General features: G+C 32.7%; 11 protein-coding genes and 5 pseudogenes across 27 annotated transcripts; 6 read left to right on the forward strand and 10 right to left on the reverse strand.

Moving 5' to 3' along the window:
* Positions 1-9,252: 9,252 nt before the first annotated feature.
* LOC104742596 (ethylene-responsive transcription factor 3) lies at positions 9,253-10,819 on the reverse strand. The gene has a single exon (XM_010463617.3). It carries the CDS (start codon positions 10,466-10,468, stop codon positions 9,746-9,748), a length of 723 nt encoding a protein of 240 aa, XP_010461919.2. The 5' UTR covers positions 10,469-10,819; the 3' UTR covers positions 9,253-9,745.
* A 7,399-nt stretch (positions 10,820-18,218) lies between these two features.
* Positions 18,219-26,946, forward strand: LOC104767823 (uncharacterized). Of its 2 annotated transcripts, none has more exons than XM_087483478.1 (6): positions 18,219-18,320; positions 18,410-18,475; positions 23,019-23,177; positions 23,251-25,622; positions 25,698-26,021; positions 26,106-26,946. In XM_087483478.1, the coding sequence occupies exons 4-6, from the start codon at positions 23,257-23,259 to the stop codon at positions 26,764-26,766; spliced, it is 3,351 nt and encodes a 1,116-aa protein (XP_087339604.1). In that variant the 5' UTR covers positions 18,219-18,320; positions 18,410-18,475; positions 23,019-23,177; positions 23,251-23,256; the 3' UTR covers positions 26,767-26,946. The 2 variants fall into 2 exon arrangements, with proteins under 2 accessions (XP_087339604.1, XP_087339603.1); XM_087483477.1 differs by having other exon boundaries at positions 18,219-18,316.
* Positions 26,947-28,200: 1,254 nt separating this feature from the next.
* Positions 28,201-30,326, forward strand: LOC147928814 (uncharacterized; annotated as a pseudogene). The gene is made up of 9 exons (XR_015580825.1): positions 28,201-28,299; positions 28,398-28,534; positions 28,791-29,029; positions 29,106-29,308; positions 29,400-29,492; positions 29,572-29,673; positions 29,753-30,046; positions 30,132-30,209; positions 30,297-30,326. The product of XR_015580825.1 is annotated as an uncharacterized LOC147928814 (transcript).
* A 728-nt stretch (positions 30,327-31,054) lies between these two features.
* LOC104742598 (stigma-specific STIG1-like protein 4) lies at positions 31,055-31,811 on the reverse strand (annotated as a pseudogene).
* Positions 31,812-37,680: 5,869 nt separating this feature from the next.
* On the forward strand, positions 37,681-41,784 carry LOC104742599 (uncharacterized). The gene is made up of 3 exons (XM_010463618.3): positions 37,681-38,642; positions 39,177-39,305; positions 39,861-41,784. Exons 1-3 carry the CDS (start codon positions 38,184-38,186, stop codon positions 41,466-41,468), a joined length of 2,196 nt encoding a protein of 731 aa, XP_010461920.2. The 5' UTR covers positions 37,681-38,183; the 3' UTR covers positions 41,469-41,784.
* A 105-nt stretch (positions 41,785-41,889) lies between these two features.
* LOC104742600 (OVARIAN TUMOR DOMAIN-containing deubiquitinating enzyme 2) lies at positions 41,890-50,313 on the reverse strand. 3 transcript variants are annotated; one of them, XM_087484897.1, is made up of 9 exons: positions 50,268-50,313; positions 43,508-43,654; positions 43,365-43,410; positions 42,957-43,065; positions 42,758-42,849; positions 42,616-42,678; positions 42,421-42,539; positions 42,252-42,327; positions 41,890-42,157 (listed from the first exon to the last, which is right to left on the reverse strand). In XM_087484897.1, exons 2-9 carry the CDS (start codon positions 43,570-43,572, stop codon positions 42,101-42,103), a joined length of 627 nt encoding a protein of 208 aa, XP_087341023.1. In that variant the 5' UTR covers positions 43,573-43,654; positions 50,268-50,313; the 3' UTR covers positions 41,890-42,100. The 3 variants fall into 3 exon arrangements, with proteins under 3 accessions (XP_087341023.1, XP_010461921.1, XP_010461922.1); XM_010463619.2 differs by lacking the exon at positions 50,268-50,313 and adding an exon at positions 44,130-44,325 and having other exon boundaries at positions 43,508-43,598; XM_010463620.3 differs by lacking the exon at positions 50,268-50,313 and adding an exon at positions 43,922-44,138 and having other exon boundaries at positions 43,508-43,598.
* LOC104744025 (AP2/ERF and B3 domain-containing transcription factor At1g50680 pseudogene) lies at positions 45,322-49,081 on the reverse strand (annotated as a pseudogene). Of its 4 annotated transcripts, none has more exons than XR_015580214.1 (7): positions 48,663-48,802; positions 47,976-48,078; positions 47,819-47,884; positions 47,605-47,731; positions 47,332-47,502; positions 47,196-47,242; positions 45,322-46,446 (listed from the first exon to the last, which is right to left on the reverse strand). The product of XR_015580214.1 is annotated as an AP2/ERF and B3 domain-containing transcription factor At1g50680 pseudogene, transcript variant X2 (transcript). The 4 variants fall into 4 exon arrangements; XR_015580215.1 differs by lacking the exon at positions 48,663-48,802 and adding an exon at positions 48,161-48,244; XR_015580216.1 differs by lacking the exon at positions 47,976-48,078 and having other exon boundaries at positions 48,663-49,081.
* A 772-nt stretch (positions 50,314-51,085) lies between the features above and the next one.
* Positions 51,086-52,274, reverse strand: LOC104744026 (AP2/ERF and B3 domain-containing transcription factor At1g50680 pseudogene; annotated as a pseudogene).
* A 3,442-nt stretch (positions 52,275-55,716) lies between these two features.
* LOC104742602 (calcium-dependent protein kinase 33) lies at positions 55,717-58,546 on the forward strand. Its single transcript, XM_010463623.3, has 8 exons — positions 55,717-56,800; positions 56,895-57,038; positions 57,148-57,300; positions 57,394-57,509; positions 57,588-57,755; positions 57,837-57,964; positions 58,060-58,159; positions 58,241-58,546. Exons 1-8 carry the CDS (start codon positions 56,119-56,121, stop codon positions 58,313-58,315), a joined length of 1,566 nt encoding a protein of 521 aa, XP_010461925.1. The 5' UTR covers positions 55,717-56,118; the 3' UTR covers positions 58,316-58,546.
* On the reverse strand, positions 58,443-61,873 carry LOC104742601 (AUGMIN subunit 4). Its single transcript, XM_010463622.3, has 12 exons — positions 61,320-61,873; positions 61,163-61,210; positions 60,555-61,013; positions 60,297-60,393; positions 60,116-60,161; positions 59,669-59,762; positions 59,406-59,477; positions 59,272-59,330; positions 59,121-59,189; positions 58,975-59,026; positions 58,788-58,865; positions 58,443-58,688 (listed from the first exon to the last, which is right to left on the reverse strand). The coding sequence occupies exons 1-12, from the start codon at positions 61,452-61,454 to the stop codon at positions 58,626-58,628; spliced, it is 1,272 nt and encodes a 423-aa protein (XP_010461924.1). The 5' UTR covers positions 61,455-61,873; the 3' UTR covers positions 58,443-58,625.
* Positions 61,874-63,281: 1,408 nt separating this feature from the next.
* LOC104742603 (uncharacterized) lies at positions 63,282-63,949 on the reverse strand. The gene has a single exon (XM_010463624.2). It carries the CDS (start codon positions 63,903-63,905, stop codon positions 63,441-63,443), a length of 465 nt encoding a protein of 154 aa, XP_010461926.1. The 5' UTR covers positions 63,906-63,949; the 3' UTR covers positions 63,282-63,440.
* Positions 63,950-66,195: 2,246 nt separating this feature from the next.
* Positions 66,196-73,741, forward strand: LOC104742604 (uncharacterized). Of its 9 annotated transcripts, none has more exons than XM_019235197.2 (23): positions 66,196-66,422; positions 67,128-67,331; positions 67,481-67,511; positions 67,614-67,795; positions 68,081-68,240; positions 68,438-68,534; positions 68,617-68,786; positions 69,256-69,419; positions 69,553-69,744; positions 69,830-69,919; positions 70,161-70,241; positions 70,329-70,472; positions 70,610-70,692; positions 70,918-71,059; positions 71,155-71,238; positions 71,743-71,904; positions 71,983-72,070; positions 72,434-72,508; positions 72,646-72,712; positions 72,877-72,976; positions 73,062-73,178; positions 73,263-73,319; positions 73,417-73,741. In XM_019235197.2, the coding sequence occupies exons 1-23, from the start codon at positions 66,306-66,308 to the stop codon at positions 73,525-73,527; spliced, it is 2,718 nt and encodes a 905-aa protein (XP_019090742.2). In that variant the 5' UTR covers positions 66,196-66,305; the 3' UTR covers positions 73,528-73,741. The 9 variants fall into 9 exon arrangements, 5 of the variants coding, with proteins under 5 accessions (XP_019090742.2, XP_087339503.1, XP_010461927.2 ...); XM_087483377.1 differs by having other exon boundaries at positions 73,263-73,316; XM_010463625.3 differs by having other exon boundaries at positions 66,198-66,422; positions 67,611-67,795.
* A 4,853-nt stretch (positions 73,742-78,594) lies between these two features.
* LOC104742605 (uncharacterized) lies at positions 78,595-79,370 on the forward strand. Its single transcript, XM_087486453.1, has 2 exons — positions 78,595-78,909; positions 79,023-79,370. Exons 1-2 carry the CDS (start codon positions 78,665-78,667, stop codon positions 79,120-79,122), a joined length of 345 nt encoding a protein of 114 aa, XP_087342579.1. The 5' UTR covers positions 78,595-78,664; the 3' UTR covers positions 79,123-79,370.
* Positions 79,371-80,970: 1,600 nt separating this feature from the next.
* Positions 80,971-83,652, reverse strand: LOC104744028 (uncharacterized). The gene is made up of 3 exons (XM_019235601.2): positions 82,050-83,652; positions 81,756-81,971; positions 80,971-81,678 (listed from the first exon to the last, which is right to left on the reverse strand). Exons 1-3 carry the CDS (start codon positions 83,551-83,553, stop codon positions 81,287-81,289), a joined length of 2,112 nt encoding a protein of 703 aa, XP_019091146.1. The 5' UTR covers positions 83,554-83,652; the 3' UTR covers positions 80,971-81,286.
* A 4,721-nt stretch (positions 83,653-88,373) lies between these two features.
* On the reverse strand, positions 88,374-90,524 carry LOC147928815 (uncharacterized). The gene is made up of 6 exons (XM_087484898.1): positions 90,489-90,524; positions 90,172-90,273; positions 89,779-89,959; positions 89,479-89,538; positions 89,152-89,386; positions 88,374-89,070 (listed from the first exon to the last, which is right to left on the reverse strand). The coding sequence occupies exons 5-6, from the start codon at positions 89,231-89,233 to the stop codon at positions 88,655-88,657; spliced, it is 498 nt and encodes a 165-aa protein (XP_087341024.1). The 5' UTR covers positions 89,234-89,386; positions 89,479-89,538; positions 89,779-89,959; positions 90,172-90,273; positions 90,489-90,524; the 3' UTR covers positions 88,374-88,654.
* Positions 90,525-93,804: 3,280 nt separating this feature from the next.
* On the reverse strand, positions 93,805-95,319 carry LOC104744029 (protein MAINTENANCE OF MERISTEMS-like; annotated as a pseudogene).
* Positions 95,320-105,584: the final 10,265 nt, after the last annotated feature.

Genomic DNA, 105,584 nt, shown 5'->3' on the forward strand with positions numbered 1-105,584 from the left:
ATCACCGTAGAAGCATCGCCATTCGCCACGCCTGCCATTTGGCTGTCCTGTTCCTCAGTAACCATATTAATTTTCTAATCATCATTTGATCAGTCGATGTTATGTATTATGTAAGAAAACAAAATGTCATTGGAACAACTAATTATATCAATCTGTTTTTTTAGTACGATGATTTTCTTATTACATTCAATTTATACAAAGATTTTAAACAACCACCGGCAAGAGGAGGGCATGTCTTAAGTTTACTGGAAGAAAGGTATAATTTTATAAGGCATATGTGAAGTGTCTAACTCAATTAGTGCTTATGATCTCAAATCGAATACTATACGTGATAATTCACAGTTTTGAATTTTTTTCTTTTTAAGTTAATGATTGTGAATGATTTGAAATCAATTCGTTTGTTTGCATCTAATTGATTACTTGTGATCTTGTCAGTTCCTTAGTGGCTATGTTTTGTATACACCATGAAACTATATAAAACGGTGTTCTATTACTTATTTCACATGTTTAGTATTTTGATCACATTATTTTCCATGAATTAATTTGTCTACCACAGTTTAACCTCAAGGCATACGTTTTAGTGAAAGACATAGTATGCAGACATATGTTTTCAATTGTTTTGTAGTTAGGACAAAACTTTATCTCTTTTTTTTCCTGATCACTTGACAAAATTTTATTTTGCACTTTTTATTATCTTACCATTTTGCTTGCTTTATTTTAGAATCTTTTTAACCGTTCCATTATGTTGTTTGCAATTGGTTTTTCTTGCATTGAGTCGACAACATCCAGATTAATAACCAATTGAATACTACAATGCAAAGACAAATATTTCTATTTGAAGTCGAATTATGATAGAAATGTGGCGGATATGGACATTGAAGTGCATATTAGATTGAGATATCTCACATCTTTTTCATTGTTTCAATTCACCACATGAGAGACCCAAAATTGGATTCGAGCTGTGTAACGAGGATGTATTGTACAAAGTATTCAAGTATTCAGACGTAATAAGCTTGACGAGGTCTTCTTCTGTGAGTAGACTTTGGTGTAGAATGGCACAAGATGGAAGCGTGTATATGCTCATCACTTTTCCAGCTACAACGCGGATCAGCTTACATTCGTGATCGGGGCACTTGGCGGCCACGAAATACTTAATTTAAAATACTTTCTCTTGTGATATCGATTGTTTGATTTTTGTTGTTCTCCACGATCATATTATGCAACTGTATGTAACCTAGCTACATTTGTCACTAGGTAATATCCCGAGTTGTTGTATTAATTATGTGAATTCATTTTAGTTTATGTAATAATCATAAAAATATGAGAATTTTCAGAAAATATTTTTTAATAAAGTTTTTAAAATGGTATTTTTGAAAAGTAGTACTGAAAAAGATGTATTTTTGAATTTCTCCCTAAAAATACATGTATAACAAACAAATTTCCTAAATTTCAATAATACACTTTATTTATTCAAATTATACAATATCAAAATATACCACTTATTTAAAAAATAATGTTAATGATTAAAATAAAAATTACCACTTTAAATTCTAATGATTTTCTCTTTGTAGTAAAATTTTGGAAATGGAATATCAAATTGTTTTTTTTATATAGAAATCATTAAATTACAAAATTTTAAATTAAAGAAATATTATAATGATAATTATATAATTATATTTTGGATTACAAGAACTAAATATAATGATGAGTATACAGAAAAATATATTACAAATTTTTTGGAGGTAAGAGAGAGTTAAAAATTTTGATTAAATAATTCTATTATAATAGTTTATTTTGTTAAAACATTGCATAATTTTAAAAATAAAATAAATATTCATAAATGAGGATGATTTATTTAGTTTGATTCCCTCACTGAACTTTGATCGAAATTAGTATTGTTGAATCTGCATCGATAATTATTTTTTACAGCCACCAAAATTTTATCATACATATGTAATTGAAAATTAAAAATAATAAGAAGACAAAGAAGGAAGGAAGAAATACATAAAAACAAAGAAATAAAACTGAGCAAAATATAAGATAAATCTAACAAAATATATAATCACACTCTTACCATGAGTTTTGAACTCATGCAAAAACATAAACAAAACAAAGAAATATTTAGAATTTGAGAAATGGTGGATGATGATATGAGAATGGTTCTTTATAGGATTTCAAGGGATGAAAGTTACATTTCTAAAAAAATTAATTAGAGGAGTTACAACAATAAAATTTATAGTGTGTTTGAATGAAAATGAATGGAAAAATAGTCAATTCATAATTTATGTAATTTCAGTTACAATTAGTAGTAAAATATTGACTTAAAGTATAGATTAATGTACATTTTTAAATTTTTATTTAATTAAATATAATTTTTTTTCTAGAAATTAAATGCTAAATGAACCAATAAGGAGAGAGTGAAACCTTATAAAATCATATGAAATTCAATAAAAAAAACTCAAAGGTTAATTTGATTTTTAATCTCTTTTATATTCACCTTAATTTAAGCTATATCGCTAGATTAAATTCTAGTGATTTCCTCTTTGAAGTAAAATTTTGGAAATGGAATATCAAATGGTTTTTTATATAGAAAATCATTAAATAGCAAAATTTTGAATTAAATAAAAATTATAATGATCTTTATATAATTTTATTTTGGATCACAAGAACTAAATATAATGATGAGTATACAAAAAATGTATAACAAACTTTTTGGAGGTAAGTGAGAGTTAAAAATTTTGATTTAATAATTCTATTATAATAGTTTATTTTGTTAAAACATTCTCTATTTTTAAAAATTAAATAAATATACATGAATGAAGATGATTTATTTAGCTTGATTCCCTCATTGAGTTTTGATCAAAATTAATATTGTTGAATCTACATCGATAATTGTTTTTTACAGTCACCAAAATTTTATTATACATATTTAATTGAAAATTAAAAATAATAAGAAGACAAAGAAGGAAGGAAGAAATACATAGAAAAAAAATTGAATAAAATATAAGATAAATCTAACAAAATATATAATCACATGGTTATTTATAGGATTTCAAGGGATGGGAGTTATATTTCTAAAATATTTTATTATATATATATAATTGAAAATTAAAAATAATAAGAAGACAAAGAAGGAAGGAAGAAATACATAAAAACAAAAAAATAAAATTGAACAAAATATAAGATAAATTTAACAAAATATATAATCACACTCTTACCATGAGTTCTGAACCCATGCAAGAACATAAATAAAACAAAGAAAATATTTTGAGATATGGTGGATGATGATATGAGAATGATTATTTATAGGATTTCAAGAGATGAAAGTTACATTTCTAAAATAAATTAATTAGAGGAGTTACAATTACAATTTATAGTTTGTCTGAATGATAATGAATGGGAAACAATAGTCAATTTATAATTTATGTAATTGCAGTTACAATTTAGTAGTAAAGTGTGGATTTAAAGTATAGATTAATATACATTATTATATTTTTATTTAATTAAAAATATTATTATTTTTAAAAAATTAAATGCTAAATTGACTAATAAGGAGAGTGTGAAACCTTACTTTTATGTATATGATTTGTTTGAATGAAAATGAATGAGAAAAATAGTCAATTCATAATTTATGTAATTACAGTTACAATTTAGTAGTAAAGTGTGGATTTAAAGTATAGATTAATATACATTATTATATTTTTATTTAATTAAAAATAATTATTCTTTAAAAAAAATGCTAAATTGACCACTAAGGAGAGAGTGAAACCTTACTTTTATGTATATAATTCAATTTTTATTTGTAAAAAAGCATATATCAGACTATTTGGAAGATTCAAATGCTCTTGAATGATCCATTCCTCTATACTATCACATGAATCATTTGTATGTACTGCATTTACCTTTATAATATTAAATATATTAAAATAATTTCATCTAATTAATTTATTTTGTAAAAGAATATCAAAACATTATGGTTTCTTAAGATACAAATTTATTTACTTTTAAAGTTAACATTTATCATTATTTTATCAATACTTATTATTTCAAAAATAATAATATTATGATATAAAAATGGATTATATATATAAGTATTAAGATTAAAATGTAAAAAGAGATATAAGGTTTCATAATATATATCTTTTTTTACCCTTCTTGATGTTATAATTTTTTTTATAAAAAAAAATTGAATTAATCAAAATCAACTAGAGTATCGAAACAAAATCATATCTAAGAAAATCTTATTTTTAGTTTTAAAAAAAAGATAGAGATAGATCCAAACACAAATAGGCCTAAAGTTTGATCATCAAACCAAATTCATAAACTTAAAACAACAACATTAAGATATTAAATTCATCCCATGATATTTTCCCGTCCTTGTTCTTGTCGATTCTCTCGAAGATTTGTGTTATAGACATTGATAGATGTAAAACTTTTGTGTGTGTATGGTTTCATAATGTATATAATAATTTTTTCTTGTAATTTAGTATATAATCATCTCGGTACTTTACTAAACAATTATGATGTATAATCATCTCGTTACTTTACTAATCAATTATATGTGTTATATTAATCAGAACATATATCTTATACATCATACATTTGATATTGCATATTGCTGCTATACTATTAGTTGTTTCAATCAAGCCCAAAGTTTATGTTGCATCATACTGCTCATATTGCATATTATTATTTTACTGTTAGTGTTTCAATCAACCTTAAAGAATTATGTTGTATGAATTTATTACTATTATCACATTTCTGTATCCTAATTATAATACATGAAGGAGTCACCAAGTAAAAAGTAACATGTCTTTCCATCGGAAAGTAATTATGTTGTGTATAATTGTCACCGAACACAAATTAACATGTTTTGGATTCTTTTGTACTAACTAAGTGTCAACTCTAATGCCTAACAAGTAAATATAATTTGGAACCTAGTTTGAGAGTATGGATAGCCCAAGCCCATTATCAGCCAACAAACTATTTATTTCCTTACTAAATATGGACTTGTAATTGAAAGGCTTTTTATGTAAATTTAAGTGAGACGAGTTTTTTAGTAGTAAAAAAATACTATGACCTGCGGTACATCGCAAAGTAAGTTAAAAAAAAATTTGTTAATGTACTATTTTAATACTAATTTTGTTAATATATTCTTTTGTTAATTTTATTTATTTAATATATAAACCATAGTATACCGCACAATAATTTATGTTTACTATAATCTTAATTAAATCAGTTTGAGTTGACATATATTATATTTGTGTTGTTAAAACATTAAAATGAGGATTTAACCTGTATTAAAATATCATATTACTGATAGTTTATTTTTTGGTATTATCAATTTAACCATGTAATGTCATATAACCCGTCATGTAATAAAACTCGTTTGTGTAATTTTGAGAATTTAATATGTTTAAATATTTATAATTTTAAACTTTTATTAAGTTTAGATATATCAGTTATAACTTATAAACTTTTTAAAATTTTTATAATTTACTATATACAGTAAATTTACTATATATGTATGTTGAACACACACTTTTATATTAATTGAGTAATATATGTTTGTTTTTAAAAATTCAAATCACAATATATGCAAGAAAAATACACCTTTTTTATTAACTCTATGTATTATATGATGTTTCACTACATTTCAATTTTAAAATCAAAAAGAGATGATAAGAGAATATTTTTTTAATCTAGAATAAATCTTTTAAATATCTATATTAATTATAGAACATTATATATATGAATATTTAAAATATTTTTATTGTGTTTGGTTGTAAAGATAATAGAGAAAGTTAACTAAACTTGTTTGGCTATTAATATAAACATTAAATAGCATTCAATGTAAAAACTTTCCAAAAAAACATTTTTGAACAAAAATTGTTGCAAAAATACTAGTATAGATGTATATTGGGACATAGTTGATGTACAGTAATGAAATTAGAAGAAAACTACGTATACTCCACAAAATCTATTTGTTTATGTCTATTATCATTCAATTTGTGATTTTTAAACAACATAAATTATACGTATTTACCATGTAAATCCAATATACAAGTGAACACTATCTAAAAAATTTATACTGTTAAAAAAAACAGTATATTATACAGCTCAACTATATTAAAATTGTTTATCAAATGTGTAATTCCATTTTGTAGCACGAGTTATTATCTATTATCTATAACATTAAGGTAAAGCTTTTGATTGTTAATCCACAAAACAATGGAATGATATGTATATATATATATATATATATATATATATATATATATATATTGGTGTAAACAATGGAATGATATATTGTATAATCAAATCTTAGATTTAGCATATGTAGGGCATTAATATATTGTAATACCTTATTACAAAATCGCTACAATTACATCACAATTTGTTTTCCTAAAATGTTTTCTCATTTTATTTCTAATAAAAACTGTTTTATACTCCTTCTATTCTTTAAAAATCTGACTTCTAGAAAAAAAATTGTTGCAATAAAATAAAATATTAGATTTTCTTTGTATTTTTAATAAATAAGTAATAAATAAATTGTACATTTCAAAAAGAAAAAAATAACTGAATATTGTTGGTTTAAAATTGTGAAAAATTGTTAATCTCAAAAAAATAATACAGTTATGAAATTAAATTTTAATATGTTGTTTAAATATGTGTAAGATCTTAGAAATTAGATTACAAGATTAGATAGTGAAATAGAAGTTCACTATCTTACAAGATTTAACAGAACAAGTAATCATTTTTGGACAACAGTAAAAACAAATTTTTGGGTTTTGGTTAAAACCCAAAGATCGTTTAATAGTGTCTGGATGGTGGCAGGAAAAAGTAAAGTAGAGATACCCAAATTTGGAGTAATACCACTTCATTTACCCTAGAGGTGAACCTCTTCGTTCACCCCTTTATAAAATAAGGAAATAAAATCTGTACACATTTATAAACCCAAACCGACATATACTTAAATCGCTTTTTTATAAACCTAAACCGATATATAATTTCGTTGTAATTATACAATATAAATCCTAACCATCTCATTCGTAAACCCAAACCATCTCATTTGTAAACCCAAACCATCTCATATGTAAATCCAAACCATCTCATTTGTAAACCCAAACCGACATATACTTTCGTTCTAATTGTTAAATCTAAACCCTAACTATCTCATTTGTAAAGCCAAACCGACATATAATTTCGTTCTAATTGTAAAATCTAAACCCTAACCATCTCATTTGTAACCCCAAACCAACATATAACTTTGTTCTAATTGTAAAATCTAAACCCTAATTCTCATTTATAAACCCAAACCGATATATAACCTCTTTTAATTGTAAAATTAAGACAATATTTAACTTTCTTTAAATAAAAGTATACAGAATTTGTTTCCATAATTAGTTTTGCTTTTTAATTTAATTTTGATTTATTTTTTTTATATAAAATATAAGATAGAGCATTCTGATTGGTTGAGAGGGAAGGAGATGAATACACGATGAACCTAAGGTGTTGACTGGTTCTCCCGCGTGGTAGCGGTTGCTAGCGATTGAAACCAATCATACAAACCGCTCTCAATCGCTTCTAGTCGCTCCCAACCACTTCAAACCACTGAATTCCAAAAGCTGCTTTCCGCAAGCGTTTGCGGTTGCGGACGATTGCGGTTGGATTTTTTTTTTTTTTTTTTTTTGTAAAAAACTTAAAAGAAATCAATGATAATGAAATTCTTTTGTGTTATATCTTCTATCTAACCATTTTACTCATTAAGGATGGGAGAAAATGAAGTACGGATACAATTACAGAGATTATAAAATAAACAATTAGAAGAAAATAATATTCCAATTAATAATAACCCGGAAAACTTGATGTAAATTTAATGGCACATCGCACATAAGTTCAAAAAAATCTAAATAAATATAATATTTCATCAGAAATTTTTAAAAAATAAGATTATTTGTGAAAAGTATTAAAACAAATCATCAGTGGCTCTTCTCAACTCTCACTTAACCATTCCTACCGATGCAACTATTGACCCACGACTAAGAGAAAAGAGAAAAGATCTACGATCTAAAACATATGTTTTGTCATTTATCAAATTACTTGATTAAATTTTTGGTGAAAAACCAAATGCATAAAGGAATAAGTATTTTAATATGAAATTTATTTGTTTTTTGAATAATTATTTTAGTATTTTTTAATAAATTTAAATTATAAATCAAGTTTAGTTAAATTTTTTTTTTTGAAACATTTATATATTATATATCACATTTATTATGTTCCAACCGCTATTGCACCTGCAGGTCAACCAGTCGTAAACCTTCTGCAAACGCTCCAATTTTAAACCGCTAAACCAGTCGCTCAAAACGTTTAATAATGCTTGAAACCGCAATCGCCCACTTCCGCAATTTCCCGCAATCGCAACCACAACCGCAGCGTTTAAACCAGTCAAGTACTAAGTATTTTTCCCAAATTTGAGGGTAACGCCGAACACAAAATCTAATCTAATGGGTCAAACACGAAACGAATCTGCCTGCCACCACACACCTCTCTCTCACAGATTTATTATCAATTGCCCACCAAACTCAACCAAAACTATTGTCCCAAATTACCTAAAAATATACTTTTTGTTTTATAACAAAAACAATACCTAGAAAAATGCCTTTTTAATATTTAAAAAATAATAGTTGTTATTCAAAACAAAAAATATCACGAATTTGAAATAAAAACTTCAACAGTACCACGATTTTTAGGTTGAAGAAACGTTTAGAAAACTTCTAACAACTTCTACTCTTTAACTTAAAAATTGATTTTTTTTTGAAATTCTTAGAGTTTGGTAATTAATTCTGGAAAACATAAGATCTAACATACCCTTTAATACCTTTAAAGAGAAAAACAAGTTTTAGTTCAGAAAATATCATAACCCCTTGGAACTCATAACAAGTCTTTACTAATAAGCTTTTTTTTAGATCTGGGTAAATAATCTTAATCTCTAACTAATCAAATCACCCATTGCTAATTATTACAGAACATAACTTTGAAACGGGTTAAGATACAACACATGAACCAATTCATAAAACAAGCTTCACTTGTCTTTCCTTTAAGTTTTAATCCCACACACAACTAATGTGAAAAAACTTCAAGCATACATGAGATTTTAAACAAGAACCAGCTGATCTTTAGAACAAAACCCATAAATTCTTGATTCGTACAATGAAGAGCTCAAAGAAGATAAACAGAGATCTGAAAAAAAAGAAAAAGAAAGATTCTAGACTTTATTTAGAATCATCAGTGTTGCAAATGTATATGTTACAAAGATTGGGGTGGTCGTTGTTGTTTGATCTTTCTCACGAAAAAAAAACGAAACCCAGATCTGTTTTCTCTTACAATAAAACAAACAAACAAAACAGATCATCTCGTTCGTCTTCTTCCTCTTCTTGATTTGAAAGTTTTTTAATGGTAGTAGTAATAACAATAATACTCTTACAATAATATATCATCATCATCATCATCATCATCACACAAGTAGTAGAACACAGCGCAAGCTCAAGTTCCATCACCATCTTCTATCTTCTTCTTCGTTTCTTTGTCTTTCTATTTATCGACTTCAACAAAACACAAAACAAAAAAAAAAAAAAATTCTTTTCGAAGAAAAAAATTTAGAAAACGGAACTTTTTTTTCTTCTTCTTCAATTAAATCGAATCGATCAAACGGATCTGTGAACTTTTGAATTACCAAATTCATTTAGAGACGTAGATCGGTACAGTGAAGATCATCAGAACCATTGAACTCATCCAACGGTGGGATATTAAGATCGAACTGAAACGGCGGACTCCTCCGCCTCGACGACGAAGCGATATCGTCGTCGTCGATAACAGACGACGACGAATCGCAGTCGCTGTGACAATCCTCAGGTACTACAGGCGGAGTTCTAGGATACCTTTTAGCCGCCGTCGTCACCGGTTTCGCCGCGGTAGGTCTCGGTCCGCTAAACGATTCGACGGTGCTGCTCATGCTGCTACAAGTCGGCCGGTTAACAACGGGATGAAACTGTTGGTTATTATTATTATCTCCGGGGTATAACCGGTGGTCCATGAACGGATCGACTTGGTTTTGGTTTTGGTTTTGGTTCACGGTGGTAGGGAAAGCTGCGAACCGGAGATTGGGAGAAGGAGAGGAAGGATCGACGGGGAAATTGGTTTTGGCTTTAGGACCACGGAGGTTACGAGCGGCGGAGTCGTAAGCGCGTGCGGCTTCTTCGGCGGAATCGAAAGTACCTAACCAAACACGTAATTTTTTCCATGGATCACGGATCTCGGCGGCGAAACGTCCCCAAGGTCTCTTCCTGACGCCTCTGAAACGTCGTTGTGTTTCTTTAACAGATCCGTTGATGACGGTGGAGACGGCGGTTGGTCCGGCTACGGCGGTTGGTCCGGCTACGGCGGAAGAGCCTCTTCCTCTCCTCATAGTGGATTTAAGAAAAAAAAGCCAGAGGTAGTAATGGTGGATGGAGAGAGGATCTGAGAGAAGGCAGAGGGGAAGATGAAGAAGATGAGGGAGGGGAGGAGGTATGGGGGAAGATAGGAAAACTCTCTCTTCAACACAAAAAGCTCTTCTTCTTCTTCTTTCCTTTTTTTTTTTTTTTTAATTAAAAGTTCAATTTTTGTGAAGAAACTAAAATTCAAATTTTGTTTTTAAAAAATAATATTAAAATAACTGATATTTTGTTAGTTTTAAAAGAAAAAGGTTTTTTTTAAAAAATTGGTTGGAATAGTAATCTCTGGAATTCTCTCTTTTAGCACAAGACCGACCAACTCGGTTTTCTCATCATTTTGTCAACCGATTATTATAGAGATATTGGAAACCATTAGCGTCAAGCTAAATCAGTCGTGAAGAAGAACCTAAACTTTTTTTTTTTTTTTTTTTTTTCTTTTCTAGCCAGTATATTAACTTTGCAATAAGATTGGAGCATTTGATTAAAAAAAAGCCTGGGAGAGAGAAAAAAAATTCGTCCACATATGCTGTATTTTAAAAAAAACTAACATTTATAAAAAATAATAAATCATCATTGTCATCAGATCAATACAGTTGATATTTTCCTAAAATACTATATACGTTAACCATTGAAAATGTAAATACGACCGTTTATGTAGAATTTATTAATAATATATATATATAATTCGTCAAATTTACTTATAGAATTATAAAATTATAATAGTTATAAAACATAAATAATGATTCTTATACATAAATACCAAAAAAAATAAAATGTTCACTTTTACAAAGCATTTTTAAAATTTTAAATAACTAATAAATATGAAAATAATAGAAAAACACTAATGATAAAGTTAAATCATAGTTACTTTTTTTAGATAAAAACTAGTAGTTTGTTAATTTTTTTGTTTTAAACATTTTTTAAAATAACATAATTTTTTTTTTGAATCCTTAAAAAATCCATATGTATGCAAAATTTTAGTATATATGAACTTTATAGCTTTAACCATATTGAACCATTGTATAAGTATAAAATTGTTTGAAAAAAACTATAGTAGAATATTATGTATAAATACCGTATATACTACCATATGTTAGAATACTGGAAAACATTATAAATATTCCGTTTTTAGAAAGTAACACGGAAATTCATGCAAAAATGTTTACAATTTTGAATGCAACTTTAAAATTTCAAATTACAGTAAAACTTCTATAAATTAATACTCTTTAAATTAATACTCGTTATAAATTAATAAATTTTTTAGGTCCAGAATTGGACCGGTGTAAAAATTAACACAATTCAATAAAATAATAAGATAATGATTTTTTTGAAAATCCTATGTAAAAATATAATCTCAACAATGTCATAAATTAATAATGATATAAACTAAATATATATATATATCTAAGAAAATTTAGTGAAATATGACTTTATTGTTGTTTGTCTATTTTTGAATTTGCATTTTAGTTGGAGCTCATCTCTAATCTTTTTAATTGTATCAAAAAATTTTAATGTTGTTTTCTCAAATCGGATCCAAAAATTGAGTAGAGTCCTAGCTGCGGTAATTTTTTTACATGTAATTGATTATACAGGCACCGCAATATGTTATTCGACTTTATCATTACCATGAAAGATAATACCAATAATTTATTCTAAACTCTAAATTTCTAACATTTATCATTTTCACCTAGATAATTAAGTAACCTATTAACATCAATCCTACTATGATAGTCAAGATTATAAATTAAAAAAATTCTATACAAATGTGAATCATAACAATAGTATCTTATTTTGTAGTATAAAATTTTCAAAATTATGAAAAAATCTCTTCATAAGTTAATATTTTATTAATTTATCGATAAATTAATAATTATTAATTTACCGATAAATTAAAATCTCTATATATTAATAAAATTTCGTGGTCCCGACATTATTAATTTGTAGAGGTTTTACTGTAGTTTACAAAAAAAAATTGGGAAGTTTGTAAGATCATTACGACTTTCACAACTATTGTTAGACATGATCGAGGAATTAGACACATGTATTAGAATAATACAAAATGAGATGCACAAAGATGCAAGAGACTATGATAAGGTTTGTTTCTTTCCATTCTTGTTTATCCTAGTCATGCATCTTTTACATCTCATACTGCATCATCTCAAAACTTGTTTCTAATTTTTCGAGCTTGTTTTTGAATCTACACAAACACATGTGTATTTTGTTTTGGAATAATAGAAATTTTTGTTAAGATAATTTGTGAATCAATTGAAAAAATCCTATTTTTGACTTTTTAATTTGGTTAAATAGACAAACAAGAAGCAAAAAGATGGAGTCCTAACTCCTACAAGAAAGGGAAACATGGAAAGTGGAGGAGGTAGTTCCTATATACAAGAAGACCAATTCTTCTCTTCTTCTTCTTTTTTAGAGAACATGAATCCATGACTTTATAATACTTCCTCTGTTTCAAAATATAAAATATTTTAACTAAAATACGCAGATTAAGAAATCTTTACTTTTAACAAGTACAACCAATCAGAAACAATACTGCATAATATAAAATACTAAACTAATGTAAAAGTTGCATATAAACTTAAAAACATTATATATTATAAAACAAAAACTTCTCTAAAACATCTTATATTTTGAAACGGAGGGAGTAGTATTCTTGGCTAGTGAAAACATGATAAGTTGAAAATTTGTGTCTGGTGTATTTTCACTATTTATAAATCCAAAATCAACATGGATGAAATATATGAAATTGATATACCAATAATACTTGTATTTCTTATGTGGTTTTTTTTTTGTCAACACTTGTGTGTTTTTTATTTTTTATTATCTTTTGCTTTGAATGTTCATTGCGATTAGCTAGATCTAAAATTCGAATCGAACTTAATTAAAAATTATATATAAAAATACATATTAAGTATGTTTAAAACACATGTTCAGCTGAATAATAGCTACATAAATCATTTCAAAACCTTTAACATTGTATTATATTTACCCTATCTGATATCTCCTTTGGGAAGTTAAAGTATGAAATGAAATGAATGTTTAAAAAAAGAATGATATATTTACCTTAAAACACAATGACTAGTTTGTTTACATGATCATGATTCATTTTCGTAAAAGATGATTGTGTTTTTCTTTGTGCACCTAACAACACTTTTAGTATAATTTGAAAATATAGAATAATTTGTAGTAGTTAGTTAGAACAAATTAGCAATTCAAATTCGAAACGCATCGACTAACAAAAGAAAACAAAAAAAAATACTAATAATTAATCAATATTTTCGAGAAAAGAAAAGGTGATATAGAGAGAGAGGATGGTGTCTCGATAGGTGTGGTAAGAGGAGGAGGAGACAAGGGAAAGAGATTGGCACTTGCTTCTCTGCACTCTTCTTCATTGCACTTCCCACCTCACCCTCTCCTATTTCTTTAGTCATTTTATTTCTCTTCTTTCTTTTATACGCCGCACCAAAAGACTCACACGAAAATAGAAGTACAACTTCTCCTTCGGACCAAAATATTCCCAGTGTCATTTACCAAACAACAATTCATTAAACTTAAATAAGACATTTAAAGTTAATGGATCGGGTTTTATTTTTAAAATAACCCGAAATTATTAAATCGGATATTTCTATCGGGTCAATTCTGGAAAAATACCCCGAGATTAAGAATGTTGGATCTGGATTAGAAAGATCCGCGTCATTGACAAATGGGTTATTGGATATTATTTTTTTTTTGGGAAATTTTTTAAAACTGAACAAAATTTTAAAATTTCATAGAGAATTCAAGTTTTCTCCCTCGTGAGTCACGACCCTTCATTGTACCAATAACGACATCAGAGAAAGTGATTGCCGGTGGTGACTCACTGGAAATGGTGATGATGTCGAGGGGAAAAAATAAAAAACGATGTATTGTTTTTGTTTGTAACTTATAAAAAATTGTTCATTGTTGGATGATACATTAGAGTAAACAAAATTACTTCAAAATCGTGACAAGATCAAGTGCTGGGTTGATGTTCGATATTGTGATTTTTGCTGAAATCAGATCTTAAAAGAAGAAGATAATAGCTATTTTATAATTAATTTACATTAAAAAAAAGTAACGGTTCAGCGTCGAACCGACGAAAACGCAGTACGACGATCAGGGCATTACCACTAGGACAGGTCTAATTACATAAATTATATTACAAATAAACTTAATATTCACCGTGACAAGGAAAACATAATCCGCTAGGATAGGAAATAAACAACTAATGAAATCCTAAACACCAAATATTGCGGAGCAAATATAAATTAGATAGGTGAAATACGTCAAAATTCAAATTCGGATCTTTAAAATTTTCTTTTATTAATTTAATTAGCATTTAGCATTTAAAAAAGGTTTCCAAAAACTATTAGTCGAAAGTTCTATATTTTTGGAAACAATAATTACGAAATTAATTATAAGAATAATAATTACATAACTAACCTTTATTTTAGGGAATACTTTCAATTCATTACCTTAAAATCATGCATTTAAATTTTAAATTTTACATATATAAACATATTTAATTCGGTAAGATATTGTGCATCTCATCAATACAATCTAAACAGTTTCTACCAAAAAAAAAACAATCTAAACAGTTAATACACATATATTCTCATTGCCTTAATTTCAATTTTCAAAAAGATCTTTAAAAAATCTGATCTTATTAAACCTAAATTGTGATACAATTTAGCCGACCCTTCCTAGCCTATAAATAGATAATAGATAATCTAATTAAAATATTCACATACCCACATAAACTCTAGCACTCATTTTTCAAAGCTTTTTTTTTTTTTTTTTGTCAACTCATTTTTCAAAGCTTTTATGATTTGTTTTTCATGTTGTTTAACTTTCTGATTTGTTTTCTTTAAATCTTTTGAGGTTATTTTGTTTGGAATAGAACTTGACTAGAGAGAACACATCGGCAACGAAGCCATACATTGAGATATGTGGTATACCTCTTTATTTCTCTAATTAAAGAGATTTAAGATTGTATCTCTTTATTTCTTTATATATCTTTGTTTTTTTCATCTCAATTTGCAGTAACTGGAATGTCTAGAAAACTTATTAAATGGTTGATTCATTTTTATTCTTACGTAATTAAGATTACCATCGATGCTCTGTTTCTTATATTAGTTTTTTTGGTTCAAAGGTGTCAAATATAACTAATGATTGCAAATGCAAGTTATAAAGTATCTCAAGTGTGGAGAGTAAAGGACTCAAAATGAGATTGCCAAGATACTAACAGTGAGTTTTCAGCTTCTTATTATCCAATTCTATGTTTTTTGTGACCTTTACATTGACTTTTCAGTCTGATATATTGTTTATATAATATACTGATCATTTTTTTTACATATATATGTGTTGCCTTCTTGATGCATAACCTGTTAGTTCAGTGATTAAGTATGTGCTCAAGAATGTTCAACATGTATGTTTCTAATTCGGGTTTGGTGGGTATCTTCCACAAAGATGCATCATCTATTGAGCTGCCACATATAGAGAAATAAATAAACATGGAGAAGAGTCGAGACATATTTAGTAGAACTCTATAGAAGAAGAGATGAATATATGTAAGTAGATTAATAGAGAGCCATGTAAAAGCTCCACTTTTTATGGGCATTTGTTTAAATTTCTCATGATATATGCGAATATATTAGCTGCATTTATACTGTCTACCTTCGTTTTGATTAATTTTGTAATACAAAACCCACATAGTTTACTTATATTTAATACCTTAATTTTTACATCCATTAAGTATAAATGTACTTATATTATCAAAAATATAATATGACAAAATATTTTTACTATTATAGTAATTTAGACTTAGAAACTAATATACTTAATCAAATATTTTCAATATTCGATTATTTACTTTTAAATTTTTATATTACAAATTTAATATTCTTCTCAACTATCCCACATATAAAATTACACATACTCATTTTATTCTTTTCATATACAGATTATAACCAAATAAAATATATATGTGATCTAACACAAATATGATTTATCTGCACTATAGTTAATAAAAAGTAACATATTTCAATCAGTTAAGAGCTGTCAATATCCGTAAATATTCCCTCGCGATTCCCCCACGCTGTTTCGCGGATCCGGTTCTAGTTTCTTATTAATTTACTAAGCTAAAGATAGACACCCCTCACTCTTTTTAATTACACTTACAAGAAAAAAAAAAACATATCAGTGTTTTCATAATCTTTGTAATAGTCTATTTTATTTTATTTCTAATCTTTCATACCATTGTTTTACAAGATTTTAATTTGTGTTCAGAGAGATTACATTCATAAGATATATATAATGTATGTTACATGATAAAAATGAATATACATCAAACTATATGTGATATATAAGAATCATAGATATCCCTACATCTACGTTAACACACCCTCCACAGTCCAAGCTGATGACTTGTAAATGCTTAGACTGGATCGAAAATCAAGAAACATCGGTGTGGAAAGATCTTTTGGAAAGATATCAACATATTGATGGGAGGACGGTACAATATCTTCACATGAACAAGGACCACCCGTTCACGAACAAAATGAATGTTGATCTTGATGTGCTTCGTATGTTTATGTTGAACTGGGTTTGTAGAAAGATAGACAGCACTAACATTGTAATAGAATACAATGGACGCCTTTGGAAAAGGCATATGCATCTCATGAAGAAGATTATGTATCCAAGCTAACTCAATAACGCCATCAGCGACACCCCGATATTTTGCCTCTGCACTTGAGCGAGAGACAGTGTGTTGCCGCTTTGAAGACCAAGAAATGATGTTATCTCCAAGAAAAAACACAGAAGTCGAAAGTGGAGCGGCGTGTGTTGCAACATTGAGAACAACACGAACTATAGCAGGTTTCATGACCGAATTGAAAGTTTCATTGCAATCAACACCAAGTTGCTGTGACTTACCATTAGCAACGAGGCGAGCCTTGTAGCGGACCAGATTTCCTGCAGAATCAAACTTATGCTTGTACAACCACATACAACGAATCACATTAGCAAACTTGGGCCGTGGTAACAGTTCCAACGTTCCCATTATAATAAGAGCATCATATTCTTCCCCATAACAGGGTTTCATTTCGAACCTTTGGCTGAATCTATATGGGATTTAGTTAAGGGAGTTGGAGATGTTGTAACAAGAAGTAAAAACCAATTTGAAGCTCAGAAATAATTTTCTTTTAGAAAATCAAGTCGTTATAGACTCTTTTAACAAATCATCGAAAGGAAAAGTGATACGATTAATTTTATTTGAGTTTGAGGATTTTAGGGAGGCTAAAGGAAGATAAAATAGATAATTTTATCCTTCAAAAAACAGATTTTTCGTGGAGGAATTATTTTTGGGCAATGACACATAAAACTGGTCGAAATGGATATTTTCCGGCGAAAAACGTTTAACGGTTTGTGAGAGTTAGTCTTAGAATCAGTTAGAATAGTTTTGATTGGTCAAGAGGAGACCAAGTGGCTCATTCTCAGCCAAGAGAACAGGATAGAGACATTGGTGAGTTGTAATGCCATGTGTTGGGTTAAGAAGTGGATAAGCATGGCCAAAATGGAATGAAAAGTTGTGATTGGTGGAGAACTGCACGTGAGACAGTTGTTTAAGTGACTAAGCAGCTCTAGCACCAACCTTAGGGGACTATAAATACTCAGCCTTTGTTCATTAGCTTTAGAGTAACAAATCTAAACCAAAACCTTAGTCAAAAAGTCCTAGTTCTTTTTTGGAGATAGCGGAAGTCTCCGAGCAGCTCAAGGAAGTTATCAAGCTGGTATGTAAGTAGCTTAGTCTTAGTTTCAGTTTTGCTTCTAGCTTTTTCTTTTTATATCACAACCTAAAAGGATTTTGATGATGCGAAATCCAGAGCATTCGAGTTCAGTGGATTTAGCTAGTCAGAGATGTGAACTATGTCAAGCTCCATACAGACCTTGTGAGTACCGAACACATGTTAAGTAGCACATGCTTAGGTTTTATTTATTTTTTTGATATTGCGTGTGAGGTTAGATTTTGTAGTTGATTGAATTGTTTGGTTGTTGTGTTTATTATCGTAATTTCTTGTGGTAATTGTTGCATGTTAGGTTCATGTTCTATCTTTTTATAGCTCGTGATTATTGTTGTGTGATTTGTTTGATGTGATTATTATTGTGTGATTTGTTTGTTGTGAGTAGTATAGATGTTAGTATAATTGGTTATGCTATCGTTCTAACCATTACGTTGCTCGTTTATTTGCAAGTCAATAATTGGTAGTTATTGACGAGATTGAGATGCCTTGTTTGACGTTGTTTTTTTTTTAATTTTTATTTGATTGTGATAGAAAGAATGTTAGTTTGTTGTGTGTTCTTTGTGTTAGTGTTGCTCGTGCATGGATGTTTGATTGATTGTTAGTTAAAGTTGCAAGTATTCTTAGTCATTTGATATACTTGTATTTTTGGTTGAGTCATTAGTCTTGTTAAGACTTGGAAAAGGCGATAACGTGATTGTCCCAATGGCTCAGAGTGGTTCGCTACCAACGAGCACTACTTGACGAAGTTGTAAATTTTACCGTAAGAGAATAGGTCCCTTGTACACGGTTTTAGGAAAGGGATGTGATCCTTCTAGCCTATGTGGCTAAGGGTCAGGGAAGCATTGTGTAGTGGGAAATCCGTTTCGTAGAAGATCAAAGACCTTAAAGTAAAGTTTATTAGTATCGTACAAGTTGTAATGTGAGTCGTTGTGCAAGTACTCTTTATTTGGGTGCTTTAGCTTCCTTAAGCATTGTTTGATTTCGTGATTATGTGATTTACTTAATGCATGTGTTGGCTGCATTAGTTGCTTGTTTATTGTTATAGTTCAAGTTGGGGTGTTGTTAAGAGGTCAGTTAGACAGGCTCACTGAGTAATCTTAGATTACTCGTGATGCTACCTCTTGTTTTGAGGGTATTCCCTTTTAGGTAATCCCCTAGCAGTTGTGGTGATCATAGGCTGGCTAGATTAGATACTTTACAGCTATTTGCTAAAACTCAAAAATTTTATTACGTATAGTTTTCTATATAGGTCTGGAAAACTATACCTGTTTTGGTAACGAGTGAAAGTACGATAATATACTAAGTAATAATCGGTTTTATCTAAACCTGAAAATGTTCAAATGATATATTAGTTTTGTCTGGACTGACACAACTCGCGACTGTGGTACGGGTTAAAAAGCCTTAGAACCAGTGAGATGGAAAAAGAGGATCGAGTTTTTTTAATAAAAAAACTTTGATACCATGTAATTTGATGAAACTCCGTGATCAGAAAAATTGTATTCACGAGAATATATAGTGTATGTTACATGATAAGGACGAATATACGTCGAACAATATGCGATATACAAAAATCATAGATATGCCTATATCTATGCTAACACAAACTATTACACTATTGTTATTGTACATTTTTGCAGTTTAATTGAGAGTTTAGTTAGTTATACTGTAGAGTAAAATGGTAAAATAATCATCAACACACAGAAGTTTATCAACACACAAAGTTTATAGTTGAACTAACTTTGGGGATTTAATATTATTTTTACTATTTTTATTATTTCATTATCTAATTTAGTTAACCGAAATTGACAATCTATATTTCTATTAGTCGCGAAATCATTCCATTATTCGACAAAGTACTATTTAGAACATTATTGTTGGATTGTTATTATTATTTTTATTTCTAGGATGTTTTTTTTTTTGGTTATATGAATTAAATTTTGGTGTAGTGTGATAAATAGAAAAGTCATCTTGAGGAGACGAGACGCGTTAACGAGTGATAGTTTTTTGGTTTTTTTGGTTCAAAGTTTGCTCCTTCCACGCTTTTTCATTCTCTTTCGTCTTCCTAATGACATCTCCACCTCAACTATTTTTATTTTTAACAAATTTTAATATATATTACTTCCAAAAAGAAACTCATTATATATCAAGGAGACAAAATTCAATCACAAAAAGGTTGATGCAAACTACTTACTAATAACCAACCAATTAGAAATGAACAAAACTATTTTATTTAAATGTTGGATCCGATATAGCATACAACAACGTGTCGAAGAAGAAGTGTTACATGTATCATCTAATTTAATCAGTAACTTGATCCATTGTTTTAGAAGGAAAAGAAAACACTCACTTTTTCATAAGAAATCAAAAACATCTTTATTAACTAATCTTATCTTCCACGACCACATGGCCTCATTAGATTATATACATGTGTGATACCTCTATATTTTTCTTTTATGAACCATAAAAAAATAGGGTGCATATGTGTATTTCTTTGGGTTTTATTCCTATCTTTAAATTTATAGACTGAATAAAAAACATGTCTCAACAAAAAAAGAAAAGGAAAAAATAAATTGTCTGAAGCTATATCAGATAGAGTGTGGATTCCACCAAAATTAAAGTCTAGTAAATTTAAACATTGGAAGATAATGTGTATACATACACACATCGAACTTAGTAGTTCACGAAAGGGACTCTTTTTTTTGAGTGGTCAAAAAGATTTTTTCTTTTCGATAAACAAAAAAAACCATTCGTTATCTCAATTCTCAATGGATGATGTATGAATAATATAATAAATTAGGTACTATCCCGCGGAAAACCGCGGGCTAAATTTTTTTTATGAAAATTTGTAGTAATTTATTTTGTTATTATGTTATTTATAATAGTTTGTGATTAAAAATTTGTTGCTTATATGATAATTTTTGTATTTTAAAAATGTTTATTGAAAACCTGTCAATAAAATATTTGCATGTTTTTTAAGTGTAAATTAGTTTTGATTCTAACAGATTTTTTACTTTTTTACAATTTATTTTATTTGATGATTCTCTATTTTCGTTTTTTAATTAAAAATATTTATTTAATTAATTATTTAATCTTAATTAATTTTTCCTAATGATAATTGAATGTAATTTTTTATATATTTTAGGGTTAGTTCTATAGTACTTATCAATTAATATCAATTAATATAGTAAGATATAAATTGAATGAGATTGTTACTTATATGAAGAAGCTCTGGGCCTCAAATGAGAAGTTCTGGGCATACTGGGCCTAAAACCGGAACATGTTAAATAGATAATTGCGTGTTCTTATTATGTCACTCGTAATTTCGAAAACATTTTCTTTTCGATGATTTGTTTAGAAAACATTTAATGATGCAAAGCAAACTGAATGAGATTTCTTTAGAAAACATTGCATTTTATCATTTTATGTATACTCATGTTTGATAAAATTTCCCATCTAAATTTTAAATTTTCATATTTCATATTCACGATTAAACACGGTTAACAGATCTTTTTCGAAACAACTGCTCCAAACAAGAAACTTGCCCCACCACACAAGAACAGTACAGGTGCTTTCGACTCTTTTACATATTTATATACGTAAACATGGAAGAAGCCAACATTGATCTATGTTGAACTTACATGCATGATGCATTAACATTAATTTCACATTCTATAGGCACAACAGTGAAAAAAATCAGTTAAAAGTATATAAATTAATTTCTAGCATGCATTAACATTTTCACATTCTTTCTATATTTAAGACGTATCAAAATATAACTTCTAAAACGTTCAGCTCCCTCCGACTACATGTCTACATCATTTACAAACTGATGTCCTATATGCAATAATCCTTCAGTTTATAATATTGAAAAATGTGGACATAATATATCTTGCTCGAAAGTCATACACAATATATATTACCGAAATATATCAATTCGAAACGAACAGTAAACTAAACACTAAGCATAAACCACTCATATAACCAACTTTATTATCATTACAAAATAAATTTCATCAAAAAAGAAAAAATGAACTCGAAATTACACGATATGATCAATCAACGCAGAACAACAAATGTTAAACTCAAAGACTCGATGTCATCGGTCACTACAAAAAAACAGGTATGTTATATCATTTATTTTGTATCACAAAATTAAATGAAGTAATTTTAAATTACTTATTTTCAAGTGACGCAAATAAATATTATTAGCATCAATCATATCAATTGATATTATAATTATCTAATATTACGTCAATTATTTAAAACTGATTCAGTTTCTATTAGATTGTATCACTTTATTAAAAGTGATATAAAATATATTTTTATATCATTTAGATAATTGATGTCTTTATTTTTTTTTTGTAAAATCACTTTTTTAAACGATATAAAACTTATATCAATAAAAAACTGATTCTAAATTAAATTATATTTATATAATTAATAAATATGTTTACAAAAAGACTTGTGAACGTAAACAAAAAAACTCAAAATCTTTAATAATTTGTATCACCATCGACAAACCTAATCCCAACTAGCATCTCTTTTCTTCTTGGAGTTTTTAACACAAATTAGATCCTTAATCATAAGTAAGTGTTTTTCTGACTTTGATTCTATGATTAGCTTTAATTAATTACAGATTGACATCAGGGTTTGTTTAATTATTTGACTCTAGAATTATGGTCTCACGCAGGATTTTCTTGAGAATTGACTTTTATTTGTGAAGAAACACTCGGCTTGAACAACACATATTGGAATTAATCAAACAAGTTACGACTCGGTTCGCCTTACACCACGACTTCTTATTCACACAACAACCGGACAACTTCAGGCCGATTCTATTCCTAATTAGGTGTTTATTAATCTTCTTAATTTTTCTAGGTTTATTTTTTTCTTTAAAGTAAAACCCAAAAACGTTCTTTCAGGTTTTGATGGATAAGTCATGGATAAAGAAACCACGTTTATCTCAAGATTACTTATCAGGGGTTAAAAATTTCTTGGATTTTGCATTTAGTAAATCAACTGCAGCCACAATGAAATGTCCATGTAACCGTTGTTCTCTAGCCAAATTCAAGTCAAGAGAAGATATTGAAGGTGATTTGATATGCTATGGCTTTTTAAGTTCTTACACAAGTTGGGTGTTTCACGGAGAGAGAATATTTGTCACAGAAAATGCAAGAGTACCTACTGATGATTTAGCTCAAGTTGAAATGGATTCAACTTTGAATCTCTTGGATGATCTTTTCCCTGGTATTAATACTAATATGTATGGTGAAAATGCATTTGGATCTTGTGAGCAGCCTATGGACACTGATAGACCATCAACTTCAAGTGGAAATTTTAGAAAAGAAGAAAGTTTTGATGAGTTGCTTGCTGATTTTACCCAAGAGCTATATGATGGATGCACAAAATTCACGAAGTTGTCTTTTATATTGAAGTTGTACCATATCAAGTGTATGTGTGGGATAAGTGACAAAGGCATATCTATGGTGCTTGATTTGCTGAAAGAAGCATTTACACATGCTAAGTTGCCAAAGTCATTTAATGACATGAAGGGAGTTATTCGTAAATTAGGATTGAGTTACGAGAAAATTCATGCATGTCCAAATGATTGCATGTTATTTTGGGAGGCAGATGCAGAAAGGGAGACTTGTAAAGTTTGTGAAGCTTCTCGTTGGAAACAAAATATTTCTGCCAAGAGTAAGGTTAGGCTAAGTACGGTATCTGGATCAGAGAAAATAAAGAAGAAAACTCCAGCAAAAGGTACAATATCTGGATCAGAGAAGAAAACAAAAAAAACTCCTGCAAAAATTTTGCGTTATTTTCCTCTAAAACCGAGACTACAACGCTTATTCATGTCATCAAAAACTGCTACCCACATGAGATGGCATGCAACTGCGTCTAATAATGATGGCAAGCTTCGACATCCAAGAGACGGAGAGGCTTGGAAATCATTTGATCAAAAATATCCAGAATTCGCATCTGATCCAAGAAATGTCAGACTAGGCTTGGCGACTGACGGTTTTAACCCATTTGGTACAATGAGTAATAGTTATAGCATATGGCCAGTGATATTATTTCCTTATAATTTTCCACCATGGATGTCAATGAAGCAGACATCAATGATCCTCTCTATGGTTATCCCTGGAAAGCAAATGCCTGGTAATGATATTGATGTCTACTTGCAGCCACTTATCAAAGAATTGAAGGAATTATGGTTTGATGGGGTTAAAACAGTAGATGCTTCCACAAAACAAACATTTGACATGCGAGCAGCCATCATGTGGACAATTAGTGATTTTCCTGGTCTTGGAAATTTGTCGGGTTGGAATATATATACGACATCAGCTTGTCCAAGCTGCAATTTTGATGGCACCGGCCAACGTTTACGCCATGGCAAAAAAAATTGTTTTCAGGGTCATCGTCGCTTTCTTCCTCAAGATCATGATTTTCGTCAAAATATAACTAATTTTGACGGATATATCGAAACCAGATCACCACCAGTGACGTTAACAGGTTCTACAATTGTTCATCAACTAGAACAGGTTAATGTTACTCTTGGTAAGAAGCATGGTTTAGTTGGAGTTGGAAGAAAAAGAGATCGAAGTCATGTTGGAAGATCTAGTACTCAACAATGGAAGAAGAGAAGTATATTTTTTGTGTTGCCTTATTGGGAATTTATTATGTTGAGGCATAATTTGGATGTCATGCATATAGAGAAAAATGTGTTTGACAATTTACGCTACACATTATTGGACGACAAAGAAAAATCAAAGGATAATTTGAGTGCTAGAAAAGATCTTCGCGAGTTAGGTATACGTTCTGACTTGTGGCCTGATGATAATGGGAAGTATCAAGCAGCATGTTTTACTCTGGACAATGATGGAAAAGACACCTTTTTAAGTGTCTTACAGAATGTAAAGTTTCCTGATGGTTATGCGTCTAACTTATCAAGTTGTGTTGATGTTAAAAGTCGAAAGCTAGTAGGCTTAAAAAGCCATGACTGTCATGTGATAATGAAAGATTTGTTGTCAGTCGCCATCCGGAATCTACTGCCAACAGATGTGACATCAGCCATTGTTGAGGTTTGTCATTTTTTTAGAGAGATATCTGCAAAGGTCCTTGATATTGAGGAGCTTGACAAACTTCAAGACCGTATTGTAGTGACTCTATGTCGTCTGGAGATGATTTTTCCTCCATCTTTTTTCACAGTGATGGTACATTTAGTAGTACATCTCACAGAAGAAGCAAAATTAGGTGGACCAAATCCATTTCGTTGGATGTATCCGGTTGAGAGGTAATATATATATTTACATTATATGTTTGTATCTATATACACAACTGGAAATTTACTCAATTAATTTATCTCCAGGACTCTAGGACACTTCAAATCATATGTTCGGAATCGCGCTAAACCTGAAGGTTCTATATGTGAGCAATATTTAGCCGATGAATGTGTAACATTTTGCTCAATGTATCTCAAAGATATAGAGACACGATTTACAAGGATTGGACGTGTTGATGATCGACCTGTAGTTGAGACTAGCATAAGAACAAATTCAGAACTTCCAGTTATTTTTCCAACCCTTGGAAGGTTTGTTGGAGCGGGTCAGGTTTATACTCTCAACCATGTGGAAAGACAGCAAGCACATCGACATATATTGGTTAATTGTCATCTACTTGATCACTTACGCGAGTATGTTTCTATCACTTAATAATAACTCATTTTCATTATGTCTGATTGACGTTCTCTAATTTTTACTAATTATTATAATTTCAGGAAGTATAAAAATGACTTGTTAAAGAACCCATCTCACCATAGCAAGAAGAGTCGCGCTATTAACATTGATCGAGAAATGCATCTTAATTTTGCAAAATGGTTCAAACAGAAAGTAGAGCTTGATGAGTTAGATGGGTTAACTGCAGATTTACGATGCTTAGCTTTGGGTCCATCTGAAAAGGTTGTGAAGTATACAGCTTACAATGTCAACGGTTTCAAATTCCGAGCAACAGATAGAGATGTTGAACTGAAAACCCAAAATAATGGTGTTTATGTGGCTGCTGAGACAATGAGTTATGCTAGTTCTCGTGATCCCAACCCAAGAACAGGAACTGTACCATACTATGGAGAGCTGGTTGAAGTTATTGAATTAAACTACTATGAGGTTTTCAAAGTTGTATTGTTTAAGTGCAAGTGGGCTGACACTCGTACGGAACGAGGATACAAAATAGACGCATACGGTCATCATATGGTAAACTTTTCACGCTTGTTACACAGTGGGGATAATGAAGAAGATGAGCCATATGTGTTGGCGTCTGAAGCAAGAATGGTATATTATGTGAAAGATCCTTTTGAGGTAGAATTGAATATCGCAGTTCATGTTCAGCCTAGAGACTTATATGATATGGGTGATGTTGATGATGATGAATCTGAACTTTGAATCTCTTGCAGCTTCTACTTTGGAAAAAAAATCTCTGATCTCTGATCTCTCTTGCAGCTTCTATAAAGTCTTGATAGGGTAGCTAAACACAACAACAAGTACTTGACTAACGAGATGTAACGTAAAGAGACTGCAAGTATCGTACTTTGATTTGCAAAATAATATTTTACATAAACTGGATATATGTGAGCAAAAACTGCAGATTTCTCAAAGTTTTTCAAAAACTGCAGGTTTCTCAAAAACTGCAGGTTTCTCAAAATCAAATTCAATGCCTTAAACATAAAACAAGACTTGACTTAAGAGACTTAACCAGACTACTAAGAGGTCTTAGACTTAACTAGACTTGACTTAAGGACTTAACCAGACTTGACTTAAGGATTTAACCAGACTTGAGTAAAAGGACTTAGACTTAACCAGACTTGACTAAGAGGCCCTAGACTTAACCAGACTTCATTCTATTTTAGCGTTTTGCACAACTGAATTTGAGTAGGATCTCTGATTTGCTTTGTTTTACTGTTATTGATTATTGTGTCTCTTGCAGCTTCTACTTTGGAAAAAAATCAGAATTTGTAACATGCAGTTGCAGCCTGCAATTTCCAGAACCTGCAATTCCCAAAGCATATATGAAGTCTACTTTATATAAAGCCTTTCTAATTTCTGTCATGACTTACTCCACCTAATGTCTAATTTAGTGTTAAACTTGCAGACATTCACTTGCAAAGAATAATTAAATATACACATAAAGTCTTGATAGAGTTGCTAAACACAACAACAAGTACTTGACTAACGAGATGTAACGTAACGAGACTGCAAGTATCTTGACTTTGATTTGCAAAATAATATTTGACTTTGATTTGCAAAATAAGATTTTACATCATATGGTAAAACAGAGGAAGGCATGTTTAATATATTTTGGTTTGCAAAAATAATAGCAAGAGACAAGAATTCTCGATGCTAACGAGACTGCAGGTTTCTCAAAATAATAAAACTGGATATATGTGAGCAAAAAATGCAGGTTTCTCAAAATCAAATTCAATGCCTTAAACATAAAACCAGACTTGATTTAAGAGACTTAACCAGACTACTAAGAGGCCCTAGACTTGACTTAAGGACTAACCAGACTTGACTTAAAGACTTAACTAGACTTGACTAAAAGGACTTAGACTTAACCAGACTTGACTAAGAGGCCTAGACTTGACTTAACCAGACTAGACTCGACTTGAAAATTGTCAGGAAAATTAACTAGACTTGGAAATTTTTAGGAAAATAAAAAAGAAAAAAACTGCAGGTTTATTATTCAGTGCCAACTAATTGGTTTAGTGAATTTTATCAAAAAATTTCAGTTCCCGCTTAGCTTTTCTGTCTCCAGCGCCATCTAATTGTTTTCCATAAATATTAATCACAAATAAACTATAAAAATTTAGGGTTTTTAAAGAAATCCTTATGACGCCGTCAAAAGAAAAAGATATCGCCTGTAAACAAATCTCTTAAGAGCTTGAAGAGAAACTGCTAGAGAGCAATCTCAGATACAAGGTAACGTGTATTGGATTTAATATTTGAAGTTAGTTTTGTGAATTTTAGTATCATACATATTTTGGCATTGCTAACTACTTTATTTGTTTTTTTCTTAGTTTAAGATCGATCATGGATTTTATGGATTCAGAGACACAAAGACCTGATGATTTATCACAGTTGGAAGCAGATTACAGCATCCCTCCTCCCCTTGCTCCAGAATGTAAAAGCTTCAAATGGAAGATACAGATCATAGGTAATTATTTGAGTTATATTATTGAAAGTCATTTTCTGATTGAACTGTTCTTAAAACTGTTTTTAAACTGATTTACGATGATGATACGTAACGTAATATAGCATTGGATACACTCTTTTGTTTTTGATACTGAATCAGTTCAATTATATATTGTTTAAGCGATCAGTGTTTATATATGTACATGTATATTTGTTCCTTTTATGTTAATTATACTGATCAATTTTTCATATATATATATATATGTATCATCAACAAGATACTGATGGAAACATAGAAGGAAAAATGTTGACATCGAAAGATGTATGGAAGTTACAAGGTACTAAAGTGATAGTGCATTTCGACGAAGATAGCGGTCAACCAATTGGAGATTCCGGAGGTTTACTTGGATCATGGTTAGGTCAATTAAGTCATGATGCAAATTTGATACCCATTAACTACAACGACTGGAGGTGTGTTAATTCTTATATAAAAGATACGGCATGGAACACAATTCAGGTAAAATCTAGTTCATATTCATCATTACAAGACAATAAATTGGTTTGATAGCAAGTTTTATGGTTTGTCGTTGCAGTCCAAATTCAGATTTGATGATCCTGTGATTAGAAAAGAATATGTGATGGGTGCACTAGGTAGCAGATGCAAGGATGTCAAACGCCGGCTTTGGAAAGAACACAAAAAGATACTTTGAATGAAACGTTGATGAATCGACCCGACAAAATTCCTGAACTTCAGTGGGGTCAATTTGTTCGGACGAGATTTGATGAGAAGTGGAAGGTATAGTTTTTTTTTGTGTTAAGTATCTACATGTAGTTGAATGTCTTTACATCCAATGCAACTATTTTTCTTCTAATATGTGAGCTTTCAGAAAATGCAAGAACGGAATACAAAGAGCCAAAAACACAATACCATGCCTCACTTATGTGGAAGGAAGAGCTTTCCAAGGAGAAGAAATGAGATTGTGAGTAATTTAGTTTTGACAAAACATTAGTTTCTTATACTGATATTCTATATTATTTATGCATGTATCTTTAATGAAGAAAATCAAAACTGGAAAAACACCAAGTCGAGCAGAGTTTTTTATTGAGTCTCGTACAAAACCTGATGGAAGCTTTGTATGTGAGGAGGCGAAGACACATGCGGTTAGTTTTTTTAATATCAATATTGATTGTTTATCACTATAATTAATTATGTTTGATATTTATCACCTTTTCCTTTTAGGAAGCACTTACAACACTGTTGATTCAAAATCCGCAAGTCACTACTAATGTTACAGCTAGTCTAGATGATGAATATGCTCAAGTGTTTGGTCCAGAGCGTCCAGGACGAGTACGTTGTGTTGGTCGTGGACCCACACCTTCAAAATTAGGAAAACGCTCAAATGTGGCTAGAGCAGATGTAGAAAATTCTGAAATGGTTGTTCAGCTGAAGGGAAAAGTGGAAGAGTTAGGAACTCAGGTAAAGGCAATGAGTACGTTCATCCAACAAATACTTGGTACTTCAACCGGTGAACAGGTAATATACACAATTTAATAATCTGAATTATTTTATTGTAAATTGATTATATAAAACTAATATAATAATTAAACTAAACATTCAGGCAACTGTATGGGCTACAGCTTTTGCTAACATACCTAATCCAGCATTGCTAAACATATCAAATGTACCTAATCCCCAGGTAAATGGTATTTACGTATGTATTCATTTCACAGATACTAACTATTTAGATGATAAACTAATCTGTTTTCTATTTTATTTTTCTTAGGAAGATGATGATGGTCTTGATAGACGATAGTGATCATAGTCAACACAGAAGTTTATCCAAATTTCTTAGCAACTCTGGTTTATTTTGTTTTTTATGCATTTGGAAAACTTATTAGGATGATTTCTGTAATTTGCTTTCCAGTACTTTAATTAGTAATTTCAGTCTTGTTTTTATTTTATTAATTATTTCATATTGAATTGATTTTCAAATAATTAATATTTTAAATAAAAATCTGCAAAAACGTTGATATATATTAACATCAATTTATAAATTATTTGAAAACTATTTTTTTAGTCGCTTTCAAGAAGTGATATAATTTTTAGAATCAATTATTTAAACTAATGTAAATTTCATATCAATTATATACAAGTGATGGTAATAATTTTAAATCAGATAGTTGAAATGATACAAATATTAAATCGGTTATTGTAAATGATACAACTATTAAATCATTTTTCAAAATTGATACTAAGTTTAACATCAGTTATTGGTAAGTGATATAAAAAATTGACATCACTTATTCATAAGTGATATAAATTTAACATCATTTATTTAGAAGTGATATAAATAATTGACATCAATTATTACAACTGATACAAAAAAAAAAATTTTGCATCAGTTGATAATAAATTGATGTTAATTATTTGCATCAGCAATGTGAGTATCATTTCTATAAGTGATGTAAAATTCTTTTGTATCATTTATAAGTAATGCAAAAATACAAAATAAATGATATAACATACCTGTTTTTTTGTAGTGAGTATCTCACCACGTTATATATGAACGATTCATTCATCATCACGATCATCGTAATGTTTACTGTCCGGAGAAGAAGGAGGACATGGCCTATGAAACTTAGGACGACGATGACGTTTTCTAGTTCCAGGCTGTGACGACGGAGCGGCATAACCACACATACCAAACTCACACGGCGCACCCTACTCACACTCGTTCCCGCACTGTCCGCAATTAGACGGATCATTGTTTGTGTCCACACAATCTCCACCACAACATGATAACCCGAACCGACAACTCCGGAAACAGAACCGACAATGGTTTGGATCGGACAAGACATCGACGCATTGGTTACGACAACATCTCATCCGAGCCATTGGTGGTCCGGATCGTTTGCAAGTCCTTGGTTTACACATCCGTGGCTTTGCCCTACCACAATTTGTTGTTGTAGCTGCTTTGTTGTGGCTCTTAAGCCATGAAGAGGTTGTGTTAAGTTGGTAACTTTGACCCCGTACTTGATGAAGAAGAGAGTTTAAGAGGACGAAGAATAGTGCACATAATAATAGCTTAATGGTGATCATCATCGAGGAGAGTTTGGGATGAGGTTAGTTAACTAGATCGCTAATTCAGATCTGTAATTAATGAAAGGTTTATATTAGCCTGAAGAAAGAGGGAGGAAGATTGAGGAGTGCTCATGATTTTCGTGCATGGATGATGATATTTTATTATGCATGTTACTCATTTAATCATTTTATTCATTAGTAAGAAACTTTAATATATTGTTTTCCCTAATGAATTTTTACCTTTGGACCGCGAGGGGTACGTACATTTATATAAATTAGTGTGAAGAAAAGAAAAGGGAATCACATGTCAAAGTAGTTGGAAGAACAAAAAGTGGGTTTACAAAGCCCACATGAATTTTGCTAAGTTTTTATTTTCTTTGGGAGTTACAAAAGGTTGTTAAGAAAATATTGGGGTTACAATTTTCTCTAATAAAATAGTTACGTTGGTCTGTCCTAATGGCATGCGAACACATGCATATTTTTCTATGGAGTTATTTTGTGGTCTTCTTAATCTTTCTTATAGAGTTAACAAATAACAACAAGGTAATGAGACTAGCTAGTTGGATCTCCTTGAGCACAATTGCACAAACCTTTCAAGCGTACAGAGAGAGAGAGAGAGGAGTTCGACATAATGTCTGCATGTTTTCTAGTTTGAAAAAAAGAAACGAAAGTCAAAAGTGTGTCTGCAAATAACATTCCATGCCAAGAACAAGAAGAATCTATACTGATAAAAAGTATGAGCTATAAGCTCCTAAGACCGTCCACATAAGATTTTAAACAACCAATAGGAATTTGACATATCACTTATTAATATTTTACATAATTTTCAGAATTTTCTATATTAAAAATTATTTTAAACAATCTATCATATGATTTGACATGTCATTCGTTAACATTTTTTAAATTTACAGAATTTTTTAGAAAAAGGAAAATTTTAAATTTATGGAAATCAAAGAACTAAGCACAATATCCCACATCGGCTAGAAATTTTTTAGACAATGGTTTAGAACCAGTATAAATAAGATTAATATGCTTCCAACAACGAATGCGCAGGAAAGCTTGATTTATCAGGCGTCCAAGTTTAAAAGTTTTATTTGGTTTGATCTGGTTTTTTATTTGATCAAATTAAAACTTTAAACAGTTTCAAAAAATATTATAATATTTAAAAATTTTAAAAGTTTAAATATTATAAATATTGAAACTTTTAAAAGTTCTTAGCTTTTAAAAAGTTTTTAAATATTATAAGTTTTAAATTTTAAAAATTTAAAATATTATAAATATTGAAATTTTTTAAAAGGTTCAAATTTTATATTTCGAACCTTTAAAAGTTTAAAATATTATTAATATTGATGCAAAACATAAATTATCTTATTTATCTACATTTGTGATTTTTATTTCTTATGAGCTGTAAAACATATTTTTGTATATGATTTTATAGATGAGTTGATATTCTATCATTAATTTTTTATTTTTGGGTCTAAGGAAAAAGGATTGACATCGCAAGACCTTAATTTGATGTTTGAGTCAAATTTTGAGGTTTAAAGAAGAAAGATGGACGATAAACACACATGTTTTATTAGCTATACATAGGCATGACCAGGGTTACGGTTGTCACGGTTAAGGTTTATTAACCATCGGTTATGGTTAGAAGTTTTTGTAACCTTAACCAGAACCATTTAACAAACGGTTAAACGGTTACGTTTAAATACGGTTACAGTTCAAGCGGTTACTGTTATATACGGTTACGGTTATTTGATAATATGATACAGTTGATATTATTTGATGATATAATATAATTGATATTATTTATTTGTAATTAATATGTTCTTATAGTGTACTCATAGTTCTATATATCATATGATTCATATTAAATAAATAATTATTAGTATATTTTATTATGTTTTTAAAATATTATAAACCAAGTAAGGATTTTGGTTTGAGAAGTTTCTAAACGTGTGGATCTAAAACCAAATAAGTATATGGATAAAATTGTCAATAATTGGGTGCATGTGTTGACTATGCTGGTAATGATGAATTTCACAAATGTTATGAGAAAAGAATTGATTTTGTTATTGGAGTTTGATGGGTTAACAAGTTGTGTGGTAGTCTAAAAAAAGGTTTTTCAGTGGAAGAATGTGAAGAAATTGACGAGAAAAAAGAAAAAAAGAGTATAACGAAGAACCAAACGGTAAAAGTTACGATGACAATTAACATAAAATTTGACAATGAAAATGACAAGAAAAAAATATGAAGAATAAGAAACATTGAATAAAAAACACGAAAACATAGGTGGTAGCGATCAATTAAATATGAAAACGAGTTAAATTCATGATTATAATATTGTTTCGTTTTTCTGGTGGTCAAAGAAAATGATTTAGGATATGTGAGGTCATTAGTTTGATTTGCCTCGCCTGGACGTCAAGTTAAATTTATGATTTTTTTTATCAGATTTGATTTTATAACACAACTGATTTTTATATTTTAAAAAGTTGTGCATCTGAAATTTAATTTTTTTCCTTAGTACTAATTTTAATTTTTTTTTATGAGATAATATTTTATTATTGTAATCAATCATATATAATTTTTATCAAAATATATCAAATAAACCCACGCACTACCGTGTAGTATGAGTTCAAAACCTAGTTAAACACAAAAGAAAAACAAAAAAAATGAAAAAAACAAATCAGAAGTGGCATAACAAAATTGTATGGGTAAACTTTAATTGGGCCACAAGGCCTGTAACGTGAAGGTTTGTTTCTGAGGCAAGAAACACACAACTTGGAAAATGGAAAATACATATACGTGTGTCTTTTTTATTCATTATGTGGAAATTGGAACTGGTGGATTCGTTGACTCATGGACACTACAGTAACCTCTGTTCTACTTTATTCTGCTTCTCTTTCATTACTTGTCCTCAGCAACCTCTCTCTGTTCTCCTTTTTTTAAAAACTGTAGCAAGTAGTTTGCTGTGGAAGTTCTTACATTCCCAAAGAGAAAGTAGTAATACTAGGAAACTAAGTTTTATCTATTTGCCTACATTTGAGAGAAGTAACTAAATCACTAGAGAGGGAGGAATCAACTAATTTGGTTGTTCAAGATTTAACCAAACATTGGATTTATTATGATACATAATGAGGTGATAGTACGTACACATTAAATATATACTTATTCGGATTATGACAACTGAGAAGTCTATAGTACTGGTTGTGAATGAACCTGACAAATGATTCAATTTTATTTATGAGGTGTGAATTGGAGGAACAAAATTTAACAAAGTTTATCGATGTGGCGATTGATATACATGTATGTGGTTTATATTGGTCTTTACGTGTTTGCCAATTGCTAATTAATTACGTTTATACGTTATGGTTAAAAAAAATGTTGGTAAGAAATACAAAGTTGATTATCATCGTTTACATTGAAGGATTATAAAAATAAATAATTATTAAAATAGATGTGTTTGCATTTGAAACAGTTTTGCTATAGTGATACAAATAATAGATCTACAAGACTACAACAGTTTTGGGTAAAATAATAATATACACATACAAAATTACAAAAAAAAAAAAAAAAAAAAACTGCAGATCTATAGTTCTGAAAACCAAAAAAAAAAAAAAAAAAGAAACAGGTACTTTACTATAATTGAACCATGCAGATTGCAGTGATCAACAAAATAGAGGCAAGATCTGTTGCGCAGGATCTAAATCTCTATTCTTAAATTTCATATTTTTAGTTTTCCTTATTAATTAACTTGACAAAAAAAGAAAGAAATCACATTTTAATGTTTGATGAATCAAATAGAAATTTCGACAAACAAAAAAGAAAACTAATTCAAGCATAATACTCTCAAACCAAATATCAAAATATCAAATATGATCTATTTCTATTTGAACCGGTGATCTCTAAGTTTTGTTCAATTTTTTCTATTTGTTTAACTATTGACATTTAGTAAAAACTATATATTAAAATTATATTTAATTATACCATCATTATATTTTTTTATGAAAAAACTAATTGATAAGACTGTTAAAATCATAATTACGTATGTTAAGTGGTAAAATTGATAACTAAATGAATAAATAATTACGTATAATAGAGCGGGAAGTAATACGTACGCGGAAACGAGACGAGAGATAGAACATGAATTAGTGTTAGAAGAAAGATGAAACAATTAGAAAAGATCCACAACAAGAACAAGGAGTAGCATGGGAAAGTACACTAAGATGGCACATTAAAAGAGGCTGACCCCATTAATCAACTATTGTTTGCATTGTTCATATAAAATTCATTATCATACTAATTTGCAAATACGAAAAAACATATACTACTATATACTCCTTAATTAAAAGTTTGATGTGGGGCAATCCAACGTGCATAGCTTTGTTGATCTATTCAATTTTGTCGTTTTAATATAAGTAGATATCAATGTAATACCACATTACCACAATTCTTAAGATTGTATTTGTGTATAAAATATGATCTTACTATATATTTGATCTATTACAATATACATTTTCACATGAATTACAACATAAGTTAACTTTGTTTTACAAAAAGATAAACTGATCATTGATTTCTGTTTACATTTCCCATCTTTTTGATCAACTTTTAAAGAAAACTGTTTTCATACTTGACTGCCGAGTTTCTGTTAAATAGGAATAGCTGAAAACAATAATATAAAAAACAGTATTTTGTCTTAAGAAAATACTAACATAACTAGGAGAAATCACAAAAAAAATTTCTAAAAATTATAATATAATAATAAAAATTATTGTTATATATTTTTTTAAAAAGTTATTGTGGTTGAGATAATATTTATTTTTAATCTTGCAATTGTTCTGTAAATATATATATATATATATTTTTTAAATACTAATTATTTTATAATATTATAGTATTTTAATTTGTTTGATGTATATTATAGTTTTATATTGTTTGTTTGTTGTATTTGCATCATTATTTTTGTTAAATATTTTGAAGTACTAATTATAATATTGTAAATGTGAGTAAATAAAATTTATTAATTTATCAACCACATAAATTTAGTTTTACCAACCCGCCAATGTGTAAAATTAAAACACACATTTTTTCATAGATTGAGTAATGTATTTTTGTTTTTAAAAATTCAAATCACAACATATGCAGAAAATTCTAAATATTTATTAATCATAAATATTATATGATAATTCAAAACAATTTGTAAATAAAATAAAATAAAAAAGATGATAGGAGAATCATAATTTAAAATCATAACAAAATCTTTGAAATTTAGTTATAAAAAAAAAATATTTTCTGCTTGGATATAATCTTAGTTTTTGAAATTCTGATTGGTCTCTATTTTTTTAAAAATTATTTACATTTATAAGATTAGTTTCATATTTGTACTTCTCAATTAGTATAGTAGGATACAATTACAAAAGTATCATATAAAAATTTCCAATTTCCAGAAATACTTCAGAAAATATTTATTAAATGCATTCTCAAAGTATATAATTTCTAAAATTTAACATATCTAACTTTACTTTAACAAAGAAAAAAAATATCAGATAGAGAAATCCGTAATTAATAAAGAATTAAAAAACCTAAATCTATATTTAGAAACTCCATGTATCATATTTTTTTGGAACACGGTATATTTAATCTCCAATCAGTCGAATCAGTCCTATATCGATAAAAAAATGTAGTAAAAAATTGAAACTATTATGGTATACTATATTCTTATAATTAAGTTTTGTTAGAAGGAAAAAAAACATATATATAGATCATGTGTAGTAAGGCTGGCTTGATGAATCCAATGAGCCGACAATATTCACTTAGGATACCCTTTTGATGTCTTCGTCGTCTCTTTTGTTTGTTTTTTAGTCATAACCCGATATAAAAAAAAAAAAAAAAAGAAATCGAGATCTATTTGACTTATATTATAAAGCTTTATGCATTGCATGTTCAATTCTATACATTTTCTCATTTAAAAAATAATTTAAGCTGCTATGTTAACATCAGACAACACAATACAATATCTTTTGTACATACAACATTTTTAATTAGTAGAATAAATAATAAACACGTACAACTTTATTCAATTATTCATTTATTGAAACTACAAAATGTTTTTTTTTTAATTAATAAAATCATATATTCCCAACGTCTCTCTGCAACACGCACCACCAAGCTAACCTCTCCCCCCATGTAGTTTAGGGATACGCTCCCACACGCGCTACAACGCGAGTGTATTTTTTGTTGATACGACATCGTTTTAGTCTTATACCGTTGACCAATAATACGCTTCGGTTTTAACAAATACATACGTACTCATCTCTCTTTACTCATCTTCTTCTCCTCTCTCTCTCTCGTTCCCAGTCACAAGACTCTCGGATACATACAACAAAGCGAACTCAGAGCTCTCTCTCTCTCTCTCTCTCTCCCTATCTCTCTCTTTCTCTGAGTCACGCATTTTTTCGTCTGTGATTCTCGAGCTTTTTTTTTTTCTTTTTCCCCGAGGTTTTTCGTCGGTTCTTCACGGTTGGTCTGGAGATAATTTTATTTTTTTGTGTATGGCGGCGGCGTTGATTGAGTGGTTGAGGAGGAACAGATGAAAGTCACCGGAAAGCCGTATCCGACGGCGACATTACCGGCCTCTGAGTTACAGGCGAAGCTATTCACTAACGCTCCAGATCTCAGGGCTATTCAAAGAGTCACTAAACGCAGAGCAAGGAACCCGAGTTTGACTCGTCACCGAAGATCCGGCGCTTCTGGTGGTAGACGAAGCAGACCTGAGACTCCTCTATTGAAATGGAAGGTTGAGGATCGGAATAAGGATAAAGGCGGCGGCGTTGTTGAGGACGATGATTACGAGGATGATGGATGTAATAATCATAATAATAATAACAACCAGGTTGAGAGGTCTGAGACTACTCGCCGCAAGGATCGGAGGAAAATCTCACGGCCTGTCTCTGTTAGGAAACTCGCCGCCGGTCTATGGAGGTTACAAGTACCTGACGCGAGTTCCAGCGGCGGAGAGAGGAAGGGGAAAGAGGGGTTAGGGTTTCAGGTACCATTTGTTTTTGGAATCTTATGGTTTTTATTGAGATCCAGTTGTAGTTTTTTTGTGGCTTTTACTTAGGAATTGAAGTGTCTGCACTGTGAGAATGAGGTAGTTGTTGTGGATTTAATGGAAGTATTGAGAGAGATGATGATCTCAATTTATTACCCAGTTGGTGATTGCTTCACTTTGAAGTTCAAGTTTCAACCACTGCTCTGTGATTACCTTATATCATCTTTTGTTTCCCTTTCATAATTTTATCATCTACAAGTCTTAGTCAGTGGATTGATGATTAGGATTCACTGACTTAGTAATTATGATGTAGTCCAAACTCGAGTTGATTGTTAATCTCGTCAGAGTTCTAGAGTTCTAATTATAAGCATATACAGTATGCAGTTAGAATACTGAGAGCGTTTCCTATTGTTTGTGTGTTTCTCAAACTGCTAGATTTAGTGAAAGATCTGATGGGTGCTCATATGGAGAAAGAAACTTTATGATCATTTAGCTTTCTGTTTTAAGCTATATTGTTGTTCCCCCCTGCAGAGAAATGCTGGGTACATGGGTGTTCCTTATCTTTATCACCATAGCGACAAACCTTCTGGTGGTCAAAGTAACAAGATAAGGCAGAATCCTAGCACTATTGCTACGACGAAAAATGGCTTCTTGTGTAAGGTGTGTTTATCTTCTCAATCTTCTTAGTGTATATGATATTAGCTAAACAATAGATGTATGTTTACTCTTCCAAAGACTTTGCGCGCTCTTTTACCATACTTGTAGTTGAAATTATATTTCCACCTCCCTATAGGAATTACCAATAAGGGGTTATCTTATCGATTGGCGTACTTGATTGTGAATTTGCTGGTGTTATTGTTTCTTTTCATTTTCAAATCAGATAAATATTCAAATGTAGTATTATGGAAGAGGTCCCAAAAGTTTCTCTTATATCCCCAAGCTGCAGAAGGTAAAACTTGAATGAGATTGAGAGCATCAATCTGAGAGTCGGAGTTGGTTCTTATCTAGTTTATGAGGCCTTGGTCATTCTTACCTTTTTGGGCAATGGGTTTGATTAAAGCTACGAAGCTTTTAACTTGGGCATCCTAATGCATGGAACCCTATACATTTTTCTGTTGGGCTTTTCTTGTTTGATTCAGGTTTTTGTTGTGATTATTTTGTGTAAATTCTTTATGGTTTCTTGACCTCAAGTCTTATATTGTTTTTTTTTGTCAGCTCGAGCCTTCAATGCCATTTCCCCACTCGGCGATGGAGGGGGCGACAAAATGGGATCCTGTCTGCTTGGATACAATGGATGAAGTACATCAAATTTATAGCAATATGAAGCGTATTGATCAACAAATGAATGCTGTGTCATTGGTTTCTTCCCTTGAAGTAGAGCTGGAGGAAGCACATGCTCGCATTGAGGATCTTGAGAGCGAGAAGCGATCTCACAAAAAGAAGCTCGAGCAGTTCTTGAGAAAAGTTAGCGAGGAGAGGGCTGCATGGCGAAGCAGGGAGCATGAGAAGGTCCGAGCAATCATCGATGATATGAAAACTGATATGAACAGGGAGAAGAAAACCCGTCAGAGATTAGAAATCGTGAATCATAAATTAGTCAACGAGCTTGCAGATTCAAAGTTGGCCGTGAAGCGTTACATGCAGGACTATGAAAAGGAAAGGAAGGCAAGAGAATTGATTGAGGAAGTTTGCGATGAACTTGCCAAGGAAATAGGAGAAGATAAAGCGGAGATTGAAGCATTGAAGAGAGAATCCATGAGCCTCAGAGAAGAAGTAGACGATGAAAGAAGAATGCTGCAGATGGCTGAGGTCTGGCGTGAGGAACGTGTCCAGATGAAGCTTATTGACGCCAAAGTAGCACTCGAGGAAAGGTACTCACAAATGAACAAGCTTGTAGGAGATTTGGAATCTTTCCTCAGGTCCAGGGATATCGTTACTGATGTCAAAGAAGTGAGAGAGGCGGAGTTGTTAAGAGAAACTGCTGCATCAGTTAATATCCAAGAAATCAAGGAGTTTACATATGAGCCTGCAAATCCAGATGATATCTACGCTGTATTCGAAGAAATGAATGGCGGTGAAGCCCATGACAGAGAGATGGAGAAATCTGTTGCTTACAGTCCAATCAGCCACGGTTCTAAGGTTCACACCGTAAGTCCAGATGCCAATTTGAACAACAAGAAAGGTAGACACTCGGATGCTTTTACTCACCAGAATGGCGACATTGAAGAAGATGATAGCGGCTGGGAAACAGTGAGCCACCTCGAAGAACAAGGATCAAGTTACTCACCAGATGGGAGCATTCCTTCTGTGAACAACAAGAATCACCATCACCGAGACAGCAACGCCTCGAGTGGTGGTACAGAGTCCTTAGGCAAAGTTTGGGATGAGACAATGACTCCAACCACAGAGATAAGTGAAGTGTGTTCCATTCCAAGACGCTCATCCAAAAAGGTTTCATCAATAGCAAAGCTTTGGAGATCATCAGGTGCAAGCAATGGAGACAGAGATAGCAACTACAAGGTAATATCAATGGAAGGTATGAATGGAGGAAGGGTTTCAAATGGGAGGAAATCATGCGCGGGAATGGTGTCACCGGACAGAGTCTCGAGTAAAGGCGGATTCAGCCCAATGATGGATTTGGTTGGACAATGGAACTCTTCACCTGAATCAGCGAATCATCCTCATGTAAACCGAGGAGGAATGAAAGGTTGCATAGAATGGCCTAGAGGTGCACAGAAGAATAGTCTGAAGTCAAAACTCATTGAAGCACGAATCGAAAGCCAAAAGGTTCAGTTGAAGCATGTTCTTAAACAGAAGATTTAGGAGCCGAACCGGTTTTGGTCACAGCTGATCCATATTTTAATACCCGGGGCACTGCGTGGGGTTCTCTGATCTTTCACCGGTTTCTGATTCTGTATGAAGTAATAATGTTCCGGGGAAGCAGTCAGAGCCAACGAGCAGTTTAGACCCGAGTTTAGATTACGCATGTCATTTGGTCATTAGCAATTAAGCAATGTGTACTCTAATATTATTATCTCATCTCATGGAAGAAAAACCTGTAGCAGAGTAAGAGACGCTAATGTTCCTTAAAAGACTTTGTTCATCAATTTATATGATATAGTTCTTAGTTTCCTGCAAACTCACCAAATTTGCGAAGATGCGCATTTCATTTCGTTATGCTTTGCTTTGATTTTTGTTTTCGTTTTGTTATGGTCAAAGGCTAAAAGCAGCTGTGAACTATGTATAGTGGAAAGTTTCGTTTTCAAATTTTCATGACATTGGTGAGACAACAATGGTCCTCTTAGAGGGGATGTAACCAAAGAAAGAAGACAATGTAAGATAATAGTACAACAGACTGGATTTGAATTGTTGACAACAGAAAAAACAATTAAGCACAGCACATCGTTTTTTTGTAATATACTTTTCCCCTTGTATGAATCAAATCAATCATTCTCTTATTTGTATTCTTGAAAGTTAACGTGACCAGTTGCTTGAGCATGCTCCACAGCTTCCTGTTACAGTTTCAATTATATATGTTTCACAATCAAGCTCTATGGTTATTAAAAGCATACCAAATAAAGAACTTAAGGAGACAAAGCAAATGACCTTTTGTCCAATAACTCCAATTTGGCATACACCGCAACGCAGAGTGAAGTTTGCAGTATCTGTGTAACTCCTTTTCCTGAAACAAATTAAAACCAAATCACAGGGTTTATTCTTATTTGCTTAAGCCACATTTAACAAAACTATGGTTAACACTTATATATATTATTACCTTTGTTGGTCCTTTACTAGATTTAGTACAAGCCCTTCGATTGACCCGATGGATCTATCTTTACCAACTGGAAATATAGTCATATCGAAATCTTCCTCAGCTCCTTCAAATGGAGACAACTGGAAACAAAGAAGTATTTGAGCCACCAGTTTTGTAATTCCGTTAATTTTTTCAATGGAGACTATAACAACTTACAGCGAGAGCATCGTAGTGAAGACCATCATAGATCAGCATAACTCTTTCATTGTAGTTTCTCGTCTGAAAAAGAGAAAACTTATGTTTAATACTTTTGAAGTTTTGTTTCTTTCAGAATTTGTATGTTTGATTTTGATGATACCTGTCCATACAAGTCACATCGACTAGTTTGAATATCGTAAGCTGCAATTTCTCGACCATAATAATCTGCTAATATAGAAAGCTCAATCGCACCTATACAAAAGAAAACAGAAAAGAAACTTTTCAATACACAATGATGAAACCTACAAGCATCAAGCACATGATAGTATGGAGATATTGAAAAAATTAGGGAAAGATACCTCCCCACTTCTCTGGATTGAGAATCCAAGCACAATATTCTTCATTTTGCTTCCCTAGAAATGCTTCGTTATATTTCTCCTTGTTGCTTGCAACTGCTGCTGCTATCACCTTAGCAAAATAGTACCCAGCTAATGTCTCAGAACTATTTAATAATGATTGGAAAATTCACTAAACGGTTACTGGGAATACTCAATTCATTTGGTAACATTCTCTTCCATAAACCTACCCCAAGTATTGCTACTTTTCGATTGTTTGGAATTGGATATTAACCATATCAAGATTGGCCAAAGAACGGTATCAGGAACCTCTAAGCTTTATGAAGCTGATAACTACAAAGAAGCTAAACATAGAATGCAGCTGAACTAACTCTAAAGAGAATCAAAGAAGCTAAAGACAAATGAGAAAACCTGTCTCAGCTCAGGAGCTTTTTTTTGGTCCTTGTCCATGACATAGCTGTAGAAGAGAAAGAGACCTCAAAGATAAGAACTTAAGGCTCAAAGGCAAATAACTCTATCAACTTCTTCTTAACTCAAAAGAGCTGATTGATTACCCGATTGCATTGAAGAGACAACTGTTGTCAGATGGTATAACTCTTCTCACAATGATTCCTTCCATGCTAATAATAACCTCAAACTATCTATCTGCATTCCAATTTCCAAAATCAGCCAAAAGACATTTTCATATTCCCAATCTTAAGCTGTTTCATTTAACCAAGAAACAAATCAAGAGAGAAACATAAAACAAGATCTTTTACACAAGAAAGAGAGATAATTGGATAAAACAAAAGACTTGAAAGTAAGCAAGTAAAGACGAGAATGAAGAGCCTTGATCCTCCGATCTAATCAGATCAGATCTATGAATCAGATCTATGAATCACAAGAAGGAACCCAACTCAATCAAAAGCAAAAGGGTATTACAAATTTCGAAACTTTGAAGATATAAAGCTATGATTTTTGAGAAATACCCAGATGAAGATTAAACACCAAACGCAATGAAAGCACCAAAAAAAACAGAGTTGGTTGAAGAAAGAACTAATGATTTTAAACAAAGGAATGGTTTTTAATAAAAAAAATTTGGATCCACCACCGAAAGAAGCATAAACACGTGACGTGTGGAGGGCATTTTCATGGGTCAGTTCGATAACTAAGGAAAGAAAGGAAGGAAGAACTCACCGGTTGGGCAAACAAAAGATGTTGTGATTCTGAGAATTGAACAAAACAAAAATGAAAATGTTGACGTTTGATTTTTGGTGGTGTGAGGTGTCCGATGTCTCCCCATTATTATAAGCCAATGACTATATTTTTTTTTTTTTGCTTTTACGGCGTCATCCTCCTCCTTACGGAAGACAAAACACAACCAAGATCAAATAATTTCCTTTTTCATTTTTGTAAAAAATATATATTGGATGATTTTACTTGTGTTATTTTCTTTAAAAATTATTAGTAACAAAACCAAGATCAAATATTTTTTTTGCTATATATTTTCTAAAAACAATTTCTGATGATTTTTATTTTATTTAAAAATTATTAATAACAACACCAGATACTGAATTTAGAGAAGATTCGCTATCGATTTATTAATTTATTTTTTTAGCCTCTTTGTCTCCACTGATGAAAATATTAGCAATTTGTTATAGATTTGTTTCACAAGGCCAAGAGATTCGTTTCCATGACTAAGCTAGTATTTCTTGGTTAACAATAGGAATCTATCTGTTTTTTTTTTTTTTTTTTTTTTTTTTTTGGTGTTTCTGTTCTGTTTTAATGAGTCTATAGATGTTTAACATGGTCATCTAACCATCTTGGATATATTGATAATGGTAGAAACCAGTGAGTTCCAGATTCTTTTAAAGTATATAGAATAGACTACTAACCTAGGTGCAAAGAAAGATTAACCTAGGTGAAACCAGCTAGTTCCAGATTGTATAATTTTTGGTAATTAATATATAATAGTGTTGCAGTTCAACAAATTCATTATTTCATCTAAACAGAAAGAAGAAGAAAATCTTGTAAAATTCACTAAGAACATTGGATCCCTACACCAAACAGCATAAAGCTTATTTTTTTCTCCTCTGTTTTGGTTTCTTCATCTTTTAACTTGGAGCTCACGAATCTTTCAGTTTTCATGTTTACTTCCTCAGGGACAACGGAACCGTTTTCTGAATAGTAATGAACATCTATCATCCAGAAGTTCTTGTCTTGACCTTCTACTGTCTTGACATTGTCGGGGACATCACATATGTAAAAGCTACTCAGACTCTTTTGATGAGTGAAAGAGAGTTCTAGTCTTGTCTTACTCTTTTTGTTTTCATTAAAAACAGATGATATGATTTCATTAAAAACAGATGATATGATATAAAGAGAGTAATTGTTTCCAACTGAATCAGTATTGTATTATATTAGTTACTAAATCTTTGAAAAGTGTGTGGTACAGTTCAACTATTAGAATTGATTACTTCAACAAATCTAAACAGAAAGAAAGAAAAAAATCTCTACTAAGAACAGTGGATCCTTACACCAAACAGCAGAAAGCTTCCTTTGTTCTCCTCTGTTTTGGTTTCTTCATGTTTTAACTTGGAGCTCACGAATTTTTCAGTTTTCATTCCTTCCTCTGAACTATCATGAACCGTCATGTTTGCTTCCTCAGGGACCACGGAACCATTGTGTGAAGAGTAATGAACATCAATCATCAAGGAGTGCTTGATTTGACCTTCTAATGTCTTAACATCGCAAGTGTAAAAGCTGATGACATCCTTCTCCTTGAGTTTCTTCTTCCTCACGAAACTCTTCCAACCGCTGGTGATGACAAAGCTCTGGCTACTTTTCCAGTAACAATACCTAAATTTCCATTGTCTCAATTCGCTGTCGTAACACACAATCTCCACACCTTCCTCTATTTCACCCTCTTCTTTCTCCTTTGGTCTTATGGAAGGCATATAGTTCACAGCGTACCTCTTAGGTATCACAAGCCTATTCAGTTTCCCTACATCGCTCGGTGTCAACTCCTTCTGATAAAGCTCCGTGCGAGAGAAACCCTTGTTCGATTCTTCTCCTCTGACGACTTGTTTTGATCCACCGACAATCTTAGATCGGCTCCTGAGAAAATCTCTGAATTTTTGTTGGTAAGATCCTTCTCTGATCATGTTCAACAAAGATTCTGTTGTGAAGCGATCTTGGAATTCCGGTTCGTGTGTCGTGACATCAGACCGAGGGAAGTTCCGGTACGAGTTGACATCGTAGCGTCCAAGTTTGATGGATGCGCTATCGTAAGCCATGGCCGCTTCAACAGCGGATTTGAAAGTTCCAAGCCAAATCCTTTTCTGGTCTGTGTAGATCTGAACCCCCCAATGACCGTTCTGCAGTTGAACCACTCCTTTGTACTTGACCTTGCCTCGAACGGCAACCGTCTTTGTAGCAGACGCAACCACTTGGGCTTTTTCTGGTTCGTCATCAAGTCTCATGCGTTTCTTGGGTGGCAAGAAAGTTTCGGTCTCTGTCATTGCGTCGTACGTCGTTAATTGAAAATATTAGAGAGATATCAGAAGCGAAACAAAACGATGAAGAGAAACAATGAATTACAGAGAGCGATTATATTATTATTTCTTATCGTTGAGTATTTATAAAGTTTAGATTTTCCATTTTTATTTTGTTGTTTTTTCTATTATTTTAAGAAAATTATGAAAAAAAAATGGAATTTCCATTTGCTGTCGGTCTATTCACCTTTTTAATATAATCTGGTTGTGCAAAACAAAAAGGAAATACATGAGATATGAGCGGCAGGAAAATCTCAAGTAAATTAGGGTTTTTTGATGTTTACCCCCAATTTAATCATTTACAAAACGTTTCTCATCTCATGCGGTTGTGTATTTTTTTTCTTCTTCCTCCCTTTATTTAATTTGTTTTGTTTTTTAATTAACTCCTCTCAATAAGTCAACTTAGGGCATCTCCAATGGTAAAGATGTAAACAAATACGTATGTTAACATTATTTTAAATAGAAGAAAAAATACAAATTCAAAGCTAATAACTTCATAAGATACAAGTGAAAAATATACCTCCAATGGTAAAGTTCTTAATTCAAAGTTCTTAAATTTTTTTTCAGAAACTTGCTTTAAGATAAAACATGAATTTACAATCTTGCTCTTCCTAATCTTAAATCAGTTTGTGCTTCAAAAAAGGCCTAAACAGAGGGAACTACTTATGCAGTATTTATGTTAAGAGTGCAAAAAAGAAAGAAGGCAGACCTTTTTGGTCTTCTCGGCAGCATCTTTGCGTTTGCCATGTCAAATCCCTGAAACAATAAGATAAAAAGGGTTAACTATTGCTCCATTACGGCAAAGGGAACCGAGAAAGAAAACATCAAGTATAAAGATTTCGGACCAGCTTGACGAAGATTTTCTCCTCAGTAGTCTTCTTGTTAGAAAGCTGTTGCATGGACTCAAACACTTTGGTGTCAACTTTTCTTTCCTCGACCCTTAGTGGCTTGCAGAGCCTTCTTCTTCTCCTCCAGGATTTTCTCATACTCTCTGGAAACTCTTCCAGAGACATCTCCTATTACAACAAACAATATGAGTTTTTCTAATTAGCAAACATGAAAACTTTACATAGGAGTTCATAAGATATTGCAATAGCTGTAATCGATGATGACTGTACCTTGTCTTCAGCTTCTTTCTGTGCTTGCTCTTCGGCTTCTTTGGTTGCATCAGCGGTTTCATCCTCACCCCCTTGCTTCTCAGAAACAGGGCTCTTCTCAACCTCCGTGGTGGGTTCCTCAGTAGCTCTAATGTATCACAAACATTAGTTTTAAAACAGCCTAGAGTTCAAGACATATGGAATGGAAAATTAAACTGAAGACCAGGATGCTTACGGAGCAATGTCATCTTCAGTAGTTCTTCAGTTTCCACGACCACCACCCTCACGTTTTAGATCAGTACTAAACAAAACAAAACAAAACAAAAAGATCACAAATATTAGAAGTTAAACAACAAAGTAGTGGACGGAAGAAAGAAGAAAAAAAATCTTACCCACGACCAGTACCGCTACGGGATCCAAAAATAGCGGAGATAGGAAACTCAGAAAAATAATAAAGAAAGAAGCATCAAAATAACCTAAAATATCTCCAAGACACTGCAAACAAAGATCAATTGCGACCATGTTTGACGTAGCGGAAGCTAAGATAATACAAAGATCTTATTTAGTCTAAGAATACCTAAGATCAATGTCTTCCTGAAATGGTTGAGATCTCTTTGGATCTATCTGAAAACAAGGGTTTGTGAATACTCTTCACACAAAAGCTAAAAGCTCTTAATTTTATTAATCAAATCAACTCCCCCATACAATAGGCCTGAATAGACTATTTATAATAAAACCAGAAAACCCTAATAAATCTCTCTAATATTCTAGAAACCTCTAAAGGTAAATCATATAATTAATAATAATGTTAAAATACAAATAAATGAAAATAATCCTAATTATCCGCTGCATCAATGTTCTTGATCAGTATGAAAAAGGTCACACGAAAAGTTACATGGATTCACATATATACATGTACAGCATCAACTAACATTAAGCTATAAAAAACTTAGATTCCAAAATTCAAAAATGTATATATACAGGCAGAGAGGTTCTTCCAATTCGAAATTATAAACACTGATTCCAGATCAAACAAAGCACAAATCTAATCCAAAATCTGCTAAAAACGAAATCAATACCTAGTAGTAATTCCTCTATCCTCCAATTGAGCTAACGTAACATTCTGCTGCGACGAATTCGTAAACCCAAGACCACCATCGTCCTCATCCAAAGAGCGGTGACGCAAACCTCTCTCCCACGCCGCCGTCTCCTCCGCCTATACTCAACACACAAACACAAGCCATATGTAAACCACACTGAAACCCAAACTCTCAACGGCACGTTAGGTCTCTCGTCACGGCTAAGACTCAGAACAGCGACACCGATCGCAACAAAAGGTATATTCTCCAACCAAACTCCGATTGACCAGCGGGTTAGAGAGATTTCCTTCTCGATTCTCCTCTAAAATCAAACGAGATAGATCAAGATCGCTTCTGTCGCCATCGGAGATAACGAGACATCGCGACTCAAGGAAGAAGAAGAAAATAAAATCAGGCGCAAGTTTTTTTTACCCTTTTACTCTAAAACCCCTACCCATTCACATGTAAACACGTGGCTTTAAGATGCTGCCCAAAAATTTCTTAGCTAAAGATGTACAATATTTCTTAGCATACTAACCATTTTTTATTTGTTTTTTTTCCCATTTTTGTCTTAAGATATTTGCTTACATACTCCCATTGGAGATGACGTTGTTAGAACCTATTTTTGGTGGTTACAAACACTAATCCTAACTACCAACAAAAACCAAGGTTTGGTATTGTAAAGAGGGAGCACAGTTCCTTTGTTTTTAGGCAAAAGGTAGCACAGTTTTTTTTATTTCTTTATTCATTGTTCAAATCATAATCTTGATTTAATATATGTTTCTATTCTTCTCAATGTTTTTTTTTATATGAAAAGATTAGTAAGCCAAAAATAAAGAAAATTTAGTAAATCAAGATTATGATTTGAATAGTAATATGCTGTTTTTTGAATGGAGATTATGATTTTGTTAATATGATATAATGAAAATATTAAAAATGTACATTTGATAATTTCGTTAATATCACATTTTTTTCATTTAGTTAATATCATTTAAATATATCAATATTTTATATTATGAATTAGATAATAATAATTTATTTTTTCATTTTTTAACTAAATTAATTTCAATTTTTTTATAATTTATTATAACTTATACTATTCAACACTTGTAATGTTACCAATCAAGCTAAATACTCAACCATTTTCTTTTACTCTACCATCTTTTCCATCCGCTAACTTAAACCGCTTTCTTTTTAACCACTTTCTTTACAACTGTTATAAAAGTTTTAACCGCGTTTTTTAAATGTGGTTACCAATCAAAGCCATTATAAGCCAATAACTATATTCTTTTGCTTTTACAGCGTCATCCTTCTCCTTACCGAAAACAACACAACTAAGATCAATTTATTTCCTTTTTTATTTTTTTTTGCTAAATATTTTCTAAAAACATTTTCTGATGATTTATTTTATTTAAAAATTATTAATAAAAAACCGCGTACTGAATTTAGAGAAAATTATATATCTATTTAATTTAATTTTTTAAAATACTGAATTTAGAAAAAATTAATTTAGTATTTTAAAATTTCTTCTGTATTTTTTCCTCCGTTAAAAAAGAAAATAAAATTCGAAAGGCAAATAGAAGATAGTTTAACAAAAAAAAAAACTAATTTATATTGTTAAATTTATTCTAACACGAAAAAAAAAAAAAAACTCAATTGATTATATATTTTTTTTGTTTCTCCCTCATCATGCATCCTCCCACACTAATCACGGAGAACCCTAAACGTTTGAAGAAATCAACAATGGTTAGTAAAAAACTTTAGGCTTGATTTTTGAAGCTATATATATTTTCGTTATTTTTCCTCCGTCAGCTATTTTTTCAATATCGTTTGATTCTTATTTATTAGCCTCTTTGTACTGATGAAAATATTAGCAATTTGTTATAGATTTTGATAAAATTCTTGGAAAGGCCAAGAGATTCGTTTTCATGTATTTCTTGGTTAACTATAGGAATCTATCTGTTTGTTTGTTTTTTTTTGGTGTTTCTGTTTTAATGAGTCTATAGATGATTAACATGGTCATCTAATCATCTTCTTAATCATCTTCGATATATTGATAATGGTAAACCAGCTAGTTCCAGATTCTTTTAAAGTATATATTGATAATGTGGTACAAAGAAATATTAACTTTTTAAGAAAGGCTCTTTTTGAGACTTAACGACATATCAAGCAGAACAAGGCACAGTTTGTTGTAATTATCTCATGATCCCGATTAAATTATGGTCTGGTTAACCTGAATTGTGTATGAGAAAACGAGAAGTCCCCTTGCTCTATTTGTTAATATCTATTAATTTCAATTGGTTCACAAGAAAACTGCTAGTTTGTACTTATATCTCAATCATGAAGAACGAAGATAAGTTACTCAGACTACTATTGTATTATATTAGTTACTAAATCTTTAATAGTGTTGCAGTTCAACGGAATTGATTATTTCAAATCTAAACAGAAAGAAGAAAAAAATCTCGTAAAATTCACGAAGAACATTGGATCCGTACACCAAACAGCATAAAGCTTCCTTTTTTCTCCTCTGTTTTGGCTTCTTCATCTTTTAACTTGGAGCTAACGAAGTTTTCTGTTTTCATGTTTACTTCCTCAGGGACAACGGAACCGTTTTCTGAATAGTAATGAACATCTATCATCCAGAAGTTCTTGTCTTGACCTTCTACTGTCTTGACATTGTCGGGGACATCACATATGTAAAAGCTGATAACATCCTTCTCCTTGAGTTTCTTCTCCCTTACGAAACTATTCCAACCTTTGGTGAAGACAAAGCTCTGGCTACTTTTCCAGTAACAATACTTAAACTTCCATTGTCTCATTGTTCTTCTGTCGTAAAACACAAGCTCCACATCTTCCACAGCTCCTCCAATCTCGCCCTCTTCTAATTTCTCGTTGGGATCATCGTTTATGTAAGGAAAATACTTCACTGCGTACTTCTTAGGTATCACAAGCCTATTCAGTTTCCCTACATCGCTCGGTGTCAACTCCTTCTGAAATTGCTGCGTCCAAGAGAAGCACTTGTCCGATTCTTTATCTGCTTCTCCTCTGACTTGTTTTGATCCACCGTCGTTGATACGCGCCACCATCTGAGATCGGAGTTTGAGAAACTCTCTGAATTTCTGCTGGTATGAACCGTCTCTGATCATGTTTAACACAGCTTCTAATTCGTAGGTATCTTGGAATTCCTCTTCGTGGACAGTGAGATCAGACCGAGGGAAGTTCCGGTGCGAGTTGGCATCGAATCTCCGGAGTTTGATGGATGCGCTATCGTAAGCGGTGGCGGCTTCAGCAGCGGATTTGAAAGTTCCAAGCCAAATCCTTTTGTGGTCTGTGTAGATCTGAGCCCCCCAGTTACCGTTGGGCTGCTGAACCACTCCTTTGTACTTGACGTTGCCTGGATCGGTAACCGTCACTAGGGCTTTTTCTGGTTCGTCACTCAGTCTCATGCGTTTCTTAGGAGGCAAGAAAGTCTCGGTCTCTGTCTCTGTCTCTGTCATTGCGTCGTCGTTAATTGAAAATATTAGAGAGAAATCAGAAGCGAAACAAAACGATGAAAAGAAATAATGAGAAACAGAGAGAGATTAATATGGAGAGAGTAAATCTTGGACGAATCAAGACAAACGGTAAATTTCCATTCGTTGTCGGTTCATTAACTTTTTGATATATCTAATTATGCAAAAGAAAAGGAAATACGTGAGAAATAAGAGCGGCAGGAAAATCTCAAGTATATTAGGGTTTTTGACGTTTACCCTAACTTAATCATCAATTAACAAAACGTTTCTCATCTCATGCGGTTGTGTATTTTTTTATATTTTCTTCTTCCCTTTATTTGTTTCTTGTTTTCTAATTGACTCTTACAATAAGTCAACTAATTAAAAAAAACGGTAAATTAACAATTTTTTTCAATGTAAAAGTAAAACATAGAAATTTGAGCGAGTTTTGAGAAAGGAAACAAAATATTGATTAACAAAACGTACGTTTTATTAACCTAAAACAATTAGGGTTTTGCAATCACCACAATCAGACCAATTAGGGTTATATGCATCTCCTTCCGTGATTGGCAAATAAGACATCTAAGATTCCTGATTTAAAGAGTCAGATATTGAACCTCGGTGAGCAAAGCAAAGAGATTTCGTCGCGTATAGGATTGCCAAAGGGGCGAGGTATTATGATTTAGTTTGACTCTTTTAGATCTTCCGAATTTGGATTTGTTAATTTTTATCTATATTTATGTTTTTTTTAAAAGGGTTACGATTTTTGACTTCACCAAAGTAACAAGAAATGTTAATTTCCTAGCCGATAATAACAAATATAATGATGATAAGGTTAAAATGTTAATATATAAATAATCAACTAGTTTTGTTATGTCTCTACATAAATCCTTTCTTCTCAAGTCTTATGAACGCTAATCTTTAATTTATGAGAACTAGTTGGAAACTTGGAATTGCTGATATAGATTGATCAGCCGAGACCTTTATAAGCTCAGACTCGCTACTTGTTAAAAGAAATCAATATGTGACGCACCCTAAACCATGAACAGAGAAAAAGTTTGAATATTTGTGGTAATTTGTCTACTATTCTAATTCTAAAGCATTGTAGAGGAAGAAAGAAGGAACAAATCACTTATCAAGTATCTTTCATATCATGTAATGACATGTGTTTAGGGACATAACTGTTTAGTGGAAGGTTTATACTTTCACGCAAAGTTGTTAATTTTGGTTTAGATTTGACCCTTGTAGGCTTCCAAATAAAAAAGTGACCATTCTCATAATTAGGGTTTGGAGTATCTCTCTGCCTTGGTTATGGATCCACAGGTCGTCAGAAGCCGGAGGAGAAGTGCGAAGAGATGTCGTCGTCCAGCGACTCGACGTGTAGTTTCGATTCGGAAGATGAACGATTGGTCAATGAAGAACACAAAAGAAGCGGGGTATGTAACAATGATCCAATCTTTCCTCCGCTTCTCTTTTTCTTCGTTTCTTTTTTCTTTGAATGGGTTGTGTGATTTTTTTTTTCTGTGTTTTATCTTTTCACAAAAACAAAAACAAAGGATTACGACTTTGACACCACGAAACAAAGAAACCTTGTGATTCGCTATCCTGTTAACTTCGAGGATAGCGACGTTGCTGATGAACCCGAAACCGACGGAGACTTGGTCCACCGGTTATCCAATATCGCTCTTGAGAAACTCAATGCTGATAATCTGATAAATCTTGGCAAATTGGCATTATGGCGGGGGACGCACTTTGTACATCACTTTCGAGGCCAAAGATGCTAATTCTCTAACTGCTGACCCCATATCTTTACAAGCTACCATTGGCTACCTTCCATGAAATGTAACGGTCTTACCCGGTACATCACTTTTGATTTTTTTAGAAGTACCAAAAGTAATTAAAAGTTAAAGTATTATATAAGAAAACAATAAATTATTTATGTAGATTTATCAAATTTATAGATGAAGTTTTATTAGGTTTATGAAAAATATTTACTCATCTTTCCAACTGTTGGTGAATGATCATTAGATTAATGGTAGTGATGTCTATATTTTGCATCTCCTTAGCATGCATTTGTCATACATTTAGCTAGGATAACTAGTCATTTTGCATCATTTTAGAACCTCTTTTATACATTTTGCATGTTTAGGAAGTTTTTGCATCATCCTTGCATGCATTGTGCATTTCGAAGTATTTCAGGCGTTTAGGAGACGTCGGAGACGCACACGACCGAGCCACTCTCAGCGGCCACAATCGAGCCACTCTCAACCTCCACAATCGAGCCATTCTCAGGGCACCAGTCGGACCACTCAATCGAGCCATCACTCGAACCACCGGTCTAGGGATTCAGCTTTTGATGTCTTCATCAAAGTTGTAGAGAATTGAGTCATCTTTCCAGTGCCGTTTATTTCAAGCCAATCGAAGGTGTAGTTCAAGATTTATCATCGTTTTAGTAGATGCGTATACACCCAGCTCGATGCTAGAGTGTACTTCTTGTAGTATATTAGTTATACCTCTCATTTTGGTTTAGTTTAAGTGTGTAGGATTTGTTAGGTCTTATGTCTCAGCAAGTCATCTACTTGACTACTCATATTTGTTAGGTCTTCTGTCTCAGCAAGTCATCTGGCAATGAAAGTTTGTTCCAAATCTCACAATTTTTTTTTTTTAATATTAATTAAGCTTTTTTTTAAAAGTTGGTAGCTTGTATCTTTTATTGGTTTTATATACCTAGCAAGATCTACTTGACTACGAAACATATTAATTGATGATGATCAGACATAACTTGAACTAGTGAGAGCTGTGAAAGCTAATTTTGGGGGAGACTTTTTAATGTCACGTTCTGAGGGCAAGGACGCTTCTCACAGTGAGCCAATACCTTTCCAAGCTATAACGTTGCCTACCTTACATGTGAAACTGATAAGACTAAGGACCGAATGAAAGGCAAAGAGATAATCGACTTATTACGAACTAAGGATATAAAGAGAATTCATCTCTTGCACCCTCAAACAAAACAAAACTTGCTTCCCCTTTAGCTCTCATATAAGAAAAACTAGAAATGTAAAACTCCAACAATCAATCTCTCATGAGTTTATAAAATCCCTAATTTATCTTGCAACATGATACAAGGGTCTACGATGTTAAACCTATATATATAGGTTAGATATAGGTTAGGTCTGTGCTGAGTAGAGTGGGTAGGAGCAAAAACATTAAAACGTTACTGATCGCGCCTATCTCTCATGTTGGTTATAATATCATCAAGCAAGTGTTGTTTGTATTTAGGGAAGTTTCGATTATATATATATACTTTTCTGAGCATGGCATTTATCAAATTTTACAATAATGCTGGTTTTAAAATGATTCCAACTATATTATTAATGTACTATGCTATGGGTTATGGATGAAAGCCGTTAATGCTATGAAACCAAATAAGCTTTTTAAATTAATCATCACCTTCATCGTGGTCAATGCTGCTGCTTCACATGGAAACGATTGAAGAAAACTTGAGAAAGTTCAATATTAAAGAAAAATCGATAAAATCAAAGCAGAAACAGTTGACTTGTCTTATTAAATTTGATGTCACACCAACTAATAACTAAACTCCACAGTCCACACACAGCTGCCCAAAAAGCCGACCTTTTAGGGGATCCCTCCACTACTTTCTTCTTCCCCAACCTTTTCATGATTCTTCTTCTGCAATTCAACTTTTCAAACAATCAAATTTTGTGCTAAAATCTCACAAAAATCATTGCTTCATGAAACAAGTTCGTTGCTGAATTGATTTGCTGAATTGATTATATAAACAAACCCACCCCAAAAAAAGGAAAACAAAAAAATCAAACCTTTGCATATATTTCTCTGTTTTATTTTCTTGATTCTCGGCAAAAAATTTCAGGAAAGTTTCCATCTTTGGTCTCTGGGTCGTGATATTTTGAGCTAATCTGAGCTAGATCAGAGACGAGGAAGCAATGGGAAACTGCTTAGCCAAGAAATACGGATTGGTGATGAAACCACAACAAAACGGTGAGATCGAGAACAGAGGAAGGAGTAGTAACCACCAAGATCCGCCTGAGAAACCCACCGGAACGAATCAACCACCTCCGTGGCGTAATCCGCCGAAGAAACACAGTGCTGGTGGTGCTGCTTCAATACTCGAGAAGCCGTACGAAGACGTGAAACTCTTGTACACGCTAAGCAAAGAACTGGGTCGAGGCCAGTTCGGGGTAACGTATCTGTGCACAGAGAAGTCTACAGGGAAGAGATTCGCTTGCAAGTCGATCTCGAAGAAGAAACTGGTGACTAAAGCTGATAAAGAGGATATGAGAAGAGAGATTCAGATCATGCAGCATTTGAGTGGACAGCCTAACATTGTTGAGTTTAAAGGAGCTTACGAAGACGAGAAAGCTGTGAACTTGGTGATGGAGCTTTGTGCTGGTGGAGAATTGTTCGATAGGATTCTAGCAAAGGGACATTACAGTGAGAGAGCAGCTGCTTCTGTTTGTAGGCAGATTGTGAATGTTGTCAACATTTGTCATTTCATGGGTGTGATGCATAGAGACTTAAAGCCTGAGAATTTCTTGTTATCTAGCAAAGATGACAAGGCTCTTATCAAAGCCACTGATTTCGGTTTATCAGTCTTTATCCAAGAAGGTATATATATATTATTACATCTTTTTTGTTGAGAATTGATGAAAGGAAGAGATTGTTATTGAATGAGTCATGCATGATGGGTTTGTTTCTGCAGGGAGAGTGTATAAAGATATAGTTGGGAGTGCATATTATGTTGCTCCTGAAGTTTTGAAGCGTAGATACGGTAAAGAAATCGATATATGGAGTGCTGGAGTTATACTCTACATTCTACTTAGTGGTGTACCTCCATTTTGGGCTGGTAATAAGATACTGTTATCGTCTTTTTTTAGTTTCAGATTATATATTTGAGAAGAGTGTAGTTAGTGATGTATACATGAGTATGGTTTTGTTGGCTTTTGGGAATGTAGAAACGGAGAAAGGGATATTTGATGCTATATTGGAAGGTGAAATCGACTTTGATACCCAACCTTGGCCTTCAATTTCCACTAGTGCTAAGGATTTGGTACGTAAAATGTTGACTCAAGATCCTAAAAGACGGGTTTCTGCTGCTGAAGTTCTTCGTAAGTAATCTAATCTTTTTCCACAGAGATTTACCTTCTTGTATACTTCACTTGAATGTTGAAAATGTGGTGGTTGGTTTACCTTTTTTGCAGAGCATCCATGGCTAAGAGAAGGTGGAGAAGCATCGGATAAACCTATTGATAGTGCTGTTCTCTCAAGGATGAAACAATTTAGAGCCATGAATAAGCTAAAGAAACTTGCTTTAAAGGTTTAGATCAAAGATGTTGCTAAATTCTGACAGACCTTTTGTGTCATTTTTTCTTCTTACTGTTCAAATTGGAAACAGGTGATTGCGGAGAATATTGACACGGAAGAGATACAAGGCTTAAAGGCGATGTTTGCTAATATAGATACGGACAATAGTGGTACAATCACATATGAAGAATTGAAAGAAGGATTAGCCAAGTTGGGATCAAAACTCACTGAAGCCGAAGTGAAACAGCTCATGGATGCTGTAAGTTTGGACTAAGACAAAGATATTTCATTTTTCCTCGAATGTTTAAAAAGCTCATATTCGAGTTTTTTGGTGATTCAGGCTGATGTTGATGGAAACGGGTCGATAGATTACATCGAGTTTATTACTGCAACAATGCATAGACATAGGCTTGAAAGTAATGAAAGTCTCTACAAAGCCTTCCAACATTTTGACAAAGATGGGAGTGGGTGGGTGATCTTTTTATTTGTTTTTGATACGAACGGTAAATAGGTTTGTAAGGATGATGGATGAGACTTTAATTTGTTGGAATTGTGTTTGATAGATACATTACGATAGACGAGCTAGAGGCTGCTTTGAAGGAGTATGGAATGGGAGATGATGCTACTATCAAAGAGATTTTGTCTGATGTCGACTCCGATAATGTAAAGCCAAAAAAGAAGTCCTTCTCGCTCGAAACATTTTTGTTTTCAATCTCTAACGTCGAGTTATCTTTCTTGTTACAGGACGGTAAAATCAACTATGACGAGTTTTGTGCTATGATGAGAAGTGGGAATCCACAACAACCAAGACTGTTCTAAAAAGACAAAAGAGTTGTATTATTGTTGTTCAGGCAAATTTACGGAGGCTTTTTGGTTGAAAAGAAAAAAGATAGGTTCCATTTCTTTTAAGGTTTTGTTTGCGTACTGTTAAACTGGTTATCTCTCATTTGTTTTGAAGGGCCAATATAAGTATATAACAAAGAAATATAACACAATGTAAGTATATATTACAAGTAGTGGATCACATGAACTGGATGTGTTTTAAATTAATACTGATTTTTTCTCCCAATCCAATCTTTCTGGAGGATCAGATTTGCTAATATGTCACAAGTGTTAACAAAACTACTGATCAGTCTTGAGACTTGAGGTCCATTTCTACTTGATGAATGGTCCACTGCATATTTTCCAGTTTCTGCAAAACATGAAAGCTCTCATCATTATTTGTGTTATTGCATTCTCACAAGTCAAATCAAATTTAGAAGGTGGAATGACATAATTGATGCTTGCTTACCTTAACAATTTCATGGTACTGTCTGGCAATTGTATCAAAATGTGGATCTACTCCTTGATATTCTCTAAGCCGTGTAACCTATGTGTCATTTTGCAGGTTCAATTAATTAACCGGGAGTAAGATGCCAATGAAGAGAGAAAAACAGGGTTTAGAGCTAAGCAATGGAAGAGAGGATAAAGCCACAAACCGCTTTGTTGTATGCAGCTGAAGCTTCCTCGGTAGCCTCGACCAGATAATTCCTGAAAAATACAATAAGGGTTGCAGGTGAGAGACGGGGTGATGGGTTCATCAAATACATGGCAAGAAACATGTCTGGAAAATAGATTTCTGCACCTGATGTTGTGCAGAGCTGATATGGAGTCAGGGGTGTATGTCTCAAGCAGGAGAACGTTTTCTAAAACCCTTCAAGTAAAGCAAACAAGATATTTTAACTACTGCAATAGCCTGAAATTTGGATCCTAAACAGTAAAGGATGAGATGATACCTCAATTTGGCATTCATGGTCTCACACCTCTTACACAACCAAGTCTTCTGCATTTCATTCTGTAACAATATAAAGAGTAAGCTAAATGTGAACAGGCAGCAATTAAATCAACTGGGAAACACTGAAACCCTTACATATTTGTGTTGATGTTCTAACTTTAGATCCTTCACAAGCTTTATAAGCACCCCGAGTATTTGTTCCAGGACCTTGTTCAAAATAAAAACGAACAGTCATCAGAACTTACTAGCATTAAGGGCTACAAGGATAATTCAAAGGACGTAACTTTGATTTACATGTAGAAAACTTATATAAGAACATTTTAGAAAAATATCATGCAACAGCCTGGTAATTAGGTTTTCGTTTTGCAAAATATAATATGAGTATTCTTTTCACCTACATTGTAATATTCTGCAAACTTCCTGTCAGCTGAGTAGAGGTCCTCTCGTAGAGCTGCTTCGTCCCTTTCAATCTCCTCAATTATAAACTTAACCCTGTAAATGCAAGAAAACATTGTCACTGATTGATGTTAGAGACCATAAGAGGATGGCTAAGTGTGAGAAAGTCATCTGCTCCTTCAAGACTTCTAGATAAACTTTACAGAGAAACAGAATACCTATCACTAACATAACTTTTTCTCTTTGGCTATGATCCCTTCATCTAAAAAAGGCTTCCAGTTGCAATTTCTTGGCTTATAGCTACAGTATGTTATCATGTATACCAAATTATCAAGATATATATCTCTAGAAAGGCCAGTTACCACCAGTCTTCACTAAAATCCTCAGGTAATCATGTTTGAATTTTTAGGTGTCTTTAGCCATAGTTAAACCATAGAGATAAAGCTAACCTTTCTGGGAGCCTAGCACTTGAATTTCGATTTCCTGTGGATGAATCTGTCATAAAATGTAGAAAATAAGATAATTCTTGTCGTTATCCGCACTCAACTTAGCATTAAGGGACAGGAACAAATGAATTTGGGTAAGGAACGAAAGACCTCTTTCTCAGTCTGCTAGTGGTGAAGATCTTACCGGTGTCATCAACAATGGCATCAGCCAACTTATCACATTTGTCCTTCAATCGACCTTCTATCTCACGGGCAAGAAACATTTGGTAGTCAGCCATGTCCTAAGCAAATTTATTAAAAAGAGAAAAATTAGATACCCAAAGATATCCATAACCCAATCTTTAATAAGAATTGGTGCAAAACTATGTTGTAATCAGCAGATGAAGGCACACGATATAGTAATGAAAAAACCAGTACGAGGCACAGTATGATCTCACATTACCATGGAAATAGTATTTTGGAGCTGAACATAGGATAAATAAGCAGGAGTTATTCCAAGAAAGCGATTCGGCACACCACCAACTACGTCAGTATCAACAGCACTAAGACTAGCCCCACCAGCAACGCTGTTTACAGAGCTATTCAAATAGTTCACTGAGTTAGAAGTGGAGCTAATCGTGAAACTCGTGGTAGCATTATCAAGAGAGCTTCTTGATAGTATACTCCATTTCTCAATTTCTTCCTCATGAATTTCACCATCATCTGAGATAAGAGGTAGCCTCAGTTTCTGAGCGGCCTCAGCAACCACCAACCTATGCTCTAGAGTCTCATAAACCTGAGGAGAATTCTTCAAACCAAGTTGAGGGTATAGACTCTGAACATCCCGTATCCCACCATGGTTAGCCACTGAAATAGCTTGCTGGTACTCTTCTACCATAGCTACAGCTTCACAATAAATTGCCTAAACAAACACCCAGATGATAAAAAATAAGTGAGTCCCTTGATAACTACAGAATACTAAAAAACCCTAACTCAAATCCTGGAATTGAATCCAACCCAAAAACGATTCTGAAGAGATGAAGGCAAATGAGAAGAGGATAAGAGTGTTACCATAGCTTCCAAGTACCGTAGTCTCTCCCGAGACATCTCCTCTCTCGCCTGCAATGTCGATACAATAACTATTAGAGTCTCACATCACAAAGAGAATAATTAGGAGATTGGGGAAACAAAACCGGAACCCAATCGTCGTAAGAGATGGATTACGTACAAGTTGAAGATCGGAGTAGGCAGATTTGGTAACAAGAGATCCATCGGGAGCTAAGCAGTGACGCTCTAACTGATCGATCAATTGATTGACATCCGCCGGCAGATTCTGGGCCGCGCCTTGCAGTGCCTTCACCATTTGATAAATATTATACGGCGGTGTGACGTTTCCGGCGAGAGATCTGATTCGATATCTTCTACCTCCTTTGCCGCGACTGTTGATTCAAAGAAAAAAAATACTATTCCGCTCGATCGTCAAGTCTCCACTTAACTTATTTTATATGTCTTTAATAAAATTGGGGAAATCTACCATTGCTGAAGTAACTAAAGCACAATTTATCAATCAGAAAATTTAGTTTTAGAAAACAAAACATAATTTGAAATAAAACCTTTTGATAAAAACAAAATTTAGAAGTGAAGTCTTTTACAAAGTTATACAGTATATTTGGAATTTTCATATTTTTATTCTTTTTTTTTTCTTTCTAATTTATTGTTGAACTGAACACAAGATTCATAATACAGCGGTATGAGAAAAATCACGTTTTGTCAGCTAACCATACCAATGTATCTTGTGTCTCCGAGAACAGAGGATGATATTGCGAACGGGAACCTCATACTAGTTATGTCTTTTGTTGTTCCTTTGTCCGGGTGAGGTTGTTAGTTTAGTAGCATACCTACATGTGTTTGTCTCTACTCTCTATTCCCATGTAAGCTTTTTTTGGTTCTTGTTTGGCTCTCCCTAGATGAAAGTCTCATGACTGTAATCTTAACTTTAATGAAATGGTGCTTTTAATGTCCAAACAAATAAAATAAAAATGAGGTAGGTGAAGGCGAATGGCGTCCAAGTCCAAGTCACTAGTGGTCGGAGAAATGAGGTCCTCTACAACCAGAACTAGCTAGCTTCCAAGGGAGAAGCGAAGCGGTTCTTTTGAAGACGTCCAAGGGTCTGACCAAATCCGAATAGCATAACCAATCTTCACACTCCAACCAAGACCTTTTCTCATAATTTCTTGACCCGTCAAGATGCCTTTCCAACCATGAGAAAATGCTTTTTGTTTTTCTAACTTTTTAAAAATTATATTTATGAACTAATAATAACATCTAATATATATATCTATGTATACTTCTTTGACTTCAAGCGTCTTCAATCACCTCCAGATTAGTATAATGATAATCAATTATAGTTAAAGGTCCCCAGATAATGCCATTTGCCAAAAAAATTTCGCTGTTTGCTAACACGGAGTATGAAGAACATAGTGAGCAAAACTTGAGAGGTACCTCGTGTATGTGTCCAACGCAAAGCTTGTGAAGCTCTACATACTACACTGTTTGCCTTAATTTAGATCTCGAGAAGTTTAGGATCTAGCATTATTAACTTCGAATACTACAATATTTACTTTCTGTTATTCTATATCTGTTTTTTGGATCGACTCATTTGCTGCTTGTGATTTGTGAACTTATTAAGCATTTGCATGTGTTTTTTTTAGTATCCTCTTTGCTCGAGAATCCATTATTAATTCCAATAATAATTTTTTTCTCTAAAAAAAAATACTATTTATTTCAAGATCTTCATTTAACTTCATGCATCGTTTACAAAAGCACATGGTTCAATATAATTTTAACTAATATTAAAGAGGTAATTAAGTTTGTAGCAACTGGTATTGATGTTAAAATGACATTTATATTTGTTTTAAATTCATCAATAAACTTTAATGTTATTCGTTCATCCATATATACGACCATAACACACACACACACACATTATTAACGTTGTGTAAATCATTTATCTTGACCTTTACAATTACATTTCACGACACTACATTCCAAAACAAATGATAACATTTATCGTCGAAACTTTTATACGACGTACGTGGACTATATAACCTAGTTCGACGTATAAACCACCAACAGTGATTATGTTTCTCCATTTCTTTGAACCTTTTCGTATTATCAAACCCAAAAACCATTTAAAAACAAAATAAAATATATCCGTGTTAAATTCTCGATTCAAATTTCTGAATCTTAATCAACAAACACAAACAGTAACATTGTATTATAAAACCATATTGGAGTACCAATAAAAATACTAAAGTTTAAATATAGAAACTAACTAATAACATATATATCACGCGTAATTACACAACCCATAGACACAAAACTCACCAACCAAACAACTATGGTTACACTCTCCACAATGCCTCTTATCATAAGTTAAGTAAACGCACTCTCCTCTACAACAAGTCTGCGTGAACGTGCATTTGTTCTTGCATGCGCCGCAGTTATCGTTATCGTAAGCCACATCAACACACTTGTTGCTACAACACGACATTGTGGAGTTGTATGTTCCTTGACTCTTGCATATCTCCTCGTTCTTATTGCAATGGTCTGCAGCGTTAGGGTTACGACCGTTTTTCACGTTCTGCGCCAAGAAACGGCTCACCCTATGAGGCTTCTGCGTAATGAGCGTCTGCGTTTGCGTTTGCATCTGTGTTTCCGTTTTGTTGTTGCTAACATACACTGTAGAGACCAGTACGATGATGGTTATGGCGATAGTAAGAGATATTGCGAAGATGATATTCTTAAGCCCCATGGAAACTTTCGTTGTTATAGAGAGATTTGGGGGGCGTGAAGTATATGTGAAGGGCGTAGAGTTTATATAAAGTTTGAGGAGTCTTTCTATTTTGTAGTAGCTATACATGTGATGGAAAAGGAGTAGAGTACGTTCAAATAATTCTTCATTAATGTTGAATATTTTTATCACAAAGTCCAAAAAATTTGCAATTAGTTTTCCAAGAATTTGGACATTTCAAGTTTATATTCAAACAACTATTTTGTTTGGTAGCGTAAGTTTGTGTATTTGTTTAGCTCTTGCTGATTATTATTATCTAAGATCCAATTGTGAACGAAGTAAGCAGGAACCATATATGTATATTAATATATATTCTCTTCTTTCCTCTAATAGCTTATAATATTCTCTGTATTATTGGATCAATAACTATATACATATGTTATGCTTCTTGGGTTTCAAGCATTAATCATATCTTACTGATGCATCTGACAGTAGCCACAAAAAAGAATTGAATGAATGGTTATATACCAACCAAGCACGACGAGTTAGTTTTAGCCATAACCTATATTGTATCATATATATTCGTATAATACAAGTTTGTAAGTTTCTATGATTACACGTATACTCATTATATAACTCATCGTATGTTAAGACTCAATTATAATTACGAGAAAAAATGTTTAAACTTCTCCCTTATATACCATTATTATAATAATCGTAATACTAATATGACCAACTTGATTTAAGCATAAATCACTTGATCAATGAAAAAACAAATTGATAAAGCGGTTATTAAGGAAGAGCCGGAATGTGACTTTAAAAGTGTGGCTGGACGAGAAAATAAAGGCATGCTGTATGGCGAAGCAACGTTAATTAAATCCCTAATCGATGGAGACTTTCGTTCCAAGTATTTGTGCCCTCTCGTACACCGTCGGCCGAATAATAATAACATTACTTTTCACTGAATAATCCTTTTATCACTTAACATCGTGGCAGTATTTTTTTTCATTCAGTTAACAATGATGGGAGATTAATCAACGAGAACTTGCCCACGGTTTTGGTTAAAGAAAACTAATTACAAAATTATGAAAAGTATATGAAAGAAATTAGGTTTTTTCATGATTAACATATTGCGATCTAGGTCTTTAATTTGTGAAATTTGATTTTGTTTTGTTAATTTGATAGCCTATAATTGTACTTGGATTTGTTTATTATGAAATGAACGTGCCATTTGATATTAGCGTACCTATAGGTTTGCTTGTCGTCGAACGTATTAACTACTACTAGTCTACTAGCTAGCCTAGTACTAGGTATATTATCACCTTAGTGGGGTTTACGTAAGCAGTAAAAAGACGTAATACATAATTTTTTTTTTATCAAATTCAAATCTAATATACCTTTTTAAATTATAGTTCATGATTTTCATTTTAGATGTCATAATAATTTAAATTATAATTATTAGGTAAACAAAAACTATTAATTTTGATTTTTGCAAAAAAAAATTATCTTGATTCTTGACATAAGAGTTAAATTTATCATCTAAATAGCTTTTGAAATCAAAATTTTATAATTAGTAATTGGTTTGGCAATAAAAATTCACTATGTATGTAATTTATGAAAAGTCCATTAATATAAGGGTCCTTAATATTATTATGCTATATATTAAGTGCTACAATTAAATAGTGTTGCATGTATATCACAAATATTATCAATCCGAATGACGATGTCAGAAATAATCAAACTGACTAATTACAAAAAATGTCCAAAATAGTTTTAACCGATCTAAGGCGTGAACAATCAAATATTGGAATTTTCTTTCGAACAAGTGCCAAGGCAGGCTTATTTGATCATTTTCTTTTGATACCCAAAAAAGAAAAGGAAAGAGAACTGAGATCCATGATCCCATCATCCCAATAAAAAGGTGAAAGTAACAGTTACTTGCTATGTTATTATAACCTTTTGTTGCTGAATACAAAATAAACTACCTCTTTGAACTCATCAACGATTGATTATATATATTGCTCAAACGAGCTTGCAATAAGATATCAAAATGAAATAGCTTTATTTAGTTCAAGAAAAAGCAAAAAAAAAAAAAAAAAAAAAAAGAAACTGAAAGGAAGAACACCAAAATTAGTAAATCCTAGATTGATATCATGAAAATATGACATGATGGGCAACTTCCAAAATTAGCTACGTTAAACGAGATTAATTTGGTTTAGTAGTTTGGTTCGATTCGGTATGTTTTTGGGTTAGAATTTTGTTTTGGACACGTCAGTGTCTTACTTCAATTTGACTTTCACGTTAAAACGGCATGTTTTATCAGCGTTTTGGTGCGTCGTCTAAAAGCAGGATTGCAGATCGTCGTCTCTGTGGGGGGGGGGGGAGACAACAACGACGACGACGAAGAGAAATCACAAAGCCATGGAGTTCGAATTCCGGCGTCGGGACTACGGAGCTACGCATGAATCTAAACTCCTTCCTCGATCACAAGCTCACAAGCATCCTCTCTCCTCTACACTTGTTTCCCGTCAACAACAGGTCTGCGATACGCTTCTTTAGAGTTCATTCCCTCATTTGGTTCCCTTTTCCAAATTCAGTAATCTTCTTGCGCGAATTATTTAGGGTTTGACTTTGCGAATGTGCGAAAACCTCAATACATTGACTGTTTCGGCTTGTTGGGATGACTATTTATGTACATGTTTAGTGAACAATAGACATTGTTTACCAATCAAAGTGGTGTTTCCCATTTCGTTGATTTCTCTCTTGAATCACTTAAAGTTTGTGGTAGACAGAATACTAGTATACTAGGTTGTACACTATCAAGTTATTGGGGTTTACTGTTTTCATTTGTGAGTTTACTTTTTAGTGTACTTCTGTTATTGGGTTAAGTTTGCAGTGACTGAACTGAGTAATCAGTTCTTCTACAGGTGTTTTAAGAGATTTCTTGTTATTTTGTTTATGCGGGTAAATTGTGTTCTAGTGAAGATTTTTAGAACTTATGCATTGAACATCAAGTAAAGGTTTGAACACAAGAACAAAAAGGGATATACAAGATTTATTTGTTTTCTGTTGCTACGCATTTTTGTATATATCTTGTGATGAGTACAAAGTTCATAGCTTGTTGAGTTTACTTAGTTATTTCAGGACTCCTTTTCCTCGAATTATTTTTCCGTATTGCTTTCAAGTTCTTGAAGCGGATTGATGCATTATAAGACTTGACAAATCGATTTATAAAATCTGTAGGCTAACACTATCAGAGGTAGCGATATTGACTTCTTTGATCCATTGAGGGGATTGGATGTGAGTGCTTCTGCGGAAGAGAACGTTGAAGAGACTTCTTCTATATCCATTGAAGCTGTGGCTCATGATATAATAAAGGAGTGGAAATCACTTAAAAGAATTTTGATGCAGCGGTTTCCTGTCTCCAAAGTTATTTCATTTTCTCCAGTTACGTATATTCTTCGCATAAAGTCTTATTTATTTGCTTAAAGCTTGATTTCTTTTTTTCTTTTGGTTAAAACTGATCATACAGCTAGAAAGATCATTTGGTGTTTCCCTAATTCATATTTTCTAACTTGTTTACCCATCTTCTACAGATATCTAATATAATAATGAAAGGTTCCAAAGGTATGTCTTTGTAATGCCTAGTAAATATGTAATGCTATATTGTTTCCGAAACTCGTGGATTCATATCATAACAACTCTCACTTTGCTTTCCTCAATCAGCAGTTGAGGCCCCTTCTGCTCTTTCCCATTTGGAGGAAACCCGCAGCGAACAAATTTCTCTGGAAGAGACTGCCAAAATAATCAACCAACAGGAATATATAGCCAAATTGCATGAGCTAAGAGATGGAATAACTTGCGCATGGCAGGCTGAAGATCGAGTAACATCGTTAAAGTTATCAATAAAGGTTAACTTCCTCACTAATCAAATCACTTTGCTACAAAAGATGGAGGGTTTTGTGTCTTATTCTTCTATCATTAACGTATGAATTAACTAAATATGATTCATTAGATTGAGATATTCAGTATACAGTTCTCTCAAAAGCTCATGTTCAATTGAATCTGTCTGTTCAATACTTGTTCGCCTTAGAAGCAGTTTCTTGGAAATATATATGTATGTGTCTGTAGAGAATTATACCTAAAAAACTGGATTATTATAATTTTATGGTTCAATAATATCTTCCATTCTGCAGGTCACGAAACTTCTGATGGATACAACAGTTTTGCAGTTTTATCCTACAGTCTTTGTCATTGTCACTGACATGCTAGATATGCTCGGGGATATGGTGTGGGAACGGATCAAACAGAAAGCAGAACTTGATGTAGATGGAACAGTGATCTGCTCCTTACTGAGTATGTATTTCTATTCTAATCATTTGTTTCTTTCGAGCAATAATATATAGTCCTGAGCATAGTGTTTTCGAAAATGGAATTACTTGACCTGGGTATCTGTTAAGGATTACAATCAGACTTATACATTTGATGCCCAACATATAGCCTTAATTCTAGTTACAGCTTATAATTTATTTTCTAACCTGTGCTAAAGACAGATGATTTTCAAGCAAGTGATATCTGCCTTGAAGCAAGAGAGACTTGCCATAACTGGTTTTGCAAAGTTGGTTCTGTTCGAGAACTTCTCCCTCGCATGTAAAGCCTCTATCAATTATTATTTTCTTATTCTCCCTACCTTCCTCTGCCTTAACTTTGGCCTTTCTTTGTATGCCCATAGTTATCTAGAGCTTGCGATTTTACCTTGCTGGCGTTTCCTCATTAATCAACCCATGGAAGTTCTGGATCGTTTAGTCATGATGGTGAGAGGTCTTGCAGATCCACTGGCATCTTTGTATTGTCGTCTTTATATGGTGTATCGTATGCAGAAGTTCGGTTTCTGCAATTCAGGTAACCTTATTCTATTTTTCTTTCAACAAAATGCTATTGCACAAGTAGTTGAAAAATCATAATGGTTTGTAATTTGCAGTACGGCTTTCTTAAATCAAAATGGATATATAATTTTACCCTAGTCACACTTTCTTACTAGTTATGGAAACGAATCTGGATATTATTATCTCATGCGTCCCTTGTCAGGAGTGAATGTAGTTTGAAGAGAGTAGGGAATTCTGTTTGAGTTGAGTATAGAACATGGGAGTTCTCGTGAATCATTGCAGCATGACTCAATATCTGTAGATGAAGTATCTTTTATCCTTTGCTATTAGCAAGATGATGCATAGTGTTAGAATCCTCCAGTTTGAGAATTTTGAAGTTAGGCTTTTTCATGCCAATTGCCAACGGTTAGATTTATGTGATATGTTTTTTTTTCTCCTTTCGTTGGGAAGACATTTGATATATAAGTTTGACCATGGTATAACAGGATATTTAATCAAATGTATCAAGGATATTGAAGATATATTGGCGCCTGTTTTAGTGGACAAGGAGGGGTATTCCTATATTACAGATGATAAAAAGTTGATTTTTAGTTTGATGGAACCAGCCATTGAGTATATAATGAAATGCTTATTTCTGACTGGACGTCAGGTTAGTAAATGCTTTTATAGTTGGTTTTGCACTACTCGTTGCTGAGGCAAAAGTATGCCTGCCAGACTTTTATTTATCCGTCCCATGGTTTGTGATGAATTGATTGTTATCCTAAAATTTGGTTAGTGTACAGGAGAACAATGTCTTGGGCATGCTTGATGAGCTTGGATTTGGAAGAAAAAAACGTCAGTCGTCTTACAAGTCTTCGCATGTGTCCATTTTACTTCATCATTTTCTCAAGGAACTCGCATCTGAATTAGTTAGTTCACTAGCTATGGAGATCCTGGATATGATTAAATGCAGCAATGATTGTTCCTTTAGTCAGGTTATATCCTCACCTCAGATTAAATAAAATTATGTACTCTATTGAGTCTAACCCTTCCTGTTATTTGTACTGTTGTGTCGAGCAGGTTTTGAATTATAGGTTACTTGGAATAAGATTGTCTGAAGGGAAATATCAAGAAGGTTTTCTCAGTTCACTCGTTACTGAAGTTATTCAGGTTTTGGTATTTTCTTTTTCTTTCAACAATATTAGGAATTCATTCAGGTTCTGGTGACATACTCACATACTTTATATATATACACATCATTTACCAAAAGAATTCATTTCACTCTTTCCTGATTACGGATTTGCGTAATACTCCTTTTCGCACATTAAATATGTAAACAAAAGCTATGGTAAAGAGAAAGGTGATGAGACTATTGCAATAGACTGAAATTTATATGTAACTATTATAACAGGTTGCTTCTCAGTATCAGTCACTGTATGACTACTTAAGAATTATGGATGCATATGTGGATCTTATGTTGCAGAACAAGATGGTGAGACTGAAGTGCTTTTTTTTGTACTCATGAGAATTCTCTGATATTGTTTCTTTGGATTTTATTAATCTGTTTTAATGGATTTAGGAAAATCATCTGGATGCTCTCTTGGATGATATTGTAAGTCTAGCTTGTGACGACTTTCTTTCTGAAGAAGAGCAAGCAAGTTTGCAATCCATAATTTTGAAGCTGCTCTCTCATTTCGAGAACTTGCAAGAAGTACTTAATCTGGTAATACTTTCTTCCCTCTTTCTGTTATCTACTTTCAGGCTTTCAGGAAACAATACGCACTATTCAAATAGAGTCGTTGTCTATTCCTTTGGCTAATATCATTAACTAGTTAAACAACTTCTTTGGTTACCTTCCAGAATCATTTCATCGAGATTCTGGATCTTATGTCTGGGACTTCAAAGAGCAGTGTAAACATGCATCTTCTTAACATGGGTATTAGGTAAGGCTTGTTAGTTTGTCCATCGTTCTTAATGTGAATTTCAAATCTCACACATACTGGATGGGGGCACATAGACCATTGCAAAGTTGAGAAATAAGCTCCCTTCAAGTTATTGGGGATCCTATTTGGAGGGATTTGTATATAGTTATGATCCTTATGTTGATTTATTGAATTTTCTTGTTCTTGCTTGGTTAAACTATACATGTTTCTTTTCTCTTGGAGCAGGAATGGCTGCATTTGTGATTCAACAACAGTGCAATTGCTCTTTGAAGTTTCTCAGGCTCTTTATGATGCTACAGATTTCGTTAACATAAAGGATGATGACAATAGACAGACATCACGTTTAATTTCTCGTTTTGTTGAAATGGTACCTTTTAAGTTCCACTTACATTGTTACGAAACCAATGAATACTTGTTCTTTTTATCAAGTTAGTTGATTTTTACTTCACTTTTGATTCATAGGTTGACTACAAGGCAGAAATGGAACGCCATTTGATGTTTTTGGCAGAGTGTCGTGAGGCCTTTAATGGGATACATGAACTTAAGGTCAGCAAAAAGTTAATTGTTCTTTGGTATCAGTTGTAACTTTTAATACTGTTATACCTGTGGAAGACCCTGTATAGTTCCTTCCTTCTGCATTCTTTTACATCTTAAGAGTAGTTCGATTACGAGGTAATCATTTAATTATGGTGCATTGCTATTATCTAGTCCTTTCTTGCTTAGTCATGACAGATACGTATCCTTGAATTTGAGGGCCAAGCAGCGTATATGCCATCTGGTGCATGATCCAATTTATACATAATAACTACATATACAAGAATTCGCAACATGATATGAATTAGGTGAAACTCTATAAATTACTGCAAAATTTATCTACATATTGTAAGGTACATATTTGAGAAAAGAAGCACATATAATAAGAAAGTAGAAGCACATATACAGAATTTTTTCGTTTATTTGCATTAGAGCATGACACAAAGAAAAATTATCAAACTTTTTGATTGGCTTGATGTTGTGATCATTTTTCCTGCTTATGGTCATTGGCTGCAGGAGACACTCGTCCGTTCAAGCAACACCTTGGCAGTAAAAGCTTTAAAAGCAGGAAAGAAACATATCAACTTTGTAAAATCTTGCCTAGCATTTAGCGAAGTGACCATCCCATCTGTTTCAACTCCAACAAAACACTTAAATCTTTATCTTGAAACTGCTGAGGTGATGTTTTTGTCTTTTTTCAGTCCTTTACACTCAAACTTCAAAGTAATAATATACGTACTGAAATTTGTTTTACAGGTTGCACTTTTAGGTGGTTTAATTGCTCATTCCGATGGACTGGTCATGTCTGCTGTTGAGTATTTAGAGAATGTACCGGTGACAGATGGTGAGTTTATTTGTCTAGAAATGTTCAATTTAACTAGTGGATACCAGACTCTCAAGTGAGAAGCAATAAAACTAGTCTCACATATGTTGCCACCATAATACCAGTTATTGCAAAGAGAACGCTTGCTTTAAATTTAATAATTCTAAGGTCGGCGATATGCATGCACTGTTTACTTGTATGATTGTTTTTCAAGTATAGATGATTATCTTTGTTCTTCGTCACTCTAGCTTTGTAGACTTCATTTTATTCCATTTTCGGTTGTTCATTAGGGCCTTTTATTTTTTCTCTAGATAGTATGTGCCTTACCGTTCTGTAAATGGATATGCATCATATATGTTGATGCCGTACATTTTTCTCTATCAGGTTTAAAATCAATTGATGTAGACAGTATGGCCTCGGTTGTATGCAAATTGTGCAGCCTCTTGGTCATGGTCCCAGGTAAATCGTGGAATCTGTTGGATAGTTTTACTCAGAATATAGTTCTGATTCTCTGTCACCAAATTGTTTTTTTTTTTAATTTATTTATTCAGAGCTTCACAGCTGAGTTGATTTTTTTCATATATTTCATTGGAAAGGTAATCCTGAGAAAGGCGTGATGGAGTTCCTTAAAAGCATCTTTTCTGCTACTTGCTCTAGTTCATGGTACGCCTATCTGAAAGACCTAGAACATACCTCCATGCACATATTGAATATGAGTAATGTACACACATTTGCTTGTTTGTCTGCTGTTTAATGCCTATTCTAATCTCTTACATCGTACGACCCCTTATGCCTGTGTGGTTGTCTGACATTGTGTAATGTTGTAGGGCAATGCCCAGATTAAAGGTGAAGATATTCTGTGCGATTATTTCAGTGTCCTCAACACTTTCTCAGGATGATCTACCTTACCGTTCTGCCAATCCAGAGGTATTTATATGACTCTGAAATTGCCGAAATTCCTTAGTCTGATTAGAAAATCAAAAGTTTAGGTTTTACTTATTTTTATGCACAGATAATTGGAAACGATTTGCTGTTCTTTGGTGATTCATCATACAAGCAGGAACTTGTCTCGTTCACTCAGCTAGTCCTAGGTGAACTATTAAATGCTATTGAGAAAGAGTCTTCACAGGTAAGAATACACTAATACCACTACTAAGAAACATTTTGATTTTGTTCTCTAGCTAACCCGAGGTTATATATATTATTACTGCAGAGTACTCGCGGGAATATGGCGCTCGAAGCTTGCAATTGCATATCATCAGCACTAGTTGTACTATATTCTCCTGAGTTTTGCATTTTTCTTATTCCTGCATGATTGAACATTATTAATTATGGCTGGATTGGTGACATGTTTGATGAATCTGCAGGTGAATGAGAAAGTCTCACAAGTTTGCCTGAGACTACTTGAAACAGCAAAAGGTTGTTTGGGTGCCAACGATAGGTACATCGAATCGACTAAGAAATCTCTTCAATTATGACACCGAGTGAAATGTTAAATTGTATGATCTCAACTGTGGTGGTAACAAAGCTTGAGAGATTGTTGGATTTTGATCATCAGTCAATGACTCTTTTCTACTTTACTAGGTATCTATATATTTGTGATTTTGTGTCATAATAACAAGAACGAGGAAATGGGAAAATAACTTGATATAGTTTTGAGTATTGTATAAATTTTAGATTTTCGATTTAAAATGATTTAAAGTAATGTTATATTTATTGGTACATTCTATGTAAAGTGCATTTGATTAAAGGCAAGGCAACACCCAAATAAATTTGATAACACTTGCGCCATATATTGTAGCTGCTAATGAGTTGTAGAATACTCCATAGTATAAAGCTTCTCAAAACATTTATTTATTTTTGATTTTGTAAGAAATGAAGTTCCATTTGTTACAACACTAATGAAAACATACATCATAATAGGCTCACATCATAACACATGCATTTAACGGTGAGTTTAGAGAAGTAGAAAACCATGCATTTGCCGGAAGCGTTTTGTTTCTATCAGAAGGGTTGGTGAAGAAGTTGACTCAATTCAATAATTCATACCGAACCGGAGAGTGTAACCATTTCCAAATTCGTAATTGTTCATCGAAGACCATTCAAAGTAACCAGGTGTACGTTGCTTCCATCCCTATGATAATTAATTAACCAAGATATATACTTCAAGAAGAAAAGTTATTTACCTAAATATATATATAAAGATAACACCTAAGTTGAACACCAATCGGAACTCTGTTACGATAATCGGAAATCAATTTTTATATATTGGTTTAGCTAATTGAACTCCGTATCTCCATGTATTTGGTAAACCAATTTTCTGGTTCCATCGTAACTTTTCAAGTCTCTCCAAGGTGATCGAGAAGAGGAAAACTCCGATAAATTATATAGAGATTAGTTCTAATGATAACTCTTAAGTAATCGTTGATCGTCCTATGCTAAATCATTGATATGTTTATTATCTTATATGTAAGCTCCTATCATTTAATAGGTTCTACATACATTTCGTATCATCCATTTATATGTAATATTCAAATCATTACGGTGTTTTCTAAACCTATTATATTTTTCCGATCCTATATAATTGAGCCTACGACGAATTATGTAAATACTCACAACTTAAAAAAAGGAAGGAAATCGAAGCCAATAGAAAAAAAAAAAGCATATAGTATTATTATAATAACTTCTCAAATGAAGCTAAAAATATCTAGTGCAAATAATATGAAATGAGAATAATAATAAAATAACTACTGTATTTAGCCTACTACTACATAGTACATACATAGTATGTAATCGCAAACTCATCCTTGTTAATATTTATTTAGGCTTCTTAAGAACACAGACACCACCCTTGCAAGAACCTTTCTTTGAAGATGGCTTGAAACAACTAAAAATCTTCGAGAAAAAACCCATCTTTCTTGAAATCTACTGGAAAAAAAACAATATTGGGGTCGAATAGACTTTTTTTGTAAGGATCTCTACGTGCTGTGTACCTCTATTAGCATATTTACACTTATATATAACAACAGTGTCATAAATTACTTGATAATAAAGTTTAACCTAGGAAGAAGGACCCGACCAATATTTCACGTATAATTTACATTTTTATTAATTTAACTTAGGAATTTTACTAATTAATTTACATTTACATTTAATTAAATTTACATTGATTAATTTTACATTTACATTTACTTTTAATTATACATTTAATTAAAATTTATAATTTACATTTTTATTAATTTGTATAAGTTTAACTTAGGAATTTTACTATTGTTCTAAATGTATAATTTTCATTTTTATTTATCTACTAGATTAGGACCCGCGGTACACCGCGGGACAAATTATTTATAACTAAAACATTTATATTATAAGTTGTATTTATAAGTTTAAACCATATAATACTGAAATATAATTTTTTTAATAATATTTATTAATTAGATATGTCTATTCTCGGATACCGATAGTGTTAACAAAATAATGAAATGATGTTTTACTCGTTTAACACCAAATTAATAATATTTTAAATATATATAAATATCAACAAAACCCGTCCCACTATATAACTCCGTCCCAAAATATTTTAACTTGCACTATATAATCTTAATTTTTAATATTTATTGTTTTGTATTTTAAATATTAGATTGAGTTGATATGTTATTTATTAAGGTTGTAACAATTTACATTTTATAAGATTGACACTTCTTATAAAGTTTAAATATTTATAATACTTAAAATTCTTAAAATGGTTGAGTATTTCTCATATTTGAAGTTTCGTAAAAGTTTAAATATATTATTAATATTTTAAAGGTTTTCTAACTTTTTTTTAAAAGTTGAAATATTTCTAATATCTAAACTTTATATTTGAAACTTCATAAATGTTTAAATATTATTCATATTTTTAACATTTTATAAAGTTTAACTTTCTAAAAAATAGAAGTATTTATAATATTTATACTTTTTTTTATAAAATATAAATATTTACAATATTCAACTTTTTAAAAGTTTTAAATATTTAATTTTTAAAAATCTTAAAAATAAAGAACCAGAATAAACCAAATAAAAGTCTTTTAAGTTTGAATGCCTGATAAATCAAGCTTTCTACTCATTTGTATTATGAATCATTTTGGTCTCTTTTATAGTATGACTCTGAACTATTGCCCAATTTTTTTAGGAGATGTGGGATATTATATCTGTATTTTTTATTCATCTATTGAGTAATATATGTCCGTTTTTAAAAATTTGTATTACATCATATGCAGGAAAAAGTCACAATTTTTATTAACTAAATATATTATAGAATAATTCAAAATAATTTAAATATAAATTCAAATAAAAGTGAAAGAGAATCTTATATTTATGTTTGAATGAAGTACAAAGATTTCCTTATTTTTTAAAATCTTACCTATAATTAACTTTGAATTTTTTGGTAAATAATATTAAAGTCAATGCATTAAATGTAAAAACTTTCTAAAAAATATTTTTGAGCAAAAACTGCTGAAAAAATATTAGTATAGATGATTAGGAAACTTAGGTTGATTATATATTTATGTAAGTTAACATGTTGACATTCTTCCGGATCCTTCTTGATTTTTTTTTATAATTATACTTTTATTAATTTCATAATCTCTTTTTTTCAATCAGGTTTATGTATCTTAAGTGGATGTATTTTATAATAAGTTAGTTTTTCTCTCTTCTCATTTTGCCACCTAAGCATCCATCCACTTAAGCAACATTTTTTTTCTTTAAAATAAATTTAAAATATTCATTTAATGCATATTTATGTTACTTATAATTAATAGAAATTTTAGATAAATAAAAATTAATTATGTAAAATAAATGAAATAATAAAATAATAAAAAACAATACTATCAATTCTTTATTAATTAGTGGTGATAATATAATTAAACTTTTCATAGTTTAAAATTTTAAATGTATTATTGAGTTTAGAATGAAAGTAAATTTTAAATTCATGGTAGAATAAAACAAAATTTATGTAATTGTATTTATAAAATTTGTAACAGGAAAAATAAAATTTAAAGTGAAATATTAGTTTATATCATGATCAAAAAAGAAAGAAAAAATTGATATTTCATAAACTGCTTTTAATCCAAATTTAAGTATTGGAAGATAATAATTAACGAGAAAATAGTTATAATATGCCTTTAAAATTAATTTAGAGTCTGCAATAGAAGGTGAAAAAATTAGAAATTAAATGGCAATGAATGCATCATAGATAATGACAGAAAGAATTATAGTTAAAAATATTTGGAAATAAATTACTAAAACTTGAACTGTTCTATATAAAAACTACATGTGACTAAATAAAAATCTTTGACATCTCATTTATTGTGTGAAACATGAAATATGAGATAAGATAGACACATTCATGAGTTGGTCCAGAATTATTTTATGGTACGCTGTACTTGCTTCTGTTATAACGATATTATATAATATATGAGATTCGGTATACTCAGATTTATACATAATAATATTATGTTAGTATCAACATCCAATAATAAATGATATATACAATTAGATCAATAATCGATAATCAACATCAAAGTCTTAAGAATGTTTTCATAGAATATGAATCAAAAATAAACTTTCTTAAATATACGATCATGAGTTAGTCATCAATACCGTTTATTTTTTCTGCAAAGTTTTAATTAAGGTGATTTTAGTTAATCTTAGTTACCAAATGATATATATCGAAATATTTATTGTTCAAAAAAACATTATAGTCAACAATATATATGTTGTATATCATTTAGTAAACTAAGTATAATGTTTATATAGATTTATACTCGAAATTTTGAATAATTATATTTGAGGTCATGAATTTATATTGATAGAAAATATTTTTAATTAAAATTTTGCATGTGCGTGGTATAAATTCTAGTAGTATATTTATATATATAACGATAAAACAACTTGTATAATAATCTAAACGTAAGAAAGCTTCCGCCCGTTGGTATTACTATATGCATGATCTTGATTATGCTTCTTCTTTATTTTGTTTGATTCGGTTGTATTCTTAGTATGCATACACTGATACACATAATGATGTATTGGTGGTTATTGTGGTTCGATCTTAATAATATAAAAATTTAATATGGTCAATTAGAAAACATGTCCATAATGATTTTCATAATAATCTCTTTTATTCATCTCAACTGTTTGATCTTTGATTTCGGTTAACTCTCATTGATATCCCAATAATATGTTGTATTATATGTGACAATAATTTTCAGTTAATTACATATGGTACACCTAAATGAAGGTTTTAATATTATTGTTTGATGATAATTTTTGGTTAGATCAAATTCTAAAAATACTAATGAAGCATCTTGCATAGGATGATCATATACATTTATATAAGCTTAAAAAGAAGAAGATAATATTCTAGGAATTGTCCAAAAAAAAAAAAAGATTCTAGGAAAACTAGAATTTCTCATTTTAGAGACACGGTGACGTGGCTACACAAGATTGGCTTAAGGTCTATCTTCAGAAAATTTTGTCAGGAACAATCAATCCCTTATTAGATAACTCAACGAAACAAGCACTTTTTTTCTTTTCTCTTTTTTTGGGGTTGACAAAATCTTTGAAACTGAGAGAATGTGGTGTGCATGTTATCATCAGCCATTACCAGCCAGCTCCTTCGTCTTGAATCGGCAAGAAGAGAGTCTGAGAAGAAAACAAGTGTTCTCCGTTTTCTTATCCTCATCTCCTATAAGCTTAAGTAACCATCAATGGCAAATCAGTAATTATCCCCAGACTGGGATTAGTAGACTAAAGAGACCAAACGCGAGTGTTTTGCCTCCTTCTGAGTCTGGTGATATCAGTACCTTCCTCCTAGTAAGGTCTGTCTCCTCTACTAGTCTCTACTTGTCTTCGTTTCTTTAAATTATTTCTTACAACTTAACAAAGATAACTCCAAAATGTATGGTTTATGTGTTGAACTTAATTATTGCAGTGGAGCAATGATCTCTATGTATTTGGTAACAAATTTTCTGGTTCCATCGTTACTCTTCAAGTCGCTCCAAGGTGAAGAAGAGGAGGAAGACTCCGATTAAACGTAACTATACATTTGAGTACTAGTGATTTTAAGTTTTACTCCCTTTTTATTTGTCCATTGAAGTTTATATCTCTTTAAGTGCATCGATCATCATATGCTAAGTTATTGATATAAGCTCCTATATCAGATTTCGTATCATTCAACTATTTATACGTAACTTTCAAATCATTACAATGATTTCTAAGCTTCATATCTTTTTATGGAAGGACGAATATATTTGTTTTGTATTGAGGTATATTTTCGCAACTTTTTTTTTGTTTTGTGGAAGATCGAATTGCCAATAGAAAAAGAAGAGTATTATTATTACTTGTCAAACAAAGCTAAAATATCAAGTGCAATATAATATGAAAAGAGAAACATAAATATTGAAAAGAAAATGATAATAATAATAACTTTTAAGCCTACTACTACTTAGTACATAGTAGCAAACTCATCCTTGTTAAGATTTATTTAGGCTTCTTAAGAACACAGATACCACCCTTGCAAGAACCTTTCTTTGAAGATGGCTTGAAACAACTAAAAATCTTCGAGAAAAAACCCATCTTTCTTGAAGTCTGAAAAAACAATATTGGGGGCTAACAGACTTTTTGAAGGATCTATACGTACTATGTACCTCTCTCTCTACTAGCATACCCACACATATATAACAACAGTGTCATAAATTACTTGATAATAAAGTTTAACCTAGGAAGAAGGATCCGATCAAAATGTTAACTTACGAAGTTTATCATTTTTTCTAAATGTACAACATTTATTTTTGACTTAGATTAAGAAACTTTAGGTTGATCATATATTTACGTAAATTAATATATTGACATTTTTCCACATCCTGTCTACTTCTTCTGTAATCAAATCTTTATGATTTCCATAATTTTGATTAATCATCTCAGACCCTTGGATCTTGTCGATCTCATCGATCTACTCAACCTTATATATCATATATTCGGGTAAGGGTATAATGGAGATCATATATGGTCTGAGTGGGAGAGGCGGAGAGCAGTTAAATTGACGTTTTAGAGACCGTTGAGAAAGAAACGCCGAATCAATCGGACTTGTTCCACCAAAATCCAAACGCACTCATATAAATCAGTTTAACTTTGATTATAAAGCTATGTTAGTCATTTGTCGGTCTAACTATGATTTCTTAAATATGTAAACTGATTCACATTTTGCTGTTCTATAGAACTTGGACTATAAAGTGGGTTTGTAATTTAGAAGATCTTGTGCTCTCACATCTAATTGTTCATGATAAGTTGAGATGTGATCTCTGTATCTTATTGGACTTTTAAGACTCTGTGTATCTGAGTATCTTGATCGATGTCGACTAATGCCTGAATGGGATTGTGTTTCTGTGACCATTGAACATTGACTCAAAACATTCCCTTACAAGAACCTTACAGTTTCTCAACTCTCTCATGAATTTGGCGGTGACTGACAACTCATCTGAATGTCTTGTAATATATAACAACGTAACAGTGTTAGATATTACAGCTACTCTCACACTAGTCATGGGAAAACGACTCTGAAGATTATGCCTGTTGCTAGTTTTGGTTGCTGAGATCAGGTACTTCATTAATTATCTTTTCAGTTGGTGTTACCTATATGGAATCACTTGGGATCAGTTTTCTAATTATCTTCATTAAATTAATCCCTTAGATTTTGATTATACTTGCTCCAGTTTCCTCATAGTTTAACTTGATGGAATCAGACTGTTCCATATAAGGATGAAGAGCTATCCCTGCAAGTAAAACTCTGATCTACAACACACCAAAAAGCTACTAGCTCATTACTGTGTTCACAAGATTCAAATTAAACACTCGCAGCAAACAAGCTTATGCTCATTTGGTGAATCAAAATAGCCATGCACTCACTATTGTAAGAAAAGTTATGATAAAACAGAGCTACAATGAATAGTTGGGAGCTGGCTGGCTTTCTTATGATTCAAAGTCTGGAAATTATAGCCTACACCGCCATTACAGAATAAACAAATGCATATACCAGTAAGAAGTATCTGATCTGCAACACACCAAGAAGCTACTAGCTCATAACCGAGTTCAAATGAAACATATAAAGATAGTAAACCAAAACCTCAGAGAGGTGAGGTTGATCTTTGATTATTCTATATACTTGCATTGGACTTCCCAGAACAACCTCGAATCCGCCTAGATCAAACGAGCTGCTGCGATTTTTCTCAGTTTCTCGACCTTCCTTTCTTTCATCAATGTCACCTTCTTTAGTACCTTATTAATAGTCTCTTCTAACGTTGATGACATCACTTTCAGCTCTTCAAATCTCTTTTCGTATGAGTCATCAACTTCCTTCTTAGCTTCATTACTGCACAACTTCTCATCTGAGCGTCCTGCTATGATACCATCTTCTTTGAGCAAACACTCTGGTTTGTTGCTACCATCATCGATCAGATCGGCATTGCTTCCATACACAACAATGTCAAGTAATCCTTCATTACCACCAAGGGGAGGATCTGAAGTCTTGTTTCCAACAAATGGGATCAATGCAATATTGTTTCCACTTTCATCAGACATACTTTTAGAACCTGAAAAACAAAACAAATCTACTATAGCCAACCTAGGATGTTTCTTAAACTCAATGTTCCAGCTGATTCATTGTTACCTATTTCAGGAGGTTGACTTGTGTACTTGCGTCTCTTGTCACGAGCTTGCTCCATGCACTTTGGTTTCTTGCTGCCATCATCGATCAGATCAGCATTGCTCACAACAATGTCAAGTGCTCTTTTATTACCACCAAGGGGAGGATCTGAAGATTTGTTTCCAACAAATGGGATCAATGCCATATTCTTTCCACTTTCACCAGCCACAGTTTTAGAACCTGGAAACCAAAACAAAAACTACTATGATCACCTACGATGTTTCTTAAAATTCAATGTTCCAGTTGATTCATCATTACCTGTTTCACGAGCTTGATTCACGTACTTGCGTCTCTTGTCTCGAGCTTCCTCCATGCCCTTGCGTCTCTTGTCTCGAGCTTCCTCCATGCACTTGCGTTTGTTTAAACGCTCAGATATAGTTATTTCATCACTGGATTCACTGCTTGTGCTGTTCATCCTAGCGCCTGAAGGAACAATACTATCACCAATGATGTTTCTTGCATTCGATGTTTCTGCTGATTCAACAACACCCTTCTCCTTAGAAGAATACTTCTGGAATTCTGGAAACGTCTTCCTCCACCACTCGCAGAACCTCGTGGTAACACGAGGTATCATAGAACGGGAAGGTATGCATAATTCCATTGCACTGATAGGCTTATTATAATCACTCCAAGCTGCACCTCGTGCGCGGTTGTCCCGGTGAACATTATGAGGAACATCCTGAAGTATTCCAAACTGTGAAGCCACTCGGTTGGGGAAGTAATGCTCCACATTGTCAACTCCAACAAGCTCAGAAACCCTGATGCATCGAGCAAAGGAGATGAGTTCATCATCAAGACTCGAGGAAACAGGAACACGCATGGCTTGCTCAGGGTAAAACAGAGGAAACCTCCAGTTTTCAACAGTTTTTGTGTAGGGACGCCACTCGAAACTGTCAATATTGGAGTTGTCCAGGATCAGTCTCGCATCAGTGGTTGTCTGCTTCATCTCACTCCAAAGAGCCAATCTTGGCTCATCTTTTAGCAAGGGATTAGGTTCTGGCTGTAGTTCCGTGAATCTCTCCCATGTCCAAACTTGAACCAACTTAAACAAGGCAGTCAGATCAATACAAGCCGTATTGGTGGATTCGCTGAAAGATGTGATGTGGGTTTTCAAGAGACTTAGGTCTGCATACAAGTGAGCAAGAACAGCAGGAGCAAGAGCAACCCTAGTACCCCTTGAAAGATGAATAGCAATTGGAAAAACATCTTGAGAGACATGATGGTAGCGTGATGGCAGAACGAAATAAGTAAGCCACAAGACAAGAAAGGCTACATGTTCATCATACTCATCGACTCTGTCCATGAATCTCTTTATCCATGTCACCGTTGTTACAAAATTGACGTTACCTCTGCGTTTAATAGCGCACCATTCAAAATCCAGTTTCGCCTTAATCTTCTCTCCTGAGCTATCCAGAGCAGCAAAGACAGGTGAACCCAAAACAGGGAGACCTGAAAGCAGCATAACGTCTTCAAGGGTTATGGTTGCTTCACCCCAAGAGAAAACAAAGGTGTTGGTGTCAGGACACCATTTCTCAGCAATACCCAGAACGAGATCTGTGTTTTTAGAGATTTTGTATGTGGACGCCATGACTGCTTCATAAATCCCAGCTTTCCTCCATGTGCCTCGGTGCAAAGCTGCCATTTTACCAACCCAAAGCTTAAATGCCTTGTTTGCAAATCTCCACCCTTTGAAGGAGACGCTGGAAGAGAGATCCTTCTTCGGTGGAGGGGAAGGAGCCGAATGAATTTGGCAAGGAGGCATGGCTACGGTGGTGGTGAAGCAGAGAGTTTGAGAAGATGGGAGTGGTGGTGATTGTTTTGCTTTGACTGAGTTTCAGAGGGAAACTCAGTATTTGTTGTCGATAAGAATTATGAAAGGGAAGATTTATATGGTTTTGTTTTCGTTGACTGCAATGCATGAACGTTTAAATGAAAAGTTAAGGAAAATAAATGTTTGTTGGTTTTGATATTATGAGGTGGAATTGAATAGATTCCCTAGTATGTAAAGATAATTGGAAAGAAATTTACTTTTGGTTCGAATTTAAAACATTAGGAAAACATACTCTATTTTTGTTTTTTTTTTTTTTGAAAAATACATTCTCTTTATTTTCTTTTATTTTTTTCAACAAATATTTATAATTACTAAAATAATCTTACTTAAACTTAATAATATTTGTTTTTTGACTAAAAAAAACTTAATAATAATTAACCGAAAATATTTATATTTTCAATATCAAATGACCAAAAAGATTTTGGAGATTTTTTTAATTTTATAACATGACAAATATTAAGTTGTATAGTGTAGACTATGGAATATATTTAGATATTATCTTGGTAAAAAATTAAAATAAATCAATAAACCATATTTTTGTTAAATATCTACTCCATCCGTTTCAAAATGTAAGATGTTTTGAGTAAAGCACGCAGATTAAGAAATGACCATTTTAAAAAAGTTTAACCAATCACAAACAAGACTGCATAATATAAAGTATTAAACTATTGAAAAGTTATCTAGAAACTTGAAAACATCTTATATTATGAAACGGAGGGAGTATTATGAAACAAAAAAACTTCTCTAAACATACTATATTATGAAACGGAGGAAGTATTATTTTAAATTTAGTTTATTTTTTCTAAATTTTGAATTTAGTTTTGATTAACAAATAGTTTTGTCATCTTGTAAATTTTGAATTTAGTTTTGTCATTTTGTATATGTAATATTTTAGTTTTCATTACTATTTATATTTTCAATATCAAATGACCAAAAGGATTTTGGAGATTTTTTTATTTTATAACATGACAAATATTAAGTTGTATAGTGTAGACTATGGAATATATTTAGATATTATCTTAGTAAAAAATTAAAATAAATCAATAAACCATATTTATGTTAAATATCTATTATTTTAAATTTAGTTTATTTTTTTCTAAATTTTGAATTTAGTTTTGATTAACAAATAGTTTTGTCATCTTGTAAATTTTGAATTTAGTTTTGTCATTTTGTATATGTAATATTTTAGTTTTCATTAACAGTAGTAATGTGAGTATTTTCAAAATATGGTAGTTTTCAAAATGATCGTTTGATAAAAGCGTGGGACTTACGTAACTACGATTTCATTAATAAGGTTTGGTATCTGGTTTAGCAAGATTAGTGGGTGGTTTAGGTCATAAACTGTTAAAATCGACACATGTGTGTTCTTTAATTCGTGTGCGAATAAGTTTATTTTAAAGGAAAACTTAAAACAAAACACAAAGTTTTGATAAAAGTGGGACTTACGTAACTACGAGTTCGTTGATATTTTAAAAGTTCGTTAATAAGGTTTTGGTATCAGTAGCTGGTTTAGGTCATAAACTGTTGAAATCAACACATGTGTGTTCTTTAATTCATTTGTAAATAAGTTTAAAACATTTTTAAAGGAGACTCAAAGTTGGATATTTTATATGGTAGTTATGAAGGAAAAATATATTGCACCTCTAATTGGAATGAAATTAATTTCCGTTTGAGTACAATGCTTAGTGAGAACTGAAATTACGTAGAATTTGATAAAAGCGTGGGATTTACGTGACTACGAGTTCGTTAATAAGGTTTGGTATCAGTTTAGCTGGTTTAGTGTCTGTTTTAGCTGATTTAGTGTCTGGTTTAGGTCATAAAATGTTAAAGTTGACACATGTGTTCTTTAATTCATGTGTAAATAAATTTAATTTTTTTTAAAGAAAAAACTAGAACGAGACTCAAAGTTGAATATTTTATATGGTAGTTATAATGAGAAAATATATCGCACCTCTAATTGGAATGAAATAATTTTTTGTTTGCGTTTATTAGATATATTAGGTAAAAGAGTGAGACTTAGGAAACTACAATGCTTAGTGAGAATTGAAATTACATAGAATTTGATAAAAGCGTGGGAACTGATGAAACCATGGACGGTTCAACCAAACCAGAAGGACCTGAGGAGCAGCTTGAACCTGAGGAAGCATCGGAGGACCAGCTTGAACCAGAAGAAGCACCGGAAGAACAGCTTGTACCAGCGGAAGCAGCGGAAGAAGCACTAATCGTCCTGGCGGGTCCTATAACAAGGTCACGGTCCAAGAGGTTCAACCAAGACATTAGTGGACTACTCAAGGAGCTGGACAAGAAGCTAGAAGACGTGGCTCAAACCACTTTCACCATGCTCACAGCTCAAGGTGCTCGGTAAAGGGTAAAGTGTTGCTTTGGTGCTCTTTTTCCCTTGGTCAAGTTTTGTCCCATTGGGTTTTCTTGACAAGGTTTTTAATGAGGCCTAAGTAATATTTTTAACCCCTTTTGCCAGCCCAAGTCGTGGTCCAAAGCCCATTACAAAGCTTTGGCCCATTTTCTATCTCTTTCTCATTCAAACTTTGCATTTATTGTTTTGTCATTTCCTAGACATCTTGCATGAGCTTGAACTTGAACTTGCAAGGTTGTCTAGGGTTTTCTCTTCTCTATCTCGTCCCCCTACTTCTCCTATTTAAAGACCATGTATCTCTTCTTTGTAAACCATCAAACATTTTAATCAAAAACTTCTTTCTACTTCTTTGATCTGAGGAGTGTGTAATATCTTCTCAACTTGTTTTCTTCTTAGTGTGTCATATCTAAGTTGGATTCGAGCCTGAAGTCTAAGAGATTTCCATCTCTCTTGGAAGTTCATTTCAATCCCCTTTTCATCCGCTGCATCATTTCACCATTCCATCTCTTTCAATCCGCTGCATAAACCACCCCTTCACCTTCCATTTGATCAATCTATTGTATCTTCGATTCATTGATCATCATCAATCCATCCGATCATCTTCAAGACCTTGCAAGTGTGTTCTTGGGAGCAGATTCCTTTCCAGGAGTCTATCAGGAACTTATGTAACTTCGAGTTCGTTAATATTTTAAAAGTTCGTTAATAAAGTTTGGTATCAGGATTAGCTGGTTTAGTGTCTGGTTTAGGTCATAAACTGTTGAAATTGATACATGTGTGTTCTTAAATTCATGTGTAATACGTTTAAAACTTTTTTTAAAAGAAAAAACTAGAACGAGACTCAAAGTTGAATATTTTATATGGTAGTTATAAGGAGAAAATATATCGCACCTCTATTTAGAATGAAATTATTTTTCATTTGAGTTTATTAGATATTTTAGGTAAAAGCGTGGGACTTAGGAAACTACAATGCTTAGTGAAAATTAAAATTACATAGAATTTGATAAAAGCGTGGGACTTACGCGACTATGAGTTTGTTGATATTTTAAAAGTTTGTTAATAAGGTTTAATAACGGGTTTAGCTGGTTTAGTGTCTAGCTTAGGTCATAAAATGTTGAAATCGACAAATGTGTGTTCTTTAATAAATAACCACATTTCACATGTTCACTTCTATATATGCTCCAGAATTTTGACTTAACTTATTTATTTCAAAACCTAAAGTCACATAAAGGAAAAAGTTAAATATTACAAAATTTAGAAAATTATGTGAAAGGGTAGAGTATGATGTTTGATGAAGACTTTGGCTAAATATAATATAGGCAAATTTGTAGTAGTATGAGAGGTTTTATCAGTTTTTTTTGGTCATATATCATGAGAGTTATGGTTACATTTCAAAGAATAAATATACCATAAGTTTTACTGTCATTTTTTTTTTTTGTAAAACACTAATTGTATTGCAATTAATATATTAAAGTGTATTCATATGATGAAAGATTTGTTATTAAAATCTTACAAACATCATGGGAGTTACATTTTAAAGAATTAATATGCAATAATTGTGTTAATGATTACTATTAAATAAATATAAAATATCATATTGTTTTATATCTTGAAATTATTTTAGAATAAATTGATTTGATCTTTTGGCACAAAAACTGTAAAACAAATATTATACTTTTTTTTTGTCAACATTACTAAAGAATTTAATAACCATCATTATATTTTTCCAAAATTATGATATTAATATTTAAATCTTCAATTATCAGAAATTTATTTTGTCCAAATTTCTGATATTAATATTTAATTCTTTTTTTGTTTTGCAAAATTATAATGTTATGGTAATTATATAAAATATTGATAAATGATATCTATGCGAAGTTATAATGTTATATTAATTATATAAAATATTGATAAATGATATCTATATATAATTACTAAAAAGACGTTACATAAATGTTAATATATTTTTTAGTACAGAAATATCATTTAAATTTAGTGAATATGAAAAATAATGTATTTACTTTGAAAAAATAAATTAAAAAAATTTAATAACTGAAAAGTGAGGACATGTGTCAAAAATATACGCTGTCAAATGTTGTTGTGTTATGCAAAGTTAGGAGAATTATCTTTTCACGGGATCTGTTTTAAATTATCTTCATTAAAATTGATCACTGTGATTTAATTTTGATTATAGTTGTTCCAGTTTCACTTGATGGAATCAGGCTGTTCCATATACGGATGAAGTGTTATCTCCCTGTAAGCAAAACTCTGATCTGCAACGTACCAAGAAGCTACTAGCTCATTACTATGTTCAAAAGATTCAAATCAAACACCCGCAGCAAACAAAATAGCCATGCACTCACTATTGTAAGAAAAGTTATGTTGAAACAGAGCTACTGAGCTACAATTAATATTTGGGAGCTGGCTGGCTTTCTTATGATTCAAAGTCTGGAGCTTATAACCTACACCGCCATTACAGAATAAACAAATGCATATACCAGTAAGAAATATCTGATCTGCAACACACCAAGAAGCTACTAGCTCATAACTGAGTTCAAATAAAACATTTAAAGATAGTAAACCAAAACCTCAGAGAGGTGAGGTTGTCTTTGATTATTCTATATACTTGCATTGGGCTGCCCAGAACAACCTCGAACCCGCCTAGATCATACGAGCTGCTGCGATTTTTCTCTGTTTCTCGACCTTCCTTTCTTTCATCAATGTCACCTTCTTTAGTACCTTATTAATAGTCTCTTCTAACGTTGATGACATCACTTTCAGCTCTTCAAATCTCTTTTCGTATGAGTCATCACCAAGAACATTAACTTCCTTCTCAGCTTCATTACTGCACAACTTCTCATCTGAGCGTCCTGCCATGATACCATCTTCTTTGAACAAACACTCTTGTTTCTTGCTACCATCATCGATCAGATCAGCATTGCGTCCATGCACAACAATGTCAAGTACTCCTTTATTAGCACCAAGGGGAGGATCTGAAGTGTTGTTTCCAACAAATGGGATCAATGCAATATTGTTTCCTGCCTTGCTTCCACTTTCAGCAGCCATATTTTTAGAACCTGATCAAAAACAAAACAAAACTACTATAGCCACCTACGATATGTTTCTTAAATTCAATGTTCCAGCTGATTCATTGTTACCTATTTCAGGAGGTTGACTTGTGTATGTTGGAATCAAGTCTTTGATTAATCCACAAAATTGGTGAAACAGAATCAAGAGCATGAAGAGAAGAAGATGGAGAAGAGTTCGTTGGTTAGAACGAAGAAGAAGGTGAAGAAGCGTTGAAGAAGAAGACAAAGAAAATTGGTATTGGGCCTTTTGTGTTATGTAAGTCCATAAACTTGTTTAATGGGTTTGTATTCTGCTTTCATAAAACTATAGGGTAAAAACCTAAGTAAGTCTCATATATAAGTGTAATGGTGTATAATGAAATGGATAAGAGAGTTTAAGGAAAGAAGAGGCTAAACCTAAAAGTCGAACATGGTATCAGAGCTTCTGGTTCTTGGTGATCTTCAAGCTTGAAATTCCTGCGCAAAAGAAACATGGACACAAGTATGAATCAGGTGATTAAAGAGAGAGAGTATTGTAGTATATGCAAGAAGCATAACCACAGTGAAGAAAAATGTTATCTCAAATGTCGATATGAAACCCAGTTTTCATTCAAGCAATTCAGGCCGAGAAGAGGCTGTTTTGGCTGCGGGAAACACGGGCATTTTGAAAAAGACTGTCGAAGCAAAAAGCATCAAGATAGAAAACCACAAAATTACCGGGAAGAAGAAACAGGGCTGTTTAGTGCAGCATATGTTGTAGAGCAAACAAGCAGCGATGAAGTGTGGCTGATTGAAAGTGGAGCAACTAATCACATGACTCGTGAAGAAAAGCTCTTCACCACCATAGATAGGTCAGTTCGAGTTCCCATTAGAATTGGAAATGGCGCTAGATTAATGACTGCAGGAAAAGGAAACATTGAAGTGGTAACTAAGAAGGGAACAAGAGTTATTAAGGATGTGTTTTTGGTTCCAGAGATAGACAAAAACTTGTTGAGTGTGCCCCAGATGACTAGAAATGGTTATCAAGTGTTGTTTGTTGGGAACAAATGCATTATTCACAACCAAAAAGGGGATAAGATTGCTGAAGTAGAAATGGCAAGGAATGCTTACTTATTGAGGATGCAAATTGCAGAGGAGAGTGTGCAAATGGCCAAAGAAGAGAGTATGTCTGAGCTGTGGCACAAAAGATTGGGTCATTCAGGACTACACAACCTGCAAAATCTCCAAACAAATCAAATGGTTAAAGGATTGCCATGTTTCAAAGTGATCAAGGATGTATGTGAGGCATGTGTAAAAGGAAAACAGTGCAGAGAGGAATTCCCTAAGATATCAGAGACCAAGAGTGAAGGAATTCTAGAACTAATCCATACAGATGTATGCGGACCAATGCAGACACCATCATGTAATGGAAGTGTATACATACTTACTTTTACTGATGATTACTCACACATGCTATGGGTGTATTTCCTGAAGTCAAAGTCAGAGACATTTGCCGCTTTCAAGAAGTTCAAGAATCTGGTTGAAACACAAACGAACAAGAAGATAAAGAAAATCAGGTCAGATAGAGGAGGAGAGTTCAAGTCAGAAAACTTTACAAAATTCCTAGAAGAAAATGGAATTGAAAGGCAATTTACAGTAGCTTACTCACCTCAACAAAATGGGGTTGCTGAGCGTAGAAACAGAACGTTGATGGACATGGCAAGAAGCATGTTAAAAGACAAGGAAATGCCAAATGAATTTTGGGCTGAAGCAATATTTACAGCAGCTTACCTTCAAAACAGACTACCCACTAAGGCTTTGAATCAGAAAACCCCACTTGAAACTTGGAGTGGCCATAGACCTTCTGTCAACCACCTTAGAGTATTTGGATGCATATGTCATGTGTGGATCCCTGCAGTAAAGAGAAAAAAGTTAGATGATAGATCGGAGAAAGCTGTGTTCATGGGATACAGTAGTGTAAGTAAAGGGTATAGAGTGTATGTCCTGAGTACAAGGAGGATAGAAATATCAAGGGATGTTGTTTTTGAAGAAAACAAAAGTTGGAACTGGAAAACTCAAGAAGAAGTTAAGGAACAACCTGAGGTGTCTCCGAGTGCTGAAAACCCACCTCTTAAGACATATGTTGGTGTACAAAGGAGAAATGATACAAGTCCAGCAAACAAATCAACTACAAGTGATGTGAGACACGAAATTAGTCCCATACCCTTTCAACTGAGTGGAGAAGTGTCAGAAATTGGTAGCTCATCGAGACAAGTTCATAGAGTCAAAAAGCTAAGTGATATTTACCATGAAGAAGAAGAACAAGACAATGAAGCTAACCAAGTTGAGGAGGCATGCTACTTATCCTGGCAGGAGCCTAGTTTTTTCGAAGAAGCTGTCAATGATGTAAACTGGAGAGATGCAATGGGTGAGGAAATTTGCAGCATCAATAAAAATGATACTTGGGATTTGGTGGAGAGACCTACAGATAAGAAAATAATCTCTGTCAAATGGATATACAAGATAAAGACAGATGAGGTTGGTAAAATCCAAAAGTTGAAAGCAAGATTAGTGGCTAGGGGATTTACTCAAACCTATGGAGAAGACTATGGAGAAACGTTTGCCCCTGTATCGAGACACGATACAATTAGAGCCCTAATAGCACTTGCTGCACAAAGAAAGTGGAATTTACATCAGATGGATGTTAAATCAGCTTTCTTAAATGGAGAAATCACCGAAGAAGTGTATGTAGAGCAACCACCTGGCTTTGAGATAGAGGGAGCAGAGAATATGGTTTACAAATTGAAGAAGGCTTTGTATGGTCTAAAGCAGGCCCCAAGGGCTTGGTACAGCAAGATTGACTCATACTTCATGTCACAAGGATGCAAGAGAAGCGACTGTGATGCATCAATGTACACACTAGAATGTGAAGGTGAAATCATGATAATAAGTCTATACGTAGATGACCTTATTATCACAGGTAGCAATGATGATATGATCAATCAATTCAAGGAGAAGCTGAAAAATACCTTTGAGATGACTAATTTGGGAAAGCTCAAATACTTCCTTGGATTTGAGATCACCTACACAGATGGAGGAATATTTCTAAGTCAAAAGAAATATGCACAACAACTGTTGGAAAAATTTGGGATGAAGCATTGCAAGAGTGTAGGGACACCACTAGTACCAAATCAAAAGGATCAAGAAGAAGGAGCAGAACTTACCAACCCAAAACTCTATCGAAGCATGATCGGAGGATTGTTGTATCTTGCTGCAACTAGACCAGACCTTGCATTTGCTGCCTCTTATCTGTCCAGGAGTCTATCACAACCAAGAGAGAAAACCTTGCAAGAGGCAAAGAGAGTGTTAAGGTACATACAAGGAACAATAGACTACGGATTAAACTTTCAGGAGACAAACCAAATAGAGTTAGTTGGCTACTCAGATTCAGATTGGGCTGGCTGCAAAGAAGATATGCGAAGTACCACAGGAATGTGTTTCACACTTGGGAGTGCAATGTTCACATGGCAAACTCAAAAACAAGATACAATTGCCCAATCCACAGCAGAGGCGGAGTATATGGCGCTGAGTGCAGCCACAAACCATGCAGTCTGGTTGAAACGTTTAATGGGGGAATTAAAAGTCAATGCTATAGAGAGTGTCCCAATCTATTGCGACAATACATCGGCGATAGCAATTGGAAAAAATCCTGTTCAACACAAGAGAACAAAACACATTCAAATTCGTTATCATGTTGTTCGAGAAGCAGAAAGAGATGGAGTAATCAGTCTACGGTATTGCAATGGGGAAGAACAAACTGCAGACATTCTTACCAAACCACTTGGGAAAAAGCGATTTGAAGATCTTCGACTCAAACTTGGAGTAATGCAAAACCCAGCTGGAAGAAGAACGATTCAAAGAGGTATCACACAAGCTCCACCAGTGGAAGCAAACATGCACAACCGAGAGAAGATTCAGGTAAATGAAATCAAAGAGAAACAAGAGATCAACGGAAATCAATTAAGGAATAAGGTGATGAGGGAGAAAGAAAACGTACCAGTAAGCTATGCAGACATCGTGAAGAGATGTTGTCCAATGGAGAAAGGAATCAAACCGAAAACTCAAGGGAATATGGAGGTCAAAACCCTAACATCAAATTTGGGGATTAATCGAAAGAATTGAGAGGGAGTGTTGGAATCAAGTCTTTGATTAATCCACAAAATTGGTGAAACAGAATCAAGAGCATGAAGAGAAGAAGATGGAGAAGAGTTCGTTGGTTAGAACGAAGAAGAAGGTGAAGAAGCGTTGAAGAAGAAGACAAAGAAAATTGGTATTGGGCCTTTTGTGTTATGTAAGTCCATAAACTTGTTTAATGGGTTTGTATTCTGCTTTCATAAAACTATAGGGTAAAAACCTAAGTAAGTCTCATATATAAGTGTAATGGTGTATAATGAAATGGATAAGAGAGTTTAAGGAAAGAAGAGGCTAAACCTAAAAGTCGAACAGTGTACTTGCGTCTCTTGTCACGAGCTTGTTCCATGCACTTTGGTTTCTTGCTGCCATCATCGATCAGATCAGCATTGCTTCCATACACAACAATGTCAAGTGCTCTTTTATTACCACCAAGGGAAGGATCCGATGATTTGTTTCCATCAAATGGGATCAATGCCATATTCTTTCCACTTTCACCAGCCATAGTTTTAGAACCTGAAAACCAAAACAAAAACTACTATGTATCACCTACATGTTTCTTAAAATTCAATGTTACGTTCCAGCTGATTCATCATTACCTATATCACGAGTTTGATCCATGTACGTGCGTCTCTTGCCACGAGCTTCCTCCATGCACTTGCGTTTGTTTACATACTCAGCTATAAACATTTCGTCCTCGCTTGTTCTGTTCATCTTAGAGCCTGAAGGAACAAAACTAGCACAATCACCAATGATGTTCCTTGCATTCGATGTTTCACATGATTCAACAACAACACCCTTCTCCTTAGAAGAAGAGTTCTGGTATTCTCGAGACGTCTTCCTCCACCAGTCGCAGAACCTCGGAGTAACACGAGGTATGATAGAACGGGAAGGAATGTACAACTCCACAGCATTGATAGGCTTACTATAATCATTCCAAGCTTCTCCCCGTGAGAGGTTGTTCCGGTGAACATTAAAAGGAACATCCTGAAGCATTCCAAACTGTGAAGCCACTCGATTAGGGAAGTAACGCTCCACATAGTCAGCTCGCTCGACATAGTCAACTCCAACAAGCACCGAAGCCTTCATGCATCGGGCAAAGGAGATGATTTCATCATCAAGAATCGGGGAAACAGGAACACGCATGTCTCTCTCAGGGTAAAACAGAGGAAACGTCCAGTTTTCAATAGTTTTTGTGTAGGGACGCCACTTGAAACTGTCAATCTTGGAGTTGTCTAGGATCAGTCTCACATCAGTGGTTGTCTGCTTCAGGTCACTCCAACGAGCCACTCTTGGCTCATATTTTAGCAACGGATTAGGTTCTTGGTGTAGTTCCGTGAATCTCTCCCATGTCCAAACTTGAACCAACTTAAACAAGGCAGTCAGATCAATACTAGCCGTATTGGTGGATTCGCTGAAAGATGTGATGTGTTTTTTCAAGAGAGTTAGCTCAGCATACAAGTGTGCAAGAACAGCAGGAGCAAGAGCAACCCTAGTACCCCTTGAAAGATGAATAGCAATTGGGAAAACATCTTGAGAGACATGAGGCTAGCGTGATGGCAGAAAGAAATAACTAAGCCACAAGACAAGAAACGCTACATGTTCATCATACTCATCGCCTCTGTGCATGAATCTCTCCATCCATTTCACTTGTGTTACAACACTAACCTTATCTTTGCGTTTAATCGCGCACCATTCATGATCCAGTTCCGCCTCAATCTTCTTTCCTGAGCTATTCAGAGCAGCAAAAACAGGTGAACCCAAAACAGAGAGACCTAAAAGCAGCATAACGTCTTCAAGGGTTATGGTTGCTTCACCCCAAGGGAAAACAAAGGTGTTGGTGTCAGGACACCATTTCTCAGCAATACCCACAACGAGATCTGTGTTTTTAGAGATTCTGAATGTGGACGCCATGACTGCTTCGAAAATCCCAGCTTGTCTCCATATGCCTCGGTGCAAAGCTGCCATTTTCATAGCCCAAAGCTTAAATTTTTTGGTTGCAAATCTCCACCCTTTGAAGGAAACGCTGGAAGAGAGAGACTTGGGTGGTGGAGGGGAAGGAGCCGAATGAGTTTGGCAACGAAGCATGGCTTCGGTGGTGGGTGAAGCAGAGAGTTTGAGAAGATGGTGTTTTGTTCTTGCTGGTTTGGTTGAGTATTGTTTCAGAGGGAAACTTGTGTGTTTTTATCGATAAGAATTATGAAAGGGAAGATTTTTGTATTCTTCGTTTGCCATATATGGATGGTTTGGTTTTTGTTTTGGTTGACTAGAGTGCATGAGCATTTAAATGATGAGCTGGAAATTCAAAAGATTCCCTAGTATGTAAGATAAATGGAAAGAAACTATTTTTGGTTTGAATTTAAGCATTAGCTGTTTAAAGAGTATATTTGGAAAAATACTCCACTTTTGAGATTTTTGTTTTTTAATAAATACATTATTTGTTTTTCCTTTATTTTTTTTTAAAATATGTATAATTATTAATAAACTTACTTAAACTGAATAGTATTTTTTTTGTTTACCCAAAAAAATTAACCAAAAAGATTTATATCTTCATATGAAATCATTTCATTAGTAATAATTAAATTTTTGACTTTTACAAATTTGTTATATAACTAAAAGTTCCAAAGGTTCCTAAATTTTCAAGAAAATAATAAAGAATAACATTGTTTTAACTATGTTCGTTAAGTTATATGTTATTGTCATGTTGCATATTTTGATGATTTATTACTATTGAAAACACATAAAATATTTTTTACAAAGAGAATTGTTCCGTTGAAACAAAATTTGGTGGTATGTTGAGTTATAAAAGTGTTTGGAGAGTTGGAGATTTTCTTTTTATAACATGACAAATATTAAGTTGTAGACCATGAAATATTTTTAGATATTATCTTGGGTAAAAATATATATATATATATATCAATAAAACCATCTTATTTATATATATATATATATATATTATCATTTCGAATTTAATTTTTTTTCTCAATATTGAATTTATTTTTGATTAACAAATCTATATCATAATTTTTAAATCCGGACAAAATTGTCATTTTATATATGTAATATTTTAGTTTTCATTACTAATAGTAAAATGCGTATTTTCAAAATATAACTCAAAATAGGGTAGTTTTAATAAAAACGTGGGACTTACGTAACTGCGAGTTCGTTGATATTTTAAGAGGTTGTTAATAAGGTTTGGTATCAGGTTTAGCTGGTTTAGTGTCTGGTTTAGGTCATAAACTATTAGAATAGACACATGTGTGTTCTTTAATTCATGTGTAAATAAGTTTAAAAAAATTTCAAAGGAAAAAATAGAAGGAGAGTCAAAATTGGATATTTATATGGTAGTTCTGAGAGGAAAATATATTGTCACCTATAATTGGAATAAAATTAATTTTCGTTTGAGGTTATTAGATATTTTAGGTAAAAGCGTGGGACTTAGGAAACTATGATGCTTAGTGAGAATTGAAATTACATAAAATTTGATGATGATGAAATTACATAAAATTTGATGATGTTAATAACACTGAATTTTAATAGAATTACACAAAATCAATAATAATGAAGCTTTTTAAATATAATTAAAAAGTGATCAACCAATAACAATGATATTGCTAAGAGTCAAAGAGTACAAAATGGAATCCCAACATTTTAAAATTATACAAAAAAACCTTCAACAATAAATTATAAATATTTCACTTTATTCTACATTAATGTTACATATGATACGATAAAAATTAAAATTCAACCACGGGTAAAAATTATCACGGAATGTTAATGGCCATAAACAAACAAAAAGTAAACTTCTAAAATTTTAAATTTCTAAACCAATTCGAACCTCCGTTGACCCACACAGAAACTGGTTTAATGTTCTTATTAACCTATCGGTCTATTATATTCAAACCAAACCGAACTATAAAAATTCAAAAGGTTTTGTGTGTATATTAGAGTTGAGAACTTCTACATCCAACTAACTTCACGGTTTTGGAGATTGATAAAGAACCACATGATCCTCTCATTTTTGGTCATCCATTTTTACATACTGTTGGGACTATGATTGATATAAAAAAACACAAATTCACTTGCAGATTGGTGATCATATTCAAGAGTTTGACATGAAAAGATTGTTGAAAAAACATACTATTGAAGGACAAGCTTTTTCAACTGAAGCCATTGATGATCCTGGGAATAAGTATGTGAAGACATGCATTGGTGGGAGTGAGGTCAAGGAAGTCCTGGATGAAGACCCTCAAATTCCAACAGAAAAAGTTGGTGCTACATGCTAGGTTAAGCCGAAAACAATCAAAGGAGATCCTCATGTAACCTTGACACCTGTGAAGTGTGTTGGAGATACAATAGAGTATAAGGTGCAGTGTGAGGGAACCTTGTAATCTTTTTCAAAAGCTATGAGCATTCTTATGTAAGAGTTGAAAGGTAAAAGTCAAAAATCTGTGAAAGGGGTTATGAGTACAGTTTTGAAGCTCAAGATGAATGAATGGAGATCTTGTTTAGGAGCAAGTCCTTGAACTTATACCTATTAGTTCACAAGAATCCAGTCAAGCTAGTGACATGAAACATGCGCTTTGTGGGAGGCAACCCACCAGGTATTTTTCTCTCTTTTACTATTTATTTTTCTTTTTAATTTCTTTTGAGTCTATTTGACTTTTTTTCTTGGATTTTGTTTTACACCGAGACGGTGTGAACCAAGTTTGGAGAAATGTGTCATATGTCTACTAATCTTGTTTGCTTTGGTTGTCTTTTTCTGTTGATTTCTTTTGAGTCATTCAGTTTGTTTTATCTAGTCAAAAGTATGTTTTATTGAGTCAAAATGCTGGTTGAGAACTATGAGCTTTACTTAGGGAAATGCTGCTTGATTCATTGCCTTGAGACCATTTAGCATTGTTTAAGGATGACTTGGATGTTTAGAAAAAATCATGACTTCATCACTTCATGAAATTCCTGTGACTTTGAAATTTTTATGATTAGAGCTTGACCTTGCTTACTTATAACTTATATGGACTTATTATATCTCACTTAGGGGGCTGAGAATCTTGCAATGGATCATACATTCAGAGTTTAGTTTACACAATTTTTACCACTCTTTGTAAATTATGAATGGCTAGACTCATTTTTTGTCTAGTACCACACCTTAACCCAATCCTTGCTTCATACCACTAACATTCTTTGGTCATCATCATCATGTGCATTTATGTGCAAAGACTACGGAATATACAGACCGACATAGCTTTCCTCTAGTTAGGATTATCATTGCAGTTTGTTTGGGTGATTAATATTGAGTTTTTGTGGTTGTGTGGTTATGTTCATAAGCATGTGTTGAGTTTTCATAATTTATTTCTTTCGATGCAATTTTGTGAGACGAGAACCGGTTCCACTCCCCCATATAGAAAAAGGAGGAAAAAAAGAAAAGGAATAAAAAATAAAATGGGAAAGAAGTACAATAACAATTTGTTTATCTTGGTTGGTTTGATCCGAGTTAGAAGGAAGTTGTGTGCCTCCCAATTGGTATGTGTCTCACTGTGATTTTGCATAATGATTTGCATCCATTCGCATTGCTGGAAACCTTAAACACTTGAGCCACCTTGAAATTGTCTTTACACCTAGACCATAATGTGTTTCATAACCCCTTTGTGAGAGTGCACGCATTTACGTACTAATGAATGTTAAAAGGTTAAGTTATCTGAGTTTGAAAGTCTTTGTGATCTTGGGATTTAATGAAGTTGCTATGGTCATGGCAAAGTACGATTTAGTACGGTTTCATATGAGCTTTGTGATAGTGGTTTGCAGGTAATTTTTTGAAAGCATGATCCTAGAAAAGTATGTGAATTCTCGCGTTTTCAAACCTCTTTCCCTGGTAAAGGTTTTTATTTTGCTTGAGGGCAACCAAATATATAAGTCGGGAGAGTAAATATATGGTGTTTTATCGGTTTTCAGTCTTTATTTTCTCTCTTATTTTATATTTTTTATTGATTCAAAGAGTGTTTTTGGAGTCTTTTAGTTATTTATCGAGTCTTTACAAGTTTTAAGACACTTTGGAGGATAATGAGCTATTTTGGATACAAACAAGCATATGAGATGGATGTTGGTTCACGTGGAAACCTGCCAGTTTAAGAGACCAGCCAGGCTAAGTAACAAATATTAAACCGGCAAATTTCACGTTAAAACCCGCCTATCTGAAAAACCCGCCTGGCTGAAAAAATGTCCTAACTAGGCTGTTACCTTTTTACCTTACTTTGAGAACTCTATAAGAGAAGAACGCTAGGTTTTATTTTATGTTTTCTTTCTGCAACCTGAGACTTTTTGTAAGTCATTTTTTTGGGATTTTAGATATTCATCCTCTTTGACCATTTGGAGAAGATTTATAAACTCTTTCTTATTATTTATGTATTTTTGGAGTCTTTGACCATGTTTTTTTCATCTATGATTTATGTTTATTTTGTTATGTGTGAGTAGTTTTTCAATTGGGTTTTAGGGTTCTAAGTAGGAGATTCAATGATTTAATGGTTTAATTGGTTTATAGGGAATTATATTTCTCTGTGGTTCTTTGATTCATATATTCTTAATGCTAGAATATGACTGATCACCTTGTTCTAGATTCTAAGTTTTTCTATGCATTAAAAGTGTTCGACAAAACGCGTGAACTAATATGAATTGAGCAATATTTCTCTAACTTGTGAAATTTAATTGCTTGAGCAATTATCCGATACATTTAATCGTAAGGCAAGATATGCGAGATCGAATCCACAAGGACCAAGGGTAAAATAAAGATTTGCGAGACTTGTAAATAGCTAAAACAGACGAATGTTTGTTTGTTTTCAGGTTTTGTAAATAAAAATGGAAGAAATAAAACTATTAAACTTATTGGATTAAAATATTGAGTCATAGGCTATTTCAAAGATAAATAAGTAACAGATAAAATGAAACAAGGAATTTAACAATTGACAACCGTTTTTGAACATAAACACAAAATTTAACTAATTCTCTTTCAAGGAATTAGACATTAAATTTGACTACTCAACTACTAAACTTTCAATTGTAATCTTTTAATTAAATTTGACTACTCAATTACTAAACTTTGTACGGAGATCTTGCAATTTCATCATCAAACTGGTCAATCCGGTGATAATAGGTGAGATTCGGTGCCATGGAAGAGGTCAAGAAGAAGCTCAATGATTAGAAAATGAAGGTGAAAGAGCTCATCGAGAAGGTAAATAAGTTATGAATTAAAGGAGATGATGGAAAACCAACAGCGATAAATTACTTTTACTTCTTTTTTCATTGCAGCTCTCTTATAAATAAGTATTGAGATACTGTTCTGTATCAAAACTCTTGAGGGCCAGTGATACTATAAATGAAACCTTAAATAATTGGGAAATTGCTGTCTCTAAACTCTGATGAGTTTTACGTATAATATACTTTTTCTTTATGAGTCACACCCTCTAATTGAATCATATTCTCGTTTCTTATTATGGGTGTAATAGTTTCCTAAAACATCTACCTGTTAATGATTTAATACCAAATACCATGTGATATTATCTTTCAAAGTTTGTGAATTATGTTTTGTACTCAACTATATTTTAACCCGTGGTGGGCATAAATTTTCTATTTCATGTTGTATTTATTTGTTAAATATTGGATGTTTTTGTAAATAGATGAATAACTAAATTTTCCGGTTGTTGTGCAGCTAAATATTTATATTATTTTTTTAACCCATAATACACTTTATGACCATTTGTTTGTTATATTTAGTTTATTTTGTTTAGTGTTTAAGAGTCTATTTTTATTTTTAATTATTATAACAAAATATAAGGGATCTAAATACATAATCAGTAATTTATATGTTGTGATTAAGTCACATTTTCCTAATGATTTAATTATTTTATACAACCTTAGTTAAATCAACTTGATTTTATGTCAAATATTCTTATATTAGTAGTGTTGATAAATAATTAAATGAGGTTTTAACCCGTGTTAACACAAATTTAATAATATTTTATTAATTCCAACATGTCTTTTTTATAACTCATCTACTATATAACCACATTATAAAGTATTTTAGACTTTTTTAATTTTACAAATTCGTAATAATTAATAAATTTATTAAATATATATATGTTAATTATAATATTTAAATAAATGTCAATCGAAGTTTTTTTTATGTTAAGAATCAAAGCTCACAGATTTTGGAAAACAAAATGGGAATCAAATTGTTGTTTTCTTTTTTGCGAAGGATTCAGATATAGAATATCTTCAAAACACAACAGAATGTGTGGGGTTAGTTTTTTAGTTGGAATGAAATGTAAAATATTTAGTAAACAAAATCTGGAGTAATGTTAGTTTTGGAAAGTTTTTAGGGATTAATGTTGTAAATAACTTTTTAAATAAACAAAACTAAAAATACATAACACAAAATGTACCTAAAAATATTAATATAGATAACAAAATATTTGATACCACATAATTTTAACGATAGCCAATAGCATATAATTTCAAAAGTATGTTGATCAATAAAAAAGGAAGACAATATGACTATTTTTCTTTCATTTCTTATATATTCATTTCTTATAGATCCATTGAGGTTGATTTTTAATCATATCCATGGGCTGATGAATTAAACTAGGGGGAGAAAGGTTAAGTATATATCTGTCTCCATATATTTTCATTATAATTTTATTAAAAAATAATTTGTAGAGAAATGAACCTTCACCAGGTATAACCTCCAAAGTAAGGTTATTGCCTTAATTAACCATAGACTTGTGAGAGAAGTAGTAATTTTGTGTTAGTGGCGTAGGTGGAGAGGTGAAGTACGCAACTCAACATTATCACCTTTTTCAGCTATAAATGGAGATGTTTAGAAGAGGTTTTTTACATTGCAACACACACAAATTAAATTCTTTCACAATATCTCATTTTTATAATTTTTTCATCTTTTTCTTTCTTTTTTTTTTGAAATCTTTGTGAGAAAAAATGGCTAATGTTGGAAACACTAGTACTGTGGATACTCGTCTTGAAGAGCTGGATCGTGAGAGCACAGAGTTGAAAGGTGAGATTGAGAAGCTCGGTGCGGAATTAGTCAAACTTCATCATCAAACTGGTTTACCTGATGTTTGTGCCATTGATGAGGTCAAGATGAAGCTCATAGATAAGCAAGTGAAGTTGAAAGAGCTCTCCGAGAAGATGAAAGAAGTTAAGAAGGAGATGGAGGAAACCCAAGAGTGATAGGTTACTTTTACAATTCCATAGTGAAGCTCTCTTTATAAATAAGTAACTGAGATATTGATCTTGAGGGCGAGTTAATTTAAATTTTTCTTGAACTATTTAAGTCCAGGGAGACTTTCTTGTAATTAAAATAATTGGAAAATTGTTGTCTCTAAACTCTGATGAGTTTTATATCTCTATAATATATATGCATGTTTGGTTCTGCATTTCTTCTCTTCTTGTTCATTATGAGTCATATATTCTCATTTCTTGATCGTTTATTGTGTTCTTGGGAAATACCCATAAAAGATTTGTCTCAATCGTAACTTTTGAGGTTTTTAATATTCTAGCTATATATGTTTAACCCTACAATTTATTACAAATTAAAGAAGATTAAAATAATTCAACCGACGATGAAGTGGTCTTGACCGATGAAATGAATTGGGGATAAAAACAAAGCACTACTATTTTTCTTTCATCTCCTTATATGTCCATTGAAAATTTCAAATTCTTTACTAAAAGAAAATGAACTTGTGGAATATTACAAAAAGAAAAAATTAAAACACTTTTGGTAACACGTTTTCCTTCGTCGTAATTACTAGATTTTTTGTTTTCGTTTAACAATAAGATCCCTTAATCATGAACTCATATTATCAATAACCGATTCTCTCTCTCTCTATATATATATATATATCTCCAGAGAGAAAACGTAAGGCACTGTTTTCTTATTTTTGTGTGTGTGAAATGTTAACATGTTAATGCTTATCACTAACAAATAAATAAAGACGTCTTGATCAAACATCCAGAGCTTAGCTAATCATACATTAGGTTAGAGCAGAAAAGTAACATTTACATTTTATATTTATTTATACAATATAAAACACTCTATATAGGGAATGTTGAGTGCTGTCCTCTATATTTATTTATACAATATAAAACACCTGAATATATATATATATATATATATATATATATCATTGTTGTAGGGTCATGTTCAATTTTAGTTATTTCAAAAACAAAATATTGACAATAGATCCAAACCTTAGTCCTAGATTCCTAGTAAGGTAGAAGCGTACTGCGTACGCGTCCATTAAACTAGAGAAGAAACAATAACATTTTTGTTTTATAACTAACACAAAACAACCTTGTTAAGGTAAAAGTGTTTGGTGATTAACACAATAATATCTTAGGAGCGTGTTAGTTTAAAGTTTAAACTGGTGTATTATTAAAGTCTTGGCAATGGAACTTTATCTTTTTCTTTAACATAATTAAGTAATTAACTTAGCTAAGGTACTGGGCTATACACACAAGCAATAGAGACATCTCTAACAATCGACCAACAATCAACAATATCCAATAACAAACCAGGACCCTGCATCGACCGACACCAACATGCATCGACCGACACGAGTTGGGTGTTGCGTCGACCGATGCAAGATCTGCATCGACCGATGCAAGATTAACTTGCATCGACCAATGCTCCCATTGCATCAATCGGTGCATGCTCGACATAGACCGATGCATTGCCGAGCATCGTCTTCCCCCAAAGCTTCTCGCCGGATCTTCGTTCCTACAACCACAAAACTCGATCCCAAGCCACAAGAAAGCTTCCTAACGTCCCAAATAATCATCTAACAAGCCTAACAACACATAAACAAGCAGATCAGAGAAATCTCTAGCTTAGATAAGCCATGGTCTTGCACTTACCTTTGCCAAGACGAATCTGAACCTCAAACAAGCAATAAAACACTCCTAGCAAGCTCTTACAACGTTCTAAGCCTTAGATCTCACCAGAAAATGCCACAAATCTCCAAGAATCTCCCAAAACGCTTAAGAACTCTTTTCCTCCCTTCTTTTCTCTCAAAAACGGCTAAACTCGCCTAATGAGACAAAAACTCGAGTTACGGGTTTTCTTAACCCAAAACGCAGTGTTTAACTTAAGTCAAACCGCAGAAACCTGAACCTGCATCGACCGATGCACCTACTGCATCGACCGATGCACGTACTGCATCGACCAATGCAATCCCTAAACCGAGATTTCGGTTCGCGGGTGTTACAATTCTCCCCCACCAACGTAGATTCGTCCTCGAATTTTGGACAACCATCAGCCAAGGACTCACGTGCACTCCACGGACTGCACTCCTCCGACCGATCTACGGAAGGTCACCTCTAGGCGCTAGACTCACGCTCCATGCATTATTTGCTCTCGAATTTTGGACTTTCCTTTACTCATAGGCCTAAACCTTGAGTTTTTATTGGCTCCTCATCATACCTAAGTCTGCATGCCATAATGTTGGCTCCTCATCGGGCCAAAACCCGCATGCCATAATATATAAGAAAAATCCAATACTCGTCTCTCGGGTTGCCACCCTACATCGTGCCCTCGGATCGTCATTCGAAGTCGATATACCAACCATACTTCCAAGCCACAAAGTCTTAGAATATGACAGTACTAGGAGAACCTAAGTCCCCCAAGAGTCGCGAGCAACCAATTCTGAACACGTCTGGGTCCTATCTCTATCTAGGTTTCCTTCCCGTGGCTCGCGTAAGACAACACAATGTCCTACCAACCACATATCCCCTCCTGGAATACCTCATGACCACACAAGGATCATATACATGCCGCAATGGCCGCCACAAAAGCCAAACAAATGTCCTAAACAGGACCGCCACCAAGACCAAACAAATGTCCCAAACAGGACCGCCACCAAGGCCAAACAAATGTCCTAAACAGGACCGCCACCAAGGCCACTCGTCCTGAGGCTACGCAGAGGCCGAGTGGTGTGAGTTGCTTCGGTTGTGGAAGCAAGGATCACAAGATTGCTATCTGTCCCAAGAGGAGTGCTCCGACGACAGTGGCTCGTGTATGCTATCACTGTAGGGAGCCAGGGCATATAAGGCCCATGTGTCCCAAGTTGCAGTCAGTGGCAGTGGCAGCAGGTGGCACGAATTGAGCAGGCGCCACGGGTTTACACTACTGCAGAGACTGGTGGAACCAGTGCTGGGGAGATTACAAGTATAATTTCTGGTACTTTAACTTTGTGAATTCTTCGTAAGTTCAGATTTTATGTTTTCCTATGATAAAGTGTTAGGTTCTTAACACATGAGGTTTGTGTAGGGATCTTGTTGGTGGGCGG

Source organism: Camelina sativa, chromosome 14, assembly GCF_030686135.1.
Source record: "Camelina sativa cultivar CO46 ecotype springtype chromosome 14, ASM3068613v1".
Taxonomy (NCBI): domain Eukaryota; kingdom Viridiplantae; phylum Streptophyta; class Magnoliopsida; order Brassicales; family Brassicaceae; genus Camelina; species Camelina sativa.

Bases quoted from the DNA above. Each gene is read 5' to 3' on its own strand.
- LOC147928815 (XM_087484898.1), bottom strand. From the start codon at position 89,233: ATGCTCTTGATTCTGTTTCACCAATTTTGTGGATTAATCAAAGACTTG. The intron at 89,071-89,151 runs GTAACAATGAAT...GTTTTTGATCAG, and splicing joins AAGTCAACCTCCTGAAATAG to GTTCTAAAAATATGGCTGCT.
- LOC104742600 (XM_087484897.1), bottom strand. From the start codon at position 43,572: ATGGAAGGAATCATTGTGAGAAGAGTTATACCATCTGACAACAGTTGT. The intron at 43,411-43,507 runs GTAATCAATCAG...TCTCTTCTACAG, and splicing joins TGTCTCTTCAATGCAATCGG to CTATGTCATGGACAAGGACC. The intron at 43,066-43,364 runs GTTTTCTCATTT...TATTTTGCTAAG, and splicing joins AAGCTCCTGAGCTGAGACAG to GTGATAGCAGCAGCAGTTGC.
- LOC104742599 (XM_010463618.3), top strand. From the start codon at position 38,184: ATGAAAGTCACCGGAAAGCCGTATCCGACGGCGACATTACCGGCCTCT. The intron at 38,643-39,176 runs GTACCATTTGTT...TCCCCCCTGCAG, and splicing joins AAGAGGGGTTAGGGTTTCAG to AGAAATGCTGGGTACATGGG. The intron at 39,306-39,860 runs GTGTGTTTATCT...TTTTTTTGTCAG, and splicing joins AAAATGGCTTCTTGTGTAAG to CTCGAGCCTTCAATGCCATT.
- LOC104742604 (XM_010463625.3), top strand. From the start codon at position 66,306: ATGGAGTTCGAATTCCGGCGTCGGGACTACGGAGCTACGCATGAATCT. The intron at 68,535-68,616 runs GTAAAGCCTCTA...GTATGCCCATAG, and splicing joins CGAGAACTTCTCCCTCGCAT to TTATCTAGAGCTTGCGATTT. The intron at 72,977-73,061 runs GTATTTATATGA...TTTTATGCACAG, and splicing joins ACCGTTCTGCCAATCCAGAG to ATAATTGGAAACGATTTGCT.
- LOC104744028 (XM_019235601.2), bottom strand. From the start codon at position 83,553: ATGCCTCCTTGCCAAATTCATTCGGCTCCTTCCCCTCCACCGAAGAAG. The intron at 81,972-82,049 runs GTAATGATGAAT...TTTGGTTTCCAG, and splicing joins GAATCAAGCTCGTGAAACAG to GTTCTAAAACTGTGGCTGGT. The intron at 81,679-81,755 runs GTAACAATGAAT...TTTGTTTTTCAG, and splicing joins AAGTCAACCTCCTGAAATAG to GTTCTAAAAGTATGTCTGAT.
- LOC104742601 (XM_010463622.3), bottom strand. From the start codon at position 61,454: ATGGTGAAGGCACTGCAAGGCGCGGCCCAGAATCTGCCGGCGGATGTC. The intron at 59,190-59,271 runs GTATCATCTCAT...CTTTACTTGAAG, and splicing joins ACCATGAATGCCAAATTGAG to GGTTTTAGAAAACGTTCTCC. The intron at 58,689-58,787 runs GTAAGCAAGCAT...CATGTTTTGCAG, and splicing joins AGTACCATGAAATTGTTAAG to AAACTGGAAAATATGCAGTG.
- LOC104742596 (XM_010463617.3), bottom strand. From the start codon at position 10,468: ATGAGGAGAGGAAGAGGCTCTTCCGCCGTAGCCGGACCAACCGCCGTA.
- LOC104742602 (XM_010463623.3), top strand. From the start codon at position 56,119: ATGGGAAACTGCTTAGCCAAGAAATACGGATTGGTGATGAAACCACAA. The intron at 57,039-57,147 runs GTAATAAGATAC...TTGGGAATGTAG, and splicing joins TGTACCTCCATTTTGGGCTG to AAACGGAGAAAGGGATATTT. The intron at 58,160-58,240 runs GTAAAGCCAAAA...TTCTTGTTACAG, and splicing joins CTGATGTCGACTCCGATAAT to GACGGTAAAATCAACTATGA.
- LOC104742605 (XM_087486453.1), top strand. From the start codon at position 78,665: ATGTGGTGTGCATGTTATCATCAGCCATTACCAGCCAGCTCCTTCGTC. The intron at 78,910-79,022 runs GTCTGTCTCCTC...TAATTATTGCAG, and splicing joins AGTACCTTCCTCCTAGTAAG to TGGAGCAATGATCTCTATGT.
- LOC104742603 (XM_010463624.2), bottom strand. From the start codon at position 63,905: ATGGGGCTTAAGAATATCATCTTCGCAATATCTCTTACTATCGCCATA.
- LOC104767823 (XM_087483478.1), top strand. From the start codon at position 23,257: ATGGATAAGTCATGGATAAAGAAACCACGTTTATCTCAAGATTACTTA. The intron at 25,623-25,697 runs GTAATATATATA...ATTTATCTCCAG, and splicing joins TGGATGTATCCGGTTGAGAG to GACTCTAGGACACTTCAAAT. The intron at 26,022-26,105 runs GTATGTTTCTAT...TTATAATTTCAG, and splicing joins CTACTTGATCACTTACGCGA to GAAGTATAAAAATGACTTGT.